The sequence below is a fragment of the Typopeltis vanoorti genome, chromosome 3 (genome assembly GCF_054136105.1).
Source record: "Typopeltis vanoorti isolate ZY-2024b chromosome 3, IOZ_Tvanoo_1.0, whole genome shotgun sequence".
Lineage (NCBI taxonomy): Eukaryota > Metazoa > Arthropoda > Arachnida > Uropygi > Thelyphonidae > Typopeltis > Typopeltis vanoorti.
The window spans coordinates 19,112,005-19,256,183 of NC_143551.1; the positions used below are offsets into that span (position 1 = coordinate 19,112,005).

Sequence of the window (144,179 nt, forward strand, 5' to 3'; positions counted from 1 at the left end):
AATATCCATTACATTCTACCCCTGTAACTACATTCTCTGACAACCAGGTCTTGCTGATGCCAAAAAATTATTGGCCAAGTCAAGCCGACCAACGCTAAAAGCTCCGCTCCTTTATTCCTGATACTTCAGACATTCATGTCTATGCATTTCAACATCCCCTTGGGCCCACAGTTACCCTTACATAATTGTCATTACCTACCCATTCAGATTGAAACCTGGGAAAATGCACTCAGCTCTTCACAATCATTCCTGCACTCAGAAGTCACTTTCAAGGGTGGCTAGACACATGCTTGATTGCTTCCCCCTAATATCTCTAGTTTTGCACTTCCAGTCTCTCAATGAACAACATGTTCTTCAAGTGCTTAACTCCAAAACTATAAGTGCAGCCATCAAATTCACTCCACATATCTATAAACTTCCCACCATTCCTCCTGCAATCTTCTCACTGACTCATTTGCAATCATGGCCCTTCTCAATTCTGTCCTATCATACCAAGGCAGCAGACTCACAATCTTTACTTTCTTGCTCTTCATTTTTGCTTCTAACAACTTTCATAACTTCTCTCATTGCATATTTCAAATCATTTGTGCCTGCCAAAATAATTAATTTATTCTCTCCTTTCTTCTGTAAACTTAGTTTCACTAACATTCTTTATCTTCAAACCTGGAAAACATGCTTTCATTACTTTCTTATTTAAGTATTCCTCTTATCAAATATAGATATTCTATTTAGTGGCAACTATGTTCTGTTATGCATGTGCATGCACACATGCACCATTGTTATGGGAAAATTAATTTTATAACACTCTACACAAAATGCAAATGGCTCATGATTTTCAAGAGCTGCTAAATAGATAAAAAAGCAGTAAAAAAAAAAAAAAAGATAATTGATGTCATGTCTGATATGAAAGTACTTGCTATATGACCATCAGATATTCTGACTGACTAGTAATTAGTATTATGTGAAATTACGAATACCAAGAAAATTAACCATTGCAACAGATAAGTTGCTATTTTATATTTTCAAAACATTTCAGCTTAATCTAAAACATGCTGTGTATTTAAGATTCACATTCCACTATTCTAAAAGCAATAATTCTATATATTAGAATAGACACAAACATTTTGCTACTAAATGTAGTTTAGTAGGCCAAAAATATTTAGATAATTTTAAATAGGAACTGAAAAAAGTTCAACAATTAATACAGTAGTAAAAACTTTGTGCAATGCAGAAATATGACAGAAAATGTTCAATGCATTAACTGAACACGAAAAAATACCACTAGAGAAAACAAAAACTGGATAGATATTCAAATTATTAAAAAACTGCTTTGGTATTAACATAAAGAACTATAGACAAATGATGCAAGGAAAGGAGAAAAATTTTAATGTTATGAGTAGAAATAAAAATCAGGGTTAGTGACTGGGAACAGAAATTTTCATCTGAAATAATGGAGTTCCCAAATAACAAGAACCGATGTCAAGTAAGCGTGCGTGCGTGTGTGTGTGTGAGAGAGAGGGGAGGGGAAAGAGCCACCAAATCTGAAATTGACTTGTTTTCCTCAAATTCTGTCAAATCAATGGTTTTCTCCTTTGACAAAACATTTATTCACAGTAGTTTTTGAAACCAGGAGAAGAAATGTACAGCATATGTATTTACAACTCGTATCACAAATGTTAAGCTATATTTTCAGTATCTATACAAATACCTGCGCAGCAAAAGATGTTCTTGACGAAGTCAGACGCAAACATGAAAAACCCAAAAACAATGTCCAGTATCAAAGTGACAACTGAACATTGCAATGTCAAGGCTGCCTCAGAAAGCAATCAAACAGAATGGTATTTAGAAGTAAAGAGATGTTGGTTATATGGAGAGCTGTTGACTATTTCTTTGTGGTGTTATGCAGTGTGTAAAATACGGATCCAATGACAAAACAGCAATCATTTGTTCTAGTTATATGGAGATCTACAAAATATGCTTGTGATTGGCTTATGCTATTATGAAGGCAATAAGCTACTTCACGTTAAGAGACTGAATACAGCTAAGATATGCTTATAGATTTAATCGAACAGTTATAATATGGTTAAGTAAAAATTCTTTTCTCTGTCCTATAAGACAGCTTAAAAAATAAATGTTTTGAGCAAACTAGCAAAGTACTGTAAGCTCCCAGCAATGTGTGTATTTTTATAAGATAATATAGTTAATAAAACATTCATGATTAAAAATCACAAGTCAGAATTGAAAAAAAAAAAAAAAGTTGAAATGTCAAAATGCAAATCAATTACTGTTGTCCATACTATTACTTTTCTGAATATGTAATAAGTGGTCCCATATTGAATCATCTTCATTATAAATTTCCCTTGTTAATCAGTTGAGATAACTACATTTTGCTCAGCTCCCAATCGAATTCTGTAATTTCTAAGAGCTGAGCAAAATGTTTTATTTGCTGGCCATTGTTCCAAGGTAACTGCATTCTAAAATCATCTCTCAGAAAGATCTTGGATGTTCAACCTTCAACCATTATGCAGATCATATTTATTACAAAACTTAAGACACAAAGTATGGCCTGAATAATATATTAAAATGAAACAAAAGTGTGAAGTGTTTGCATGTGTAAATAAATACAGACATTTAAGCATTTGTAAATGTACTATTTCTCAATAAGCCTATTAACTATAAATAGATAAATTAACCATACTGTTAATTTTACAGAAAAGTCTTTCAACAAGACAAATTACTGTAAAAATTAAGAATCATCAACAGATCTTTTAGCAGTCATTTTAAAACAGCATAATATTATGCTTATCCTTGATGAAAATTTAGATCTCAGGCTTTTCTGAGCAGCATGCACCTTAGTGGCTTTGCATAAAAAGAGAATAAATATCCAAAAAATATAATACAACACAGAAAAGCATTAAAATAGGCACACAAAAACAAAGTCCTTGAATAAATGCTTAATGGTAATTATCACAAAACAAGGAGAAATTTCATTTTGTATTAACTGTTTTGATATGCAGAATTTAAAAATTCTGCAGAAAACAAAGATAAATTATGAAGTTAGAAAAGCAGTTAACTCCAATTATGCAACTACTTTTGTGAAAATGCAATCTTCTAGAATGAAATTTTGCAAAGATATATACAACAAAAACAAATATGCATAAAACCTTTTTGGATCTAGTGAAAATGGTAGCATATAATCCATACAGGAAAAAGAATATTAATAATACCACTTTTACTATATGTGCAGGAGAAAATTAGTTTGTTCTTATCAACTAAATTAAATAAAAATCACATCAGTTATAAAATTAATGCACCAAAATGTGTCTGAAGAAAAATGTCTTTGAATTTGTTCAAAGACTTACCTTTGTGTTTTTGTAAATACAGTTCTCAAAATTTAGGGAAAAAATGACTACAAAAATACATAAACAGAAATGATTTAATAATCAGTACTTACATAAAATGATACAGATGACAGAAGTAGACAGTTATACCACTGAAAATGAATTGTAAATACATCATATCATTGTGCTTACCTTACAAGCATTCCAATTACGATTCCCAAGTTCTCACATTATTAGAAACGAAGTTCTTGCTAACAACATATACAATAACATTTCTGACAGTAAAAATAACAGACAACATATTTAAAACAGTTGAGAAGAATGCGTATTTACATATGCAGGGAATCAGACAGTTAAATTGAATGAGCATTCGGTTTAACTTACCATTTCTCCTCTCACAGTAACAATGACTTTTCTCTCTCTCTTTTTTTTTTTTTTTTTTTTTAAACTCTGAAAATTAAGATACAATAAAGAAAACCTGTACCTTTCTCTCAGTCCACAGCAGACTCCTTATATACAACTTAACACATGGAACAGTTCAAATGCTAATTAAAGATTAAAACGTTTCTGATCAATTAAGCAGAACATATAAACTTGACTTTTGGCCTATATACTGAGGTCACATATCAGCTGAACTATAGATGTGAAGAATGACAGTTGCAAATGACTTATCTGAGAAAGTATGCTGCATCAGTTTAAGAATGGTCGAGGACCTCCCTGCCTCATTATAGGAGGAGGAATAAGCGGCGGTGCTGGACCTTGGTGGAAAGGCATTGGAGAAGGATATGGACCTGGCATTGCTGGACCTGATGTTACTGGAGGCATACCTATAATAATTAACAAGTTACACTGTTAAGAATGTTACAAATTGTATCCATCCAAAAAATAAAATCAAAATACAAGTCACTATGATAAGAAATTACTTATCCTTTATTTCATGTTAGTTAGCATGTCATTCACTGCATGTAATTTGAATGTACTAGAGAAGAAACATTAAGTAGTAATAGGATGAAATTAACTGAGTTGCCTCAATTTCCAATTAAATATGATGAGTTATGAATTTAACATTAACAGTTATAATACAAATGATTTATATTATCAAATATTATCCTGTGTACATCCAGGGATAGTACAATGGTCAACAATTTTGCCTACACATGGAGGCAATTATATGCTATAGATTTTAAATGTGCAACCTTTGCAACATGCATAAGTTTAATATATATGTATATAAATAATAACCTTTAACCCATTTTTTAAAATATTATATCAATGCAAAAAACTGCATTTTTGGTAGCACAGTGTTCATTTCCATCTCCACGCTTTGTACAATTTGTTTCAATAATGGAATACCGCCAGTTGGCATAATCAAAATAAATATAAAAATGGAGGGAAACTAATGTAAAGACATTTAATGTAAAATTTTTGCTTAAGTGTCAGGCATCTTCAGTAGTACAGGATTGCAGATAGGCAAAATAAACAATTCTAAAAAGCACTTTTAGCAAATGTAAGATAATTAAAACAGCCAATAATTTTAACTTACACACACACACACACACACACACAAATAAAGTTAGGGAAGATTAGCATCGCCTACAAAGGGTATACACATGTAGACTATAACATTTGTTTAAGTTAGGAAAACGAAGTAAAGTTTCATAGGTTTCTTTAAAGAGATTTTATGAGGAAACAACTTATGAAGGACTCTTCTTGTTCCAATAAACTGTTTAGTGCAGATAGCAAGGTCTTATCAAAGTGTTGTAGGGAAGCTAAATGACTTCCTTATCATTAGATGTCAAGGTTTGTTTCAGTATTGCAATTATTCTCTGAGTCGTACAGGAAAACCTCACTTAACGCGAATTCAATACAAACGATTGAGTGAAATTATACTATTTTGCGCTTTAAGTGAGTGAATAATCAGTTAACGTGATTTTTTTACGTTATGTGAAATTTTTTGTTGCCAATCAATAGTGAGCAGAAAAGCTGGAAGTCATGAAGAGATATGAAAGTGGTGCTAGTAATACAATGGCTGTGCAAGATCTGGGATACAGTGAGTCTACAATTTGGACTATATTAAATAAGAGCAAAGAATAAGGAAAGTTGTTACTGGTTCTTTAAGCATGCAGATCACCTGAAATAGAAGCTATTTAATGATTGAGATGGAGTCTTCTATCACTCTGGATTGAGGATTATAACCAAAAAAGGATCTCTCTTAGTGCAGGGAATATTCAGACAAAAGCTCTCAATATTTTTACCTCATTGAAAGAGACCAAATTTCAAGAGGAATATGAAAGCTTTACTGTGAGTTTAGGTTAGTTTGATTGTTTTAAAAATCGAGCTAGACTACAAAACGTAAGAATAACTGGGGAATCTGCTAGTGCTGATAAAGATCCTGCGGCCAGTTTTCCTGAAGAACTACAAAGGATAATTCAGGAGGATGATTATGACGATCGGCAAATATAACATTGACGAAACCAGTCTCTTTTGGAAGACTATGCTAACAAAAACTTCCCTAGCTAATACTGCAGCATCTCAACCAGGATACAAAGTATCTAAAGATAGTCTTTTATTTTTACGCTTTCATTAGGAGACAATGCATAGGCTTTAAACTCAGGCCTATATTAGTTTATCGTGCGCAAAATCTAACATTAGTGAAGAAATAAGCACAATTGGAAAAGAACTTGGAGTTGATGGATAAAGATGTGAGGATGATTCTCCTTCAACTAGAAACAAAGCATGCATATGAAGAAGATAAGGAGTGCAAACAAGAAGAGAATGTTACGACTATGAAGCTAACTGCCAAAGAACTTGAGCTAATCAATCACATTGAATATGCTAAGGGAATTTTGTTTGATGCTGATCCTGATATGGAATGAAGCTTCGAGTCCACCAAAATCTTGATAAAGCGATCGCCAGCTATAGCAAATTGCATGATAAGATGAAAAAGTCCAGCATGATTCAAACATCTTTACTTCTTTTTGTAAAAAAAAGTAGCTCAATCAAATGTTTAGACATTACATAAAAATTTAAGCAATTGATTTTTATCAACTTCGATGATTTTATCCTCAAATATAGCTTATACTGTATTTTTTTCTCAAATTTACGCTAACTGGTTGATGAATTATAATTATTCCTATTGTTCATTGTATTCATTTAATGCGATTTTGCTTACCATGCATAATTGATGGATTAATTAATCACTGGATATCTAATCACACCAAAATTTATTAACATTGAACTGATAATCACTTTCACATGCCCACAATTCCAGTTTGATTACTGTACCTATCTTTGCATCATCATCAAATAGCTGTATGTCACATATCAACTCCTTTCCAATATCATTAATGTACAGATCGAATAACAATAGACCAAGGACTGATCTTTGAGGCACACAACTAGTTACCTTGAATCTTGTAGATTGATAACCACCATACACAACTTTTTCATATGTCAGTAGTTTATAATCCAATCCCATATTCTCCAATTTATGGAACAATATTCCTCGCTGTATTCCGTCAAAAGCGTTAGCAAAATCCAAAAGTATCATAGTGTAACCATTCCCCTTGACTAACTCAGTGGTAACATTATTATAAAATGTGAGCAAGTTGCTCAAATGACCTCTTAGTAAACCCATGCTGTTCACTGCAAAGTAGAGATTCTTTGTCAACTCATTTCTGCATGTCAGCCCTAGCCATCTTTTCCAAAATCTTCACCACCACTCCTGAGATACTGACTGATCGATAGGTGGCGCAAAGACATCTGTCTTTGCACCACCTATTGCACAAGGGTAGTGCAAAGACATCTGTCTTTGCACTACCCTTGTGCAATGGGATTGCTATACATTCTTTCCACTCCTGTGGAATCTTCCCTGTTCTGAGACAAACTATATTGCGTGGTCAAGGGAATAGCCAGTTCAGCTGAACATGGTTTAGCATCCATGTTAATATCCCATCACTTCCAATTGCAGAATTTTTATTCAGTTTGTGCAACTGCTCTAGTACTTCTTCCTCATATGGTGAAGAGGGAGCAGTCAGTTCAGTGTTCCATATACCAGGTTAATAGTTTTTAGCAAAATGGCTTTAGCTGAACAATCATTTCTGCATTCCATCTGAATGCAGTAGAGTTATTCTTTCATATTCATTCTTTCTTTAACTTGCATAGCAGTTCCCTTTCATACTCAAACTTAGCTTTCTGTACAGCACTGCTGCTTATAATTATCATAACTGACATCATTCATTCTTTGAACTCTGGGGATACATTCTGATATCACATAATTTAAGTATTTTTTTAAACACTTCACACACACACACACACACACACACACACACACACACACACACACACACACACACACACACACACACACACACACACACACACACTCTCTCTCTCTCTCTCTCTCTCTCTTGGCCTCCTTCAAATCCAATAACTGATACCATGACATAGAATCCAGCATGTCTCTTAGGTGGTCATAATTTCCTGCTTTATAGTTCAGCATGTAAGTTTATGAATGCTCCATTCAGTAAAGGAGCCACTTCCCAAGTGAGTATTGCATGATCACTGTCACCAACCAGAGGCAGAACAGTTACATCCTTAACTGAACCCCAACTGTCTAATTAAAACAAAGCAATTTGATGGGATATTACACTTTTTTTTATATAATGTTCGTCAAAAAGCTTTATTTTATTATCCTACATGTTTCGCCAATTTTTTTTCTATCAGCATCTTTCAGGGAATACAAACTAGTAAGCTATATGAAGGTAACAGACTAGGTTATGATAATAATAACAGACATAACCTAGTCTGTTACCTTCATATAGCTTACTAGTTTGTATTCCCTGAAGATGCCGATAGAAAAAAAAAATTGGCGAAACATGTAGGATAATATAATAAAGCTACTTGACGAACATTATATAAAAAAAGTGTAATAGTCTTATAAATAATAGTCAAGAAAAAATTCAACACAATTTGATGGGATGTTGTCAACAATGTGCTTTCTAGCCAGTGATCTGAATGTTTAAGTGAAAGAATATTAATCACGGTCAGAAGTATATATGACTCCTTGAGGTGGACCCAACCCAGATGTGTTGTTTAGAGAAGCGCTTCCCAAACTGGGGGCCGTAGGTTTTGTTGGGGGGGGGGGGGGCTGTGATATAATGAAAACAAATTTAAAATGTTTTAAGACAAAGTAGATTTTTTTTATTCTAAAAGAAACATATTTAACTTTATTTATTATTTCTTATTTTTTTTTTTTTTTTTTTTATATTTTAATGGAAAAATTCACACATTGGTGTTGGTTCACAAACTTTGCTTTCTGCGTATTTTGGCGCTTAATGAATATTAGTAAATATTGCGTATTCATATGTTTCATTTCAAAGTGGTGGTTAATTGTATTTACTTCGAATGCTTTCCAGGGAAGCTCCAAATCTTCCTGTCCCTTTCATCACGCATTCGTAATCAGGGACTGCTGATATTGACTTTATATACATATCAACTTGTTTTATATTATCACTATCATCCCAGCTAGTTTTCTGTTACCAATAACAGTTTTGCATATACTTCACATGCGAAACTGTTATTGACGTTTCGCATGTGAAGCTTAAAAAAAGCTTAAACAAGTTCATGTGGGGAGAAAGTAACTCGCTTGCAGTGGTAAACAACACACCCTCCCTAACAGCCACTATACTGCAGAGGCAATAAAAGCAAGTACTTTTATTATGCCAGTGAATAAGGTATGAGGAGTCTGTGTAATATATTTCTCAACAAATAGTGCAAAAAACACTAATTAATGAATCACATGTCCCCTCATACAGAAACTATGCTGTATAGACTGAAACAAAACCATATGTTGCATGGGCAAACACAATATCTAACTAAAAACTATTGTTATTATTAATTAGATGTGTGTGAGTTCGATTTCCCAAGGCAGCAATAAAATTCAACCGAACGTGTTAAAATTCGTAAAAGCGTTAAAACTATATAATGAATGTTATGGCAGTTTCACATATAGAATTCGGTTGAAGAGAGTTAGCATTTCAACTTAATTGTCAGCTATGCTTTTATCTTTCGGTTGCACGATCTTTTGTTAACACCGCACCAATCATATGCACATTTTAATAACCTGCCTTTGCTGTCTGTTTCGCATTAGGCTTAATTACCTTAAAGGGAGAAAAGTCACAAAAGAGAAAAATGTTACTGGTCTGGGGATTCCTTTATTCAGGTAATATTCACTAATTTCATGTTATCAGTCTGTGGTGTGCCAGTATCGGTAAGTGGTGATATTATTTGATCTATGTTAAAAAATTTAACCCTGAGATGGATAAGTGGCTGATAAAAAATAAAAAAAAAATTCCTGCGAACAATCAGAAGAAGCAGAAACACTTAAAAAAAAAAAAAAAAAAAAAAAAAAAAAAAAAAAAAAAAAAGGACAGTATTTCATATTTTACCAGAACAGCCTGCATTGTCTTCAGAACCAAACGGTAAGAGGCAAAAAATGTAATATATGCATTTGATTTTTGCAATATTCGCTGTGTATGTTTTGTATTGAATATAAATACAATAAATATTATAATAATATCTCTCTCTATTACGATTTTTTTCAAGGAGGGACCCTGACATCCAGAAGTTTGGGAAGCACTGGTTTAGAGAACTGGTTCAGTTCAACTAGAGCATGTGTTTGGAAACCCTGGTGGAAGGCCAGGTCTGGCATGCTTCTTTGAGGATCCTGTAGAGAGAATGCCGAGTGCTACTCTTAAAAACCTGGAATTTTACCACCCCATCCAAGACAAGCTATTGTAGGGAATCTAGTGACCATCATTAGATTTTCGAGGAGGTGGTGTACTCCATTCAACTCTAACACCTTATCCCAGTACAGCAACTGTTGGGAACCCTCGAGTCTGACTCTAGCAATGGTGATCTCTTTAGATTGGGTTGATGGAATTGACAGGACGAACCTGTCATTAATGAGTTACTCTGAAATCTATATATAAAGATGAAAATAAAAGATCCTTCCTTAGGAATAGGTGGTCATAGCTATTTGGAATAAGATAGCTTAAGTTAGTATGCAAGCTAGGTTTAGAAAAAGGATCATGATCATGTGCTTGACAAACAATAAAAGAAACAGAAAGGTGCAAGTTCGACTGGTCTAATCTGTGGCTGGACCAGACCTGGTGTTAGCGAGATATCGGAATCCATCGCTGCCCTTATGGCTGAAAATACAAGAGGCCATAGTTGGCTAAATGCATGGCCATGTCATGCATCTCAAACTGAATGCCTTTAGGTTCTTAATGTGGGACAATGACTGAACACCTCTAAGTCACACTCCTGCCTAGTCACTGCAACGATAACATTCATGCTTTGCATGTTTAAAGGTAGCACTAGCCGGAGTTGCTTTCGCACTGTTATAGTGCGATTGCTCTAGCAATGGGGTCACTAGATGGAAGCATCAAGGCAACTGTTGAGACTATGCAGCATTGCTTCCTACGCCACACTATTCAGGTATGATGTGCAGGCACCAAATCGTCCACAGATGACTTAGGTACTGGTCTGGGTGTCGCGCTTAGAACAGCCACAATACTGCAATCTTTTAAGACTTTTATTGCTGTCCAAATTCTGATAACACTCTGAATTCTTTAATTATCTCTCTAAGGCTTGATTGTGTAATTACCTAAGCAGCAAGGTCTTTCTAACTCTACTGATCAAGCTTGAAGAGATGTGCAGTATTAGCTATTAACAATCTACTAAACCAGATAGTCATCACCATTTTCCTACTGTCCTGGATCTTTTCTAAAAACTCTCTTTTCTCCCTTAAAGAACATCTTATAATATCTTGGGATCAGCCTCCAGTTGCTGAGCAGTGACACAATTTTAAAGATATCAGAATTTAACTCAGTGAAGTATCCATTATAACTAAGCTGATCATCATTTGAAGATGGAATTTTCCAGGTAGCATCCAACTTCCTGGTTGGTAGAATATCATCTCGCATTATCTATTCAATCCAAACAAAGAGAAATAGTGTCTTTATGCTTAAATGGATGGAACATCTTCACTCCACCATTATATACTCACCTGATTTAATCCTTCCTTCTATCCCAAGGCAGCCAATTTCCAGAAGCAGAACTTCCCGTCATCTGTGGATGTTGCCTGTTGTTCAAATATAACAAGGCGGTATGTGTTGATAAAAAAAGTAGTGTGCGAAATTTCCTCTGTATCAGAGGTTCCCTCAAATTAAGTCTTACCCCTGTTTGAAAAAACTTGGTTATAATTAATAAACAACCCTAAATTCAGCAATGTAATTAAGGTACATACCTAAATCAAAAAATAATAATTTTTGGTTTTGGTATGCATCTAATAAGTAGGCATAATAATAACAACAAACTATAAAAATGGAGGAAAACTCACGTTAAAACTTATTTATTTGTAGAATTTTTGCCTAAATTTCATAGGTGTCTTCAGTACACAATTAGAAAACAGCAATCAAATAAACAGATCTTCCAGCTCGTCCAAAATAAGATAAGCCATGAGAGCAAGGAATCTGGCAGACACCTGGAAAACCAAGAGGTGGAAGCTTATCCACAGGAAAAAGGTAAGAAAGGTGGAGATTTTCCTGATGGCAAAAGGTAACAAAAATGTTCAGTGATTTTAAAATTTTTGCTATGTGATCAGAAGTGCTTTGCATATAAGGGAAAATAATGCAAGTTATTTCTTCTGGATTAGAAGAGGCAGAGATTCCATAACCATTCCATTAAATGCTTTTGTGAGAAAGGAATCATTAAAACAATTTGATAAGAAGGTAAATTTAATATGTTGTAATTATTTCTATAAAAGTTCATCAGAAGAATATAACGAATGAACACAATACCGAAGTCTTAATAGTTCCAGGCCTTTTGACTAGGATGGTAGTGAGATTCGGTGTGGATATAATGGCCTGTAAGAGTCTTCTTCCAAAAAACTGAAAATTGTAAGCTTCCATCTAGTCGATGAAGAATTGGAAGATCTAAAAAGACTATTTGGTTATCTAGTTCTAATGTAAACTGGATTCTAGGATGAACTGCATTTATTTTGGAAAGGCAGTAACTCAGAAGAAGAGCCAATCCAAATTGGAAAAACATTGACATATCTGTACCAATGAGTAAATATTGGAGAAATAGGACTGCCCACAGCTGTTCCTTCAATCAGTTCATAGAATTTGTGTTGAAAGGTGAAATAACTAGAATGTAAAACAAAAAAATAGTTTAGCACTATCTGATGCCCTATCCACAAAAGCACATTAAATAATACTTAATTGACTTAACCAAACACACTGAAGTATTTCAAGTATTGGTAGCAATTATGGAGTATTTTAAATTCTCCACAGCTAAGGAGTTAATTAGATTCTTTAGTCACCTTATAATTTTAACTTGGAGATATTACTGTGTGTGTGTGTGTCATGATATACCAGAAAGTGATAAATTCAGGAATAAAACTGTATATGAGATCAATAAATTAAGGAAATGGTAACAGAACACAAAGGACTGACAGGAATCATACATGAATTATTCTTTGCACTTTAAGTGCAAACAATAAGAAAAAGAAAAGTCCTATGAGAGGCACTCTCTATGGGTGCTGATGGCTAGCTATAATTCTTAAATCAAGATCTAAGGCTAGCCAACAGCACCCATAGAAGGTACCTATCATAGGACTTTAGTCTTCATTTATTCTAACTTCACTTCATCACTTAGTTTGTGTGCTTTTGTGTGTATTATTACAAATTTAACATTGTATTTCTGAAGATGTCTATGACAGATGAAATGATTAAACCTGCTGTTTCTCTTTATTATTTCTCTTTGTGCTATAATCATTCCATTAAAGTGCAAAATGAGTGATGTTTGCTGCTATACTATATTAAATTCAAAAGATGATTTGCTCTATGAAGTTACCACTAGTATACAAATGAAATTCAGATTTTTATATATTCTCTCCATTGTAAAGTTGCACGTGCACGCACACACACAGTAATACATAATGGCATTGGTCATAACAAAAAAATTGACCACCCCCACCCAATCGAGATAAGAGATATTACATTTATGAATATGATGACTTCATCAAATTCCTGCCATGAACTCTCGAGGGATGTACAGGATACGATAGTACTACATGAAAAATTTACGTCATTACTAACTTCAATTTTCCTCCAAATCAGTCTGTTACTTGTCAAGACTCCAACATTATCAGATCTTATATTTCTATCGTCTAAGGCACTTTGTACCGTATCAATCCACCTATATCTTGGTCTTCCTCTGGGTCGTTTTCCTGCCAATCTGGCAGAGAACACTTGTTTTGTTAATCCTTCCTTGCTCATTCTGTTTAAGTGACCATACCACCTGAGATTAGCTCTGCTCACACATTCCTGGATGCTGACAATGTCAAGTTCTTTCCTAATATCCTCGTTTTTAATATGATATTGCCAATGATGCCATCTGTTCACGCCTCCAATCTTTCTCAGGACTCTCATATCTGCGGTCTCTAGTCTTTGGTCAAGTGTTTTACTTCTGACCTAGCTCTCAGATTCATAAGTTAAAACTCGTTTGAACACCGTTTTGTATACAGCTAATTTACTGTTTCCGACTAATTTCTCACTTATTCCATATGAATTTATTAGATTGACAAATATGATGACTTTTCCCTGTTAATTTTTGAAGTACTAAAATGAGAACTTTCTCAATTAAAGTCAAATACTGCAATGATAGCATACAAACTGCAAAAAACTCTCAGATTCATAACTTAAAAACACTGGTTTGAATACTGTCTTGTATACTGCTAGTTTTGGTGTTTTGGCTAATTTCTCTCTTATTCCATATAAATTTATTCAACCAGCTCCCCATCATACCATATTTGCTTATTCTGTTGTCTATTTCCAAATTTAATTTTCCATCTTCACTAAAAATTGTGCTTAAAATAGCTGAAACATTTTACTTCTATAGATTCTCCACTGAGAATGCATCCAAAGTTTTCTATATTCCTGCCTATTTTCACATTTTTGTTCTTTTTATTGCTGATTTTCATGCAAAATTTGTTACAGCTTTTATGCTATTTAGTTAGACTTGCACTGGACATGTTCAGGAGTACAACATTTGCATAAAGCAAAGAGCTAATTTTGATATCTGCAAGTTTAATGCCACTTCCTTTGATAATGTGATCCATATAGATGATGAATAAGTGTAGGGATAATGTGCATCTTTGTGTTACACTTGATTTTACATCAATCCACTTTTCTGTATTTCCTTTAATTCTAACTGCTGACTTGCAACTTAAATAAAAGCTATGTATTGCTTTGTAAAGTGTTCCATTTCTCTATATAATTTTTTCTCAGCCTGTTGGCAAGCATGCTTGCATATATCTTAACTGGAACAAAGTAGAGAAATTTCTCCATAATTCTCATATTCAGCTTTATTCAATTTATATAGATAGGAACTATGACACCTCTACCCTAATCATCTGGAATTAATCTGTCTAATCAGATTCTGAATTATGCATTTAGCCGCTGAAAAACGTTTCCACCACATGTTTCAGCATTTCTGCTCAAAACAACAATTCACAAGTTGTCTTCAGCTCCTTAATATTCACAAAAATGTTTTCTGCATACAAACTTTATGAACAAATAGTGAATGCAAATATGTTTGGATAGTAATTAGCAGCATCCCAACATGTTAAACTGATTTTTTTTTGGTTTAATTTAAAAATGACAACTTAAATATTCTCTTGTGTAAATAAACAACCTAAATGGATGAAATATATGAATTTATGTCATTTTGAAACTGAAACAACATATGGATACTAGTGACCATCTAAATGTTATTTAAATTTTAATGGGCATTTTGCATCCAAATAATTAGTGATGTGCAAACACAGATTGATAAGGGGCTTAAAGCTGCTAAGCCTGATCAAATAAAATTAGTTCTCATACAGAAATATCCTTTCTGCTATAAACAGCTAATAGTGCAAAAATAAACTATCCAAAAGTAGAACTCTTTATACATCTGAAGAACTAGTGAAACTGAAATACATCCTCCATTTTTATTTACAAATGTTTAAATAAATCTTAAGTGCCCATATAAAATGTACCATTTTATGATAACTTACTTGAAGTATGTCTCAAATTTCAGAGTGAAAGGAAGGTAGATGTTAAAAACATGAAATACAATTCCTATCCAATGTTTTTCTTTTTCCAAATATGATACTTTTACAATAAGGAGAATCCTTTTTCATAGGAACTGATTGGAATAAAATAGAGCTTTAGATTATTGTTAAGTACATGAAACACATGGACAGCTTTAAACGATTAAATATTTACTTACTCTGAAAATTTCCGGACCATATGCAGAATATAATAACCTGGACATAAATAGGCACCTACCTGGAGGAATCCCCATGGGAGGCCTCATCATATTCATACCGTTCAGGAGTGGTGGTCTTGATTGGGGTACAGGTCCTGGGCCTGGAGACATTGGAAGGTTTTTTGATGGGCCTGGTATCATCATGCCACTTGGCATTGAGCTACCAGCTCCTAACATTACTTGATATTTTGGCATCCGAGCTCTTCGTTCCTCCTGTAAGTAAAAAGCAAAAATAAATTCACAGTCCTTTAAGATTTATAACATGATTAAGCTAGTAGTATATTTTATGGACTATTATGCAAAAGAACTTGCAAAGCAAGGAAAGATAAAATATGTAATATGGAATTATTAGTAATTCCATCTTACCAAAATCAAAGGACAAGTATTCTAAGATGAAAAATTAAATTAACAGATAATTGTAGTCTGAATTCTAGTGAAACTACTGTCATCTGGCAGATAATCAAGGTATGGGATTAATAATCAAGATCCCTCTCGCTTGACTTTTACCAATTTTACTTCAATCACTAGTACTAAAATCTGTGGTAATCAATGAGCTGGTGATGCACAATATAAATTTTTCTAGCCAAACTAACCCATACCTTCCTGTGGTATGACCAGTTTCCACAGCATAACTTTTCTAGTTTTTGAGGATATAATATACCAACTAGACCACTAGGTGATAGATGATTTCCATTGCCAAGTGAAACACCACTGTCCTGCTTGTTGGTGACATGAAGTAGCTAATGCCATTTAATTTAACATTTCCCTCCCCACCCCCACTTTCTTGCATGCATTGTTGTGAATGGTTGCCTTGTTGGGCATGCTCGCTACACCATAATTTTTGAACTAGGGAACCAGTACTTTCTCCATTTGAGGGTATAGGGATAAAGTGGCTTCCATGGGATGGCTGACAAATAGTACATGCACTGAACTCACTAGTAAATGCTTCAGAAGGTTTTGCAAATAATTTAGAATTATTGATAAAGCCTCCTGAATACTTTATAGATGCTACTTATTCTGCAACATTTGGGAGGTGTGCCTAGAGGGAGTCAGAGTACAGCGGTATACAGGAGCCATACTTGGAATGATTGAGGTGCTTCTTGTGCATGTGAGTCCTGTCCACAACCAGAAAAAATAAAATAAAATAAAATAAAATAAAAAACCTTCTCCATACTTTACCAACATCTGGAGGTATAACACCAACAGACATCTAAACCAATTCTGTTATTCATTACTACACATCAGCTGGTACACTCTATGGTTACAATGCATCACACATCATGCTTTCCATAAAGGTGGAATATGCACTTTTGTCAGGTCTGATAACTCATAAAGTTTAATCAGACCTGGAATTTCCTTTATATGATCTGGTTTGGCATAAAGATTTCCTTGCCTTTACAACTCTCCTGATTCTGATGATTATACTGACCCTTTTACTTATCCCCGAAAGTTAACCAAGCCTAATCACCAAAACAGTGAGATAATTTTCCTTGGAGATTTCAACATGAACAATTTCGAATATTTCCCCCCCTTCTCAAACTTGAGAGATCAAGTTGAAAGAGACGTTGAAATGTTTCCCGTCAATAATGACCAGGAATAAATTGTTAACCTACATAACTATTACAATTCCAGGTAATCCTCATCATTCTCCCGACATCTCAGACTGTTTACTTAAGCAGCACTTCTAAATAAATACACTGCTAGCATTAACTCTTGAAGCTTAAGTCACCTGAATACTACAAGTTTTTGTGCATGGTGAAGAGAAATGGAATGTACTGTCATCAGCAAAACAATGAATAAGACTTGACATTAGTGAGAGAAGAGCACTGATGTACAGGAGAAAGGCTATCAGCTTTCCTCCCTGATCATTCATTGCATATCATGATGGATGGACCCCCCCCCCCCCCTCCAAAAGTTATGGTTAGGTTAGGAGCAGACACAAACCACAATATCCTTTGGTCTAGTACCTGCCTTTTACATCAGTGCAAAAGCATTTCTACACTGCCCAAACTTAAATTGGAATGACTAACTAATGCCAAGATTTGAGAAAATCTCATCCTTATAAATGGCAAGCAATAAAGTGTCTCTTCTCCAACCCCCCCCCCCCCCCATTTAATTTTTATTTCTTTCTTCATATATCATGTCATTTAAATGAAAGTATTTGACTTATTTTATTGCACTTCAAAGTTTGATTTAATTTTAGTGAATAAGTCACCTGAATACTACAAGTTTTTGTGCATGGTGAAGAGAAATGGAATGCACTGTCATTCCATTTCTCTTCACCATGTTTATCATATTTTGTAACCATCCATGTGGTGGCACTCCATGACAGGGTTCAACTCTGTAAAAAGGAATAACATTCCTTTGTCTAGCTTCATCATGTGATCATGCTGATGCACTGATGATCATTTGGTAATTTTAGGGAAAAATATTTGCAATAATTAAATTATTATTCTTTATTCTTGTGAATGTGTTTCTAATCATTACTATGCCACAAATGCCATTAAAAATTCATTGAATGATGGTATAAGTTTTACAGTAGCTACACTTCATAATTCAGATATCCTAGTCAAAAAGTTGAATTCCAAACGAGTGCAGAACTTTCATATACATCTGTAAAACATGAAATACAACTAAGAATTACAGAAGAACATTCCTATGCTTAAGGGTCAAAGCTGCATAACTGTCTGGAGAAGACCTCCACATAGCCTTTAAAGTAATGAGGAGAACCGACAAGGGCTTCTGGCTGCAATGTCCAATCCTCACATTCTCGTGAGGTACCTACGTGGATACTGAATAAACGAAAATGGGCTGGCAAACTGGGATTTAACTGACCAAACTGTAATCTTATTGGCTTAAACCACAATATAAAATGATGGTACAATATGAAAGAATTCCATGTCGGCTGGGGAATCGCCCAGTTAAACAAGGCCACTCCATTGTTTTCACCAGGGAACCAGGGTGAACAGTGAAAAGCCAGCTACTGAAACAAATACTGAACCTAACTCACAACATCACAAGAGTTCAAGATCGGTACTATCAACATAAAGAAGCCTGAATGGCAAAGAAATGGAATGGCTGAGGAATTGGATAAGTACCAGATTGACATAATAGAACTGACTGAAACAAAAAAGACAAAAACTGATAAGATCTTTCTGAGTAATAAATACAAAATGTTATATTCAGGCAAAGAATAGTTATAGTATTCAACACTAAATAGAGGCTAATCTTGAATGGCAGATAATATCAAGTAGAGCGATGTGGACAAATATCAGAATGGGGAACAGGACAATAAGACTTATTTGTGTGTATGCTCCCACAGAAGGTTTTACTAAAGGCAGAAGTGGAGGAATTTTTTGAGGCTTTAGAGAAAGCAACTGACACAATGAAAAATTGGTCCTTGTTGGAGATCTAAATAGCAGAGTAGGAAATGATTGCCAGACATACAAAAATATTTTGGGAAAATTTCGAGAAAAGCCAATAATAATGGGCTTGAGCAGATTGAGCTTGAGCAGAAATCCAACAGGCAAATGTTGGATTTCTGCTCAAGAGATGGACTGGTTATTACTAACACCATGTTACAACATAAAAATGTACACAAATTCACATGGACAGAAGAGGTGAGGAATAAGAAAAGTCTGATTAACTATGTTATTATTAAAGTGATATTTCCTCACTGGTGCAGGACACTAAGAGTATACAGAGGATTTGAAATTGGAAGTGATCACCATTTGGTTTGGAGCAGGATAAAACTGAATTTCATGCTGAAAAGAAGAACATGTAAGAAAGTTTTAAAGCAAATAAAAGTTGAACAGCTCTCAGATGTCAACTGTAGACTAAAACACACAAACATTATTCAAGAAAAAATGAAAGAGTTTGAGAACAGGAATCAAACCTTGGAGATTCAGTGGCAAACTCTGAAGAAAACATTGATTCTGCCAGAGAGGCATGTGGTGAGGTTGTCTGCAAGGATAAAAAAAACCAGAACTCCCTGGCAGACACAGGAAGTTAAAGAGGCAGTGAAGGAAAAGAAGAAAGCATATCAAAAGTTCCTGTCAAACAAGTCAGCTTGTGCTCTTAGAGAATACAGAGACAAATGCAAGAATGCTAAACACTGTGTAAAACTAGCTAAATTAAAGTCATGGGAGGACTTTGGCAAGAACATAGAAAATAAATATCAAGAAGGTGGTAAAATATTCTAGAGGTTGTTGAAGAAGCTCAAAAATGGAGGAAATTTCTGAGGAAAAGTAAAAGGAATTAGAGTTGATAAAGGTGACATGAAAACAGGAGAAAAAGATATCTTTAAAGTATGGAGTAATTACTTCGAAAAATTGCTAAATGAAACAAGCAGTAATAGCACAGTGGTAAAAATCACTCAACAGGTATACATATCCATACTTCCAAAAAGCCTGATATGTGGAAAGGCAGTGGGAGTAGATACTCTACTAGAAATGCTCATGTATGAAGGTATAAGTCTTACAGTAGCTGCACCGCGTAGTTCAGAAGGCCTGGATAGAGAGACGAATTCCAGATGATTGGAATAGAGCTCTCATAGTACCCGTATACAAAAAGGGAAATAAAACTGAATGCGAGAATTACAGAAGTGTTTCTCTACTGAGTGTTCCTGGCAAGATCTATGCAAGTACACTTGAGAAACGGTTCAGAAGAATTGTGGAAGAAAAGCTGGATTCAAGATCAGATTTTCACTTTACGACAAATAGTTGAGAAATCATGGGAATAACAAAAATCTGTATTTAAGTTTTGTAGACCTGCAAGAGGCATATGGCAAGTGCCAAGAGAAAAGCTATTCAGAACACTACAGTTATATGGTGTCAATGGGACATTATATCAAGCAATACTTAGTCTTTGAGTTGTAAGTCAGCAATTAGAATTGAAGGAAGTACAGGAAAATGGTTTAATTTTAAATATGGTGTCAGACAAGGATGTACATTATCATCTCTGTTATTCATTATCTATATGGATCACATTATGAAGAAAAGTGGTATTAAACATGATATCAAAATTGGAAATGTTACATGTCAGCTCTTTGCTTTATGCAGATGATGTTATACTTTAAATAAACCCAGTACAAGTCTGCAAGATTCCCAGAATAAACTGAATAACTGTTGTAATAGATATGGTCAGAACAGCAATAACAAAACAAACAATTCAAATATACATAAACATTGAAAATATCAACTGCAGAACCTATAAAACAAGTAAATCATTTCAGCTACTTAGGCACGATTTTTAGTGAAGATGGTAAATTAAATATAGAAATAGACAACAGAATCAACAAAGCTGGTATGGTAGGAAGTAAAAAAAAAAATACTTATAAGTATACATACAAATTACAACAAACCAGTATGGATGGTGGCCAATAAAAGCTGAAAAGTTGCTTAGTCTTAAAGGGCTCTAAGCAATTTTTATCTAAGCCTTTAATTTATAGTATAACCAAGTGGAAAAACTTTCAACAACTATCTCTAATCCTGAGTATTTTAATAATAAGGTGTGACACCTTTTGGTGACTCATATATATAAAAATATGAGTTCTGCATTACTTTAACCTTGGTATCACCTCTGGATCTGGCTCCCACTCTTGAGACCTCAATAAAGGTCAAAACCGGTCTGGGTAGTGACCCTTCTCATAATGCACAGCATTATATATGTCCGCAAGGAGATGTTCTTTGCATTATGAGATACTAAGGCAAGTGATGTGAAGTCATACCACCTTTACAAGTTGACCAGACCTGAAAATACTTCAGGTGCTGCAAATTTTGTTTGCTTACACTTAGATAAAGGATTAAACCAAATATATAATTTCTTGGTATCTTTAATTTATAGCATAACCAAGTGGAAAAACTTTCAACAACAGTACACACAGAGGGCATCTTCACCTGGTTAGGACTGGTCTTTCATCCTTTCACTTAGTTTTGTGTTGCCTTTCTGTATGTGTGTTACAAAAGACTTAACACATACACACACACACGATGTTTCAGTGACTGAGATGAAATGGTGTAAGAATTAAAATTCTTTCTCATTGCTGTTTTATTTCATTAAGCCTCTAACATGAGTTTCTCCCAGCATTTTGGTATGAGGTTTAATACTATGTGTAAAGGCTTAAGCCTCATACCAAAATTGGAGAAATTAATCTCAGCTCTTTTAACTGCTGTAATAAATTTAGTATGAAAATCAGTGATAACAACAACAACGAAAAGGGGAGGAGCATTTAAAACAAACTGCATTGTGAATGGAGGACCTATTGAACAAGTAAAACATTTCAGCTATTTATGATCAAATTTTAGCAAAGATGGAAAATTAAATATGAAAAATAGACAACAGAATTAACAAAGCTGATATGGTAGGAAGTCAATATGGAATAAAAGAGAAATTAGTCAAAATACTTAAAACTAGCTGTGTTCAAACCAGTTTTTACTTATGGATCTGAGATATGGGTTAGTAATAAAGCCCTTGATCAGACTGGAGATCACAGATATGAGAGCTCTGAAAAAAGATTAGGGGAGTGAATAGATGACTTTAATAACAGTATCCTATTAAAAATGGAGATATTAGGAAAGAACTTGACATTGTTAACATTCTGGAATGCATTGGGAAAGCTAATCTCAGGTGGTGGCCACTTAAAAAGAATAGGAGAGGAAAGGCTAGCAACAGATAGAATTGAAAGAGCAATACAGGAAGATGGTTTTATGTAAAATCAGGTGCAAGACAAGAGTCCCCATTATCTAATCTATATGGATCACAACATGAAGGAAAGTAACATTAAACATGATATCAAAACTAGAGATGCAAACATCAGTTCTTTACTTTATGCAGATAATGTTATACTCCTAATTAAGTCTAGTACAAATCTTCAGGATTCCTTAACTAAATAAATAAATACTGTAATAAATTTAGTATAAGACAATGAATTTCATTGTCCTACTTCTTAGTCCATACTAAACTTATATGGCATCTGTTACAGTTTGATGCTATGAGTTTTTTTGTTGTGATATTTTGATAGTTATAGCAAATATGCTTGTAAAGTAATGAGAGCTGAATATTGCTTCAAAGAAACATAGTATTTTCTATCTTGGGATGTCACAAATGACAAAATCACATACAGCATCAAATGGTGTTATGTTATTAGACAATAAATGCCTTAAATTGTTAATTCATGCCAATAAGGAACAAAAATAAGAATGAGTTAAAAATCTAATTAAGATCTATTTTTTGCTGCTAAAAAACCAGTCAAATTTGCAGTTTACACAGGCAGAGCAAAAATGTAATGCAGAACCTAAACATAAACTGTAATTCCTGTTCTTCATAACTTGAATCCCATTTGTTCATTACTTAGTAATTAAAAAAATATAATAAAACACTCATACCAGTGAAATATCTTCCTCTGGATGTATTATTTTACTCGTTGCTCCAGTAGTGCTGATGGTTGCTGGTTTTTTTGCTTCTATTGATGCAGTGGGTCCTATCTTTGTACTCGTGGTTGTAGTGGTTGAGTCACCTAAAGAAATATATCACTGTCATAAATCTATTAAAAATAAAATCATTTCAGAAAAGCTCACCACTGATTTAATATTAAGTTTTTTAATTCTGCAGGTTCTGAAATAATCACAGAGGTTGAATAGTTTAACGACTATATTAAAGTACTATTTTTTTATAATAAAAAAAAAAATCTGAAACAGCAAGGTAAAATAATTATTGTCAGTCTAGATTTAAGCAATCTGCAACAAGCAAGCCTGGTTTGCTGAGTGGTTAGCATATCTGCTCTCCAGCCAAAAAAGGCTGCAGGTTCGAATCCCACCGTGGGCATAGATGTTTGTGATTGTCTGTGAAAATACTAGTGGTGGCAACAGATGGTGTCAGTGTAGAAAACTGATGGTAGTTGGAGACCTGTTGAGTAGGTGCCTTCCCTCAATGAGTCTTTGGACTCCCTGGAGGTGTCACATAATAATAATACTGCCATAGTTCTTACAATAACACAAAGTAAAATTTCTCCCATATTTTTATCTCCAAAAATAAATTAGGACTAGTTCATACCAAATGTCAGTATATGAAGTTTTTATCTACATATTGTTGAATTCTTTCATGTTATTTAAACTCCAATAGCAGGCAAACATCACTTTCCAGTTACTCAATGACCCACTACCAAGTTACTTAGCTTATATAAACATAGCACTCAAACAGGAGAGTTAAGTATGTGCATTATCATGCCAGTTTGTTTTGCAGGATGAAAAACAGTTATCCTAAGTATGAGACCAACTAGATAGTGAGTTAGTGACAAAACCAACAATCAAATAAAGGATCTTTGTAATTAGCCTAAGAAAATCAAAGACCAAATCACTTCAAAATATCATAATTCCATGCATTTATGGTGTAAAATACACAAGGAGTGTTCCACTTAGACCTACTGTGGATGCCAGACATCAATTTCCTCAAGGGTGAACAGGATACCACATGATCAAGTTTACATTATTACTAACTCTCTATCAACAATCTTTCTTCAGATCACTATTACTTGGCAGCACTCCAATATCACTATATCTAATATTGCAGTCTTCTAGGGCATTTCTGGCAATCAACCACCTAGCTCTTGGTCTACCTCTGCACCATTTTCCTGTCATCTTGGCATCAAACATCTGTTTTGCTAATCTTTCCTCTCCCATTCTGTTAGCAAAAACAGGTGCCACTAATGTCATCTGTTCACAACCCTAATTGTGGCCTTCAGTTTTTGATCAGTTGCTTTATTTCTAACCCAACTCTCAGATCCATAACTTAAACTGGTGTTTGAACCTTGTCTTGTATATAGCTAGTTTAAGTATTTTGGCTAATTTCTCCCTTATTCCATATAATTTTATTACCCACCATACCAGCTTTGCTTATTCTGTTGTCTAATATAGCTTCTCCACTGAGAATAACAAATGTTTTCTATGTTCCTATCTATTTTCATAGCTCTAGTCTTTTTATCGCTGATTTTCATAGGAAATCCAGAAATAAATACGATGTTGCAACCAACATATTGCCTTTGCAAATATTTATCTACTCTACATGTAGGAAAAACATCTCCATATATAAAAAAATTCTGAAGACTTCATAAACAAAATCAAAGACATTAAATGGGTATACAGATATCTTGGCTAGTTTGGATGTCACGTCTGTTTACTAGTGTTCCAAGAGAAGATGCTATACTAATGTTCGAAGGTATTTTCTCAGGTATTTTTCCACTAGATACTATGAACATTTCTATTTCTCCACATTTGGTGAATATGTATATGGAGTTGTTGTTTGAACAAGCAGCACCCTCAATATGTACAACACTAAACCCAAAATGTGGCTTAGGCATGTTGATAACATCATTTGGACAAGCTCTGAAAAATCCTTCCACAATTTTAAAGAATTCCTCAACAGCTTAAATCATAAAATCCAATTCACAATGGAAGTTGAGATAGATTATTTCCATTCTTAGATGGTCTCATCTCAGCTGAAAATGACAGCAGTCTTCCATTTTAAGTCTACAGAAAAAAGTCCAACATTGGAAGATACCTACATACTATGTGCAGCATCGTCCTGCCCCAAAACTGGGCATTCATTAAAGCACTCAAAAATAGGGCTTTCAAAATATCCAGTAATGACAACAAAAGGCAAAAGGAAATAAAAATAACATATCCTAAAGGTATACTACTAAGAAATGAATATATTCTTAAAACAATAACATCTTAAACAGACCACTGAATATTCCAGTGAATATAGAGTAGCAATACAACTACAAAAAGTACAGTTTCTTTACCTCACATAAAAAAAAAAATGTTACAGATAAAATGGCAAAAATACTACTTAAAAGTTGCCTTCACACCACTATGAAAAATGTCCATGATGCCAAATTGCCAAAACAATCACCTCATCCTCCCTCCAACGACTAAGGGTATACAAAATTTTTTGTACATGCAGTATCTATTATGATGTGCAGATGAATTGATTTGGAGAAATCCACCTCAAAGACCATATCAATGATGTAAAAAAAGGCACACAAATCAAGACTGGCATTTAATACCATTAGAGAAAAATGGCCAGTACTTTTTGCCATATAGAGAATTCAACAACTCTGTTTGGAGATTTTAAGAAGCTACTGAAATTATATGATGTCCAACCTAATGGAACAAAAACTAAGGTCTCATCTTGAACCAGTTTGGTTGGCATATATCAAAGACCTACATATTAACAAATGAGAGAGAGGTTACACAGCAAGTTACTATTATGAATCTCTAGTAATGTTTTTTTTCTATATGTACAAACCCTAGTAATTAAACAGACTTTCTTCCTGAACATATTATGTGATTCTTGCCTGATAAATAACTAATACATTTAACACACCTCTGAAACCTCAACTCAAACCACATTTATTTAGGCCAAACAATCAAAATAAACAATGATATATCAGATGGAGTCCACGGGGTTAGCCTAGTGGCTGTGGGCTTTACAACCATATGCCTGGGGAAAGAGTGTCCTAGGTTCAATTCCTGTCTGTGACGTGAGGAGCTGAAGGATCTTCCCCAGCCATACGCAAGTTAGTCATGGACAGTAGGGTTCCCCCCCCCCCCCCCCCAGTTTATCCTGGGGTTTTTCATCCCACAAAACAGGCAAACCAGATTTGAGAGCTCAACACTACGGACATAGGATACACTGGGGCACAGGGCTGACCACCTTATCCTGTGAACGGTTTGAGGTCCGATGATTAATAAACCCTCAACACTGCAAGGTAAAAGGAAGATGAGATGAGATATCAGATGGAATAAATAGATGCAAAAAAGCTGCTTGGAAAGCTTTCAACTAAATAAAAGACACTATAACAAACCAAAAAATGGACAAGTTTTTGTAAATTAAGAAACAAAGAGTAAAATCTAGGAGAGGGGGATGTAAAAATCAAGATTGTTATGTAAAAGTGTGATGCTGGGTTTGGTTATAAACAAATGAGTAGTGCTGTCGGTGGCACATGTAAATATGTCATGGCATAAAAGTGAGCATGTTGGAGTGGTTTTTCCATTTCAGTTCTGGAGTGTGAAGAAGATGTCATTGAATCATGAATTCAGGTAGCAAGCCATTGTAAGACCAGAAGGTTGCACGAGTCATTTCGTAGCTCACAGACTGTGTAACCAATTCCAACAATTGCAAAGAGCATTCAGAGATATAGTGAAAGAAAGCCACGGGCTAAAACTGCAGTGGTTGACCAAAATCTCTGATTACCTGCTCAATGAAACAGGAGTGGTACCATAAATTGGCTATGATCTGACCTCATATTGAGATGACTTCTGCTTCCACTGTGCACACAAGGCTTTATGAAGGTGGTGTGTGTATATATGCGTGTCCCCATCCCCACATTAACTGGACTCGAGACCAATGTCAGTATTATTTATAGACGAGTTCCAATTTCCTCCACAAAATGATACTGGGTGTGCTCTAATGTGGAGAGAACCAGACACATGAAAGGGACATGTATGGTGAAAGTAGTATGATGATTTGAAAAGCCATCTTGTTGGCTGAATATACTAACCTGCATGTGCTTCCTAATGGAACCACAAATGCTGCAACTCATAGAGACAAGATCCTCCTGGACCCCTATGTTCGTCCATGTGTGGGTGCAATAGGGGAGACATTTATCCTACAAGATGATAATGCTCATCCTTAATGAGTAAAGCTCGTTGACCAATATCTTAGAGAATTGACTAACCATGTCTTCTGAACTTAATCCTATTGAGAATGTTAGGATGCTCTAGGTAGATGTGCTGCTTCTCTCAAGTCCTCTCCAAAACTTTGAGACTTATGTGCTTTGCAACAGCAATGGTTATTACCAGCTGAGTTTAGGGGATGCCATTATAAATATCATTATAGTATGAAGCATCGTGAGCACTGTATTGTTGTGAGGGATGACCATAGTCCTTATCAAGATACTGAGAATCTCCTTGTTTTTGGCTATTGTCTTCATGTACCGATATGTTAATGAATTAAGGTACTTATTTACACTTTTTTGTGGGTGTTTCCTTCACATTTCATATACTACTTTTCACCAAATTGCATAAAAATTCAGTTCTTGAGTTATTGTAATTTCTCTTTGTTACTTAATTTATGGAAATCATTGTAGATATCAAAACAGTATTATCAGTAAGTGACCTACAGCAGAAAAGCTGGAACACAACAAAAGAGGAAAAACAAAGCCAAAAAGGTAATAAGGAGTCTGTAATATAAGCAGGAAAGATCATATAATTCAGATTTTTTCCTTCAGTCTGTCTTGTTTTTTTTTTCTTATAGAAGCTTTATCTATAAGAGAAAAAAAAAAAAAAAAAAAAAGGTAGGTAGGACATACAGCACATATGAAAGACAATAGATTTACTTTGTAGACCATCTAGGAGATTGGCTTAGGACAGAGAAAGTTGTCATCTTTGAGACCTGTAGTCACAAAGAAATCAAGACTGAGAACATAGGTCTATCGTGAAATACAACAGCTGCCACAAAGTATATTATACTTGAGAAGATATTATTCTTGTTTTAACCCTATACCCAGAGTATTTATTAATAAGGTGATACCTCTTTTTTCTACTTGTATATGGAAAATATGTACCTTTTCATCATCATCATCAATTTCCTGCCATGTACCCTCAAGGGGGGGGGGTGCACAGGATATGATAGTACTACATGAAAAATATGTACCTTTTGTATTAATTTAATCTCAGCATCTTCTTGGGACTGGTTCCCACTGATGAGACCTCAATAAAGGTGGAAACCAGTCTGGTTAAGTAGTGGCACTTCCCATGATGTTTCTGCATTATGGGATATGATGGCAACTGATGTGAAATCAACAGCCTCTATATACAGGTAGACTAGTCATGAAGCTACTTCATGATTACTCTTGGGTATAGGATTAAAAGTATAATATACACTGCAATTTACTGTAATATACACAGTGTATATTATACTTGTCAAGTATAATATACACTGCAACTGTGCAGTAAACTTTCTATGGCCAACAAATATGAAGATTGAACAGGGGTACTTCTCAACTACTCTTTTGTTCCAGCAAACCAGAGTTGAATATGAGGTTGAAAGTAAATCAATTTGAGTGTTTATGACATTTAGAAGAATGAGAACACAACTGAATACCACCACAACAGATGACCCCTGTCTTTTTTTTTATTATTATTTTTATGTTGAGCCCATACATCAGTATATATGGGTAATGGGCTGAGAAAGGAGGAACCTGTTTACATTTGATTTAAAAGACTGTATATTGTACTAACACAACAGGGGGAAGACTGTTCCACAATATAGCAGCTGCATGGATGAAGGAGAAGGAAAAGAAACTTGTTCTGTGAGTTTCAAGGTGCACTGTGAAGGGATGTTGAGCAGCAGCATGTGTTCCAATGGGCTTAGTACTGAGTGGGGGGGAATTATTGATGCGAAAGAGTGTGTGTGGGCGAGAATCGGTAACAGATGGGATGTGCACTTTGCAACCATATGACTGGGGAAGGAGTGTCCCAGGATCGATTTCCGTCAAAGACATAAGGAATTTGAGGATCTTCATCAGCCATAGCCAAGTAAGTCGGTCTTGGGCACGGGCAGTAGGTTTTTTTCCCGCAGTTTATCTGGTGTTTATCATCCCGCAAGCAGGCAAACCAACCCGTGAACACACGGATCTACAGCCATAAATACTTACCCCCCCATGAGAGGGTTAAGTATTTATGGGGAGCCCACTACATTCACTGTGTATTTGGAGGGGTTGTTGGTGAGGAAGAGATCTAGGGTGTTTGGGGAGTGGTTCAGGTTATCTAGTATCCTGAATGACATCTGAACAAGTTGTGTAAGGTCACTAGTGATGGTAAATGTTTCAGCATCTCTGCCTGCAAGATCTGTACAACTGGAAGAAGAAAGCCAAGTTGGTGTTGTGGACATTAAAATCTCCTAGGAGGATGATTTCACTGTTAGGAAAGTGGACTGGAGAAAATTAATTTTTTAAGGAGAAGAAATTAAAGAGCTCAGAGTGGTTGGTTGCATTAGGGGAGCGAATGAATTTGACTGAGTGAGGAAGGGATATTTTCAACAAAGAAGGCCAAAACTTGGATGATTCTAGGTTGGGTGTTCTCTGGCAAGGTATGTTAGAGGGGATGTATGACAGACTTAAGCCGAAAGGAGTCAAAGAGTGAGTAGTTTGGAAGGTTGAGATGAATAGTGCTATGCGGAGGGGGGGGGGGGTGTTCAGTTTCTGCCAGAAAGAGTAGGCGGGGTTTGGTAGACTGAAGATGGTAGTGGACACTATTAAGGCTGGAGTTTAGGCCACAGATTTTGGTGAAGTGGATATGCAAGGTTCTGTGAGGCATATATATTTGACCGCAAGGGCACCATTTCCTATCCATTGCCTGCATACTGGTATCCATGATGGCTATTAGTGGCATCACTTGATTTAGCTGGTTTGTAGACTATGATCAATTTTTTCCTCCCCATTTTGCCGTTTTTCTTCTAATTGTTTTCGAAGTTAACGAATTTGTTCTCTCTGGGCAAATGTTACTTCTGATCTAGCACATATGAATGATTGGTGAGGGTCTTTGAATTTGTTGTTGACTGCTGTTATTAATTTAGATGTGCTTGTTGGCATGTCACAAGTCACTTTTATGAGTCATGGAAAGTTCGTACTGCCCATTCTTTTATTTATGGGTCTGAAACGATGGCACCTGACAATATTTTTAGAATCAATCTTGCGTTCTTCTGCTAATTTGATGATGTCTTCTTTTAGCGATTTTCTATTTTCCATTGGAAAGTTCACAATAACAGAATTGAATTTTTTGTTTTTTGGCCTCCTGTGAGTCGTGTGCTTTTGATGCAATTAGGTTGTGAAGTTCATTCACAAGCAAGGGTGAACTTGTGTTGTGATAATGATCGTCAATTAGTTCGAGCTTAGCTTCCAGTGCTCGTATTTTGGAGGAAAGTTTTGTTCATAGCATTCATGTGCTGTTTGAGGTTTTTGACTTGTCTGCCTATGTTCAGAGCTGTTTTACAGAAGAGAGGCACAGCGAACAGAAAAAAGGTTGGTTGAGGTCGATAAATAGCTTGCATGCCGATTCATCTACTTTTGCATAGGAAGTGTGTAGCCAGTGGCAACAGAACTTGCACAATATACTTAAAAAAAAAAAAAAGTGACATCAGTTTTACAGCTGTGGCACTTTGCGAGTTTGTCAGCAATCAACGGTGCTGCGCTGGCAAGACATGGGTGCTTGTTCTCATTGGCTTTTGTTGCCACCATCTTTGCTTTGCATAGTAGGCACTTACATTTGGCTGATTTTTAACTGGAAGGATAACTGATTTAATGCACTATAAGTACTTACAGGTTGTACAGAAGTAATCAGCTCCTTAGTACCTGCTGTTAAGATTTCTGTTTAATGATTAATTTGAATGAAAAACACTTACAATAACGACAAAATGCAGGAGCACAAGTATAAAGTAGCATATTCACAACCTGGAGGATTCAACAGATGGTGTATAAAGTGTATTCAGTCCCCTGGAGATTAAGGAAAATGAGCAGAAAATATTTTCCTTATTCACATTTTGGCAGACTATATACATTAAAGAAATGAAGAAAAAAATAATGGCAATAAAGCATTACCTATCCCAATACTTCAAAAATTAACTAAAAAGCTCATTTTTCCTCAGATGGTGGAAATGCTAATATTTCCCTCAGATGATGGAAATGCCAATAAAAAATTTCAATATTATATCATGAACACTTACCTCCTGGATTGCCCATGGCATTTGCACCACTGTATGCAGGAAATGTTGGCTTATATGATGAACTTAGAGGTTTGAAATCAGCACCAACTGGGGTTGATGATGTTGCAGGCGTCTATAAATAAAAAGACAAATGCAATTTCAACATAGTCAACTTGCTCTTCGACAGCTAATGTGAAATTCTAACCCAGAAGTGGACATAGCTGTTACTCAATGTGCTGACATTTACTTGTTTTCCAGTAATGGCAAAGTGGAAATAACACTCATGTCATATAATAATAGTTCTTTCACAATACAACCACCCACAATAAACATTACGAGATACCACTTTTAGAAGTTATCAATTTGTAAAATGCAGTTAGCAACGGTGCTATGACAGACAAGACAGGATGGGATCGATGACTTTAATACAGCTCATACCATGAACAATGATATAACTACTATTGCAATTTTGACCATTGATTAGAGTTTTTGCCTACCAGCTTCCCATTAATCTGATAATGCCAACATATGAATATTTCTGGATGTTCTTTTATTTCCAAATCTATTTTTTTTGCAAGGCAAGTGAGAAAATATAAATCAAAACCAAAATGCACAAGAAATGCAAACATTTAAAAAAAAAACTAAGCAACATCCCAAAATGTATGTCATTTAAGTATATAAGCAGTATATACCACTAAAATGTAACATTGCTAGCACACTATAGCAAATGGAACATAACTTGAAGGCTCAGTTCTGGCTCTTCAAACAAAAGCAGTACCCGAAAAATACAGATTAAAGGCAGTAGAACAGAAACCGAAATAGCAATAAATGTCTTTTTTTCCCTCCTCAAGCTGAAACAAAGGCTTCCAGTAAAAGATATATCCCCCCCCTCCATTTAAGATTATTATAGAATGACAGCAACAGTTAGATTGACTTACGTTAAATTTTTTTTGGGATGGGCATTGTCAATCACCTGCAGAATTAGATGAAAATTTCTGTTTAGAGGGGGGGGGGATTCCTAAAGGATAAGTAGGAAGGATCAGAAGGTCAGCCTAGCAGCTTTGCAAGGGAAAAAGCAGTGGCATGAGCACATAACTTGTTGAGACAAATACTTGTGCTGCAAAACATTTGGCCAATTAAGAGATTTAGAACCTTTAAATGGCTTTTGCAGCATAGGACAAGTACTAAAGTTAGTTTTAGTCAAATATGATATGTTGAATTCATTTCTTAGAATGCCTTAGCACACCTGCTGGAAAACCAAGGTTTGAATATTTTGAGTGGATATAAGAAAGGAGACTTAGAAGTTGGATTGGGAAACAAAGTACAGTGGTATCTCGCTAATCCGAACCGCGATTTGAAAGAAAAAAGTTTTATTTATTATGTATTATTATTTTGTGTACTATTATTTTTATTTTATTATTATTACAGTACAGTATTTTTTTCATACTGTCAATTGCACGGTTATATTGGAGGCCTATTTTGATTTATTGTGTGTTCACGTTTGCATTTTTATACCGTACAGTATGTACTGTATTGTCAGCATGAATCACAAATATACACAAAAAGAGGAAATTCAGAATGTGCATAATTTGGTTAAAAATATAAATCCAGATGTTGATATTTCACAAACAGATGTTACGGAATGCATTACAGGTAGAACCGAAAGTGAATTCGAAATCAAATCAGATGCTGAAATTATAAACATGACGCTACTGAATGAATTAGAAGACGATGATGACCATGAAGAACTCGAAGAAAAAAAAGTAAAACATGAAGAGGCAGCTGACAGTTTTATGTGTATAGAATGTGCTTACGATATTTCCACAAAATTTTATTGTTAATGCAGCTCCAAGAAGCATTCGAAAAAAGTTTAGCTTCCAAGAAGCAAAAGAAAATCGGTGACTTTTTTATAAAGAAATAAAAAAACTTTACTTAAATTAAGGGGATATTAAATCCCGCATAGTTTTAAAACCGAATAAGAAACTCAAAGATCGGAATCGGAGAGTTTCTTGCCGATTATAGTAAACTATAAAGTATCGGCGACACTAGCGTTAGCCAATGCAAGTGATCCTAGTACGTAGTACAGTACCGGGCAACTCGTGGCAGAAGTGGAGGAAGTTCAGATCGCTATTCTTAGGTATTTTCCATAATGTAAAAACACATTTCCTCCCTCCATAATGTAATAACAGCATACATTTCCTAGGAAATGTGTTTTTACATTATGGAAAATACCTAAGAATAGCGATCTGAACTTCCTCCACGAATAATAAAAGAGGAGTGAAGCGAACAACAATATAGTTTATCTTCTGCCTTTGAACATTCTGACGCTATTCATTGGTTTTTTTTAGTCCCTATTCGATTTCAATAATTTTCACTTATTCAGTTTTAATTTGTTTTGTTTGGATAATGAAAAAATATATATTTAATTAATTTGTCTGCCTGCGGACCCCCTGTCCCATCGTCACGGACCACAGGTTGAGAAACACTGCTTTACAGTATACTTTCAATGGTCATGTATGGAGAATTGTAGCTTACTGAGGGATCAGAAATATTCTCTAAGACTGTTTGGTCAATGTTAAATCCCAAATTCAGTTTTGAAATTCATATACAATTAACCAATAACTATCATATGCTAATGATCCCACTTTAAGGTTGTACTAAACAAAATGTGGAGGAATTTTTTTGAGTTATTAGAGAAGGCTACTGACAAAGAAAAAGAGGATCATTGTTGGTGATCTAAGCAGAGTAGGAAATGAATACTAGGCACACAGAAATGTTTTGAGAAAAGATCAAAGTTAATAATAATGGTAAGTACCTGCTGGATTTCTATTCAGGACATGGACTAGATATATACTAACACCACATTTAAACAAAAATAAGCATTTGTTTATTTTTGTTTAAATTCAGACAGAAGACGCAAGGAATAATAGTCTCTAACTAGGTTGTCGATGATAGTATTTTCATATTGGTTTAGAATCCAAGTGTATACAAGGGATACGAAATAGGAAGTTATCACAATTTAGTTGAGCAAGATGAAATGGAATATCACATTGTCAAGTTAAGCAGATTTCAGTGGTACACTAGACAATATACTGTCCAACCACAGATATGAGAACCTCAGTTGGCAATGTGCCAAGAAGAGTCAATTCATGTTGAAGGGGGAGAAAGAAATAAGGCGACGTACAAATTCGTCACCAACATGCAAAAGCATGTAAAATTTTCCAACTGTGATACAAGCAAAATAGTTACCACATTAAAAACTAGAATTTTCATAAAAGAAAAGTTAATTTTCCTACATATAATAATAAACACTTATCAAACGAAACGCCTCAATTACCCTATTATTGGAATGGATTCACCTTCTACCATGCGCAGAAATGTCGAGGGGTCTCACATCTATGGTTGCACAGTACAAATAATATCCAAGAAAAAAAAAAAGAATCTGAAAACCAGAAAACATACTTTGGAGACTCAGTGGCTGATGAAGAAAAAACCTGATTAATTCAACCATAGGCAGGAGTAACACACACACACACAAAATCATGAAGCAACATTGCAACTTTGTAACATTCTTGATGTAAGATAACGCGATTGCATTCTTGAAATCTTGTTTATATAAAGGGACTATTGGAGGTGTATTAAGAATCTTGTTAATCATCTTCGGTTCTTGCCCACTGAGAAAAAAGAGTATGTTTCAGATAACGCAGTAATCCTTGTAGACAACCTTGCCACATGGCTCTGGCTAAATCAATCAATGTTTTCTCCAGGGCTTGTCAGTGAATCTCCAAGGTCTGATTTCTGTTCTCAAACTCTTTCATATTTTCTTGAATAATGTTCGTGTATTTTAGTCTGCAGTTCACATCTGAGAGCTGCTCAACTTCATTTTCTTTAAAGTTTCTTACATGTTCTTTTCAATATGAAATTCAATTTTATCCTGCTGAAGACTAAATGGTGATGATTTCCAATTTCAAATCCTCTGTACTCTAGTGTCCTGCACCAGGGAGACAACATCGCTATCAACAATAACAGTCAATAAGACTTTTCTTATTCCATATATCCATGTGAATTTGTGTACATTTTTATGTTGGAACATGGTGTTAGTAATAACCAGTTCATGTCCTGAGCAGAAATCCAACAGCCATTATTATTAGCTTTGCTAATATTTCCCAAAATATTTTTGCATGTTTGACAATCATTTCTTACTCTGCTATTTAGATCCTCAACAAGGACCAACTTTTCCTTTTTCAGTGTGGTAGTTGCTTTCTCTAAAGCGTCAAAAAATTCCTCCACTTCTACCTTAGTAGAACCTTCTGTGGAACCATAGGCACAAATAAATCTCACTGTCCAGTTTTCCATTCTGATATTTGCCGACATCGACTTAACTTATGCCAGTATTAAATAGTCCCTTCCCCACACAAAGTTTGCACAATGCTAGCAACATGATAAAATGATATACACTGTGAAAGAGTAAGACAATCTGAATACACAAAGCAAACTAAGTATGAGTTGGATGTTCTTTCATTACTATTCAGTGGAGAATTTCTATAGTATCTCGAACCCACATAAAAAAACTTTTTTTTAGAAATCAGTTTGTTATAATTTGTTAGGTGATCAAGCTTCTATACTAGCAATACAATTAAGTCTACATTATTATTAACCTCATATTAATAAATTTCATCCAAATTTTTGAAATCAGCGTTTCATTTTAACATACCTGTCCAGCTACTGCAGGAAAGAGCGGTTTACTTGGAGCCTGTGTTGTTGATGTCGGTGTCATATTTGGAATTGGCTGAGATGATAATGGCATAACAGTAGTATTAGGCACTGGTGGAGGACCAACCATGGGACCAACCATAGGCATTGATGTAGGAGGTAAACCACTATAAAAGAGAAACATTATTCACAAGATAAACATCGTAATTGCTGCAATATAACTACACTCACCATCAAATATAATACCTATTAAAAAACAACACGTAAGTCCACAGTAATAACTTTTAATTAATAAATAAGGTAGATATTTTTAGTACGAAATATCTACCTTATTTATTAATTAAAGTTATTACTGTGGACTTACGTGTTGTTTTTTAATAATTATACTATGCCACAGGTCCCTCTAAAAATATAATACCTGTATAAAAAATGGTATAGACTGCACTATTTGAACAACTGTTTCATTAATATTTGAAACTGTTAAAGAAGTTGTTACATACCAGTTATCTGAATTTAATTAGCTGAAGAATGTTATAACGAATCATGTTTTCCACATCTAAACAGCAAGTGTTATCGATTTCCTGATATTTACGTTGAAAAGTTATATTTGATCTTTATTAACTATATTAACACAACAGATATTTGGATTATAAGACCATAGGTTTAATTGTAATTTGTTAATTTGTACATATATGTATTAAACATATGGTTTTATAATCCAAACATCTGTTGTGTTAATTTCCTGATATGTACCCTCAAGCGATGTTCAGGCTATGATACTAGCAATATGATTATTAACTTCATATTAAGAAATTCCCCCCAATTAGTCTATTACTTGTTATCACTCCAATATTGTCATATCTAACATTTCATGCATCTAAGGCACTTCCTGACCAAATCAACCTACCTAGATCTTGGCCTTTCTGTGGATGGTCTCTTTCCATCAACAGAAAGGCACCAAACGTCTGTTTTGCCAACTTTTCCCACACATTCTATTTAAGTGATCATGCCACGTTCAATTAGCTCTGCTTACACATTGTTGAATGTTGAGTTCCTTTCTAATATCTTTTAATGTGTTCTGCCATTGATACCATCTCTTCGCTCTCCTAATTTTTCTCAGAGCTATATCTGTTGTCTAGTCTTTGATCAAGTGCTTTGTTTCTAACATAGCTCTCGGATCCATAACTTAAAACTGGTTTGAACACAAGTCTTCTATATTGCTAGTAGTTTCCATATAAATTTATCCAACTGGCTCTTCCCACCATACCAGATTTGCTTATTCTATAGTCTATTTCCAAATTTAATTTGCCATCTTTAGAAAACTGTGCCTAAATAGCTGAAATATTTTATTTGCTGATTTTCATGCCAAATTTGTAACAACTGTTATTCGATTTAGTTAGATAATCGTGGAGACTTGCACTGGATGTGTTCAGGAGTACATCATCATCTGCACAAAGCAAAGAGCTAATTTTAATATCGAGTTTGTTATTATTATGGACACCACCATGGAGTCAAACTCATCGCAGGATGTCCACACATTCTGGAAACCAAATTAGTAATCTTCATTTACAAAATTTCTGCCCTGGTTGGCCGAGGGCTAGCATATTTGCTCTCCAGTCAAAAGGCTGTGGATTCGAATCCCGCTGTGGGCATGGATGTTTGTGATTGTCTGTGAAAATACTAGTGGTGGTACTGGGCAGTAGATGGTGTTGGTGTAGATAATGATTATGGTTGGTTGGTGAATTGAGTGGGGTAGGTAGAGAGTGGTAGAGTAGGTGCCCTCCCTCAATGAGTCATTGAACTCCCTGGAGGTGCCATGTAATAATAATAACTGTCATTTTGCTTTGAACTCATTCGCTGTCACAACACTCACAAATGACTCTGGCAACTCATTCACTAATCTTCAAGTGAAAAATCTCTCACTTCCCTGCTAACTAAACTCTATTTCCAGGGATAACCCCTAGTTCTCTACATACTAGTCATACTGAAAAATTTCATCTGTATCAATCCTTTAAAAACCTTTAAAAGTAACTTATATCCCTACCATATCCCCTCCCCCACTTTTCTTCCTATCTGCCAATTTCTATAATACACAAATCTGCAATCTATCCTCAAAAGGAGCATCCTATAAATCTACCACTAACTTGGTCACCCACCTCTGGATCCTTTACACCTTTTCTACATCTCCAATGAACCTAGGTGATAAGATCTGTGTGCAGTAGTCAAAATAGGGCAGATCAAAGCCTTATAAACAAGGTATGATGGTAACTTTATTTGTAGAAGTATCTCGTTACTAAAGAACACACGAGTTATTTTAGTGACTTTTGCAATATGGCTTCTGAACTCATGTTAGAGGCTGGGTGAAACAGCACTGAGAAAGGATTATAAATAATACTTGATTCTTCCAATATTTCGTCCCAGTCACTGAGATAATCAGCAAGTACAATATGAGATTAATCCTTTCTCAGTGCTGTTTCACTCCATTAAGCCTTTAACATAAGTTTTTCCCAGCACTTAAGCAGGGAGAAACTTATGTTATAATGAATAATCCATAACATAGATTATTCATGCTCACACCTTCCTGAATGCCAGCAATGTTCAGGTTCCTTCTTTACTTTCATTTTTAATGACACATTGAAGCAATCTGTTCAAATTCCTAAGTTTGCTCAGAACTTTCATACGTGTAGTGTCCAGTTATAGTTTGGCTCCTTTATTTCTAACCCATTTCTCAGACCATAAGTTAAAATTGGTTTGAACAATGTCTTATACACTTAGTTTATATTCTACCTAGTTTCTCTCTTATTGCACATAAATTTATTCAACTGGCTTCCCACCATACTAGCTTTCCTTATTCTGTTGTCTATTTTCTTATTTAATTTGCCATTTTTACTAAAAGCCAATGCCTAAATAGCTGAAATATTTTACTTGTTTTATAGGTCCTCCAATGAGAATGCAGTAGAAGCTTCCCATTTTCCTGCCTATTTTCAAAGTTTTAGTCCATTGCTGATTTTCATGCCAAATTTGTTACGACTGTTATTCAATTTAGTTAGAGAGTCCCGTAGACTTACACTTGATTTGTTTACGAGTACAACATCTGCATAAAGCAAACAGCTAAAGTTTGATGTCACTTTCATAATGAGATCCATATAGATGGTGAACAACTGTGGAGAACTATGCATCTTTGTCTTATACATGATTTTACACCTATCTTCCTAGATTTCAATTCTAGCTACTAACAACTTAAAGACAATATAGTGTATATAGCTCTGTATAATGTTCTATTTATCCCATAAAACTGCAGCATTCAGAACATATTTTCTCTTCACAACTTCTCATATGCTTTTTTCACCCTCCTCCAGATCTTCACAAATTTACTTAATTTATGTGTTAGTAAGTTCATCATATAGTACTGCAGTTATCCCACATGCAACAGGTAAGAGACTATCTGCACAGAATTCCAGCCCAAATATTCTCAAGCCTAGGGTGAGAATGCAAACTTAATTAGTTATCACATTTTCGAATAAAAATTTGTATGACAAATTTTTATTCGACTAAGTATGACAAAGTTTCAAGTGGCACTTTCCTATTGAGATTAACTTTCTTATATCTGAAAGATATGTTATTTAGAATAATAAAGGTACTAACTCCAATCTACTCTTACCATAGAAAGTCATTTTTACATACTCAGTATACCAAACTAGTGAAATATTTCTGAGCAAAACTCCACAAATACAATGCTACAATAAAAAAAAAAAAGTTACTGCAGCAAATTATTCCTGTGATTCCCGAGTTTCCTAGAGTGACAGTTGAATGTACTGCTATACTGTGTTAACATGCATTATTAAAATTAAAAAATGGAAATTGTCAGTTTATTTCGTGTTAATTATTGTGTTACTGTAAATTACAGTATATGAATTAAAAATAACCCAGAAGAATGTATCATGCTTGTTTAAGTATATTAATAACATTTTCACATTCTTTGTAGCAAAAATTATATTAGCCACATCATATCAAAGCCCAAAATGAATACTTATAGCATTTAATATTTCAGCACAAGAGGATCATGCTTTAACTATTTACAATTCAAATATTTTAAAAGTGTAGTCAACTCTCGCTATAGCAAATTATTACAAGATGCTGAATAAAATCTCAAAAGAATAATGATATGCTATAAGAAATTCGCTATAAACGATGTGGTCCTTATTAGTTCCCTATAGTGAGAGTTGACTATCACTAAAGGAGTAATAAAAACTTTACCCTGGTCCCATGAATGGCGGAGCAATGCCTATAAATAAAAAAATACAGAGATTATAATGAATGTTTAAACTGAATGCCTAATTTTGAAAAAGTTATCACTTAAAAAAAAGCAACAAATTGTAAATTTACACTAATTTTGATTTTTTAAAAAATGCTTAGCATATAAACAACTGCACACACAAATTTCTATCAGCATGCACATTTGTTAAACTGCCCTTTTTGATTTAACAACATTTACATTTTTAAAATGGATTTTCTACAAGAAGTTTAAGAGAAACTAAACATCTCGTAGTACACAGCATTGAAAATGTTGAGCATTTGATTTTTATTATAGATTAAAGTGATAAATCGCTGCTGTTTCATTGTTCTTGTTATGCATGTTTTTGCAGGAAATTCGAAACTGAAAATCAGATTATAAATGATTAAAATGAAGCATTTTCCAACTATGATGAGTTTCAGATCCTTGTGGGCAATGTCCGTCTAGCTTTAATCAATACAGAAGAGTTTGGTCAGTAAGTTCCAAACTGTCCCCATTCATTCAGCATTCAAATAACTCTCATACAGCAAACATTATTATAAAATACGCACTATAACAATGTATTAAAATGTGCTAAAAATGAACAATAATCAATTTACTGATATGTACTTTCAAGGGATGTTCAGGTTACCATGACAGCATTACATAATTAAGTTTAAATTATTATTAATCTCCTATTAAAAAATTTCCTCCAAATTAGTCTATTAATTGTCAGCATTTCAACATTGTTATATCTACATTTTGTTATTTCTTCTAAAGGTACTTCTAAATCAATCCACCTCTGGGTGGTCTCTTTCTTGCCACCTTGGCATCAAGCACCTGTTTTGCTTAATCTTTCCATCCATTAGATTTAATGCTCACACATTCTTGAATGCTAAGTTCCTTCCTAATGTATTAATTTTTAATATGATTGAGCCATTGATACTATCTGTTCAGGCCCATGATTTTCCTCAGAATTCACATATCTCTGGTCTAATCTTTGATTAAGTGCTTTATTTCCAGAAATATATAATGGTATAACATGAATCCTGAACAAAGTCACCTACAATGTTATGATAAAGGAAATTCACTATATCAAACTGATCATTCCCATAGTCTCATTAATTTGCTGTCAAATGTAATAGGGAACACCACGTGATGTTCAGACCCTTCAATTCTTTATATATATTCATTATAAAGTTTGTAGAAATCTCCTTTTGTTTATCTAAGCAACCCTTAAATATTTCTGTCACATTATTTGTAATTTTATTTTATTGTTTTTTAAATTTCAATCAGAAAAATAAACATTAAAGAAAAACAATCAGAGGCAGGGATGTCTGGAGTAATTACTGTGAAAAACTTAAGATGCAGTGAGATGATGTGGTAGAAAATATTTTATTCTTCATAAATTCTTAAAAAAGATCTTATTCTTCATTCAGAAGTTTGTTAGCTAAGCAAAGATGAAGTAATTTAAAGAGTGAGTTCGATTGAAGGGATAAAAGAATTTCTCAGTTCCAAAGGACAGAACTATGAGCAATTAAATGATACTTTTTGGTTAATAGATTTGGGAGCATTGGATGTCATTGAAAAATTAAATTCTCTAAACTTGGAACTCAAAGGAAAGGATAAACACATTGCGATGATGATAAGTTCGATCAGATCATTCAAAGAGAAGCTAACTTTGTGAATATCATTTGGAGCAGAAATCTCTCAATCGTTTTCCAATCTGAAGAAAATGATTGACAACAGAGTTTGTCCCAGAATTGTTTGTTAAATCGCTTAGTGCTTCAGGAAGAGTTTGACAAGAGATTTTAGCAGTTCAACACCATGAACCAATAATATTGTTTTTCTTTTTATTTAAACCCCTTTTACAGACTTAAGTGTGATCGAAATTGCTGAACTCATTACAAACTTTAACAATGCAACAACAGAAGCAGAATTGGAAATTTTAGCTTCCAGGAATGATATCACATTAAAGTCATATAAGTAATGAAAACTTTTGGAGGTTGGTGGATAGAGAAAGATTTCCTGCTTTAAAAAGTTGTGCATACAAGATGTCTTTTTTTGGATCAACATTCTTGTGCGAGTCATTTTTTTTCACCATGATCATCATAAAATCTAAACACAGATCGCAACTAAAGGATTAACATCTTGACGATTGTTTGTGAGCTGCATCATCATCTTAATTCCCAACTACGAAGGACTTGTCGATGATACGCAACTCCAAGGATCCCATTAAAATCTATTTTTCACAATTTATTTGTTTAAAACATTTTTGTTCCTTTTCAATAAAAACAAAATTACAATGATCCTTTTGTTTATTTATGAACAACATAAATTTATCTTGCTCGATCTAAAGCAATCAACAAAGATAAATTTATCTTTGTTGATTGCTTTATAAAAAGATGGCAGGATGGTGGTGGAAGAGAGTACCCAGTACTGTTTCCTCATTTTAAGTGTCCAGAGCTTAAAAAGGTTGATAATCCCTACTTTAGATAATCTGGTAACTTTGAAACTGGATATGGCTTCTGTCACCTAATCTCAATATTACTGAAATTAGGTGACAAAATTAAAAACTGTTTTTGTAGGCTCCATCTTTTAACTGCCTAATTTTCATGATATCATACCTTTCAAAATATCATGTAATACTGTTATATTTAATACACGTATAATATAGACATTGAACAACCGTTGTAATAGATATGGCATGAAGGTCAGCAATAACAAGACAAAGATAATGAAAATAGGCAGAAGCATTGAAAATATCAGCTGCATTGTGAAGGAGAACTATAGAACAAGTAAAACATTTCAGTTACTTAGGCACGATTTTTAGTGAAGATGGTAAATTAAATATGGAAATAGACAACAGAATCAACAAAGCTGGTATGGTAGGAAGTCAACTGAATAAATTTATATGGAATAAGAAAAATTAGCCAAAACACTAAATTAGCTATATAAAAGACAGCATTCAAGCTAATTTTAACTTAAGGATCTGAGAGCTGGGTCAGAAGTAAAACACTTGACCAAAGACTAGAAACCGCAGATATTAGAGTCCTGAGAAAGATTGGAGGCGTGAACAGATGGCATCATTGGCAATATCATATTAAAAGCAAGGATATTAGGAAAGAACTTGACATTGTCATCATCCAGGAATGTGTGAACAGAGCTAATCTCAGGTGATATGGTCACTTAGAATGGATGAGGAAAGATTAGCAAAACAAGTGTTCTCTGCCAGGTTGGCAGGAAAAAGACCCAGAGGAAGACCAAGACATAAGTGGATTGATACGGTAAAAAGTGCCTTAGAAGATAGATATATAAATATAAGATCTGATAACGTTGTAGCTTTGACAGGTAACAGATTAATTTGGCAGAAAATTGTAGGTAGGAAGTTAGTAATGATGTAAAATTTCATGTAGTACTATCATATCCTGTACACCCCTTGAGGGTAAATGTCAGACATATTAGACATGTAATAATATTATTAGATATATATTAGACATGTATTATTATACATATAGACAAGTATTATAGTAAACTACAAAAAAAAAAGACCTGGCCTACATCCCATAGAACTAATGTCATTTTAAGCACACTATTACAAACAGTAAAAGCCCAAAATCTTCAAAAAGTATAAAAATTAAACTACAATTTTTTTTTTAACCAAACTTCCATATTATTCAAAGTACTCCATAGAAACAGTGCAGGACTGGAAAATTCATTCACAAAATAGTTAAAAAGCCTAGGGTGGCTCAATTAATATCACCACTGCTATCGGGTTAGCAAGACCTTACCTTGCTAACCATGAACCTTGACAAGGGTAATCCCTCCTCCTGCAAAATAGATAAACCAGCCTAAGAAGACATCCTAACATAGGATAAAGTAACTTTCCTATAATCAAGTTTATAGGATGCCATTACTTAGACGAGACAGATTTTTTTTTATATTTTTTATGGTGCAAACACATCACAGATCATACTGTGCAAGGATCTACAGTAGTACATATGGTGATTGGTTAGTAGGACAATCAACAAACATTCATACCCCTTGATGAATCAGATGTGACAAACCATTAAATCTAACACATTATGGAGAAGACAAGGAAGGAGGAAAAACTTTACCCAGTAATTAAAAAATATTTATGCTTAAATTATATAAAAACATTAGGCTATAAATGACTTTTTTTTTAATGAAGTATACTATAAAAATAAATAAAAAATTTTAATGAAATCAAATGCTCAATTTGCTCAACACTGATGTACATAATATAAAAAGAAATTTGAAGGAAGGTTAACTTCTTATAGTTCCAGATGAACATAAGCAACTGTTGATATATTGTAATTCAAAGTAGGAATTTGTAGCAATTAATGTTTTGTATATTAAATATTAATGTTAATCGAGTCGGTACAATTTTTTTTTACTGCTGACAGAATAGTTTTAATTTATTTATTCATTTATTGTCAGTTTTTAAAATCTGGGCTCCAAATCCTACATGTGCAGCAATCAGTTGCCTTATATGCTCAGGGCAACATTACTATCACAGAATGTTAACTTTGAAAGAGGATGCAGTCTAACAAAGAGAGAGAAAAAAAAAAAAAAAAAAAAAGTATACGAAGAACTATATAAAATGTCCCACCTTTGTTCATGCCCGAGCTTGGGATGTCTTTAATAAAAAAAACAAAAAAACAGGTGATCTATTCTTTTGCATAAGATTTGAAAAAAGTTAATGGAAATTAAGATATTAAAATAATTATTTACTTATTTTGTAGTAATGATGTGAATTCCAAAATATTACATAATATGAAACAATATGTTCATTAAATCAAAGAGAAATAAACATCTAAAATTAATGAAATGATTGGTTTAAATATTAAAAATTAGTTATTTAATATTTACAATAAAAAAAAAAGCTCTGAGACATGTTCGAAATTAATGTTTAGATGCAATATTCTAAACTAAGTTTAAATACATAATATGTATTTCAACATACCAATTGGTGGCATGTGTCCCATGGAGCCTATTCCTAAAGGAGGCACAGGACCCATGTGGTGGGGACCTGGCATGCCTGGTGGAAAGGGCATTCCATGCACAGGTGGCATCATACCAGGCATTGGCCCAATCATTCCTGGACCCCCAGGCATTGGAGGCATAGGCCCAGTAGCCCCCAAAAGTCCAGGACCCATTTCAGGTTTCCGTAATGGCTCATCCTCGTCACTATCTAGGGCTAGTAAAAAAATTTTGTAAAATAGTATTATACAATATTTTATACAGTAGGTAAAATACTATCAAGGTGGACAATTGGTATATTAGTTTTAACAGTTTTTATTTTAAGGGAAGAGGAAGTTTTTACCCATTCTGCACAGCAACATCCAGTGATAACCATTTCATTTAAAAAAAGTACACCTCTGCCAGGGATGAATGTCTAACATAAAACGAGAGTTTTAAACAATTCAAATTATGCTCAGCTAAATATTTTGCAAAGCAAGGCTTCAGTGATATATATAATTAATCTCTTAAACATATGTAAAAACAGAGCCAAATACAGAGAAAGTAGGAAATAATTTGCAATTTAGAAGTGGTCATCATCATCATCATCATCAAATTCCTGCCATGTACCCTCAAGGGGTGTACAGGATATGATAGTACTACATGAAAAAAATTACATCATTACTAACTTCCTATCTACAATTTTCCTCCAAATCAGTCTGTTACTTGTCAAGACTCCAACATTATCAGATCTTATATTTCTATCGTCTAAGGCACTTTGTACCATATCAATCCACCTATATCTTGGTCTTCCTCTGGGTCGTTTTGCTGCCAACCTGGCAGAGAACACTTGTTTTGCTAATCTTTCTTCGCCCATTCTGTTTAAGTGACCATACCACTTAAGATTAGCTCTGCTAACGCATTCCTGAATGTTGACAATGTCAAGTTCTTTCCTAATATCCTCGTTTTTAATATGATATTGCCATTGATGCCATCTGTTCATGCCTATAATCTTTCTCAGAACTCTCATATCTGCAGTCTCTAGCCAAAAGTCCTCCCATGACTTTTGTTTAGCTAGTTTTACACAGTGTTTGGCATTCGTGCATTTGTCTCTATATTCTCTAAGAGCACAAGCTGACTTATTTGCCAGGAACTTTTGATATGCTTTCTTCTTTTCCTTCACTGCTCCTGTGTCCACCAGGGAGTTCTGATTTTTTTATCCTTGCACACAACCTCACCACATGCCTCTCTGGCAGAATCAATCAATCAACGTTTGCCACTGAATCTCCAAGGTTTGATTTCTGTTCTCAAACTCTTTCAATTTTTCTTCAATAATCTTTGTGTATTTTAGCCTACAGTTCACATCTAAGAGCTGCTCAACTTTTATTTGCTTTAAAACTTTCTTAAATGTTATTCTTTTCAATATGAAATTCAATTTTATCCTGCTCAAGACTAAATAGTGATCACTTCCAATTTCAAATCCTCTGTACACTCTGGTGTCCTGCAACAGGGAGAAAACATCACTATAAACAATAATATAGTCAATTAGATTTTTTTCATTCCTAGCTTCTTCTCTCCATGTGAATTTGTGCACATTTTTATGTTGGAACATGGTGTTAGTAATAACCAGTCCATGTCCTGAGCAGAAATCCAACAGATATTTGCCATTATTATTATTAGCTTTGCTCTTTTCTCCAAATTTTCCCAAAATATTTTTGTATGTCTCACAATCATTTCCTACTCTGCTATTTAGATCCCCAACAAGGACCAACTTTTCCTTTTTCATTGTGTCAGTTGCTTTTTCTAAAGCCTCATAAAATTCTTCCACTTCTACCTTAGTAGAATCTTCTGTGGGACCAGAGGCACAAGTAAGTCTCATTGTCCAGTTCCCTATTCTCATATTTGCCCACATTACTCTACATGAGACTGACTGCCATTCAAGAAGATTAGCCTCGTATTTAGTGTTGAATACTATGGCTACTCTTTCTTTTCCCTGATTGTCATTGCCTGAATATAACATTTTGTATTTATTGCTCAGAAAGATCTCACCAGTTTGTCTTTTTTGTTTCAGTCACCCCTATTATGTCGATCTGGTACTTATCTAATTCAGTGTACTATCTGCAAAATGTACGCTTTGCGGAGTGCAGTCGGAGTGTGGTTAGATGATAATAAAGGAGTGAATGTGTGTAGAAAATGTAGGGAGAATGAGGAATCGAAGTGTATTTCGGATCGTGAGTGTGATATTTTTGTCAAACTTCAGAATGAAGAAAATAGGGATATGATAAGAAACGACGAGGTTGTACCAGAGAATTGTGAGAGTGTGAATGTAGAAAGTGTGAATGATAGTATTAATGGTTTTACATAGAATAAAAAAGATGAGATAGATGCAATGAGTGAGATCGCATTGTTGAATGGTGCGATACAAAGGGCAAAACAGCAGCTAGAGCGTATGAGCAAAAGTAGACTAAATGAACCAGCCAATAATAATAAGTATGACAGGAAAAATAGGCATATGAGTGTGAACATGAACAAAATGAAGGATAGAGTGCTGTATGGAGACTTGTTAGTACGAGGTGTGTTAGTAGAGAATTTGACAAAATCGTACCAACCTGGTGCGACCATAAAGGATGTAACCGAGTCTATTAGACAGCAAAAGGAAAGGGTGAAAGAAATGATTGTTGTGGCAAGTATGAATGATTTGAAAGGAGATAAAATGGAAATGATAGAAGACCTGAATGAATTGTTTGAGGTAGCAAAAGAAAAGAGAGAGAGAGTTAGAATGATTAGTCTTTTGCCACGGTATGACAGTGAAATGTTTAAAAGGAGGGCCATAATTGCGAATGACTTTATGCGTTGGTTATGTATGACGAGCGGTGTGGAATTTGTGGATGTGTGGAGTGAGTTCGATGGGCGAAAGGATCAATATAAGATGGATGGCTTGCATTTGAATGGTTACGGTGTAAGGAGACTTGAGAAAGTGTTGCTGAATGTAGTGGATGTGCAAATTCAGGGAAACTAGATTTATTAAGGGGGGGGTAGATATACAGTCCTTAGGGAGGCAGTTGAATGTATGAATGAATATAATATGCCCAAGCGAATAAGGACAAGAAATCAGAGTGGGATAGTTAATATAAGGCATCAAGGTAGGGATGGGGCTAATGGGGGGGTCTTAAATTCATGTACACTAATGCTAGGAGTATTAGGAACAAGAAGGAAGAGTTTTTGGCCATGGTTGGCACTTCCAAATAACACATTATTGGTATTAGTGAATCATGGCTGACTGTAGATGATATAGCTACAGCCAAGTTGTTGATGATAGCTGATGAGCTACAGCCAAGGAGAATAGAAGTTGAATTGCAGGATAGAGAAAAGAGCACATTTGAGGCCATTTGGTGTGAGATTGAAACTAGCAGAACTAAATATACAATTGGGTGCTGCTATAGACCAGGTGATGACAGTATGCACAAGCAAATAGAAGAAATGAGTGGAAGGAGGGTAATTATTATGGGAGATTTCAACTATGGTCGCATTGATTGGAGAGAGGAGAGGACACACGGGAGGAAGGAATTGGATTTTATGCGGTTATTACGGGATAACTATCTGCGACAGCATGTAATGGAAAATACTAGGGGTCAGAGAGAGTGCTTGACCTAGTAATTACATCTGAGGATTTGGCTGTAACAAATATGACCACATTGCCACCAATTGGTGAGAGTGATCATAGGGTCTTGACTTGGGAGGTGGCTAGAGGTGTGGAATTTTCAATTAAGACAGGGTACATGTGGAATTATCAGGCTGGAAAGTATGACAAGCTTAGGAATTTGATTGGTTCAGTGCCATGGCATGTACAACAGCAAGGACTAGAAGTTGAGAGTGCATGGGAGGCAGTTAAGAAGTGTTTGCATGAAGCAATGGCTGACTGTATACCTAGAGTCCGAATAATAAATCAAGTAGGGGTTAAATGGATGAATAACACCATTAAGCTTGAGCTGCAAAAAAAGAAACAACTATGGAGGGAATTTAAGGAGAAAGGTGACCGGCAGGGCACATGAACGGTATAAAGCGCAGGCCAGAAGGGTAACGAGTGTGGTAAGCAAAAAAGGATTACGAAAGAACATTGGCCATGCAAGCTAAAGAAAATCCTAAACAGTTTTTTTAGATATTTAGCAAGTAAAAGGAAAAATTTACATGGCAGAATGATTTTAAAGAATGCCGATGGTAGGGAGGTAACTGAATCAGTTGATAAAGTTGAGTTACAGAGTGAGCACTTTGCAAGTATATATCATCCAGGTGGTGACATTGCAGAAACGAACAAACCAGTAGATTATACGGAAATTGTGGTGAATGAAGTGGAGGTGAGTAGTCTACTGCATAGCCTCAATGTCAATACATCCGTGGGATTGGATGGTATACCAGCTCGTGTCGTACGAGAAGCAGCTAAAGAACTGTCAGTACCCTTGACCATTTTGTTTGAGTCTCGGGTCTGGGTTAGTCCCGAGGGGGGTGGAAAGAGGGAAAAATAATTCCACTGCATAAAGCTGGTTCCAAGACTGCTGTTGTAAATTACCGACCGATTAGCATATCAAGAATCATTGTCAAGGTCTTAGAGAAATTAGTCAAGAAAAGAATACAGGATTGGATAGATGAAAATGGGATATTGTATGGGGGACAACATGGTTTTGTGAAGGGTAGATCATGCCTCAGTAACTTGCTCATGTTTTATAACGCAGTGACGGCTTAACTGGATAGGGGTAATGGGTTTATAGTGATACTACTGGACCTTGCTAAGGCCTTTTGACAGGATACCACATGGAACCCTAATCACTAAACTGGAGCAGATGGAGGATAGATATAGGGTTGGTGAGATGGATAGGAGCGTGGTTGAAGGAGAGGTACCAGAGAGTGGTTTATGCAGGAGTGGAGTCTAAAAGACGGCTTGTGACTAGTGGTGTGCCGCAGGGCTCTGTTCTTGGACCACTGCTTTTCAATTTGTTCATCAATGATATAGGAAAGGATTTGAGAGGAAGTGTTCACTTGTTTGTTGATGATGCAAAGTTGGGTAGAGCAACTGTGAGTGCACAGGATGATTTGGATAGTTTGGAGGACTGGGCTAGGAAAAATGGATGTCTATTTAATGTGGCAAAGTGCACTCACATTGAAGTTTGGGGGTGGGGGGACACATTGCAAAAAGTGACTAAATCAGCTCATCAAATCACTTGGCTTCTGAAAAATACTTTAACATGCAGAGACAAACAAGTTGTTGTTCCTCTGTATCGAGCCTTGATAAGATCCCATCTGGACTACTGTGCCCAGTTATGGGCACCAGGGTTTCTTCGTGATGGAGAGGAAGTGGAGAGGATCCAGAGACGAGTGACCAAGATGATAGAAGGCCGGTGGAATGAACCTTATGAGAATAGGTTGAAGATTTGTGGGTTGCTGAGATTGGACGATAGGCGAAGGAGGGGTGATATGATTGAGACATTCAAATTACTGAAGGGTTTCTATAAGATTGATCCAGAAGCTATTTTTGAAAATATGACTGGTGGTGGGAGGACTAGGGGCCATGCATGGAAGCTGGGCAAGAGCATGGTTGACAAGGGTGTTAGAGCTAGATATTTTACTTGGAGAGTGGTGAATGAGTGGAATAAGCTTCCAGAGTCTGTTGTGGGTGCTACAACCGTGAATGAGTTCAAGGCAAAGTATGATAGATACTGTGTCAACGTCGAATAGTTGTTCTTGACATGATGTTCGGGCCTCCCTAGATGAGTCTGTCGACTCCTTGGAGTTGCCTGGAACAACAATAATAATAATTTCTCAGCTAGCTCCATTTCTTTGCCATTTAGGCTTCTGATGTTGATAGTACCGATCTTTAACTCTGGTGATGTTGAGTTGGGGTTTGTTTTCAGATTTGTTCCAGTAGCTGACTTTTTGCTGTTCGCCCTGGTTCCCTGGTGGAAACAACGGGGACCTTTTTTAACCGGGCGACGCCCCAGCCGGCATGAAATTTTGTCATGTCGTACCATCATTTTTTATTTTGGTTTAACCAATAAGAATACAATTTGGTCGGCTAAATCCCAAATTGCCAGCCCATCCTCGTTCGTTCAGTATCCAAGTAGATACCCAACAGGGTGCACCATCATTTTTTATTTTGGTTTAAGCAATAAGAATACAATTTGGTCGGCTAAATCCCAAATTGCCAGCCCATCCTTGTTCGTTCAGTATCCAAGTAGATACCCAACAGGGTGCACCACAAGAAGGTGAGGATTGGACATTAGGTCAGAAGCCCTGGTCGGTTCTCCGCATTCCTTTAAAGGCTATGTGAAGGTCTCCTCTCAGTTATACAGCTTTGACCCTTAAGCACCCCCCCCCAAAAAAATTTCAAAGTTTCAAAGCAGCATTTATATTCTCTATAACTGCTGGCATGATTGGCTGAGTAGTTGTATATATCTGCTATAACCAACAGACTGCATGTTGAAATCAACTCTTCACCCATGGACCATGGGTATGGATGTTTATGACTCTCACTTCTAAACTGCAGCCAATCTATTTTCTTGATATTTGACTTTTTTTTTTTTTTTTTTTAATAGAAAACAATTTAAGATGACAGGATCTAACACTCCATGTAATGCTAATCTTTAAAGGTTACCTGTGGCATGACTATAAATAATAAATTACACGATAACCACAGTAATTAACTTTAATGAAATAAAAGTACAGATATTTTGTACTGAAACTAACAGTACATCATCAGTGTAGACAACCAATATTTGTACTTTTATTTCATCATTTTATTTCATAAATTATACGATAACCACAATTACTGTGGTTATCGTGTAATTTATTATTTATAGTTATGCCACAGGTACCTTTAAAGATTCGACTTATTATCCTTCACGGGGAAGAATTCACAAGGTTGTACTGAAACTAACAGTACATTGATGATGTACTGTTAGTTTCAGTACAAAATATCTGTACCTTTATTTCATTAAAGCTAATTACTGTGGTTATCGTGTAATTTATTATTCATGTAATGCTAATCATATTTCCATTTTTACTTGAAATTGGTTAATAAAATAGCAGTTTATTTTGCATATTTCTTCTCTAATTCTTGTGGTGGCATGGGAATTCATAAGATTATCCTTGCCAAGGACAGCAAAAATATGTAAGTTTGAAGCAAAGATTATGAAAGGCCATGGAGCTTCCAATGATTGTGAAGTACAAGGTTTGTCAAATGACAATGAAAAACAAAGTGTACTGTCATTAGGTTATGGGTAGGATTTGAGGTTGGTGAAAGAAAAATCATTTGTATACAGGAGGAAGAACGTAAGCAAAAATACACGGTCCCAGGTTACTTTAGTATTGGCAAGGAACCCATCGACCAAAAAACATGGAAGGAGGACCATAAGATGGTAATTTGCTGAGCAGTCCTCCATACTGCACTTTTTTTTTTTTTTTTTTTTTGGACATGCTTATTTTCATGCTGTAGGGTGGATGATAGTTAAGTATGAAAGATTGAAAGGCTGTTTTAGCACAATAGAAAGGACTAGTCGACTTGTTGGCGTCTCGGTTCAAGATTGTTCCAATTTTGTTCTGATGAAAGACAAGCAGTTCTTGGTAGTGTAACGTGTGTAGGGAGTACTTTGCCTTGGTCATTGATTTATGAGTTGGAAAAGAATGTCAATAGGTCAGCCTTGTCTTTGGGTGATGTTACAATAGTACCCACTGAGATATGAGAAGTGAAAACTGTCAATGAAGGTTGTTAAATCCAAGTGTAGATCAAATTTGAAATTTTAGAGCAGAATGGTTTATGAGCTTTTCTGTAGGGCAGTGGCAATTGCTGAACAAGAATAGATATGGGCAGGTGTTAGTTCAATCCACGGACAGTTCTTGCATGCTTCATAACTTCTAGTACCGTCAGGATGAATTTTCATGCCTTTAAAGTGTTCCATCCCTTAGCTTGGTGATGATTGTGGTTATTTCTCTATTTTCATTTATTTTGCTGATTTCATTCTTCTTGATAGTTTGTTTTACCAGTATTATTTTTGCAACAGAGTTTGCATCAGTTAGTGATAGTGAGTGTAATTTTTGAGCTTCTTGTTTTTGGCTAGTTTTGTCTGCTCTCTCATTGCCTTCAACATTTATATGTGCTAGTATCCATTGCAGTGTACAGTTCTTAGTTGTTCATGAATTTTCTTGCGACTTTTGTTTTTCCATTTTTTTATTTTTCAAGTGCAGATTTTGAGTCACTGTAGATGGTTATTCCTTCTGTAATATTTATCACTGGATTAGAGAGAGAGAGAGAGATAGAACTTGAGAGCTGATTGTATGGTTGTTAGTTCACAAGTGAAGTTCGAAGCTATTTTGCCAGCTGTGGTTTTGATTTGCATATCCTCACCTCCATGTAGAGTTATAAAAACCCCTGCTCCTCCTTGGCTGAGTGCTTCATCAGATGATCCATCAGTGTAGGCAATGACATGATTTAGATTATTTAAGTGGTGTATAGTGTCAAGTCCTTTTGTTTTATTTACCTGCCGCAAGTCCTTTTTTGAACATGGTTTTCTAGGAGATTTTAAGTTAATCATTGTGTTTTTTAGTAGTTTAGTGGAAAAGAATGGCTCTTTGCTTATTTCAATGGATAGATGCTGGAAGTCTGTTTTCTAATTTCATGATCATATTGTAAAGTAGATGATCTCTTTAGTCTAGATTTTCCAGTCCAGGTATCAAAAGTCCTGAGATGTGATCCTGTTCCTGTTGTTGGCTCCTGTCTTCTAATATGTGAAGCCCACACTCTTGTTGAGCTTTTAAGTTATTTGTGAATGAGACTGCACCTATAATAATTTTTGCTGCTCTTGATTGTACTCTGTCAAGCTTTTCTTTTGAGCTAGTAGAAGCCGGAGCCCAGATTGTTGAGGCATATTCCATAATGGGTTGAATGAGTGCTGTATATGTAGTTTTCAATATCTTCAGTTTTGCACCCCACTGTTTCACAAAGCCTTTGTGATATTAAGCTTTTTAAGAGCTTTATTAGATATATTTATGATCTGGGTTGTAAATCTTAGTTCAGTATCTAGGGTTAGGCCGAAGTATTTGGGAGACTCTTGTTTTTCCTATTTTGGTATTATATATTTCGATTTGGAGCTTATAATTGTGTTTATTTTTGCTATCAGTAGAGAAGGTACTAAGTTTTGATTTTTCTGGGTTTATCTGCAATTTGAGTTCCTTTGCCCATCTTTTTAAGCCTTTTATTGATTTATTTAGGACTTTCTCAGATTGTTGAGGATTGCTGTATCATCTGCATAGCATGCTATTGTGTCATTTATTACATGAGGATGAATATTGTTCATATAGATGAGAAATAAGAAGGGGCTTAGAACAGAACCTTGTGGGACTCCAGCCCAAGTTCAATGTATGTTGGAAGAAGTTCCATTAACGTTTACTTTAATTTTTCTTCCTTTCATGAAATCTCAAATCTAAATTGATGCATTCCCCCTTATTCCATTATCGTACTGGTTTTGCAATATTTATTAACTTCTGTCTCCACACACGATCGAAGACAGATGCAAGATCTAATTGCTGCTGTCTTCTTTGATGGTTTTTATTGAAAGCCATCAATGACTGATTGGCAAAGATAAAATAATTGATCTTCTGTACTGTGTTGGGACTTGTATGCTGTTTGGTAGAAGTTGATCTTGTTATTTTCTATGAGCCAATTCATAAGTCTAGTATGCATTATTCTTTCGTTTAGTTTGCAAAAGTACTAGTCAAAGCTATTGGTCTGTAGCTTTTACAGTCACTAGGGTTTTTGTTAGGTTTTAGTAAGGGTATGATGACTGATGTTTTCCAGATTTTTGGCAGTTTAGCTGTATTCCAGGAAGTGTTATATATCTTCAGATATTTAACACTTCCATGTTTTTAATCATATGTCCAAAGATAAGATCTATACCGGGTGATTTGTCAGGGTCAATTTGACTGATTGCTGTTTTCTAATTCTATCATTGTGAGGTCCTGAGTAAAATAAGATGTCTTCAGAAGGATAGGTTCTGGATTGTGTTAACATTTTTTCTGAACTAATTCTATTAACTTCTTTCTGTTTTCTTCTGTATTATTTTGTTTCAACTGTTCATTGATAGTATCTCTTTCGGTGATCATAGCGTTGATGTCATGATCTTTCCAAAATGGAATCCAGGTGTTTTTCCCGAGTTCTCTGGGAATTGAATTTTTTGCAGCTCTTTGTATGTTATTGGTTAATTCAAGTAGTTGTTGATCAAGTTTTTTACTAGTGGGTGTGCCTGTGCAATATGTGCAAAACGATGGTATAAATCCAAATATTCTTGCAAATACTGTTGGCACTTCTTCTTCTTACTATCAGGGGCCGCCATTATGAGCACTATAACTTTAAAAAATTAAACAGTAAATTCTACACTATCAGATCACTGAACACCACTTTGATAGCTATGGGCGATAAATGCACAATAGCCCTGATTGCCTCTGTTCTAGATATCTTCATTCGGGAGAGCATGCGCTTCTCCCTCGTTGGCTCAGCCGATCAGTCAATTGGTGCTATATGTTTACTAGATGTTACTCAAAATCGTTTTAGGTGTTTATTGACCCCTTTCGATTCTAGACATTTATCAACTCTTGGATAGCCACAGTGACCCCCAGGGGTCGATATCGACCACTTTGTCAACTCCTAGTTTATGTGCACTGAATGCAACTAAATGGTTGCCTTTGGTTGTAAAGGTCCCAAGGAATAAATCACGCTTTATATGCAGAGAATCCTACTTAATCTCTGATAATTTTACATATTTTTAATCCAAAGAAGATCTATTCCCTTGCCAAATAAACATGATTATACTTTTTTTTTGGTTCATTTTAAATTTAATTTTTAATTTGAACACAAACTTCATCTTCCATTAATGATTTAGTTTTAATTATTGCTAGATGAGTGATGACTACCATCCAGGGAAACACCATCACTCTGCTTGCTGATGTCGTGAAGTGGTCAATTCCATGTTTAGTTTCCAAAGTAGTTCTGGCTTCATCCTCCCCTCTTTTAACACGTAATGTGAATGATAATACTGTTCAGGAACATGCCAAACACATTCACTCAAAACCTTCATGAATTTTGAGAGTACAACAGTAAAATGGTTTTGCTGGTTGGCTGACGGATAATAGGTGGGTCCAAACCCGATAACAAATTCCACAATCCTGTGCCACATACTCTACCAAATTCTACCTGGAGTGGAATTTTAGTAAAGGTATGCAGGAGGCACTGTCAAGACAGTTATAGCAAGAAGACTAGTAACTTTTTGTATAGCGACATTGTTTGTTGAACTTTACATTATTTGATTTAGGAAAGTTGCAAAAAAAGAGAGAGAGAGAGAGTAAGGACATGCAGTGAGAGGCAATACTCTTAAGTCAACAATACAGAGAACAACAAAAAATTACTTAAATGATGTATATCATTGTAATGTTCTTTTCGCCCACTGATTATATATAAAACACATAAACTGGGTTTAACTGGTCGAAGGTTTTTTTTATTAATTGTAAAGTAAATGCCTACTAGTTTTGCCAACTTGACTGTTGGTTTCATCTGGGCATACAAAGTGACAAAACAGTTTAAAAAAGATCAAAAAACAAGCTAAGGATATCAAAATAAAACATTCATTTATTTATATATATTTAATATTCGTTTGTTTTAACTTGATATCCTTAGCTTGTTTTTTTTTTAATCTTTTTTAAGCTGTTTTGTCACCTTCACACAAAGTCAACAGTCAAGTCGACGAATTAAAAATCTATGGTCAGTTTATCAATAAGTCATATTTTTTAACATTTTACGACCAAAAATATGTAAAATTTAAATAGTCTAAAGAAACACAAAGTATGGCGCCTAGAAAAGGAAAAATGCAGAAAGGTTAAGCTACTGAACATTCCTAAAAAAGGTGTAGGGATTTCTCTATCATCAAAGGACATATTCAATCCATACAAGCCAAAAGTATTTACCAAAGGACTTCATTGGCACTACTCAGAGAAAGAATCCAACACATCAGGTATGAATTGAATATAAGTGATGTTAATTGCTGCAACTATTTTGATGACATTTCTAATAGTCTAGATTACACGACCTGGAATAAGTAGACCACATGATAGAACAGAACTACGAAACAACTTTCCAGTTAAAGTCAAAGAAATTAGAAAAAATACCAGACACCCAAAGGCCTCCCAGTTAACAAAGTGATTTTCAACATGTCAAATCACTGCCTTTCCAAACATGAATCAGATATCCTAAAGAAAGGTTTTAACTTTTCAATCACTCCAAATTACCTTCTTAAAATGGACTTTATGTGTGGAATTGAAAAAGCCTCTACCTGCTACCACAAGCTGTAGCCAACGATATTAGATTTCAAAGCACGATCATCCTAGCAACAGCAAAACAACCAAAACTTAATACCACTCCATATGATAGGAAAGCTATTCGGAACTTGAGGAAGAACAAAGAAATAATAATAACTAAAGCAGACAAGGGGAATGCCGCCGTCATCCTAAACTCAAAAGACTATTTCAAGAAGATAAATGACTTACTATCCGACAGTTCCACTTACAAAATCCTCAACAAAGATCCTACCATGAAGAACCATAACGAGCCAAACTTCCTGATCCGTAACATGAATACTTGGCCTGAAGAACTAAAAAGAAAGCTTAAATCCTCACATCCCATTACTCCTAGATTGTATAGGGCACCTAAAGTGCATAAGGAAGAAGTGTCACTTTTTCCGATTGTAGATGGCAGGTCCTCCCCCACTTACCTATTGGCTAAGCACCTAGTTAACTTAGTTAAGGGAAAAATTAGACAAACAGAATCCTACATAAAAAATTCTCAACACTTTGTTGACAAACTCAAAAACGTGAAGATAACACAAACAGACATAATGGCCAGTCTAGACGTAGTATCCTTATTCACGAATGTACCAGTAGAAGAAGTCATGAACATTAATCAAAGATCTCTTTCCTGCTGATATTACAAAGATGTTCAAGCATTGCCTACAATCAAATTTCTTCAAAGTTAACAAGGTATACAAACAATTAGAAGGTCTAGCTATGGGCAGCCCTCTGTCACTACCATGTGCAGACCTTTTCATGGAGAAATTTGAAAATGAAATCTGCACCAACATTACTTCTAAACCTTCAATATGGTGGAGATATGTGGATGATATCTTCATCATATGGAAGGACAACATAGAAATCCTACATATGTTTGTCAATAGAATCAACTCACTCCACAATAAAATCAAATTTACTCTAGAAGTAGAAAACAACAAACAACTAGACTTCTTGGACATACTAGTTAAAAGACAAGGTAACAATTTCAAACTGTCCATTTACAAAAAAACCTATGGACACTGAAGAATATCTACATTACTCTTCAAACCATCATCCACATGTTGAGGAATCGAGCCAGAAACTTTATCTCAAACGATGAAGAAGTTCAGACAGAACTGTCTCAAATTGCTATAACACTATCACAAAATGGTTATCCTCGAAACATCAACAAATTTCTATACAAAGATAACCAACAAGAAAGAACAGTCTCCCAGCAAATTTCAACAGCAGTCATCCCCTTTATGGGTTCAATTTCCACCAAAATTGTGAGATTGTTAAAAGCCCATAACATCAGGGTTGTATTTAAACAAACTACTAGCGTCAGACAGGTTCTAAGATCTCCTAAGGATAGTGTTCCATTTTATAAATATCCAGGTGTGTATAATATTCCATGCACGTGCAGTCTTTCCTACATTGGACAAACTTCGAGAAGCCCGGAAATAACATGTTGGCGATGTAAATCACAACAGAACGATCACTTCCAGTTTAGCACATCACTTTTCAACTTTGAACCACACTATAGACTGGGATAACAGCTCTATGCCCTACGTAGATAATGATTACAGACGTCAATTATTTAAAGAAGCAGCAGTAGTGCTATGTACAGGCAGCAACCTAAACAAAAATCAAGGGACCATACTGAACGATACTTGGAAAAATCTAATTAATTCTCTCAGTTCAACAGAACTACAGTACGCGAATAATCATGTTATGTGTTTGCATGTAACGCGTGTTCATGATACTCAGTAGAAAGTCGCAATTCATACAAACATGTCACGTGAACGTGTTACCTTAGCTACCTAACAGGTACTAACGTTTTTTTTTGTATTCTTAAACCTTTTTTGCATTTATCATTTTTTTTGTACTGTGCAAGCCTTGAAAAAGCTAGTCAGTTACTAGCAAAACTGATATGCAGTATTATACAAACATACATACGAATTAAAAGTCTATGGTCAGTTATCAATAAGTCTTAAATTTTTTTTACCAGTTTATGTGTGTTTTGTAGATGTATATCATTTTACAGATATTTAGACCTCAAAAGACCAAAATTACTTCACAGAGACCCAAACTGCAGCTACAAAGTCCACTTTAAGTGATGTCCAAATTATACTCTGTTCAATTCCTTTCATAATCCAATATTGCTTGGTAGTGAATCCAAATTTATAATCTTCTGTGTATGACCTTCTTTGGTTCATGTGCCTCCATTCAGTAAACAGCTGCATTTTTCACTATCCAAATAGCAAAATCCCATCCAAGGCAATCTTAATGACAACTCCAATTGGTTTCCCTTTTTCAAAATCAACCAAGCTATAAAAGAAATACAACCTGAATATCTGATAATCCTCACTACTCTCCCGATATCCTTGATTTTTTTTTTTTTTTTTTTTTTAATCAGTTCTTCTAGGTTGGCCACACCAGCTCTTTCCTTCCTTTTATGTCAAAATCTCTAACATGTTTTTTTTTTTTTTTTTTTTTCAAATCCACAGTGTCTGCCCCATACCACACGAGCATGATATTCTATACACTCCTAGGAGTTTGTAAAAGAGAATGCTATTCTTAGGAGACTTGAGGAAACTGTAAACAATTTGAATTAGCTTGAAAGTCACTCTGATGTCATGTTATGTGAAAAGAGAAGCGATCCTAACAGACAGGCTGCAGGAATTATTGTTAACATGAAGATATTGTTAGCTATACAGATACTCATAATTGGCATAAATGCATGGACTGAGGATGGTTATATAATAATATACCACTGATTAACTATACATATATATTAAATATAGAAAATCGTTAAGCACTATATTTCTATATTAAATATAGAAGCTTAACTGATTTTCTATATTAAATATAGAAAATCAGTGCTTAACTAATCACTTCATGTAAGCAATTAGCATTGCAAGTGTTACTAGTATTAAATATGACATTTAATAAGTTAACAAGTTAATGAGAAACATAGATAGAAACAATGACAATGGAAGACACTGACAAAGTCACTAAAACTAGGAAAAAAACTAGCTGAAGCCCCAGAAGCACAATGCATGCTATGAAAGAAATTGACAACAATATATATTATCCACTATAACAAACTATTCCAGTGATTCAACAAGTTAGCTGTAGTGACAGTTAACTATATATATAATAATAAAAGATGAGAGTAAAAAGGGAATAGTGTGAGTGAATATGTATAAGCTAACTTACATGAGGTGGAGGGAAAGATTTTTTTGTGAATATTAATTTTATCAAACAATATAGCTTACTCAATGCTAATTTTTTTAAAAGCATTTTTTATATGAATTAATTGGTCTTAGGATATGATTTCAGTTTTTTCTCTAAAAAAAAAAACTAGCCCCTCAAACAATTTTGTAGTGCAACATTTGCTTAAGTATATACACAACAGGTATTAGCTAATTGCAACATTCACACTATAGCTATCTTAGATGAGTTAATGTCTAGTTATAGTTTAATAATAAATAAAATTGGTCAGCCTGGTTGGCCGTGTGGCAGCATATCTTCTGACTGGCTGCAGATTTGAATGTTTATGAATATCTTTAGGTGGAAGATGAATTTTATCACCTAGTGTGAGACCACCTGCTCACTTACTGGAGGCCTGAAGTTATTTTAAAAGTTTCATTAGTCTCTAAGAACAGGGTTTTTGGATTACAAGAAGCTAAAAAAAAGCTTTATCCTAAACCCACTAACGGACTACAGATTTATAACTTTTCATGAGTAAGAGCTACAAAAAGAGAGAGAAAGTGAGCTGAATTCATGTTGACAGCCAAATCCCATTTTTTGTCCACTATCACCATAACGGTTACAGTCAGTTATTATGTTTGTTAATTTTAGATGTGTTCTGGCTGATTTGCTTGTTTTTGCAGATTACAAAAATTTCAGAGAGGGAAAAAAATATGTCACTTTCCTGTGAGATTTCACAGAGATAGATAAGGACAAAGCATCAGAACATTATTTATGCCAAGTTTGCCTATGTATCCTCAGGCTGCTTTGTTGCAATAGCAAAATAAATGTATGTGCTTGAATGGCTCATTCCACAGTCAAAAGGGCAATATATTTCCTTTCAGATTTTGCATAGGATTTAATCCGAAATCTTTTCACTGACATTACCAAACAAGGACTACAAAATATTCTCCCATCCTCTCAGTAAAAAGGTAGCAAATAATATCACATGCCTTCTTGTGTAGAGGCTTAAGTGCTGTGAAGACATTATGTTGGAGGTTTAATGGATTTTTTTACAACACTCAGAAAGAATTAAATTAGAATTTAATACCCCTATATTTCGTCCTAGTCACTAGGACATCTACGGGGATTACAAAAACAATTAATGTAACATGCACACAAAAACTTACAATACTAAGCCCAACCACATGGGTGACACTAAAGTCCTATCTAGGTGGAGCGCCCTCTAAGGGCGGTAGTAGGTGGCCTGGAATGTAAGGTGGGACCTCTGGTGATGAGTGTTTCCCAAATCTTCGGAAGCTTAATGCAACCGTATTTGTTAAGATTTGGTTGGTCTCTGAGAGCTGCTGCTGCTTCTAAGAAAAGTCTCTCTTTCTTGAATTTGCTGTGGTGGAGCATGGTGGTTTTCTTCCATGATACTCTGTGGGTGGTGTCCAAAACATGGTCAGCCAAGCCTGAATGGCCATAGTTGTGTGTTTAACGATGAACGACTTATGTTCCTCCAGGCGGATGGATGCTGATCTGCCTGTCTGTCCAAAGTACGCAAGCTTACAGGAACAGGGTACTTTGTAAACTCCAGGCAGAGAGAGAGAGGGGGAGCTGATCTTTCGTAGAACGGATAAGGGTAGCAAGTTTGCGGTAGGGCTTATATGCTGTGTGTAGGTTATACTTTTTTAATATCTTGGCTATTTTTTCCGAAGTGCCTCGGATGTAGGGTATGGTGATGGCATTTTTAAATTCTTGTTGACGAGAGGGACGGGACATGGGGGAGGAATTGATTATTTTTTTGATACTGTGTTCACTGTAGCCATTGGAGAGGAAAGTTCTGTGTATGTGGTTAAGCTCAGTAGTGAGGGCGGTTCCACTGGAACAAAGATTGTGGGCTCTCTTGGTAAGGGTTTTAATGATGCCATATTGTTGTGAGAGGTGGTGGTGGGAGAGTTTGTGAATGTATCTGCCTGTGTGTGTGTGTGTGGGTTTTCTGTATACAGTGAAGGCAAGTGTATCATTGGGCAGGCACGTGACTAAGGTGTCTAGGAAGGGTAAACAATTGTTCTTTTCCTTTTCCATAGTAAACTGGATTCTTGGATGTAGGCTATTGAGATGACTGAGGAAGGAGTCTAACGTGTCTGGGCCATGAGGCCAAATGGAGAACACATCATCTACATATCTTAGCCAGATAGAAGGTTTGAGTGGGGCTGAGTCTATGGCTCGTTTTTCGAAATCTTCCATATAGAAATTGGCAGGGGAGGGGGGGGAACCCATGGCAGTTCCTTCTATCTGCTTGTAGATTTTGTTATTCCAAGAGAAATACCCAGAGTTGATGGCAAAGGAAAAGAGATCTAAGATGTCAGAGTGGAAAACATTTTCTAAGAGAGATAAAGTGTCAGTTAAGGGAATATTGGTAAACAAAGAGGAGATATCAAAACTTAATATGTCTGTTGTTCAAGGTTAAATTTTCTGTGAGGGCTTTAAAGTGGGACGAGTTTTTTATATAGGAAGCTGAATTTCCGGTGAGAGGGGTCAGAGAGTTGGCCAGCTGTTTAGACAGTCTGTAGCATGGTGCATTGGTGGCATCTACTATAGGCCTGAGTGGGGAATTGGGTTTGTGGATTTTTGGTAAACCGTATATTCGCGCGCGGGGGGGGGGGTTAAGTTTTTTCGTAAGTCAGGGGGCCAGGAGGTTACTTTTTTAAGTAAGATTTTTAAATTCTTAACTTGTGTTTTGGTGGGGTCGTGTTCTAGCGGGATGTAGGTAGCGTGATCGCAGAGGATAGTGTTCATTTTATGATTGTATTCGCTGGTATTAAGAACAACTGTGGCATTACCCTTATCCGCTCTGGTGATGACGATACTTTTTTCTTTGCGTAGTTTCTGGAGGGCCATGCATTGGGCATAAGATAAATTACTTTTTGGAGGCGAAGAGTGAGCGAGGATGTTGGCTACCTCCGACAGTAAGCGACCGATCCCCCGTTCGACATTAACCATTACATCGAGCACCAGCACTTCTTTCAGGGAGACGGCAAAATTACGGCCAAGGGCACTGACATTTTTAATTTCTTAACACAAGTTAAGAAATTAAAAATCTTACTTAAAAAAGTAACCTCCTGGCCCCCTGATGTCACGAAAAAACTTAAACCTTTCCGCTCCCGTCACGTCACCCCCCCCCCCCCCCGAATATACGGTTTACCAAAAATCCACAAACCCAATTCCCCACTCAGGCCTATAGTAGATGCCACCAATGCACCTTGTTACAGACTGTCGAAACAGCTGGCCAACTCTCTGTCCCCCCTCACCGGAAATTCAGCTTCCTATATAAAAAACTGTGACAGAAAATTTAACCTTGAACAAAACAGACATATTGGTAAGCTTTGATATCTCCTCTTTGTTTACCAATATTCCCTTAACTGACACTTTATCTCTCTTAGAAAATGTTTTCCCCTCTGACATCTTAGATCTCTTTTCCTTTGCCATCAACTCTGGGTATTTCTCTTGGAATAACAAAATCTACAAACAGATAGAAGGAACTCCCATGGGTTCCCCCCTCTCACCCCCCCTTGCCAATTTCTATATGGAAGATTTCTAAAAACGAGCCATAGACTCAGCCCCACTCAAACCTTCTATCTGGCTAAGATGTGTAGATGATGTGTTCTCCATTTGGCCTCATGGCCCAGACACGTTAGACTCCTTCCTCAGTCATCTCAATAGCCTACATCCAAGAATCCGGTTTACTATGGAAAAGGAAAAGAACAATTGTTTACCCTTCCTAGACACCTTAGTCACGCGCCTGCCAAATGATACACTTGCCTTCACTGTATACAGAAAACCCACACACACAGGCAGATACATTCACAAACTCTCCCACCACCACCCCTCACAACAATATGGCATCATTAAAACCCTTACCAAGAGAGCCCATAATCTTTGTTCCAGTGAAACCACCCTCACTACTGAGCTTAACCACATACACAGAACTTTCCTCTCCAATGGCTACAGTGAACACAGTATCAAAAAAATAATCAATTCCTCCCCCATTCCCCGTCCCTCTCGTCAACAAGAATTTAAAAATGCCATCACCATACCCTACATCCGAGGCACTTCGGAAAAAATAGCCAAGATATTAAAAAAGTATAACCTACACACAGCATATAAGCCCTACCGCAAACTTGCTACCCTTATCCGTTCTACGAAAGATCAGCTCCCCCTCTCTCTCTCTGCCTGGAGTTTACAAAGTACCCTGTTCCTGTAAGCTTGCGTACTTTGGACAGACAGGCAGATCAGCATCCATCTGCCTGGAGGAACACAAGTCGTACATCGTTAAACACAACTATGGCCATTCAGGCTTGGCTGACCATGTTTTGGACACCACCCACAGAGTATCATGGAAGAAAACCACCATGCTCCACCACAGCAAATTCAAGAAAGAGAGACTTTTCTTAGAAGCAGCAGCAGCTCTCAGAAACCAACCAAATCTTAACAAATACGGTTGCATTAAGCTTCCGAAGATTTGGGAAACACTCATCACCAGAGGTCCCACCTTACATTCCAGGCCACCTACTACCGCCCTTAGAGGGCGCTCCACCTAGATAGGACTTTAGTGTCACCCACGTGGTTGGGCTTAGTATTGTAAGTTTTTGTGTGCATGTTACATTAATTGTTTTTGTAATCCCCGTAGATGTCCTAGTGACTAGGACGAAATATAGGAGTATTAAATTCTAATTTAATTCTTTCTGAGTGTTGTAAAAAATCCATTAAACCTCCAACATAATATCACCTGCCTGCATGTGATATTATCTACTCAAAAAAAAATAAAAGAATATTTCTCTTTCCAAATCATATAAAACTATCAATTATTTGTTTAAGCTAATATTCAGCTTAAACATGAGTTATTATGCTGAAAATTTTCCCTCCCAAGAAGCATGTATAAGTACATAGAAGAGTCAGCCATATACAATGTTTCATACATATTTACTCACATCGTCCTCCTGCACCTTGTTTCTGTCTTTCATGTTCTCTTAAATCTTCCTCTGGAATTCCTTCCATGCCATAAATTTCAATATCAATATTGTTCCGATTTGGTAAAGCGTTAGGAACTTTGTCCAGTGTTTCTTTATGAACCTGCAAAAAATAAAAAGTTTGTCTTTTACATTTCCTTTCCTGATTCCACAGATGTAAAACAAGCAACAGAAGCTTGAAAAATCAGATTAGAAAAGAAAAATACATTTAATACACAGAATGTCTTATTAAGAACGAATTTGAAAATGAGGTATTCATCAAAGATTAATGGAGAATATAAAAAAAAAAGTTAAAATTATATGAAATAATTATTCTTTCATCATAGGCCTTAAAATGAGGAAAGTGGAAGGGCTCATAATTTAAATATGCTATCTTCATAAACAAAACATCTTCAAATGACCACTGATTAACTTAACGTATAAATTAAAAAAATAATATCACAAGAGACTCGAGTAAGAAGTCGGAAATAATGCATTAGACTGAATTTTAGAGAATCTTACATAAGTCAAAACTGGGAAATGCTACCAACACTACAATAATCCTTAAAGATGCACTACATAATCATCCCAAAGATAGAGTAGTGTCATGAAGAATTTGAGGAAAGAAATCTTTTTCCCCTGCCTCAATTTAATTTAATTTTTGCTTCAACTGAAGCAGAGAGGAAAGAAAATTATCTTTCTGTGAGAAAAGTGAAGCACCACTAAAAACATATACTGCCCAACAGCCAGTAAAAATGTTATGCATATAGCTCACTATTATGGCACCTAGGGTTAGAAATACTGAAGATATTTAAAAATGACCATTCAAATACAGTAATTTCATGTTGAAGGAAATAAATGAACTTAGTCATTTTAAGCATGGAAAGGTGCACATTTGACATTAAAAGTGGAGACGAAATGCAGAAATATTATACAACATTCAATATTGTTTACTGTTCCAGTGATTCAACAAGTTTGCTGTAGTGACAGTTAACTATATATATAATAAATAAAAGATGAGAGTAAAAAGGGAATAGTATGAGTGACAGTGCAATAGTGCGAACTGAACAACAATATTGTTCTCAGATCTGGTCCCCAGGATTTGAAGGGATAAATTAACTGTGAAAAAGGTACAAAGGCAGATAAAGATGGTGTCAGGACTGTACAACGTTAGTTATGAGGATTGGCTGAGGGAGTGTGGACTGCAGAGTTTGGTGGATAGAAGGAGGAGAGGTGATATGATTGAGACTTTTAAACTGTTGAGCGGTGGTTACAGAGTTGACATTGGGCAGTTCTTTTGCTTGGTTGAACAGTGGGAAGGAGTCATGACAAGGGGCCGTCCCTGGAAGTTACGAAAGGAAACTGTGAGAAAGCGGGTGAGGAGTGGTTTCTTTGCATGGAGGGTGGTTGAACCATGGAATGCATTGCCTGATAGAGTGGTGAGAGCGAGTACGGTCAATGTGTTTAAGGAGTAGTATGAGAGCCTTTGTGTTTCCTAGGAGGGACCTCCCTCGATGAGTCTTGATAGACTTGTGTTTCTTAGAAAAGACCTCCCACGATGAGTCTTGACTCCATGGAGGCCTGAATAATAATAACAACATTACTCAGACAAAAGCCAGATCCTTCTGAATAATTATTTCTACAGATATCATAGAATAAAGGAGAGGGGTAGAAGGACATAACAAATACAATATTAAAAAATATAACTTAAGCATCTTGAATAGCATCCAATTTTAAATATCAAAATGGAAAGCTAGTTCTTGTTCAAGACCTGAACTTCAGAGTAAGATACACATATTGAAATATTTTGAGAAAATGAGAAGAAAAGAGAAAGCTAATAAAAAATAACAAGAACTTATCAAATTTCTACTTGGGAGAATGGCTAGTTGTGAGATGGAAGACTAAGTAGATAGCATGTCTTTCAAATTTATAGGGCTGTAGGTTTGAATCAAACTACAGACAAATGTTTTTGATTGTCTTTAGATGGCAGATGAGTTTCAATGCCTGGTTTAAGACTATTTAAATGTTCTAGGCTTGAATTGAATTCAAAAAGTTCCATGCCTGGCACTAGAGCAAGGTCAGAAAATTATATAACTTCACCCATCTGTAGTAGATGTATGATGTGTTTATAACCTTTGTGGATGTGATTCACTAAAAAAAAAAAAAAGTCATTATTTTTGTAACTAAAAATGTACCATAAATTGACATACAGCAAACACAAAGTACATATTGTGAACAAGTTCATGAGATAAATGTCCCAGGTAATATCCCATGTAGCAGTGATTTGAAATTATCTGGTGTGAAGCAAAGGCTAACAGGATGAAATGTAAAGTGGGGGTGATGCTACAGGTGTGAAGGTTAAGTGCTGATGATGATGATGAAATGCAACACCAAACAATAAGCCTGGGTAGCAGAGAAAACTTGTGATAAAAAGGAAGATTGAGATGTTGGGGGACAACTTTTCCTAACAATAAGCGAAAAGAAAATTTTCTAAAGAACTAAACTTTTCTATATGCCATAACACAAAGATACTAATTATTCATAGTGGACAGATAGCATGCAAGGTTAGACAATGCAGCAAGTTGAAACTACGTTTTTCTCAGCAATTAAATCACCTGCCCTTTCTAAAAGAAAGTTGAGATACAAGAGCAATACCCAACTGCAAACTAAAAATCAAGTTCCATTCTAAAACAACTGCTATAACTACTTGTTTCATTTAGTAATCTCTCAATGTAATCACTCTGAACATCTCTAATTTCAGTCATGTCTTCTTTATTATCTTTGATTCTTTTATAGTACTCTTTCCTCCATTTCCAAGCTTTTGTAATAGCCTCTGATTATTATATCAACATCCTGATATTTATTTTCTATGTTCTTATCAAAATATCCATGACTTTTGTTTACCCAGTTTTAAAGTGCTTTGCTTTCTTACATTTTTCTCAATGTCTCTGAGATCACAAGCTAACTTCCCAAGAACTTTCGATATGCTTTCTTCTTTTCCTTGACTGCCCCTTTTAACCTGAGTCAGCCCGTGGTTGACTCAGTTTAACTCTGAGTCAACCACGAAGTTTTGATTTTTCTATCCCTGGAAAAAATCCCTTGACTGAATCAATGCTTTCTTCATTATTTGTGAATGAATCTCCAAGGTTTCATTATTGTTTTCAAACTATTTCATATTTTCTTGAATAGTGTTTGTGTATAGTTACCTCTGAAAGCTGCTCAACTTTGATTCATTTGAAAACTTTCTTACAATCTTTTTTCTCATTTTATTTTTATTTAATTTCATCCAACTCAAAACTAAACAGTGATCACTTCCGATTTTAAATCCCCTGCATTTTTTTTGTGTCCTGAACCTTGAAGATATTGCTATCAACAATAACATAGTCAACGAGACTTATTTCTCTGATCTACTCTTCATTGCACACATCTTTATGCTAGAACACAGTGTTAATAATAACTAGTCCATGTCCTGAACAGAAATCTAGGAAGTACTTAGATATTATTAGCTTTGCTCTTTTCTCCAAATTTTCCCAAACCATTTCTGCCTTGCAATAATTTTCTACTGTGCTTTTTTGATCTGCAACAAGGATCAACTTTTCGTTTTTGTTTGTCAACTGCCTTTTATAATTCTTAAAAAATTCATCTTTTCCTTAGTAGAAAACCTTCTGTGGGATCAAAGCACAAATAAATTTCATTGTCCAGTTGACTTCTGATATCTGCCACATCACTACTTGATGCTGCTGGCTATTGAAGATTATGCACATATTTAACAATGAATACTATACCTAATCCTTTTCGCTTACTATTATTGGCTGAATATAAATCATGCATTTGTTTCACAGAAAAATATCAGACCTGTATTTGTCTTCTTTCTCCAGTTCTCCATTCTGATATTTGCCACACATCACTAATTGATACTACAGGTTATTCAAGATTATATGCACAGTTAGTGTTGAATACTATACTACTCCTATTCTCTTACCATTATTGCCTCAATATAACATCTAGTATTGGCTACAGAGAAAAATTTCTGCTTGTTTTTTCCTTCTTAGTTTTGGTAACATATATCATTTAACCAGGTATTTTTCCAATTCTGCTAATTCTATTTCCTTTCCATTGATAGTATACCAATCTTCAATTTTGATGTTCTTGAGTTGATATTTTTTCTGGGATTCACCTTCCCTATAGATGCCAATAAATTCTATTCTTGATATTTTTCAGGAATACAATTTCTATGTACATCCTTTATCCAAGTGTAAGCAAACAAAGCTTGCAAAGGCAACTGATGTAAATTCATTAGCCTCTATATGCAAGTAGTCCAATCGTGAAGTTACTTCACATGCAAATTCTGTTTGCTTACAGTTGGATAAAGGATGAAACCAAGAATAGAATTTCTTGGCATCTTTAAATTATAGTATAACCAAGTGAAGATTTTCAACATCTATCTCTAATCCAGTGTATTTTAGTAATAAGGTGTGTGACACCTTTTGGCTATTTGTATATGGAAATATGACTTCTGCATTACTTCAACCTTGGTATCACTTCTGGGTTTGCTTGCACTGATGAGACCTTAATAAAGGTCGAAACTGGCCTGGGTAATGACCCTTCACATAATGCATAATATTATACATGTCCATAAGAATCGGTGCATTGCATTATGGGACACTAAGGCAAATGATGCAAAGTCATTAGCCTCCATAAAATAAATAGTCCAGTTGTGAAGTTACTTCATGCACAAACTTTGTATGCTTACACTTGGATAACAGATGAAACCAAGAATAGAATTTCTTGGAATATTTAAATTAAAGTTAAAATTGGTTTGAACACTGTCTTGTATACAGATAATTTAGTGTTTTGATTAATTTCTTTCTCATTTCACATAAATTTATTCAGCCGACTTCCTACCATATCAGCTTTAACAATTCTGTTGTCTATTGCCATATTTAATTTACTGTCTTCACTAAAAATTGTGCACCTAAATAGCAAAATGTTTTTCTTATTCTACTGGTTCACCATACAGGATGCAGTGGATGTTTTCAATGTTTCTGCCTATTTTTACTGCCTTTGTTGTCATCTTGCTGATTTTCATACCAAATTCAGTACAACAGATATTCAATTTAGTCAGGGAATTTTGCAGACCTGTGCTGGATTTATTTAAAAGTATAACATCTGAATAAAGTAAAGAGAGCTAAGATTAACATCATCGATCTTGATATCAGATTTAATGCCGCTTTCCTTCATAATGTGATCCACACAGATAATAAATAACAGTGAAGATAATGCACACCCTTGTACACCTGATTTAACACCAAATTATCTTTCCTGTGCCTCCTTCAATTTTAACTGCTGACTTACAGCTTACATATTGCTGGATATGTCCATTTAAACCATGTAATTGTAGCATTCTGAAGAGCTTGCCTCTAGGCACCTTGTCATATGCCTTTTCCAGATGAACAAAACTTGAATACTCATTGTTATATTCCCAAGATTTCTCAACTAGTTGTCTTAAAGTGAAAATTTGTATTTCTCACATTCAGTTTTATTTCCCTTTTTATATATGGTATACTATGAGAGTTCTGCTGCAATCATCCAGAATTTGATCCTCTGACCAGGCCTTCTGAATTATGCAAATCAATCATTGTAGAACTTTTATTTTGAAAGTTTATTTTTCACTTGGTTAGACTATAATAAATTTAGTTTAATCCTTTATCCAAGTGTGAGCAAACAAAGTTTGTGCCTGAAAGTATCTTCAGGAACTGGGGTAAGGTGGTACAACACCATCTTCAGAGGCTCCCACTGAAGAGACCTCAATAAAGGTCGAAACTAGTCTGGGTAGTGCCCCTCCCTTAATGCATAACATTAGACATATCCGCAAGGAGATGTGTTTTGCATTATGGGAGATACTGAGATAGGAAGGATATCAGCTTGCTCCACCTTAGCAACGAGTTGCTAAGGTGTTGTACCACCTTACCCCAGTCCTGAAGATACTTTCAGGAGAAAAGTTTGTTTGCTCACACTTGGATAAAGGATTAAACTAAATTTATTATAAAACTTTTATACCTCTATATTTGAACATTTCTGGTCTTATCTATTCCAGCTGCTTTTCACATTTCAGCTGTTTGGATGACTTTTTCTACTTCAAGAATGTTTATGTATTCCTGCCTGCATTCCTGTTGGGAGTTTTCTACCATTGTGCTAACAACACTGCTTGATTAATTTAGCAGTCTCTCAAAGTAATTACTTCAAACATCTAGAATATTGTTATCTTCAGTTTTCATTTCACCTTTATCATATGTGATTCGTTTTAAAGTACTTTTTCAATGGCCTCCAAAATATTTTGCTGCCTTCCTGATATTTATTTTCTATGTTCTTACTAAGGTCTTCCCATGACTTTTGTTTAGCTAGTTTTACACAATGCTTTGCTTTCTTATATTGTTTAGGAGCACAAGCTGACTTACTTGCCAGGAACTGACATTCTTTTCCTTGATTGCCTCTTGAACTTTCTGAGTCCACCATGGAGTTCTGAATTTTCTATCCATTCAGAGAACCTCACCACATGCCTCTCTGGCTGAATCAATCAAATGTTTTCTTAAGCGTTTACCACTTAATCTCCAAAGTTTGGTTCTTGTTTTCAAATTCTTTCATTTTTTCTTCAATGGTGTTTGTGTATTTGAGTCTACAGTTCACATCTGAAAGCTGCTCAACTTTGATTCATTTTAAACTTTCTTAGACACTTGTCTTTTTTTCAATATGAAATTCAGTTTTATCCTGCTCAAAACTAAATAGTGATCAGTTCATATTTCAGTATACGCTTGTATCCTGAACCAGTGGGAAAACATCACTATCAACTATAACATAGTCAATGAGATTTTTCTTATTTCTTGCATCTTCTCTCCATGTGAATTTGTGCATATTTTCTCTATTACTAACAGCCATGTTCCAACATGGTGTTAGTAATAACTGGAATGTTATACCAACATTTTATATTGTGGTTTAAGTCTATGAGAATTCAGTTGGCTAAATCCCAAATAGCTAGCCCATCCTCATTTATTCAGTATCCAGGTAGGCATCTAACAGGGTTCATCAAAAGAAGGTGAGGAACGGACATTAGTTCAGAAGCCATGGTCACTTCTCTACATTGCTTAGAAGACTGTGTGGCAGTCCCCTCCCAGTTATACAGCTTTGACCCTTAAGCAATCCTACAAAAATTCCTAGAGAAGAAATTTCAAAAGCTTTTATTCCATCTAGTTGTGCTTACAGTAATATAATTTACATAATTAAGCAATACACATCTGGATTCTGCTTAAAGCATGCAGTATAATGCAATATCTAGGATTAAATGCAAAGGATTTAAAACTTTAAAAAAAAAAATTTATTAACATGCCATGTTAAAAGACAAGTGTATATTTCTTCAAAATTTTATTATAATAAAAGTTATCACTTACCTGCATGCAATGTATGGCTAAGCCAGGTCCAGTATATAATTTTTTATGGCATATGTGACATTTAAAATGTTTGGCTTTTTGATGCTGAATAAGGATTTTTTCATCATCAAATTCTCTATTGCAATACCTATGATTTTGAACTAAGGATTGTAACTTGTAGAAATATTCTTGCAAGAATTCTTATATTTTAAAAGTTAGTTTCATTTTATTTAATGATGAGTAACAAAGATTCAGAATACCTAAATACATATCAAAGCAAATGAAAAAATTATCAGAAAAATTCACATAAATTTTTATTGAATCTCCCAATTACAATACTGAGAAATTAACTTGATAAATCAAGGAAATCAAACTTATCCCATACTGTTGCGAAAGTGCAAAAAAGTAAACCACAGTAATAACCAACTGAGTTATACAAAGAATTCTCACACATCTACTGCTCCTTTGTAACAAATTAACCTTACTATAGACAATTTCAAATGATACATTTTGCCTCCTCCCTTCCCTCTGAAAAAAAATATACAATCTAATCTTGTAAGCACCCCACCTACTCCCCAAACTGTCACAATCATATTACCCCTTCTATTTAGTAGATCAGGGATGTCTCGTCTTAAGACGAAGTTATAATCTGGCCTGTGAGAAAGTCGAAAAACTGACTGCCTGTATAAAATCAAACCATAACTTTATATAGACAAATTCTCAAAATTTTATATAATTATCTGTTATAACTAAAATTTTCATTTTAGTTATAATTTCTATTGCACTGTCAGCAAAATTGCAAGCAAGCTTTTCATAGGAAATTAAATGAATCAAAAACTATACAGAAAATATTAGATTTATTTATTTATGTGATATTATTCTTTAAAATAAGCCCCTTCTGCACAATTATGGATATGCATGACATTGCCCAGTCATTTCTGTCAAATGAAATCTGACCCCCATGCCTTAAGGACATGCAGATTACATTCTCTCAATGTATATAAGTCAGTTTGATAATGCATCTAATCTAGATAGTTCTCAAAATTAATTACTGCATGTTCGTTATGATAGCACATGATTATGTCCATGTACAATTAAGCATGTTAAGAAATAGCATATTGTGTAGTACTGATATGATGTGGGAGCAAAATACATCTAAACACATTTAGCAGCAATTTTTATATCACTCGCTCAGACACAAGAAGCCATAACGCTTATAGCATTTAAATGCTATGTATGGGCTGAAGTCAAGAGCAAAGTAATCTGTAGATATTCATCTTGAAGAGTTGAGGGTTGTAGTCCTTGGGAATACTTCATGGAGAAGGCTGTTCAACAGAACTGAGAAGAAATAAAAGATAACCAGGAATAACAGATTCAGTTACAGTTCAAATGTGAAAGGATGTTGGGCAACTGCTGCTTGTAATTTGACATTGACAAAATAGGTGATGAAACATGAATTACTGAAAATGCCACAAAGTAACAAGTCCTGGGAAGTAATTTAATTATCAATAATTTATTTTTGAATTAAGTATATAGCCCTTACATTAGATTAAGTGTTCAACTTGTTCAGTTTCTTTTTTTTTTTTTTTTTTTTTTAACTCTAAAAGTGTTCTCTTTCTCCTATATCTGTGACTGATATGCAAGTAGTAAACAAAGTGAAATGTCATTTTTGAATGTTGTTTTACTGTTCCTTTTTATACACTCAGATGTATTTGCAAGAAGAAAAATATTAAGGACAAAATCTTTTTCACATGTGTTAACCATTATTTATTATTTAGCTCAAAAGGAAGCAAGTTATGCACTGAATATCCACTGATACTGAGAAAAAATGAGCCTGTGTATGAGGGGGAGAATATACTTGATTAATGTTAACTATACATGACAACTGGAGTTGGAACACAAGCTATGCAATTCAATTTCAAATGAAAACCTGGACATGAAGCATTTCAAATGTTCATGCTGTGCCTTACCATTATTTATTTCTGAATCTTTTCCAGACATTTTTATCCAATAAACTAATTCAACAAATTCATAGTATAAATGGGATGAATTAGTTTAAAACTAATTTATATATATTTAGGCAATGTATTTTATTCCATCTTCAGCACAAGAATGGAACTACGAAGTATGAATAAACATGCTACACTCAACTATCAATCCTGAGAAAGTGAGGAATGATATAGTTGACCCTTGAAGAACATGGGTTTGAACTGCACACATCCACTTACATGCAGAATTTTTTTGAATAAATATATTTGAAAATTTTTTGAAGATTTGCAACAAATTGAAAAAACTTGCAGACAAATTGCGTAGCTTAGAAATATCGAAAAATTAAGAAAAAGTTATGCCATGAATGCATAAAATATATGTAGATACTAGTCATAAAGTATACACAATCTATTATAAAAAGTTAAAATTTATCAAAAATTACACACACGAACACACAGGTCATGCATATCACCATTCGCAGTCAACAGAAATTTAAACAAATGTAGAGTAACTGCATAAAATTAACTGTAGTATATACAGTACTACTGTAAAAATTTCATAGCTACCTCCTGTTGCTATTGCAGTGAGCTAAAGTGTTGTATCTGCTAAAAACGCTAATCTCCACGTGAGCAGTTTGTCTCTCAAAAACTGCTCCATGTGAACAGTTTTTGTTATTCAAGGAATAACAAAAAGTGATTCCTTGCAGTTCTTACATATTTTCATCATGTTTAGTGCAATACTGTAGGCTGCAAATAACACCATGGGACCCATATGAAGTGCCACTAGTGATGCTGGAAATGCTCCCAAGAAGCAGCAGCAGCAGCAGAGAAAAAGTCATGACATTACAAGAAAAAGTTGAATTGCTTGATATGTACCGTAGATTGAGGTCTGCAGCTGCGGATGTCCACCATTTCAATATAAATGAATCTTGCTTAAGTGTAAAAAAAGAAAAGGAAATTCGTAAAGCCATTGCTGCAGCAAGTGCAAAAATCTTGCACTTTGAGGGAATACCTTTTTATCTCGTATTGAAAATGCAGCTTTTATGTGGGTGTAGGATTGCTATAAAAAAGGCATACCTATAGACTATAATATGATTCGAGAAAAAGCAAAGTCATTACATTAGAATTAAAGCAAAAGGAAAGTGAAGGATCTAAAGCTGGAGAATTTAATGTCAGCAAAACATAGTTTGATCATGTTTAGTGCAATACTGTAAACTTTGAATAACACCATGGGGACCCATTTCATATGGGTCCCCATGGTTCCTTGAATGGTATTATTCAAGGAAAGAGGTTTGGCTTTAAAATTGTCAAGATAACAGAAGCAGCTTCTGGTGACCAAGAGGCAACAGACGAGTTACCAGATGCCGTTAAAAAAAAAAAAACATTGAGGAGAAAGGATATCTGCCTGAACAGGTTTTAAATGGAGATGAAAGTGCCCTATTCTGAGAAAAAAAAAAAAAAAATATATATATATATATATATATATATATATGCCACAAAGAACATTTATTAGTAAGGAAGAGAAGCAAGCACCAGGATTTAAGGTAGGAAGGGATAGGCTAACTCTACTGTTTTGTGCAAATGCAGTCTGGTTTATGATCAGGACTGCCCTTATCTATAAAGCTGCTAACCTCGAGCCTTGAAGGGAAAAGATACACCAGCTGACAGTCTTTTGGTTGTACAACAAGACATCTTTTCAGGATTGGTTCAATCAATGCTTTGTCCCTGAAGTCAGGAAGTACCTTGCCAATAAGGGACTGCCTTTTAAAGTTCTTCTGATATTGGACAATGCCTCTGGTCACTCAGAATTCCATGAGTTCAACACTGAAGGCATCGAAGTGGTGTACTTGCCCCAAACACATCTCTAATTCAGCCTCTAGATCAGGGAGTCATAAGGACCTTTAAGGCTCATTACACGCAGTACTCGATGGAAAAGACTGTCAACAATATGGAAGAGAACCTTGATAGAGAGAGAGAACATCATAAAAGTCTGGAATGATTACACCATTCAAGATGCCATCGTTGTTATAGAAAAAGCCATGAAAGCCATCAAGTCCGAAACAATAAATTCGTGCTGAAGAAAACTGTGTCCAGATGTTGTGCATAACTTCACAGGATTTAGGCCAGAACCAACTGAGGAAATCATGAGAAATTATGGATATGGCAAAAAAGGTGGGGAGCAGGTGAAGGGTTTTAAGATATGGATCTTGAAGAAATTCAAGAGCTAATCAACACTACACCAGATGAATTAAAAGACGATGATTTGATGGAGATGAGTGCTTCCAAACCAGTGCAGACAATGAGGAAGACGACGTAGAAGAAGCAGTGCCAGAAAAAGAAATTGACAGACAATCTGGCAGAGAGGTATCAGTTATTCAAGACTGCTTTTGATGTTTTTTTACGACATGGATGCTTCTATGATATGGGCACAAACTAAAGCGAATGGAAGAAAGATTAGTGCCATATAGAAACATTTTTAGAGAAATGAAAAAGCAAAAAAGTCAGAAATTATGATGTATTTCCATACACTGATTGTGTCTGCCTCTCCTTCCACCCCTGAGACAGCAAGAACAACCCTTCCTTCTACTCAATGTGAAGACCTTTATGACGATCTACTTAATGAATAATCATCATGCCATACTGTAAAATTCGATATAGCTTAGAATTTTTTACAAGGGCCTTACATTGATTTTTACAGGTCACATCTCAAAAGTTTATGTTGTAAAAATAATCTTTATATAAAGAATGTATATATTCCGATGGGAAAGTAACCTGCCCAAATGTAGTAAACAAAGAATGTTTAAAATTAGTAACAACAAGAGAAAATGCTGTGTCACTAGAAACTGTATGTTATTGTTTTAACTAAGTGCATAGGAAACCTTTAAAACTGTGTATGCCAACCTTCAAGGTCATTCTAAAAAGGTCGGAGCAGATCAGACAAATCGGATTTTGAAGTGCACTTGAGATAACAGAGAAATGGTCAGCTTTAATATCAGATCAAGGAGTTCTGCCAAATTCTTCGGGGATCTCAACCCTTCGTGAAACGTCCCGGAGATGGAGAAATAAAAAGGTGCTGAGGAGAACATCGATATCGACAGTCGAGAATAGAGGACACGACTACATGGCTGGGGAGTCAGAGAAGAAAAGGACGCTGGTCCACTAGGCTGTCTAGATCTTGGACGATGCTGTGGATATTACCGGAAGCTATTACCCGAGGAGCAGACTTTAGCACCTGTAGAAGAATGCACTGCCATCCGAACGAGACTGCATAAGCTCTGCATGTTGGACCCCCTCGCAGGAACCCACGAATCCCGGAAATAAGCATTCTGAAACCCCGCCAACACCTTGATGAGATGCCGGTGAAGTAAGACACTGTAGAAAGAAATCAAAGGCCTGAAACGGAAGAAAAGATTGAGAACTCTAGAGCAGAACCTTGAATGAATGCACGACCCCCAGATGACAGAGCCAATGCGAGTTTATTCCATTTTTGTTCTATGTTTTCTTTATGCAATCTAGGAGAAATAATTTAGATGGATTAATAAGATTTAAGGTACAAGGAATAAGCAGTGTCTACAAGAAAGCCTTTGGGTTTGTTAGTAATTGGAATACAATTGTGAGATAACTTGACATAACATATTGATTTCCTTATGAATAGATTGGAATAGTTGAGAGGCTAGCTGGTGAACGGTCGTGCTATCGGAGAGCTCCTGAGAGATTTGTGTTTTTTGTTGATTTATTGGTGTTTTGGATTCAATTTAATGGACTTAAGTGTTTAATTTTGGTATATTATTAGAGCTTTATTAACGTGGTTAGTGTACTCAAGTGTTTTATAACATAATCTATGTCGGAAGTCGCCGCTAGATGAATTCGTAATGAGTAGTGTTCGTGCAAGCTCCAGATAAGATAAGTATCGTTTTCAGTTATCGATACAAATTACTTAATATTGTGTAGTTTTGTTTTGTTTGCCTTGCGTATTTTAGTGCGTCTATTTTTGGTGTGTTATAATGTTTAATTTGACAAAACACGTTACAGATAAATATGGCACCTGTGCGTAGGAAAATGGCGGCCAGTAATGAAGGTTCGCCATCGTTATCAAAGAACGGTAGCATAAAAGAAATGAGCCAGTGTACTAGCTGTGAAATGTACGCTTTGAGGAGTGCGGTCGGAGTGTGGTTAGATGATGATAAAGGATTGAATGTGTGTAGAAAATGTAGGGAGAATGCGGAATTGAAGTGTATTTTGGATCGTGAGTGTGATATTTTTGTCAACCTTCAAAATGAAGGAAATAGGGATATGACAAGAAACGGCAAGGTTGTACATGAAAATTGTGAGAGCGTGAATGTAGAAAGTGTGAATGATAGTATAAATGGTTTCTCAGAGAACAAAAAAGATGAGATAGATGCATTGAGTGAGATCGCGTTGTTGAATAGTGCGATAGAAAGAGCAAAATAGCAGCTAGAGTGCATGAACAAAAGTAGACTGAATGAACCAACCAATAATAAAAGGTATGACAGGAAAAATAGACGTATGAATGTGAACATGAACAAAATGAAGGATACAGTGCTGTATGGAGACTCGTTAGTACGAGGTGTGTTAGTAGAGGATTTGACAAAATCGTACCAACCTGGTGCGACCATAAAGGACGTAACTGCGACTATTAGAGAGCAAAAGGAAAGGGTGAAAGAAATGATTGTTGTGGCAGGTACGAATGATTTGAAAGGAGATAAAATGGAAATGATAGAAGACCTGAATGAATTGTTTGAGGTAGCAAAAGAAAAGAGTGAGAGAGTTAGAATGATTAGTCTTTTGCCACGGTATGACAGTGAAATGTTTAAAAGGAGGGCTATAATTGCAAATGACTTTATGCGTGGGTTATGTATGACGAGTGGTGTGGAATTTGTGGATGTGTGGAGTGAGTTTGATGGGCGAAAGGATCTATATAAGACGGATGGCTTGCATTTGAATGGTTACGGTGTAAGAAGACTTGAGAAAGTGTTGCTGAATGTAGTGGATGTGCAAATTCAGGGAAACTAGATTTGTTAGGGAGGGGGGGGGTGTAGAGATACAGTCCTTATGGAGGCAGTTGAATGTAAGAATGAATATAATATGCCAGAGCAAATAAGGACAACAAATCAGAGTGGGATAGTTAATATAAGGCATCAAGGTAGGGTTGGGGCTAATGGGGGTCTTAAATTCATGTACACTAATACTAGGAGTATTAGGAACAAGAAGGAAGAGTTTTTGGCCATGGTTGGCACTTCCAGACCACAGGTTATAGGTATTAGTGAAACATGGCTGACTGTAGATAATATAACTAGTGGGATTGAATGTGATGGGTATAGTGTGTTCAGGAATGACAGAGAGAATAAAATGGGGGGAGGAGTATTGTTGATGATAGCTGATGAGCTCCAGCCAAGGAGAATAGAAGTTGAATTGCAGGATAGAGAAAAGAGCACATTTGAGGCCATTTGGTGTGAGATTGTGGCTAGCAGAACTAAATATACAATTGGGTGCTGCTATAGACCAGGTGATGGAAAAGATGGTGGTGACAGTATGCACAAGCAAATAGAAGAAATGGGTGGAAGGAGGGTGATTATTATGGGAGATTTCAACTATGGTCGCATTGATTGGAGTGAGGAGAGGACACACGGGAGGAAGGAACTGGATTTTATGCGGTTATTAAGGGATAACTCTCTGCGACAGCATATAATGGAAAATACTAGGGGTCAGAGAGTGCTTGACCTAGTAATTACATCTGAGGATTTGGCTGTAACAAATATGACCACATTGCCACCAATCGGTGAGAGTGATCATAGGGTCATAACTTGGGAGGTGGCTAAAGGTGTAGAATTTTCAATTAAGACAGGGTACATGTGGAATTATCGGGCGGGAAAGTATGACAAGCTTAGGAGTTTGATTGGTTCAGTGCCATGGCATGTACAACTGCAAGGACTAGAAGTTGATAGTGCATGGGAGGTAGTTAAGAAGTGCCTGCATGAAGCAATGGCTGACTGTATACCTAGAGTCCGAATAATAAATCAAGTAGGGGTTAAATGGATGAATAACACCATTAAGCTTGAGTTGCAAAAAAAGAAACAATTATGGAGGCAATTTAAGGAGAAGGGTGACCGGCAGGCACATGAACGGTATAAAGCGGAGGCCAGAAGGGTGACGAGTGTGGTAAGAAAAGCAAAAAAGGATTACGAAAGAACATTGGCCATGCAGGCTAAAGAGAATCCTAAACAGTTTTTTTAGATATGTAGCAAGTAAAAGGAAAAATGTACATGGCAGATTGATTTTAAAGAATGCCGATGGTAGGGAGGTAACTGAATCAGTTGTGATAGTTGAGTTACTGAGTGAGCACTTTGCAAAAGTATATCATCCAGATGGTGACATTGCAGAAACGAATGAACCAGTAGATTATACGGGAATTGTGGTTAATGAAGTGGAGGTGAGTAGTCTATTGCATAACCTCAATGTCAATACATCTGTGGGATTGGATGGTATACCAGCTCATGTTGTACAAGAAGCAGCTAAAGAATTGTCAGTACCCTTGACCATTTTGTTTAATTTGAGTCTCGGGTCTGGGTTAGTCCCGAGCGGGTGGAAAGAGGGGAAAATAGTTCCACTGCATAAAGGTGGTTCCAAGACTGTTGTTGTAAATTACCGACCGATTAGCATATCAGGAATCATTGTCAAGGTCTTAGAGAAAATAGTCAAGAGGAAAATACAAGATTGGATAGAAGAAAATGGGATACTGTATCGGGGACAGCATGGTTTTGTGAAGGGTAGGTCATGCCTCAGTAACTTGCTCACGTATTATAACACAGTGACGGCTGAACTGGATAAGGGTAATGGGTTTACGGTGATTCTACTGGACCTTGCCAAGGCCTTTGACAGGATTCCACATGGAATTCTAATCAGTAAATTGTAGCATATGGGAACGGACATAGGGTTGGTGAGATGGATAGGAGGGTGGTTGACGGAGAGATATCAGAGAGTGGTTTACTCGGGAGTAGAGTCCACAAGACGGCCTGTGACTAGTGGTGTGCCACAAGGATCTGTTCTTGGACCACTGCTGTTTAATTTGTTCATAAATGATATAGGAAATGATCTGAGAGGAACAGTTCATTTGTTTGCGGATGATGCGAAGTTGGGTAGGGCAATAGTGAATGCAGATGACGTTAAAATTTTGCAGGATGATTTGGATAGATTGGAGGTCTGGGCTAAGGAGAATGGATGTCAGTTTAATGTGGCAAAATGTAAGGTTATGCATTTTGGGGGTGAAAAGATTGGCGGAACCCTGCTCCAGGAAATTGATGAGGCACGAGATTTAGGAGTGTTGGTGGATAAGGAATTGAAATTTAGGGGACACATTGCAAAAGTGACCAAAACAGCTCATCAAATCACTTGGTTGCTGAAGAATACGTTGACAAGCAGAGACAAACAGGTTATTGTTCCTCTCTATCGAGCCTTGATAAGACCCCATCTCGACTACTGTGCTCAGATTTGGTCACCTAGGTTTCTTCTTGATGGGGAAGAGGATCCAGAGGAGAGTGACCAAGATGATAGCAGGTCTGTGGAATGAACCGTATGAGAACAGGTTGAGGATTTGTGGGTTGCAAAAATTGGTTGATAGGCAGAGGAGGGGAGATATGATTGAGACATTCAAATTACTGAAGGGTTTCTATAAAATTAATTCAGAAGATATTTTTGAGAACAGGGCTGGTTGTGGGAGGACTAGGGGACATCCATGGAAACTGGGCAAAAGTGTGGTTAGTAAAGGTGTTAGAGCTGGGTTCTTTACTTTTAGAGTAGTGAATGAGTGGAATGCGCTCCCTGAGTCTGTTGTGGATGCTGTGACAGTGAATGAGTTTAAGGCGAGGTATGATAGATACTGTATGAATGTCAAATAGTTTTGATGAATATGATTTGGGGCCTCCCTCGATGAGTCTAATGACTCCCTGGAGTTGCCCGTAATAATAGTAATAGTTTATTTTATAAGCAGAGAAGTACATGAATATTTATGCTGTGTAGTTTGTTAAGAATTGTAAAGGGAAGTTTTTTAACGCTAAACTTTAACGGATAGGTAGAGAGAGGGACCTCCCCATCATTTAATTGATGTACTTTTGTATTAGTGTAAATAAATGTATTTAATTTATATGTCAACAGAGTGCCGCCTGATCTTTTGATTTACAATGCACTGTTCCTAAATAAACTCTGACCTGAGAGAGGGAAACAAATAAGGTATTAGAAGTGAAATTTAATAATTGTGGACCATGACTGTTTATGCTATTTTATTTGAAGGAATTTATACTAGAGAGAGAGAGATCTGCCGACCGTATTACTGAGTCTTATGCCGAGAAAGGAATACCGGTGGTGCAGTGTAAACAAATAAATTTTCCAGTACTCTTAGGCATACGACAGGAAGTGTGAAAGGTGGATAAGTTTTGTACAAAAGAATAAGCCACAAAGGGGACGTAAGATAGACAGCATAATAAAGTAGTAATAATATAAAGAGGCAAATATAGAGACAGAATTTACAATAGGCAAAAAAGAGCCACATTTTACAACGGTGCAACAGAGTTTACAATAGGCAAAAAAAGAGCAACATTTTACAGTACAATTAACAACCTGATTGTGGTTGCAGGCGCATTTGAGATTGGGTCCTCCCAATCTCAATCCCAATCTCTCCTGAGTGCCATGCACCAATTTTTTCTGTGAAAATTTATACTTTTAATTATATATTTATAATTTATACTTATATTATATCAAATGATAACAATTAACAAATGAATTAACTATGAAATTCGGATAAATACACAACTAAATTAAACCATTGCATAACAAGCAAAAACACTCCTCTTAACTCTGGATAAAACAATAGTCTTCTTCCCAATCATTGTTGAATTTATAGTTTTTTTTTAATTTTATTTTTTTTTTTATTTATTTGGATTATTCATTTTGGGGCAAAATTTTTAATTATGAGAAAAGAATGTTCGGTCAAAGCATGCCGACAACACCAGTAAGTGGTGACACATCCCTCAAGTGCACGGTTGCCAGTAGACTAAATACATTATTATTATTATTATTCGTGACACCTCCAAGGAGTCCATAAACTTATCGCAGGACACCTACTGTACAACTCTCAGTCTTCACATCTACTACCAATCGCCTACATCAACGCCATCTACTGCCCATCACCACAACTAGTATTTTTGTCAGTAAATTGTGTATTCTGAAGGACCGATTTGTCTGTATGCAGGATGAAAAACCCAAGTTTCCGGGAAAAAAAAAAAAAAAAAAAAAAAAAAAAAAAAAAAAAAAAAAAAACTCTGCTACCTCCATATGAGATCAGCTAAGTCATCTTCGATTGAAAAAGTCCATACATAAAAAATATATACAAAATTAGCACTGGTAACACTCGCACTCAAAGACAGAGGAATTACAAAATGTTAACATTTGTTATATTATGAACATTTTTTACGATTTCAATAAATATTATTACTAGGAGAAGACATATTTTTCAGTTTTAATTTTATTTTTTCCTTATTTAATAATTGACAGCAGGTGCATGTAATAATACATAACATACAAAATATGCGTTAATTGACTATTTATGTTTATCAGTAAGGTTTCTGACCATCAGTAAGCTATTAGGAGCCAAGTTTTTGGAGAGTCAAAAGTTATATGCGGATTTTTGAACACTGTAACAGAACAATGAATCAAGGGCCTCTAACCCCTGCGTTGTTGAATGGTCAACTGTATATAAATAATATTTTATGAAGTTCTAGATAATGTCCCAAACTTTGTAAATGCTTATAAATCAGATTGGGCAAAGTAAATTTCTCAATAAATATTCCCATTTATGGTTGGTTCTGTGCAAGAGCTTTGTATTTCTCTAAAGGACTATGACTAATTTCAACTTGGTGCAGTACTGCAGATTTTAGTTGGATGAGCCTAAATTTTCGTGGTATTGTTCACTGTTTTTGAAGACTAGCCAAAACATAAGGCTTTACAAAATTGAAATTATATATCTGAAAGAGAGAGAGAGAGAGAGATAAGGCCTGTAGGTCATCAGATGTCTATGCATTGACTAAAATCCTACAAAATCTCTACAGAAAAAGTGTATAAATTCTTTAAAGAAACTTGCACCTTATCAATTCGATGCTGATAATGATTTCTAAAACAAGTTTCAGCAACAAAACATGCAACGTTGGAGAGCTAATTTTTTCAAGTGACAATTTTTCACTTTAGTTGTTGCAGATGTGGGGAATCAACCACTCTTCTGCTTCAATATTTAAGGCAGAAGATTTAATTTTTATAATAAAGTTATTCTTGCAACAAAGTATATATATCACATATGGGCAACCCCTAGATTCTACTTCTTTTGATCCAGCCCTAATCTATTTCAGCAAAGTTTCTCTGATTCATGGCGAGAGAAAACACGGCGTGTTCTACTATTATTATTGTTCTGGGCAACTCTAAGGAGTTGACAGACTCATCGAGGGAGGCCTTATCATCATGTCAAGAACAACTATTCGACACTGACACAGTATCTATCATACTGTGTCGGTGTCGTAGCACCCACAACAGACTCTGGAAGCTTATTCCACTCATTCACCACTCTCCAAGTAAAAAACCTAGCTCTAACTCACTTGCCAACCAAGCTCTTGCCCAGCTTCCATGCATGGCCCCTAGTCCTCCCACCACCAGTCATATTTTCAAAAATAGCTTCTGGATCAATCTTATAGAAACCCTTCAGTAATTTGAATGTCTCAATCATATCACCCCTCCTTCGCCTATCGTCCAATCTCTGCAACCCACAAATCTTCAACCTATTCTCATAAGGTTCATTCCACAGACCTATCATCTTGGTCACTCGTCTCTGGATCCTCTCCACTTCCTCCCCATCACAAAGAAACCCTGGTGCCCATAACTGGGCACAGTAGTCCAGATGGGGTCTTATCAAGGCTCGATACAGAGGAACAACAACTTGTTTGTCTCTGCATGTTAAAGTATTTTTCAGAAGCCAAGTGATTTGATGAGCTGATTTAATCACTTTTACAATGTGCCCCACCCCCAAAACTTCAATTCCCTATCCACCAACACTCCCAAATCCCTGGCCTCAATCTCCTGGAGTACGGTTCCACCAATGCGATATACTGCTGCTATTCTTTTCACCCCAAAGTGAATAACCTTACACTTTGCCACATTAAATTGACATCCATTTTTCCTAGCCCAGTCCTCCAAACTATCCAAATCATCCTGTAAAATTTTGACATCCTGTGCACTCACAATTGCTCTACCCAACTTTGCATCATCAACAAACAAGTGAACACTTCCTCTCAAATCCTTTCCTATATCATTGATGAACAAATTGAAAAGCAGTGGTCCAAGAACAGAGCCCGGCGGCACACCACTAGTCACAAGCCGTCTTTTAGACTCCACTCCTGCATAAACCACTCTCTGGTATCTCTCCTTCAACCACCCTCCTATCCATCTCACCAACCCTATATCTATCCTCCATCTGCTCCAGTTTAGTGATTAGGGTTCCATGTGGTATCCTGTCAAAAGGCCTTAGCAAGGTCCAGTAGTATCACTATAAACCCATTACCCCTATCCAGTTAAGCCGTCACTGTGTTATAAAACGTGAGCAAGTTACTGAGGCATGATCTACCCTTCACAAAACCATGTTATCCCCCATACAATATCCCATTTTCATCTATCCAATCCTGTATTCTTTTCTTGACTAATTTCTCTAAGAGCTTGACAATGATTCCTGATATGCTAATCGGTCGGTAATTTACAACAGCAGTCTTGGAACCACCTTTATGCAGTGGAATTATTTTCCCCTCTTTCCACCCCCTCGGGACTAACCCAAACCCGAGACTCAAATTAAACAAAATGGTCAAGGGCACTGACAATTCTTTAGCTGCTTCTCGTACGACACGAGCTGGTATACCATCCAATCCCACGGATGTATCGACATTGAGGTTATGCAATAGACTACTCACCTCCACCTCATTCACCACAATTCCCGTATAATCTACTGGTTTATTCGTTTCTGCAATGTCGCCAACTGGATGATATATACTTGCAAAGTGCTCACTCAGTAACTCAACTGATTCAGTTACCTCCCTACCATCGGCATTCTTTAAAATAATTCTGCCATGTACATTTTTCCTTTTACTTGCTACATATCTAAAAAACTGTTCAGGATTCTCTTTAGCTTGCATGGCCAATGTTCTTTCGTAATCTTTTTTGCTTTTCTTACCACGCTCGTTACCCTTCTGGCCTGCGCTTTATACCGTTTATGTGCCTGCCGGTCACCTTTCTCCTTAAATTCCCTCCATAGTTTCTTTTTTTGCAGCTCAAGCTTAATGGTGTTATTCATCCATTTAATCCCTACTTGATTTATTATTCGGACTCTAGGTATGCAGTCAGCCATTGCTTCATGCAAACACTTCTTGCGCAAAACAAACTATGTTTTCTCAAACCAAGGTCTCTTTCTCACTTTGACTAGCAGCGTGTGTGAACGTGCCAATTAGGTACTTGCGCTGGTGTTGTGCTTTGTTCAGTGCCTGCATTGATGTTATGTTCTGTTCAGTGCCTACGGTGTAGAAGACAGTTTTGTTTGACAGTTCTGAATATCACTTATAAATTTGGGACAATGTCAGGGGTTATTGAAAAAAAAAAAGTAGATGCAGAGAATCGTCAATTTCAAGAGAACTGGACGGAGGATTATTATTTTATTCTGAATAAAGGTTTGCCTATATGTTTGCTGTGCAACGAATCCGTATCCGTCAACAAAGAATACAACTTGAAGAAACACTTTACTTTGAGACATGCAGATCACGCAAAAATTGATGGACTTACGAAAAGATGAAATACAGAAGTTGAAGAACTTGGATACCCAGCAGCAAATGTTCAACAAGCAAAGAACGTAGCACCACAGCATTGTCAAAGCCAGCTTTGTGGTAAGCGAAAAAATCGCTAAGCATTCTAAGTCATATGGTGAAGGAGAATTTATCAAAGAATGTCTGCTGGATGTTGCAAGTATAACTGTCCTGAAAAGAAAAAAGACCTTGAGAATATTCATTTGTTGAGACATACTGTTTTCTGATGGATAGAAATTATGGCTGATGATATATTAAAAAAAAAAAAAAGTATAAAAGAGAAGATTGCTAGATTGGAAGCATTTTCAATTGCTTTGGATGACAGCACCGATGCCTCCGATACAGCACAACAAGCAATATTTATTCGAGGAGTTGATGAGGATTTCAACATCACAGAAGAATTATTGGCACTTTGGCCGTTAAAAGGAACAACTACCGGTGAAGATATATTTGAAACAGTCAACACAGTCTTCGAGAGATATGGGCTTAAATGGAGCTCACTATCTGGCATATGCACTGATGGAGCCCCTGCAATGGTTGGTGCACAGAAAGGATTTATTGGAATAGTTCATGAAAGAGCAATAGAACTACAGATCCACCCAGAAAATTTAACAAATTTTCACTGTATTATCCACCAACAAAATCTGTGTGCAAAATCGATTAAATTCACAAATGTTATGGAAGTTGTATAGCCAGTATTAACTTTATTAAATCACGTGCACTTAATCACTGCCAATTTAAGGAGTATTTGGCAGACCTATTTTTGGATTATGAAGATGAGTCTTATTACTGTGAAGTGAGAGATGATGAGTGGGTGTGTGATTTAGCATTCCATGTAGATGTCACTGGATATCTAAACAAACTGAATCTTAAATTGCAAAAACAAGGACAACTGGTTCATGAACTGCATGGACATGTCCAAGCTTTTTGTAATAAACTAAGATTGTTGGAAAGTCAGATAAGAGCTAAAAATTGTTATTTTCCTACTCTAGCAACTCATAAAAACATTCCTTATAATTGTTATGGAGATGAACTGAAGGCACTAATAGAGCAATTTCATATTCAACTTCAAAAACAAAGACTCCACATTCGCTATATATGCGAGTGACTAAGATGATAGCATAGCAGGTCTATGGAATGAACCATATGAGAACAAGTTGAAGATTTGCGAGTTGCAGAAATTAGTTGATAGGCAGAAAAGGGGAGATATTATTGAGACATTCAAATTGCTCAAGGGTTTCTATAGGATTAATTCCGAGGATATTTTTGAGATCAGGGCTGGTGGTGGGAGAACTAGGGGACACCTATGGAAGCTGGGCAAGAGTGTGGTTAGCAGAGGTTTTAGAGCGGGATTCTTTACTTTTAGAGTGATAAATGAGTGGAATAAGCTGCCAGAGTCTGTTGTGGGTGCTATGATGGTGAGTGAGTTCAAGAAAAGGTATGATAGATACTGTGAGAATGTCATATAGTTGTGTGGACTTGATGTTTAGGGCCTCCCTCGATGAGTCTAAGGACTCCATGGAGTCGCCCGTAATAATAATATATTTGCACGTCCGATGGATGCTGATGTAAATAATGTGCAAGAAAACTTACAGATGGAACTTATTGAGCTTCAGGCAGATTTAGTGCTAAAATCACAATTTAACAACATTGCTTTGACAGATTTTTATAAATTTTATTTAGTGGAAGAAAATATACAAATTTACAAGCCTTTTCAAGAAAAATCATTGGTCTTTTCGGCAGCACACATGTGTGAAGTTTTTTCCAAGGATGAAATACAATAAATCAAAAATTCGGACAAGAATAATGGACGAAAACCTCGAAAATTCTATGCGATTATCCTTAAGTAATATTAACGTCAATATTGATAGTCCCGGAGTTGAAGTACAAGGCCAATCTTTACATTAATTTATGTCGTTCATTATATTATAAAATTTATGTAGAGCTTGACACCAAAGCATATATTATAAATAAATGAAATATGAAGTAGCAACTTGTTTTAATTCATTTAATAATTTGGTCCAGCCCTTGACTCGGAGACAGACTGATAATTTGGCCCCCGAACTGGGAAAGGTTGCCCATGCCTGGTATATATTATTATAAAATGTTATATCTTGGTCCAAAGAAACTACCAAAGAGCTAAAATTTTATCATGTCAACCACCTTAGATATATCAGATCCTAAAAATTCGCAAACCCAATCCTCCCAAACCGTTACAAATAGCTGACAGCAGATATAGTCCACCTACAAACTAGCCAAACAATTAGCAGTCACTTCCCCACCTTATCACAGGCAATTATCATGAAAAATTCAGACATTGTCATCTTTCATATTATTTATTGATTACCAATGTACCACTAAAAGATCCTTGACCTTATTGGAGCCACATTTTCCTCTCTATTTGAATTATTCACATTCAACAAGAACTCTACACAGTTAAACAGTCTGGCTATTAAATACAAGTTTAGTACATTTATAAACAGCCAACATCCAAAAATACACTTTACTACAGATAAAGCAACAAGTCTCCTCTTTCTAGACACATCAGTGACAATTATAAATGGTAATGGTGTCACTGTCCTTTTAGTCATTTGGAAGTAATCACACCCATCCTATCCCATCCCAGAAGACATATGTAAAGTGCCATGGTATATTTCATCAAATGATACAGTCCTTGCTACTACCCAGGTAGTTCTGCAACACTTTTTTTCAGCCAATGGCTACAACCAGTGGTGTGTTGGGACCAGCTCGCACCAGCCAGTTGTTAAAATTTTTCAAATTTTGCGAGCCGGTTGTTAATGTTTTTAAGTCGGGCGAGTAGGTTATTAAAATTCTTTATGAAAGGATAGATGATGAATGGTGATACTTTTTCTTGTAAATATTTTGAAATTGTATAATAAACACTTACATATATTATTATCAAAAATAAATGCATAAAGGAGAAATAAACGATTTTATTTACTAAACAATGCCCATATTCATTAAAACACAAACACGTTATTAAAACTCCTGAACTGGGTATTTGAATAAACAATAATGCCTTATTTTTCGACGAATTTCCAAGAATTTGCAATATTAAGTTCTTGGAAATGCAACATTGTTGCACTATCAATAAATACAAAAATTCATCGCAACGGCTACAGTCTATGGTCATTTGATTGACTATGAGTGGTAATATTAGTATTACATTTTTTTTGTTCAGGATTTCATTTGATAATAGGCAAGTTGTAGGTAATATAGGAAAATTTTCTTTAATATATGTTTTTATTTAGGTTTTTTCTTTTTTTTTTAAAATAATTAAAATAATTTTAATCAGGGTTAGAGTTTTGCCATCAAAAAAGCGGATAGCCATTAGTTGAAAAAATGAAATAGAACGAAACTTCTTAAACATTAAAAGGACAAAATTTGAAGAAGCAGAAACAAAGACATCTGAAGATACAATAGAGCTTTGTGAAGAATCAAATTTTTTATAAAGTGAGCCGGTTGTTAAAAATTTACCCACACACCACTGGCTACAACCTTTACAAAAAAGACAAAATAACTGCATATGCACCCAACACATACATCCCTTCTGCAACCAACACATAGTAGAGGAAAACTATTCCTGTCCTTGATATTCCAAGTATAAATATCTCCAGGCTACTTTCAAATCACACATTCATTCATCTGTTTTCAGGATCAGCTTCATCCTCTTGCACATCCCAGTGTGTAAAGTTTCTTATGCCTGCAATTTAGCCTACTTTGAACAGATTAGATCTGTTAATATCTGCCTTGAAGAACACAAAAACTACATTTGAATATGACAATGAAGACAGGTAGACCACACTTTGGATATTCCTTAATACAGGATTAAAAGAAAGAAGACTACAGTGTGGCACAAAAGCTGATATAAGTCTCAGACTATTTTTAGACTCAGAATCAGCTATGAAACATTCTTCTACCATTTTAAAATTCTAACATTCTTCTAAACAAGCATGGCTATATTAATTTGCCAAGATCTGAGAGATAGTCATTTAACTTCACTTTTATCTGTCCCCTAAAAGACATTTTGTTAGGACTTGCATTTTCAGTTACAATATATAATCTGTACTCTGAAGATGTTGGTTGAAAATACATCAAAACATTAGCAAGTTCAATGAACTGTTTATTTTGTTCTGGTGTTTATATCATAAAGAACTTTATGATATAAAGTTCTTTATGATATTTTTGTGGCTAAAACCTGACCTCTGATGTTAAAAAGAAACTTACATCAACTAATTAGATAACTAGAATCCTGTTATCTTTAGTCAGTTGGTAAGGATAATGGAAACACCTGCGTTCATGTATTCAAGAACCTTCTTAAGATCCTTGAACTGAAGGTGAGTTAGCAAGTCTCATGTGACAAGATTTTTTATCCTGTAAGCAACTAAGAGGCAAAAGAATAAATGTAACTGAGAGACACAGCTATGTGCATCGGTTTAACAGCCCTGTCAGAATATTAATTAGGTTTACATAAAGCCAACTTCTGCCTGAGAGTGCACCCACAGTGCTAATAGATACATTCTTTGTTGATAAGATTCACATGAGTTTATAAAGGAAAGCAAAATACAAAATGAAAATCAAAAACCTGATAACAGACCAATTTGGAATTAGTTATGAAATAGTATACTGCAGTGGGTGTTCAACCTTTTTTACTACACAAGCTACTTTTTCTATAAAAAGTTATTCGACGATCTACTCTCTTATATAGATCACATTCCCCCAACCTGATATCTGATCATGCACAAATAAACAACTAAAAAAAAAAAATACACAACTAAAAACTTTGTGTATTTAAAAATTTATTTATCATTTTTAATTATTTTAATACAGCAACAAAAAAAATAAAAAATAAAATAAAAAATATATATATATATATATATATATATATAGGAATAAAATATTTATTTCTCTATTTTGGAAAACTAAAGTTAGAAAAACAAGATTGATTACAAACTCACAAGTTACAGGAAATGCTGGTTGATTAAACCAAAAAAAGAAAAAGTTACTGTGAAATTTGGCATTGTTTGGACCAGCAATATTTTCATAGTCAAGTTGATATGAAGAAGTGACCAATCGCAGACAATCATCCAAATGATCATTTGTAATTTGGTTTCTTAACTGATTTTTTTATGATGTTCATATTTGAAAAAGCGGATTCTGACAAGTATGTCGATATGAAACCAGACAGAATTTTTTGCGCAATATCAGTTAACATTGGGAATTTTTCATGTACATACTTCCAAATGACTTCATTGTTTATTGATTTTAAATGTAAACTATTCTGAATGTTTATTATCTCAAGTTCTACTTCAGCTTGGTTTATATCAAACAGGCCACTAATTTTATTTGAAATTTCTGTGATGTTCAAGTTTTCTTGAAATGGATTATTGATAAACGATACAATCATTTAAGTTTTATTAAAATCCTTAAATCCTGAATTTATTTCTTCCTCAACTAATTCTATTTCACGAATAAATTCTTTTAAATCATAGCAAAGCATTTCTTGATTTTGTTCAAAAAATTTTAATAAATACGGGAGATGTCTAAATTCACGGTCATTTATATTTTTCTTTAATAAAAGTAAGTATTGTTGGAAAGTTTTTTTTTATTGAACTTAACATGTCAATTACATTTTTATCTCTACCTTGTAACTCTAAATTTAAACTGCTTAATTTCGTACAGAAATCTACTAAAAATGATAAGTGTAACAACCATCTTTTATCACTCAATTGTGGATAAATATCTCCTTTTTCAGCATGAAAAATTTTTATATCGTTAATTAATACAAGAAATCTTTCTAAAAATTGACTTCTGCTGAGCCAGCAAACATTATTGTACAACAGAAATTCCCTATCATTATCTGCCTGTAATTTAAATAACCGCCGTTGCAGGGCTTTTCATCAAACAGAATTTACAATTTTAAATGTAATATCCAAAACATCTTTTCTGTTTAATCTTTTTTTCTACACAGTACTTGATGAATAATACCAGTGGTACGTTAAAATATATGGATATTTGTCATCGTTTTTACATAATGAAATGAAGCCTGATTTATTACCTATCATTGCAGGAGTCATCACTAGTAATAGACACAAGTTTAAAAAGCGGAAGTTTGCGTTGTTTCACAAATTCATCAAATGCCGAAAAAATGTCTTCTCCCCTAGTCCTTCCCAATAATGGTATAATTTTCAAAAGTTCTTTACTTGAATAATCTTGAAATCCATTAACTGAGCAATATCAGTGAAGTCGTTTGATTCATCAAATTGTAATGAAAACGCAACACACTGGTGAATGTCTGACATTAACTGAGTATTCAGATCGGCACTTAAAATTTCAACTCTTCTCATAACCGTTGTTCTGGAAAGTTGTAAATCTTAAATATTCTAAATGATTTAATTTTTATTTTTAAAATCAGAAAATAAAGATTCTGCTACTGCAAGAAATGATTTTTTTATTAACTCTCCACCAGTAAAAGGCTTTTTTTGCTTTTGCTAATAAATGACACGATTTCAAAGATGCAATAGTGACTGATATGGTTTATTTATTACTTTCGAAATCATATTTTGTTGTTCAGAAAGTCCTGCCTTTAAATTTATAATTTTTGATTTATGTATTTCGGAATTTTTGGGAAAATCATCATATTTTGCATGTAGCGATCGAAAATGTCTCTCAATATTACCTTATTTTGGAATTACTACAGATGAATTACAAATCAAACAACATCACTTTCCATTTACCATTGTAAAGAAAAAATTCGTTTCCCATGCCTTGTGAAAATGATACGTCTTCGATTTCTTTGATACACTCATGATTATTATTATTTTATTTACACCTCCAGGGAGTCCAAAGACTCATCGAGGGAGAGTGTGCCAACAGCATCGAACGATTGGTCCCCTACCAACTAACCTCAAATTAAACGAAACGCATATGATGTACTTGTGTTATACGTCTACTTTTGCTGTCCAGTCGTTACTGTGACATTGTAAACTTTTATTATTATTTAACTTTGTATACTTGTAATTTCTATTAATTACATGTGATGTCTTTTACTCTATAATTTATTCATTCTTATTCTAATTTTCTGTGCGCGTTTTCTCTCTTGTTTATCTTATTATGTGCTATGTTTATCTACCTTTCACATTACGAGTCTTATGCCTGAGATATTAGAAAATTTATTTAAAATGAGACTGCGCCACTGATATCTTTGATTAGCAAAAAGAACTCAAATATACAGCTGGTAGATTTCTCTCTTTCTCTAACACAAACTCCTACATTAAAACTTTCACAAACAGTCTTTCTTAATTTCACGCTTTGGCCAACTCACTAAGATTCCCACTCAACAAGTCCGATTTATTTTAGAAACAGTGCAGTTGTAAATAAACAAACAGGAAGCACTCTTAACAAGAAAGTCAAATGACAATTATTTACATTACTATGAAATATACACAATTTTAACGTTAGGGAGATTGCTTTCTCTATCCATCTATAAAAACTACTCTTTAGCAAAAATTAGAACCTTCTTTCTTCAAGATTAAATACTTTCTTTAACACATAAGATTACCTACTCTCAGTTTACAAATTTTTACTTATTAATCTCTAAGCTTACTTGTAAAGAGGTTACCTAAATCTGTGTTATCTTTACACATTCGATATCAACCTCTAACATGCCAATTGATTCTCTTATGGACATTTCTTAACACTATTAAACATATATCTTAAAAGCATTTCTTGTATCAACTATAACAGGAATTATATAAAAGTTTTGAACTTACAAAAGGTTCTATATCTCACATTCAGTCAAAAGTCTTTCACTAAAAGTTCTATGGCAATTCTTTAGTCTCAGATCTTCTTCAGGAAATTTTGGTTCGGCTGCATCTCATCGAGAATATAGCGGGCTGTGGGCTCATTCAGCTCTGGCAAAAGGTTACTCTCCCTCGGCGAAAAGAAAAACTTACGAGCGAACGTACTTCAGGAAATTTGCCTTGCTCTTTCTCCTCTGCTTGGGCTCGCCGAAAATGTCTGGACGACTGCCTTCTTTTTCTGCCGTTTCAACAGCTAGAACTGCCGCCAACTGTTAACTGGATTCCTCTCTGGCCTGGAAACTTTTCTCCGGCAATTGGAACTCTTCCTTTCGGCAATCTGAAACCTTTTCTGCGGCGTAGAAGTAGTCTCTGTCTAGCGACGTCTCGAACCGAGAAACTCCTCTCTCAAGCAACGTGGATTCGGGCAGCCTCTCTGACGACGACTCTGGACCGGGCAGCCTCCTCTCTGGCAGCAATTCTGGAACCGGGACTCTTTCTGCTTGCTTCAGTCCCTTTTTATTAGGCCTCCTCTGAGCCCTCTCATGAAGTTGAGCAACTCCCAAAGAATCTGTACGAGTCTTTCATCTTAAGTTTCAAGTTCGGTACGCCTTTGGTTCTCCTCCGCTTTCTTTTGATTGTAAGTTGCCGGCCATCGGAAAGTTGTTTGAACTCTTCCTGACCGACTTCGGAGATGTTTACACTTAGACCCTGCAAGCCTTTCTTATACATTTCAATAACAATCCTACTAATGCCGCCATGTACAGCTTCGGTGACAAAAACATTGCCTTTGTTTTTAACACTAACATATTCTTATTAAAGCAGTATATACAGTTAGCTTCAAAAGAGTTATTTACAAAAACATCTAATACAAACAAAGTTTATTGTTTTTACAATATTCACATGGGACTTAACCTAAGTAAAAAAATCGATGTAATGTGCTTTGGAATATTTAAGCTACAATCGAGTTTTTACACTTTGCTTATAATCGTATTCACTCGGCTCGCTGTTTGACTTCCACTGATCCAAATTAATTCATTTACCCAGACTTATAAGAAAATGACTGATTTGACAATTTTAACGAAAAATAAATAAACGATAGCAATACACTTAAAGCGAATTAAAAATAATACAAAATCATGATAAATAAAATATTATGTTTTCAGTTTTAATTAAATTTGTAAGTAAGGAGGAATACACAAGAGATCGACCGGTCGAACACCCCTGGTATACTGCATGATGATATATACCAGAAAATGATGATTTTATTCCTTTAAATTTGAATAATCCATAAGTGAAAAAATGATTAAGTGGTCAGTATCATTTATTTCAGCCTTTAGGAATTTTATGACTAACCTATTAAAATTTTGTTCACGAAATTCATCCAAGTTTTTCCAACGACTTCTTGCAGAAGAAGTGCTAGATAAAAACTGAATAAGTGGTTTTCGAAGCAGCCAAAAATTTAGTTGTTTCTGCACAAATATGCAAATTATGTGGTACACACTAATAATATTAACGCATCACAAATTGGGAGGTGGGGCTTAAGGGTAAAAGCTGTATAACTGAGAAAAGACCTCCACATAGCCTTTTAAGAAATGTAAAGAACTGACCAAGGTCCTTGACTCACCTACTAGTGGTGCACCCTGTTAGATATCTACCTGGATACTGAACAAACAAGAATGGAATGGCAATTTGAGATTTGGCAGATTAGATATCTACCAAACTGTATTCTTATTGGCTAACTGTAATGCAAAATGATAGTACAATATAAACAGAATTTCATGCTGCTGAGACACTGCTAGTTAAAAAAAATGTTGTTTAACCTGTTTTGTTAAGGAACCAGGTTGAACAATGCAAAGAAACAGAGTTCAAGACTGGTATTATCAACATAAGAAGCATCGATGGAAAAAAAATGGAACTTGCAAACTGCAGAAGAATTGGATAAGTACCAGATTAACATAATAGGTGTGACTAAAAAAAAACAAAAAAACAAAAAACAAGTGAGATCTTTCTAAACAGCAAATACAAAATGTTACATTCAGGCAATAACAATCAGGGAAAAGGAGTAGCTACAGTATTCAACAATAAATATAAGGATAATCCTTGAATGGCAGGCAATATCAAGTAATGATGTGGACAAATATCAGAAAGGAAAACTATACAATGACTTATTTGTGCCTTAATAGAACAGAGTCTATTAAGGAAGAGGTGTGGGAATTTTTGGACTCTTCCTTAATTTCGCATACTGGCAGCTGATGAAAGGAAAAGTTGATCATTCTTAGAGATCTAAACAACAGAGTAGGAAATTAAATTAAGGGGATAAAAATCCCTTATTGTTTTTCAGCCAGTATGCGAAACTCTAAGATCGAAAACTACGATCTAAGCGTAAGTGACCGCTTGGTAGTACCACACCAAGGCAACTCGATGCAAAGGTGGAACAAGCTCCCTCACTATTCTTGATATTTTCTCATAATGTAAAAACACACAGCTCCTAGGAGATGTAATACTGCTTTACATTATGAGGAGAGGTCACTACCCAGACCGGTTTCAACTTTTTTGAGGTCTCATCAGTGAGTAGCTAGACCTGGATGATATCAAAGTTTTAAGTGAAAAGAACTTGCGTACCTTCGCTATATGAATGCCAGAAAGGTGTGCCACTATATTTATTGTATTATAACATTAATTAAGAAGAAAAGCCAAATGGCTATTTTTTTTTTTCTTCTGGCGAAGTTGATAAATTAAGGGGATAAAAATCCCTTATTGTTTTTCAGCCAGTATGCAAAACTCGAAAACTACGATCTAAGCGTTTCATGCCGACAAACTACCGGCGAAATCGAGTGTAAGTGACCGCTTGATAGTACCACACCAAGGCAACTTGATGCAAAGGTGGAGCAAGCTCCCTCACTATTCTTGATATTTTCTCATAATGTAAGAATAGTGAGGGAGCTTGCTCCACCTTTGCATCAAGTTGCCTTGGTGTGGTACTATCAAGCGGTCACTTACACTCGATTTCGCCGGTAGTTTGTCGACATGAAATGCTTAGATCGTAGTTTCACAACACTTAAAAAAAAAAAAAAACGTTTTTTTTAAAGTATTTCCTCCTCTTTGGCACCTGTGTGCATTGCACACTGCACCGGCATGCCCCTGTCCAGATGTGGGTGTATCAAGGCCTTATAAATAGGAATTACAACTTCCTTATCTCTACTTGTTAATGTGTTCTTCACCAGACAAGTAATCTTATGTACTACCTTAGCAATATGTCCTCTAAACTTTTCTCTCTACTACCACCCCTAAATCTCTAGCTTCATCTATTTCCTGGAGTGCAGTGCCATCAATATGATACACAGCTTGTAATCTGTTTATCCCAAAGTGCATAACTTTACATTTCTCGACATTAAACTCCCCACATCACCTTGATTAACTATTACTCTACCTAATTTTGCATCATCAGCAAATAACTGAATATTTCCCATCAGGTTATTTCTTATATCATTTATGTACAAATTAAACAGCAATGGTCTCAGCACTGAACCTTGTGGCACACCACTACTCACCTGCTTTCACCTCGATTCTGCCTCTCCATATACAACTTTTTGATATCTGTCCAGCAGCCACCCTCTTATCCACTTAATCAGTGGATAAGAGGGTGGCTCATATCCATCCCCATTTGTTCTAATTTGTGTAACAGTGTTCCATGTGGTATTTTGTCAAATGCGTTTGCAAAATCATCATGTAGCTATTTGCTTTATCCAACTCAGCTGTTACTGTATTATAAAAAGTTAGTTAATTACTAAAAGCATAACCAACCCTTCACAAAGCTATGTTGACCCTCATACAGTATCATATTTTTATCTACCCATTCTTGAATTCTCTTTTTTACCAATTTTTCTAATATTTTTTTATCACCATGCCTGAAATACTGATTGGTCTATAATTTGCTACTCTAGTCTTAGAACCTCTCTTATGCAAAGGAATAATTTTGCCCTCTTTCCACTCCCTTGGAAATCTACTAGTGCTGAGACTTAAATTAAATAGCTTTGTCAAAGGCATTGCCAGTTCTCTTGCACATTCTTGCAAAACCCCAGCTGATATCCCATCTAATCCCACAGCTGTATTTATGTTGAGATTCTGCAATATTGTAAGGACCTCCACAATTCATCCACCCCTGATCCCACATCAGTGTCTGTCACAAAGGTTAAAGCAGTAACCTCATTACGACAATATATGCTTGCAAAGTGGTCACTCAGTAACTCAACTATTTTATTTGCTTCTGTCTCTCGTGACCATCAAATTGGAGTTCTCAAATTTAGCTCTTTACTTTATGTAGATGATGTACTTCTCAACACATCTGGTACAAGTCTCCAGAATTCTCTAACTAAATTGAATAACAGCTAAAACAAATATGGCATGAAATCCAGTGATAAAAAGACCAGAACTATGAAACCTTCAACTGCATTCTAAATGGAGAACTTATAGAACAAGTAAAATATTTCAACTATTTAGGCACAGTGTTTAGTAAAGATAGTAGGTTAAATCTGGAAATAGACAACAGAATAAGCAAAGCTGGTATGGTAGATGAATAAATTTATATGAAATCAGAGGAATTAGCCAAAACACCAAACTAGCAGTATATTAGACAATGTTCAAATCCGTTTTAATTTGTGGATCTGAGAGTTGGGATAGAAATAAAGCACCTGATCAAAAACAAGAGACCACAGGTATGAAAGTTCTCAGAAAAATTAGGGGAGTGAACTGATGGCATCAATTGCAGAATTATTTAAATGGTCATACCACCTTAGATTAGCTATGCTAACACATTTTTGAATGCTAATAATGTCATATTCCTTTTTAAAAATGAAGATATTAGAAAGGAATTTGACATTATTAGCATTCAAGAATGTGTTAGCAGAGCTAATCTAAGGTGGTATGACCATTTAAATAGAATATGCAGAAAAAGATTAGATAAACAGGTGTTGGATGCCAAGATGGCAGGAAAGAAACCCAGAGGAAGACCAAGGTCTAGGTGTACTGAATCAGTTAGAAGTGTCTTTGAAGCACAAAATGTTAGATATGACAATATTGTAGCTCTTACAATAGACTGATATGGAGAAAAATTGATAGGAGATTAATAATAATGGAAACTTAATCATGTAGTGCTGTCATACTAACCTGAATACCCCGTTAGGGTATATATCAGGAGATTGATGATGACATCTGGAAAAGGTATGTGAAAGATGCCCAGGGAATAGCTTTTCAAAATATAGTTATAAAGGTAAATGATACAGGGCAATACATAGTCTATATTTTAGTTAACAGTTAAAACTGAAGGAAGTACAGGAAGATGATTTGATGTTAAATCAGGTGTGCCACAAGGGTATTGGCACCTGATTTCTCCACTGGTAATCATTATCTATGTGGATCACATTATGAGAGAAAGCGATATTATACCTTACAGCAAAATTGGCAATATTAATCTCAGCTCTTTATGCAGCTGATATACTTCTAAATCCAGAAGTCTGCAAGATACTCTGACTAAACTGAGTAACTGCTATAAATTTGATATGCAAATCAACAATAAAAAGGAAGACAATGAAAATAGGCAGAATCATTAAAAACATCAACAGCATTTTGAATGGGCAATGTATAGAACATCCTTGGAGTTGTGTGCATTTGTTACAGTAGTACACACACAACCCTATGATTATACATAAATAAGAGAAATATTGATGTTATTTTGCCTTAAACAAATGTGGTTTTAAAACTTCTCTCTTGGGTGGATAAATGAAGCATTCACTTGTTTCATAAGCTCTAGGTTTGGATCTCACAGACACATGGATAGTATGTAATTTGGGTGGTAGATGAGTAAACACTAGTGCAATACTACCAGCACCTTGCTTATTTGTATTGGGTGTTTGAATTGAACCAAAATGTTTTATAAATTCTGAAGTGAGCAACAGAATTACAGATGCCAACTGAACATTATGGAAATATTACAAAATACATAAAAAAAAACTGAGCATCTCCTGTGCAATGTGAAGTGGAACAAAACATAATAAGAGGAGTCATTAAACAGATTCGAGTAATGCTTGAAAGAGGACAAGTTCAGTTTTTTTTTTAATGCAGAAGTAAGTACAAATGAAATATTTACCATTTACAAGATGCTTGAGGTTATTTTAAGAAAAGTTGTTTTCACAGTTGCATCAAAATTTCCAAAATAAAGTGTCATTAGCAAATGCTATGAATGAGATTAGTAGTCATTAAAAAGTCATTAATATAAAAAAACATTGAAAACATCAACAGCATTTTGAATCTGGGTAAAAGAAAAAGATGAAGGTATTTTGACACAGAAAAGCATCTTTAGTAACAAGCAGTCAGTGAAGAAAATGGACACCAACAACTGAAAAAATGCAGGAACCTATAAGAATGGAAGACGTAGATTTAGTTTACTGGTATACAGGGCATGAGCATGTAGCTTGGTTCCTTATACACTTGTATTCTTCCGATGATGACCTCGATACAGGGGTCGAAACGTCAAGTTTTATTTTATTGGTAATTAATAAAATAATCTGTTCAACATGTGTTTTTGTGTCCCTAAATTTACAAATATAGTGCTGATCACCGTGTAACCTTAAAAGAAAGAAGAATGGAAGGTTGTTAAAAGGACCTTAGTGTTAAATTACCATATACTATATGGAGATGTCAAAAAGAAAGTTTGGGTTTCTCCAAAACTTTCTCTGAACTTAGTAATCATATATAAATTAAAGCCAATCACAGTATTCTTGCCTGATAAAATTCAGATCACATAATCTGATGAGATTCCATTTTTTGGAATATCTTTAACCCCATCTTTATAGCATAAATATAATATGCTATAAATATAATATGCTATAAAAAATATAAACATTTTTCCTTTGCAACTAAAAATCTTTGGTTCTTTCTTTTACTTCAGATAATCATTTCTAAGTCTCGCTAAATGGTAAAAATTTCAAAGAGTATATTCTACACCTCTAAAATTTCAATGTTCCAACAAATTTCTCAACTTAAAAGTATGAATTAATGAATAAGCCATTGCTTTGAAGATTAAAAATGACTCTTAATAAGACAGTTGACACCTTCTGGTTGTTTTTTTCTCATGTTTTCATGGAGTTGCTTAAGAGTCAAAACTAAATTGGCAGGAGGAGACTTCCATCATTTAAGGAATGTGGAGAACTAACTAGGAGTTTTCTCCACATTCTGCATAATGTAAAACCCTAACCTTCTTGTGGTGTTACTAGTTTTCTTGGATAATGAAAAAATGAGGATGGACTGGCAAAAAACACAAAATATGATAAATAAATGAAATATCAAGCTAGCAGCTGAGTTACCCAGTTAACCAGGGCACTTTGTAGGGTAGGGCCTTAGACAAAAGTTGAAGTTGACTATGGAACAAACTCCAAGATCAACATAATGCAAGATAGGCCCATCAACACAGGTATCACTGAAAAAGAAATGCAACTGCAGAAGAATTAAAATACCATTTTAATTCTTGAAACAAAAGATATACAGGTGGAATTCTTCTAAATAATAAGATGTTTTATTCAAGACAACAGTAATCAAGAAATAAAATGACTCACTATAGCATACAATACTAAATAAAATACTAACCACTTTTATTATAGGAAAAATTTCATTTACTGTTTCTCTAGTTCTAAGGAGAATATCAGTGATTGATTCACTTTTATTAATAGAGGTAATCAACAGGACAGTCTATAAATCGGAAGTTGTAAATCCAATTAAAGATTCCAAATTTCCACCACTGCATTCAAGCAATGGCATAACAGGTACACTAATAAAAAAAAAATGTCAGTGAAGTAACCACTTCTTAAATGCACCTAACCTACTTTTCTGATTTATTTTGATATAAAAAATGCTTCATTTTTTTATTAACATATGAAATCTTAAAGTTATCCCTTTCCCATATTTATTCTCTGCAACTGGTCACACATCAAAAGAACTTTAGGATTTTCTTCACTGACTAGATAAGCCATGCTCATATTCTCTCATTCTTAGCAATCTCCTTATAAATAACTACCACTTGTCATAATGCTAGACTGCTGCTGAATTTCACAATTCATTAATTTTACACCTAAACTATTTAACCTTCTAATCTTTGGAGTATACTCAAAGTTGCTGCTAAGGATTTTTTTTTTTACAAGCCTCCAAGCAACACATCTGCTTTCTACGTACTGCATGCTACTGCCTCAAGAATAATCACTCGTTTTATAGTTTCACATAGACCATTTCTCACAGAAGCCTGCATATAACTAACCATCAAAATAACAATGCCTAGACACATAAACTAACAGCCAATCACAATAACATCTTCTAATGCAATGATTAAATCTAAGTCTTAATCCCTTCTACAACTACATTATGGTACATGGATGACAGAAGCTGATACTAGAATACTATGTGAAAAACTACTATTGAAATTAAGACAAGGATGGTTAAAAAATGGGTAGTTATATACAAAGATGAAAAATCAGCAAATTATATATAGGGAAGTCATGTCTTGAAGGAGAAGGGTGACCAAAAATACACTACAGCTAGTCCTATTCTTAACACTGATGCTGCTTAATTTATATATCAATGATATTGTATGGGAAACAAAAGAAGATACAATATTATCGATATATAAATTAAGCAGCATCAGTGTTCAAGAATAGGACTAGCTGTGGTGTATTGTTAGTCATCATTCTCCTTCAAGACATGACTTCCCTATATACAATTTGCTAATTTCTCATCTTTGTATATAACTACCCATTTTTTATAATGCTAAACTAAGGAGAGTGTTGGTAGAGGACTTTGATCTGATACTGCTACAACAGAATTCAAATAGGTTGGTGCATATTGTGGACATATGACTAGGGACTTCAGTTTAATATCAGCAAATGTAAGGGTATGTATCTTGGCCACAGGATGTGAAAATGGGATGAGAAAAACTCTAGTATTTCAAAAACTGCTAAGGAGTGCCAAGTTTTCTTTCTTTTCTTCGTAAAAGTCTGCTTTTTTTTGTTTCCTTTTTGGTATCAGTATATGAGAGATCACTCACCTGGAAAATTTCAAATATTGGATATCAAGCAATTCTTTACCTTCGTACTAGTTCGGAACAACTACAAGGGGTGAAAATGTATCAAAATATTTCCTACCCACCCCCCTGCAGTTTGCAGAATTATCGTGTGCAAGAAATCTGTCGAAGTTATTATATCATATTATAAGAACGACAAGCAAAAGCATCAACAGCTTTTTCTACAAGTTTTTTTCCCCCTTCTGCTTTTACTAAAACATCACCTTTCATAAACAGAAAACGAAAGCTGTTTGCCATTACTCCACAAAGCACAAACAAAGCAACAAGAGAATACTAACAGTCAAGTATAAAATACATATTCATAACGAAATTCATAAAGGATACCAGCACCACGGTTTTGAAGGCTTCTTCTTTTTTCGGCCCATTTCAAATTTAAATCGGAAAAATTATGAAATACAACAAATAACGGATACAATAGAAAATGGCGTTCTCACTCAAAGATAATAATTTCGCAAAAATTAAAAGCCCGGATACAGCAATGAAATCAGCAGCGACACCTATATATAGGAAATGAGAGTGTTAAGGTAAATAGAAACTCAGTTATAAAGATTCTGGAATGATCTCATTAAGTTGAAGGTAAAAATTATATATTCCTACGCAATATGACCTATCAGGAATTTCCATCAGGAATAAAGTTAAATATCAAATTGAAAACATATTTAAGCAGAATAATTTTTAATACATAAATTGTTTAATAGAATCATTGTTAAACAGATAGTAACCATCACATTGCAACATCCCATGCGAATCATCTGTGCTGTGTAACATCTCTCATAACATATTTTCATTGTCTTTAGATATTTTTATGTATGCTGAATACAGATAGTTTAGGCTAATGGTCCTGATTGTCATTGCACAATTTTGGACATCGTGTGATTTCGGAAGCTTCGTTAATTTCCTTAACATTGTATTAAAGTGCATATACTTTTTTTGTTAGTCTCCAACCGTGATGTAGCTGGAGCTTTTGCAGCCCGGGGTGGTCCCTGAGTTTGCCACCCCTCTTAATACACACCAAAAATACTACATAAAGTCAAAACGACGTATAGGGAAATAGATTAAAACACTATGTTTATTTTTTAAGTAAAACTTTAATTCCAACATTCTAAAATGTTATTTTTCTTGCTTTTCTGTTAGCAAAATTGTCGATGATATTGTCGAAGGCTATTTCATCACTCAGTTGCGTTCAATAGACAGTATAGCAAGATTTCTTAAACGCAAAGTGCCGGCCATGAAGGACCTCCCCCTCCGTAGCTACGCCACTGGTCTCCAAATTACCCGATGCTTTTCCTCAGTCATATGATAGCCAGGCCTTTTTATGTGCTGTTTCTCTCCCTCCCTGATCAATGACTGGAATGTTATTTTGTAAATTTTTTCCAAATCCATGTTTCTCTGATATGCTGCATGAGCAGAAATTTATGTAATCCTTGTTTCTGGGGAGGCTAATGCGGTTATTATAGAGGACGTTACCACCACCGAGTGTTTTATTTATTTTATTTTATTTTTTTTAATTGGTGTGAAGGCAAATTTAAGCTCATATGATTTAATATGCTAGCTATTTTATCCGTGGTGATCGCATTTTCTGATGCTTTCTAATCATTACAAGTAAGTCAACAATTAATTTCTTGATCCATTTTGTCGTCACTATGATACGGTATTTCGGAACAGGGCTGGTAAGAAATGCAATGTAAATACAGAGTGATCATAATTAAAGTTCCCTTCTTTAAGGCCTCCTAGAGCAATTCATTAATCCAAATGCAGCGAAACTTTGCAAAACTATATTGTGTGTCAAGCAGAAGCGATATCTGAGGGAAAAAAGTAGTTCCAAAATCCACCGCCAGGGGGTTACAAACAGAAAATGTATAGAATTTGCATGTCATGCAACTCAGCTGGTGACAGGAGAGTTTATAAACATGGACACGGGATTTTCCCCATTCGTTTTGGTTGTTAACACTGTCCACAGTCATGGCTCTAACCTTGCATCAATGTGCCCTGCCCATGAAGCTCTACTACCTAAACAGCTGCAATGTTGTTGAGGTACTCCGCGAATTTCGTCGCCGGAAAAAATGCCGATGAGGACCACGATTTTCATGAGCTCTGCGACGAATGATTAGTTATTTTGAAGAAACAGGTCATTACGTTAGACCTGGCATAGGTCCCACAGCAATCAGTTCACAACTGAATGACATTGCTACTGCCGTTGTGGCAGTAGCAATGAATAACAGCGTTGGATCCAGCAGTGCACGTACTGTATCAAGACACATGGATGTGCCTTATACAACTATCTGAAAAAATTTGTGGAAGATTTTGCATTTCTGCCCATTCAAGATAGCCCTCACACAGGAGTTGTGCACGCAGGACTTTGAAAGTCGACTGACATTCGCTTTAACATTCCTTGCTTGAATGGAGTTAGATGCTACGTGTCGTGGATGATTTTGTGAGGAGATGAGGCTCACTTTCACCTGAATGGAGCTGACAATACGCACACTGGATATGGGCAACCGTAAACTCGCACTCAATCAAACAAATTCCTCTGCATTCTCTTAAAGTTACTGTTTGGTGTGGGTTTACAGCTTTGTTTATTATTGGACCATTTTTCTTTCAGGACATTTGCCAGGCGGGTTTTGTGACCTGCTCAGCTACTGGGGGGGTGATATCGCGATATGATAAAATATTTCGTTATGCCACAGCTACATGACGCGTCTGCAGTACTCACAATGTAATCCTAAAAAGTGACACAGTATTTCGATCACTGGGTAAATACAGAGTTTGAGGAATACTTTAATTTTGATCAACCTGTATACATTAAGGGAATAAAAGGCGATAACTGATTTATGTTATTTTTTAAATTAAATTTAAAATTAAAACGACAGGTTTTTTTTTATTTTAATTTGACGCTTGTATCCACAGCACTTAGCCAACGAAAGAAAGATTTCGAATCTATTCGCCGAATGGTTTCTGACTTAGTCATTTCTCTGTCAGGAAAAAGTATCGACTCCTCCTTCTAAGTCGGGTTCTTAATAGCGAAACTCAAGAAAATCAACTGTAAATGCCAGCAAAGGTTGGTCGATTGGTAGATCCGCTGCTACTAATGGCTCAGTTAAGAAAGTTTGAGCGCGGTTAGTAGTTGGAAGGGGACAATCGTTCCATGCTGTAGGCACACTCTCCCTCGATGAGTCTTTGGACTCCCTGGAGGTGTCAAATAATAATAATAATAATAAATTCCACACGGTATATGACAATAATATATTGCATTAAGGTTGGAAACCACGAGATGGCAACGGTTGTCTGCCATCTCGTGGCAGACAACCGTTGTTGTTGTTCATTTGTTGTTGTTCAGACACTGGTGTTAGAAATGTGGTGGACGAAAACTCGCCTTCACAGAACCGATGTCAACCTTATTGAATATAAGGTTGACATCGGTTCGACGCTCCAGTTCATCTGTGGGATGAACTGGAGCGTCGAGTGAGATTAAGGGATTTATGCCGCACAACAGTCCAGGACCAAATTACATAACTACAAGAAGAATGGTTCAAACTCCCATTGATCGCTATCGTATGCTTGTTGAAAGTGCATCTTGTAGGATTGCTGCAGTCATTGCAGCAAAAGGACGTCCTATATATTATTTAAGTCGCCATCATGGTTATTTGTTCCTCACACTATGGTGTGAGTTGACTCCTTTCCAAGCAGCGTATAAGTTGATACATCGCATAACAATTCTTTTAATTTATTATTATAGTCATTCGCACATTCAAGATCGCCGTAAAATTGTTTGTGCCTGCTTCCAGTATTACTATATTTTAATTTTGTTTTCAATGTGTAAGGACCATTAGAGACATTGCTTCATGGGGGTCTTATGTTTTTATGTAAGGATGTGACTTCTAGGCTAAAGACATCTGCTTCAACTTGGGGGAATTTTTTGTTGGGAAATTTGACATTTACCATTATCATTGCGCACTAGAGTTTTCCCGGAGCCTTACAAAATCAAACCCCTTTAGTTAGAATTTTGGTATCACTGTCCGGGAGTATAATCCGACAAGTTGTGGATGTAGCTTGCAATTATTCTTTCTATCAAGGTTGTCAAACTTCCTGATTAAATTCCTATTATTTTCATTAGGTATTGTTTTTTTAGTTTTCTGCTGATATGCGTTCTATGAATGCCCAAATGCAAGGACCGGCTTAACACGGTAAGCAGGTGATGCGTCGCATCGGGGCGTGTTCTTCTTCAAGAAGCACTGAAGTAAGCAAAAAAAAATAAAATTAAAACACACATTCTAATATTAGCGTTTATTAAATGTGGATATTTAATAAATATATTGTAATGAACACTTAGACTTTCAATAGTATATGTCCTAAACGAACCGGGCGCTCGCCTGGGACATCGTGTTACGGGGGGGGGGGGACGCCTTACACTATCGACTTTCTTCTTTACATGCAGTCACATTCTCCAGTCAGGACATGAGGCGCAACCTGTATCCGGCTTAACATTTATTACGAAATGACATTTGGGCCTTTTTCGTGGAACAGACCTCACGCATTGTTTGTAAATCGTCGAACTGTTGATTGCTGTTGACTACACAGTGAATGTGTAGCTAACTCACACTGAGGTAAGTACATTCAAAATTTAGCCTAAGCTTTTACAAATCAGCAAAAATGTTATGCATCTCTTTAAGTATTTTCAATTTTTTTATATACATTTATTTTTTATATCTTACCAAATTTTTTGTCCAATAGATTTTTTACTTCAGAATACATTTAGGCATAATGGAGACGAATTAAAACTTATCCGGAGCTGCAAATAAAAAAAAAAAGAGAGAAAAGCGGCAAAAGAACTTGAGAAACAGAAAGGGCAGATTACTAAATTTCTCGAAAAGTCTGAAGTACCTCTTAGATAAATTAAAAGATTTAAATTTAGATATTAAAAATTTGCGGAGACAAGGATATGATATCAAGGCAAACATGATTTTTAGATATAATATTGGAGAAGTTTTAGATTCTTTTGTGGAAATTGATGATGATATTCAAATTGACAATACTACAAAACTTGAAGCAAAACCATTAACTTTGAATATTAAAGATTATGGATTTTTGTTTTCATTTATAATCTGGTATGAGTTTTTTGCAGTATCAATGTAGTGAGTGCTTCAGAATCCAAACACAAATTTAATTGAATCTATGAAAGCGTTAAATAATGTAATCGACTTTACTAAAGAATTTAGATAGGAAGAAAATTTTAATTTAATGAAAATTTTTACAAAAATGTTAGCATTAGATTTAGAAACTTCTCCTGAGTTCGAAAGAAATACATTACGCAGACGTCAGAAAAGATTGTTCTCTTAGGAATTTCGGATGAAGAGCCAGTTGATCCGCAATAGAACTTTAAAGTTACATTTTTTTCCCTTCCAGTTGTGGACACTCTCAATTATTTGCCTGAAAGGTTTGTTTGATCTCTTGACAAGTCATTTTCTCATATATCAGTTTTTTCCAGTCTCAAGGAAATTTCTAATATGGGTGAGGACACTTCAGGAAAAGACTGTAATGATTTACAAATTGTGCGGACCGATCGTGAAGAAAAGGATAGTTGTGCCAGCGAATTATATAATGAAATACAAATTCTAGAGGACATCATACAGGATAGTGACAGCCTTAGACCCACTGAAAATATTGCAATGTATATATGTAATTGATTGAGTAAGCGTCTTTTTTAATTTAACATTTCTCTTCTGGACGCATACAGTGTGTGATGGTGGACGGCTCCCTATTCTCTTCTCTCACCACTCAATTAATGCTGGAGTACCACAAGGTTCCGTCCTCTCACCGATCCTCTTCCTACTATATATCAATAACTTACTGCAATTGACCTCCAACCCAATACACAGTTTTGCGGACGAGAGCACACTACACTCCTTGCTTGCATTTGATAAGTATTACCCTTCACAACTCACCTCAACTTACAGAACATCAACCACTTTCACCCTCAATTCCGATCTCCAAGCCATCCTACAATGGGGTTCGGAAAACCTCATAAATTTCAACGCCAATAAAACCCAGTTCTGTACTATTTCCCATAAAAATGAACCATTTTTTCCAGTATCCTTTTTGATGATACCCAAATTTCCAGACAATTTGAGATCTCGCTTTTTGGACTCACTCTCAAATCAAACCACTCCTGGCATATAACATATCACAACCATTGCATCCTGAACCTCAAAAAACTAGGATTTCTCTTTTGCTACAGACGTTACTTCACTCCCGAACAGCTATTAACATTATACAAATCACAAATCCGCCCAGCTATGGAATGCTCCTCCCACATCTGGGGGTGGGGCCCCTAAAAGCCCTATCAAAATGCTAGACTCAATACGGACGAGAGCAATTAGACATCAATGATCCATCCCTTACCAACTCTCCCCGACCCCCACTTTCACACAGACGGATGGTCTCTGCAGTTTGTATATTATACAAATATTTCCATGGGAAATGCTCATCCGAAATAACATCAATAATTCCTCCGCTCATTAAAAAGCACATTGGAACACGTGCAGCTGTTGCACAACATCCATTCACAGTACACCTAGAAACAAATAGAACAAGTTTCTTTTCCTCTTCCTTCATCCCTGCAACTGCTGCACTGTGAAACAGTCTCCCACCTGCTGTGTTTCCCAAGGAATACAATTTAAGTCATTCAAATCAAATGTAAACAAATTCCTCCTTTCCCAACCAACTACCCATACACAGTAATAATGTACTATAGGTTGACCAACCAACCTCCTGTGTATGGGCTCAACATTAAAAAAAAAAAAAGAATATTTATGACACTTCCAATTTCAGTAGCATTTAAATTATTATTGTCATTGTGCATTTTTTATGTTTGTACATCTCTAGGTATAACAGCTCATATCTAGTAAAGAAAAGTACACAACAGTATAGAATACTCAGTAAAATTATAAAAAATGAATGCAGGAAGGCTAAAGACAAGCGGCTAAATGAAAAATGTAAAGAAATAGAGGAATTGGACAACAATAGTAAAGAAATGTATGTCAATCCAAGCTCGCAAAAAGAAGGAAAAATTTCAACCATAATCCCTGTATAAAAGATCAAAATGCTACTAGAGACACGAGATATCATAAAAAGATGGAAAGAATATGGAAAAGAACTGTTTGACTCTGATCACACAGACGCACCAGATATACAAAATATATGGATGGTGAACCAATTACATATAAAGAAATAGAATACACTGTAAGCCAAATGAAAACAGGTAAAACACCAGGACCTGATCAGATCCCTATTGAATTGTTAAAGAAAGTATACGAAAATACACTTAATGACCTAAAGGTTATTTTTTAATAACATCTATGATAAGGTTACATCCCCGATAATCTAAGGAAATCCATTTTGTCACTATTCCCAAAATTCCAAGAACTTTTGAATGTTCAGAATATAGACTAATAAGTTTAACAACCCGTGTTACAAAATTACTACTGAGATCAAAATGTAAAATCCTAGAAATAATAAAAGGCACTTTGTCAGTAGAAATAGAAGACATTCAATCAGGTTTTACGGTCAGGAACACTATTTGCCAAAATATTGGCAAATAGTGTTCCTGACCGTAATCCGTGTGTTCGCTGGGCCGATTTACCTGCCTGTGGGATACAAAACCCCAGATAAACTGAGGGAAAACCCTGCTGTCCAATCCCAAGACCGACTAACTTGGCTATGGCTGAGGAAGATCCTTAAGCTCCTCACGTCGTCGACGGGAATCGAACCTAGGAACACTCCTTCCCCAGGCATATGGTTGCGAAGCGCATAGCCACTCGGACTTGATAATTAGAAAAGCATATATCTTTGTTTTATTGATTCACCAAGGCATTTTATTCAATAGATCACAAGCAATTAATACAAATCATACAAAATAACGGGTTGAAAGGAAAAGATCTACGTATAATTACAAATATATATTGGATATAAAAATGCATATTCTGACAACTTTGAAATCAAAAAAGGAGTAAGACAAGGATGTGTCTTATCACCCTTACTGTACAATATATATAACGAGCAAGTTTTAAAAAATATTTCAGAACTGAAGGGTGTAAACGTTGGAGGTAGGAACTTCAACAACTCCAGGTATGCAGATGACACCGTCCTTATAGCTGAATCTGAAGGTGATCTTCAAAACGTAGTCACAGAAATTTACAACAGACATGGGATTAATTATTAACCTGAAGAAAACAAAGTGCATGATTATATCAAAAGAAGCAATAAATAAGAAATTAATCATAACTGTTAACAAAAAGAAAACAGATTCAGTCTTTTATATATTTGGGACAAATGTTTACAGGCAGAGGAAATTTCCTCAAAGAAATAAAAAGAATAGAGATAGCAAGAAAAGCTTTTATTGATATGAAAACTGTTCTAACATTCAGAGAAATTAATATAGACACAAGAAAAAGATTAATAAAATGCTATATCTGGTCAACCTTCTCTACAACAGTGAAACTTGGACTCTAACTAAAGAAGCAGAGAAAAAAAAATAGAAGCTTTCGAAATGTGGACCATCAGAAGAATGTTTGAAATACCATGGACATAGAAAATGAAAAACGAAGATGTTTTAAAGAAAGCAAAACTGAAAAGAACATTAATGAAAATAATTAAAGAACGAAAACTTGAATATTTTGGACATCTAACTAAACAAGAAGGCATTCAGAAATTAATATTAGAAGGGAAACTGGATGGAAAAAGAGGGTGATGTAGACCCAGGAGAATGTGGTTTGAAGATATTAAGGACAGGAATTACCATAAATGTTCCAGAGCAGCAAAAGAAAGAAAAAAATTCCGTGATATGGTTGTCATCCTCCTTCTAGTGGATGACACTTGAAGAAGAAGAAGCTAATAAATCGGCAATTTATATATCTGTAATTCTAGTCTATATGCATTTTTGTATGTTTTATAATATACTCGTACTTTGCTGTGTTGTTAATATACATTTTTCAAATATGTATTTTTCAAAGTACGCAATTTTACATACAAACATATGTGTTTTGAGTTTTTAACCCCAAAATTTCAACTAAATTAAAAAAGAAAAAAAAAACGTAAGGGCAGCTCTACTTCAAATGACACCAAATGTCAAATAACACTTTATTATTGTCAAATAAATTACAAATGCATACAATACAATTTAGAAAATGATATTAGAATTTCTCGCATGTGGTTCAGTTCAGATATGTGATCAAAAAACAAACAAACAAACTATTTAACTTTTTGGAGACTGAGTGGGCAGTTCAGTCTTCACTGGTACCCAATCAGAGATAGCTTGCCCAAGACTATCACTAATTAAGCAGCACGCAGTGAAGAGAATGAAGCTCAACAAGTACCGCCATCTCGTGATCCCTGACCCTAATACAATATATTTAATGGCTGAAAATAGTGTGGGTTCTACGGTCGCTTTTCTTGAGTTTACAAGACGAAAAACACGAGTTTCCGGGAAAAAAAAACAGCTTTCCCTTGCCAGAGATTGACTAACTCGGGAACCGGTCGAAAAAAGGCTTAGAAAAATTTTCTCTAGTCGCCGACTAGACTCGGTACCAAGTCTTCCTTCGTGCGGCCAAGTGCTGTGGTGTGCAAACACCACATCCACTGAGCTACACAGGCTCCAGATACGTGATTAACAGTATACATTTAAAAAAAAAACAATTAACTAAATATTTATCCATCGTTTACGTATGGATTGGCTCGAATGTGCATACAATTCGCTATATGCAGTAATACAACACAGTTCAATAGTAATAATAATAATAATAATGGAATAATTTTATATTAATAAACATTAATTTTCTGCATTTTGTATTTTTTTTCCCTTCCAATATTTCTTTTTTTTTGTTATAAATTCTGTATTCAATACAGATATTTTACTCCTCTACAAAAATACAGTATACAAGTCACCGAGTACATTCTTTTTGATATACTTGATTGTTTGGATGGCATTGCTGCTTTCTTCCTCGAAGCTTCTACAGAGCTTGTCTGAGGAAGATAATATGGTGAATTTGTGGATTTGTTTCAGTGCCCATCACAAGCCAGGTGCAGATTTAACTGTTTATATGTGTGTGCTTGGAAACATATATAAAAAAATCATCTAACGCATTTTTATTCCCGTATACGGGGAGTAGGCGAGGCCATTTAGCCCTATCTAACTTTTGGAGACTGAGTGGGCAGTTCAATCTCCACTGGTACCAATCAGAGATAGATGGCCCAAGGCTATCACTAATTAAACGGTACGCAGTGAAGAGAGACGGCTCAAATGTGCCGCCATCTCGTGGTCCCTAACCCTAACACAATATATTTAATGTCTGAAATAATGTGGGTTCTACTGTCGATTTTCTTGAGTTTACGGGAGGAAAAACCCGCTTGCCCGTGCCAGAGATCGACTAACTCAGAAACCGGTCGAAAAAAGGTTTAGAAAAATTTCCTCTAGTCGCCGACTAGACTCGAAACCAAGTCTTCCTTCGTGCGGCCAAGCGCCGTGGTATGTAAACGCCACATCCACTGAGCTACACAGGCTCTTGGAAATATATATATATATAATATATATAAATATTATATATAAATATTATATATAATAATATATATATATATACTGTATATATATATATATGTATATGTTTTATATATATATACATATATATATATATGTATATGTTTTATATATATATACATATATATATATATGTATATATACATATATATATACATATATATATATATGCTTTTTTCTGGTTATCGTGTAGAGGCAAGTACACGAACCTATGGACTACCACTGCTTGAGCACGGGTTAACTTTTTTTTTGGACGGGGGGTTGGATTTGAAAATGGTGTGTTTGTGTCCTTGTAATGGTGTTTGATAGGAGTTTGTTATACGTTTATATGTGTTTGCGTGCTCGTGTGTGTAATTTCCCTCTAATTTTCAGTTTCGCTATAATGTCTATATAGCGTCTGTTTCAGCTCTTTATAGGTCCCTAAGTTTCTGTCGTCGAATGGCAGTTTGTTAATCATGTCAGGTATGTAGAAGTTTCGGGTGGCTTTTCCGTACTGGCTATTGTACATATGCTATGTAGTTTGTTGACTGTGATCTTGTTATTTGATATATTGTACTGGTCACTCTATAGGTTGGACTGAGCAGAAGCGTACTCAGGATTTAATCTGGAGGGGGGGGGCTCGAGTTGAGTAGACAATTTGAGAATACGCACTATGCATCGCATAGAAATAGAAGACACAACACAACATAAATAAAAAAATGAATTTTAATTAGGAAAATATTTTTTGAAAATTTTCTAGTGTTATTATTATTATTATTATTGACACCTCCAAGGAGTCCAAAGACTCATCGCGGGAGGACACCTATTACACAACTGTCTCAACCACTCCACTGAACCTCTACTACCAATCATCTCCATTAACGCCATCTACCTCCCACCACCACCACAAATAGTATTTTTTGCCTGTAAATTGTGTGTTATGAATGGCCGATTTGTCTGTATGCGTTTTTTTTTCTTTTTCTTTGGGGGGACAAGGCCCCATGGTCCTCTCCCCAAAGGGTGCGACACTGGATTGAAGTAATGTTTTAGCATGACTGTGTAGTGCCATAAGTGTTTCACCATAAATATTTTGTGTTCAGTCCTTGATTCACCCATAAGTATGGGCTGTTCTCTTTGTTCCCAGAATATCAGTTTCACTATTTTATTTTGCAGCAATTGTAATCTGTTAAGTTTGTAGTCTTCGCAGAATGCATATGATGTATTTGCGTATCTTAAAATGTTTTCACATAATGGTATACTATAGATGAGTATTTTTGTGTGTGTGTGAGAGCAATGTCTTTTCATCGATATAGTTTGCTTGCTATTATCCTGAATTTGTTGTGTAGATAATTTGTATGGCAATTCCAACTTTGATCAGAATCGAAGTGAAGTCCGAGATAACGTGTTGTTTTTACCTGTGTGATGTTGTGGTTTTAGGATCAGCTCTTTGTATAAGAGGATGGATGTCAGATTGTGAGATATTTAGTTTCTGTGCGTAGGATCAGGGGGTTCTTGAATATCATAGGCTTTGTTTTTTCAGGTTTATATATATGCCGTTTTCATTTAGCCAGTTAGTGATCAGATCGATGTTGTGTTGCATATTTGCGTTGTTGTGAATGGATACTTTAGCCGTGTAGTCTGTGTAATGTAAGATATTTTACTTTATATATATATATATATATATATATATATAAGTAAAGGTATATAAAGATATATAAAAATCAAGGGTATGAGTGTTAGTGTGTCAAACGCTTTTGTTACGCCTTTAAAAACAACTAATCCTATTCTGTTTTTATCTAACGCAGCGTTTATTAGGTATGCGAAATCTTCCAGGAGTGTTGCAGTTCCTTTATTTATTTCAAAACCATATTGTGTTTTGGAATTTTTCAATGTATGTGGAGAGTTTGCAATACACAATGCACTCCATGATTTGGTTGAATACGGACAATGTGGCGGCAGGTCTGTAGTTACTTGTAATGTTTCTTTTTCTGTTTATGTATGGGAGTGATTAACGCAGTCTTTAGTGTTTCAGGCATGTACCCTGTTTTGGGGATCTTATTTAACAGTTTTAGTATAACTGGACATAGGTTAGTTGAGTGTTTTTTATGTCTTTTGGTCTGATTCCGTCTATTCCTGGTCCTTTGTTAGGGTTAATTTGACGAATAGCAAGTGACAGTTCTTCGTTTATTGACTTTAATAATAATAATAATAATAATAATAATAATAATAATAATAATAATAAATTAGCTAACGCCTTTTATTCCCTTTTGTCGAGTAGGTAAGATCTTTTTTTTAACTCAATCTAGCTTTTGAAGACTGAATAGGCAGTTCAATCTCCACCAGTAGCCAATCGGAAAGAGCTGGCCCATCCTATGAGTGTTACTAATGTTAAGCAGCAACTAATGAAAAGACGGGGAAAATAATATAATATAATATAATATAATATAATATAATATAATATAATATAATATAATATAATATAATAATAAATAACGGTATTGCTCTGGAAAAATAAACCCTTGCATGGTCAATTTCTTCGAGATACTGCGGAAAAATTGTCGTGGTCACGACTTCTCAACTTACCTTGGGTATAATAAATTAGAAATTACCTTGGGTATAATAAATGTTAAAGATACCAGGCTATTTTAAACCTGGTTTTACTCCATTTCCCAAGTAAGCAAACAGACAAACAAGTCAAGTTTACGCCTGCACGTATTGCAAGTCTAGCTGACCCTCAAAGTAGTGCAAGTCAAGGCAACTCATGGTAAAGGAAGAATAAGCTCTGATCACTAATCTTAATATTTACCCTTAGTGCACAGCCCATCTCATTGAGGAGATGTATGATGCTATGTATTAAGAGATTCAACGATGATTTCTAAGGCCGGAACAGGCCACTCTAGGCCTAAATCTTGGCAAGGATGATGCTGATGATGCTGAATATATTCATATATAAAATAAGCTTAATTTTTGCTATGTAACTAATATATATAATAGTCGTATTTAGGGTATAGTTTTATCAAATCAACAATGGTCACTTTCAAAAAGAATTGCTATAGCCCTACACACTTTATCAGACTTTTGTATGTACAAGCTTGTTCTTTTTCATTATGCTAATATGTTGTAAAGCGTTCAGTGGATGCATTGTTATTGCAGGAGTATATTACGGGAGAAGCAACTAAAGTTATGGGAGAAGTCTATATCTCTTAATTTTGTGTTTGTCTGAATCTTTTGCCTGTTTTACAAGTGAAAAAACTCGCGTCTCTAAGAGAATAAAACTCTGTCTCCTTATGTGACCGACTAACTCACCTTTAAATGGGGAACCCTGATACAAGATCAAAAGCTTTTCGCACGCTAGACGGGATTCGCACACACATCTCTTCAACAAAACAGGATTGTCGATACCAACTGAATCGGAATCGACTCATCATTGGGACGCTAAATCATTATTTAGCGTCCCAAACATATCATTGGGACGCAGTATTTGAGATGCTTAGTAAACTATTGAGATAAAGAGCCAATAGGCTACACTTTGGCGAGGTAAATTTATTCAAATTAAGTGGATATTGAATCCAACACTTCCTTTATAATAACATCATGGCTTGACTCTGATAACACCAGGTGTTGAGACTTTGAGTTGTTGAGTAACAGATGAGGCTCTGACCTATGATAGCAGTGATGGCTTCGACATCTTAACAAATTAAAAATAAATAAATAGTTCATTAAACCCCAAACTAAGATATTGTGAACACAAACAGTTTTTTTTTTGTTGTTGTTTTTGTTTTATTAACTTCTACTCCGTGATTTCCAAAAATGGAGACTGCTCTGCTTTTACCATTCTTATCCATACCACCAACTTCTTGCTCACTTCCGCCCATCTAAATCTATGTAGAGAATTCTGTCAATATCACTGCAAAGTGCAGAATATCTCTAAGGATAATTCTATCTTAACACCCCTGCATTCTGGTCTTAACCGATTCCTCGAAGACTTTAGTCTCTTTCTCCCAGCAGATTATCCACGTGCTACGATAGGCCTATCTTGCCTTCCAGTTCTTTATAACTGCATCATATACCTGTAACACAAGTGACGATGTTCCACAGACGCGTTTACATCGAGATTCTGCAACATCTTTCAAGACTTGCAGCTTATCCACCACATGGAATACATTAAAGTTCACTATCATGAAATATTTATTTGTTCTGATTTATTTAGCGCCTCCGTAGCGCAATTGGAAGAACGACGGTACATTGCGCCCTTCGATTGGAATAGGCCTAAGTTCGATTCTCGTCGCGACGGGAGGAATCTTTATCTGGCCGATTTCAATCGAAGGTGAGTTAGCCGATCTCATATGGAGGTAGCAGGGTTTTTTCTCCCGGAAACTCGGGTTTTTCATCCCGCATACATACAAATCGGCCCATCAGAACACACGCAATTTACAGACAAAAATTACTAGTTGTGGTGGTGTTGGAAGTGGGCGGTAGATGGCGTTGATGGAGATGATTCGTAGTAGAGGTTAGGTGTAGAGAGAATTGTAGATGTCCTCCCACGATGAGTCTTCGGACTCCTTGGAGGTATCAGGAATAATAATAATAATAATATTAGTGGTAAAAGTTTTTTCTTTTGTTTATTTATTCGCGCGCGCGCGCGCGTCATTTTTAGCAAATAAAGAATATTAATACAACTATTATATCAAAATAACTATTTATGCATTGCTTTGAAAAAAAAAACATTGAAATAAAACATTCTTGCGTGTGGGTGTTGAGAAATACGAAAGTAAAAATAATATTTGAAATGTGGTGGGGGAGCTGTTTTCGAACATAATTTTTCGGCCATTACCGATCCTTCTTTTACAAGCATCGCTAATTATTACGTAGGAAACGTATTATTCTAAATCAAATCAGTTGTTTCTTTAATCGTTCGAATAAAAATAAGTGTATTGTTGCATTGTTGGCCATCAGTCAAACACTTTCATTCGAATACACAGTTAAACAAACGCTGGAGTTCAAAAGGGGAAGACCGTTGTTGGCGTACGCATCCCACTGTTCATATCATTTCAAAATACGGCATAAAGTGAGTAGATTTTGGAAATATCCTTAGTAATTAATGTTTACTAATCTCATATTCTATGTAATAATTATTAAATATAATTAATCCTAATTAGTTACTAATATTATGTTATAATTAAATGTTTACATTAGTATTAAATACTAATTTTAACATTAATGCATCTATTCTTAATGATTTAAGTCATAAATTTATAATAATTAAGTATAACGGAGATTATATAAATAAACGCTAAACTAATACAGCGCACTGAATATTCAATTTTAGTGAGGAAATTACCAAAATATTTAAGTAAAATAATATGCAGGAAAGTTGCATTTTATCGCTTATTTCTCGCAGTCACAGTGATCTTCGTGTTTAGACTTATGCATTGATTCCCATACATAATATTGTTTCAGGCTTCTGCTTTTGTAAAGGTCTCGGCCACTTTTACTGGGAGGTCACGAATGGGAATAGATTTGCCATAATCTGTCTGGACAGAAGGGAATATGGGCACGGGATTATAATGTTCTTTTGATCTGACTGGGGTGTAGCCATTGGCGAACAAAATGTGTTTTATGTGGTTGAGTTCTGTGGTGAGTGCAATGTTATCTGAGCAAATTAATTTTTCTCTGTGGACTAAGGTTTTTATAGTGCTGTATTGTCTCTGGAGTTTAGTGTGTGTGGGGGGGGGGACAATGCAACTGTTGATGAATGGATTTACCTGTGGGGGGGGGACGGAGCTTCTGTCGGCAATGAAAGCCGAAGATCCATTTGGTTGTCTTGTAACTAGGGATGTCTAGGAAGAACAGGATGTTGTTACTTTTTTTTGTGAATCGGATCCTTGGATGTTCAAATGGGACAGGGAAGTGTTGTTGAGGTTGTCCAGCCATGTGGCCAAATAACGAGCACATCGTCCGTAGCGTAGCCAAATAATAGGACTGAGAGGAATAGAATACCAAGAAGAAACGACATAGCACGAGTTCATAGTGAACTGGAAGAGGGCTGAGATATCAGGAGGAAATTTTGCTTGAATTTCCTCCTGTTAAATTTGAATTTAACTCGGTATTGCGATATGTTCATATTTATATATACTGACTATAACCGAGACTAGAATAACAATTAAATTTATTCAAAACGCAACATGTTTCATTGGATTGTCCGACTTCTTCAGGCGTGGAAACATAGAAAGCAAATAAACACTATAAGAAACATCGTATCACTATACAAACGACTATTATAAATTCAATTAGTTTTGAACTGTAGCTACAGTCCGTGTTGAAGTTCTATTGTTAAGCAGCTGCGTGCGTCTGATTTCACGAGTGTGCCAATATCGGATAGCAGAGCTGAAAGAGTCCGGTAGATTATAGCTGAGGTTATTATTTATGTGATGAGGGTTCATAACAATTTCCTGAGACTCGACTATGCGGCGCTCCACCTCGTCACGGCATATATGAAGATTTGAGGTTGTTGTCCAGTTTATCTCATGTTGACGGCCATCATCATTTGTGTTTACTGAAAACAGTACATGGTTTGACAGGGCACTTGCTCTAGTTCTTTTGTAGGCAATGTCCCTCTGGTGTTCTTCCAGACGCAGGAGGATGGATTTTTCAGTTTGGCCATAGTATTGCTTCCCGCAGTCACATGTGATTTTGTACACTCCTGGGAATTGTAGATGGTTGTGAGCTTGTTTGTATTTGCTTCAAATCGATCTTAATTTAGGAAGAGTAGAGAAACAGGTTTTTATGTTAAACTTTCGTAAAATTCTTCTTAGTTTCGGGGAGAGCGAGCTGATATATGGTAAGGAGATATAACCTTTTGGATTGTCTTGTGTTTCTGAGTTGTTTTGATGGCGGCGGTATAGATGCTTATTAATAGTTTTCAACGAGTAGCCATTACTTGTGAAGGTTCTTTGTAGATGTTGTAGTTCATTTTTTCGACCTTCATCATCTGACAGTACAGATCTGGCACGATGTGCTAGGGTTGAGATGTGATAGTGATGTGAGGACGCATGCGGGTATCTATCTGTATGTGTAGATTTTCTAAAGATTGAGATTTTAATAGAATCAGATGTCTTAGTAAATCTTAGGTCCTGGAAGGGAAGAGATCCATTTTCTTCAACCTCCATTGTTAATTTGATATCTTGGTGGAAGTTGTTTAAATGATTTAAAAAAGACTGAAGGTTATCGGTGCCGTGTTCCCAGATAAGAAATATGTCATCTACAAATCTCAGCCAAATTTTTGGTTTAAGAGTAGCTGAGGAGATTGCCTTTTGTTCGAAATCTTCAAAAAAGATGTTAGCTAATATAGGATAGTATTGACTCGTCTACCTACAGCTTATCTAAGTTTCTGGCTTCATCTTTAAAAGGTTTTACAGGAAATTCTTCTTCATATATAAAAAAACTCAACAGATTTCGTCTCGAAAATCAAAAATTTCAAACTCCAGCCTTCAGATATCATGGTGAACTTTGACGTGGTGGCTCTCTTTATAAACGTACCAACTCAAGAGGTTCTCGATATTTTAAAGACTAAGATTTCAAAAAAGATGTTTTCCATGCTATCACATTGCATTCACTCCGGCTACTTTCAATATGAGAAGAAAGTCTACAAACAAAATAAGGGATTGGCAATGGGAAGCCCCTATCTCCTATATTAGCTAGTAATATTAGTAATATTACTATTATTTATATTAGTATTATATAATATTACCTATATTAGTAATACAGAGCCTTATCAACTTTACCTATACAAGTTGATAAGGCTCTTATCTTATTTTATTTTGAATAAGAATCTCTGGAGGAGATATAGATTTAAAAAAAGTATTTTAAAAAGTTTTAAAAAGTTACTTCAGTAGAGTATTCCTATAACTAAAATCTTAAACGATGGCGTATTTACAGGATTTTAGGCTTGTCTGTATTTCTCCGGTTCCATATCTGTCACTGAAGTGTGCCTACTTGCACTTGTTTGATACCAGTATACTAATCCCTGAAGATGACAATTTCACTTTGGGAAATATAGGAAGTGATTGTATTCAATTATTTTTAGTCTGCGTTGTCAATTTCCTGAAACAACATATCTCAATCACATAATCATAAATAGATTTTGTGAAGTTAAACTTTGCTTTTATTAACAGTTAACGTACGAATTAGTTTATTTTTATGAAATAAAGATATCATCATAAACGGAGGAGGACGGATAGATTCCGCTTTGAAGTTTGCATTCACGCGAATTTAAGATTTCTTCTTAAGTGCGTGTCATGCATAGTTCCAACTTGAGCGAATAAAATGTTAAACCTAGAGATAACTTTTATTTTTCGATAATCCGGTAGTTAAATTTTAAATTAATTTAGGGTGTGCAAGAATACAATAATAACAGTCTTTTATGTTAAAAATTGCATATTTATTTTTTGACCACAAAAACATTTCTTAGAACCGGAACCTGTTTGTTAACTTTTACTATGAAAAGTCATTTCCATGAGGTTTTTTCTGGATATCATCTTAGATGAGGACATCACATCGCATTCCACTGACAAAGGAAGATTTTTCTACTTCATTAATAGAATTTATTTTCTGTTTGGGTTATGTTGTGTACCGTTTTTTTTTTTTTTTTTACCATGATCATACACTGGTAGAGCATTTGTCATTCGAAATTGCAGACATAACCATATACCATATTGAAAGGTAATCTAGCGTCGATTTCTTTCAGTCTTATTACCAATCTACTTTCTCTACTTGATTTCGCACAGGTTTAGTTGGTACTTTGAATAACTCACATTTTTATTAACCCTTTATAAAAATATTTTTTAATGGACTGAAATGAACAGAGTACCATGTGGAATTCAGATGTAAGACCATCGAAATCTTCGGGTGTTGATTCGTCACACCGCCAAATTAAACGCTACTTGCTGATGGCCGGTCTCTAGTGCTGGGTCATCGGGTCTGCAGTGACAGATAGGACACTGGGGTTGAGCTTTTATATGCTTTTAAGGATTCAAAATGACAGTAAGAAACCACAATCGATGGTATTCCGACGGAGATCTCGCTCACTCTTTGTGGTTAACCAACTTTCTTCTGTTTTCATTGGAAGTAGAATAGGTTTTTTAGAAACATTGGATAAGATTCTCTTCATTATTTCTAGAATTTTTTTTATTGTGAAGTGTAGAAGTTGAGTACCGTCTTCGAAGTGAAATGTAAGACCATTCTATCCTTTAGAGTGTTGATTCGTCACACCGCCAAAGTAAACGCTAGTTCCTTACCAGTGGCGTGTCATTAGTGCAAGTTCTGCACTTGTGGAGCGTTTGGACGGTTACAGTGAAAGGTGTACACTGTCTCTGTACGTGACAGTGTCAGGGACACTGGGGGTTGAGCTTTTGGGTGCTTTGGGGGATGCAGGATGACATAATTCATAATCGATGGCACTTCTTACGGAGATCTCGCTCTCACGTCGTGGATAACCCGCTTTCTTCTGTATTCATTGGTTTTAGAATAGGTTTATTTGAAACATTAGATAAGATTCTCTTCGTTAGTTCTAGATTGGTTTTTTGTTGTGAAGTGAGGAGTTGAGTTCCGTCTTCGAAGTGAGATGTAAGACCATCCTATCTTCTAGAGTGTTGATTCGTCACACCGCCAAAGTAAACGCTAGTTCCTTACCAGTGGCGTGTCATTAGTGCAGTGTCTGCACTTTTGGAGCGTTTGGGCGGTTACAGTGAAAGGTGTACACCGTTTCTGTACGTGACAGTGTCAGGGACACTGGGGGTTGAGCTTTTGGGGGATGCAGGATGACACCAAAGCCATAATCAATGGTACTTTTGACGGAGATCTCGCTCACACTTCGTGGTTAATCCTTTTTTTCTATATTTGCTGAGTTTTGATGGTTGACATTTTCTTTAAATTCATTTCTTCAAGATGTGGTTTTACGTGAAGCTTGTTTTTTTCGACTTCCTTCATAATGTTCGTCTTATCTGTTTATGAAAATTGCTGATAGCTACAACTTTGTATGGCATGATTTTTATATTTTTTGGTTTATTACAGATGGCCGACTGTGAGTTCTTCCCACTTCTTTGTTTTCTGTTCAGTTTAATCCTCACTCCAATGAGCAGCATTCGATCAACCTGCGATACTCTAAATCCTGTTGTTTTCCTTCTCTTCTGAATTGCTTTCATGCTATCTTTTTATCATCCTACATACACCATTAAGAGTATAATCTAGGTTTCTCTCACAAAATTTGAAAAATTCTTTACTTACCATTACTAAGTCAGCATTAAACAGGCAAGATGAAGGTAGAAGATAATTTTAATATTAGTTTTTGTTGTTGTTAAGAAAGAACGAGAACAATTCCAGTTGAATAAGGGAGGAAACGTTTAGATAAGACTTTTCTGTCCTCCCTAGCCATCTCCTGATGAGGCACCAAAAAGTGCCGAAACATGTTTCTTGAATGAGAAGGGGGGGGGGCGCAATATCTTAGGTTTTTCGGAATTAATCAGATCTAAACTTTTGTAAGACTGAAAATCAATCGAACTTGAGAGGGCCACCAATAGCGATTTGGGCCTCTGTCCATGTGATCACTGGAGGGCTAAAAGAAACTAAATTTAGGATAAATTAATTTTAATGTGTCCCTTTGGAGGACATCGCAATTTGTCAAGAAACATGTCGGGATGGTGGGAAATAAAAGTCTATATTCTGACGTCATTGCTTAGATCAAGATAAATGCACAGTATTATGACGCATGTTAATTCTAGGATTCGTTCCACTTTTCAAGTTTGGCCTTAAGCAGATTGGAATCTAATAAAATTTGGTGAACAACAAAAAAATCTACATTAGTTTTATAATTAGTTTCTTATTTTTATAGAAGTACAAGAAAAATATGTTATTTAATTGCCTTCAGATTCCTGGAAAATAGAGGTATTGTTCAAAGTAAAAGATAAGAAATACAAAAACAGGGCAAAACTGCACAAGCTTAAGAGGAACTGCAAAAAATTTGTGAAAAAAAATATCCTCGAATCAAGATTTCGTCATATTAGAAATAAACATCTTGAAAAGTGATTTCAATGCTATTCTTAAATGACAGTGGGACAGTGGAATCCGAGGACTTTCGCAGAAAGATAAGCCCTCGGATTCCAATTCTAATAATAACAGTGATAAAGCTTATATTTATTTATTCGTATGGGGTACCCCCTTTCTCCTTCGTCCCTTTGGGGGAGTGGGTTGAGCCTTCCTAATGAGGGATTAGGTATATATATTTTATGACAGTAAATGCGTGTGTGTTCACTGGGTAAGTTTACCTGTTCGGAGTGACGAAAACCCCGAGTTTCTGGGTGAATACCCCCCCCCCCCCCAATCTCCATATGAGACCGTCTAACTCGCTTTTAAATGAAAGAGACCAAATAAAGGTTCCTCAGGCCATGGATGGAAATCGAACCCAGGTCTTTTCGACCAAAGGGCTTCGTTTATACCGACTGAGCTACGGAGGCTCTAAGGATAAAACATGAGTGAATTCAAATACACTTAAGTAGGAAAAATAATGCATCAAAAACATAAACAAGTTGACATGTAATCAACGTGATTCTTTATAACTGAAAGAACGTTGAATGCATAGAACATGCAGAACTGAAGGGGAAAAAAGTCTCATCTTTCCATGTTTAAATATTACGAAAATGGTTTTCATTTTCGTAATATTTAACTTGTCATTCTTAATTGTACACCTAATCAAAAGGAAAAAATATAATTTTTATGTTACCCAAGAAACATTTGTTAAAAATAAAACAAATTAAAGACTCGACAGAAAAAACTAAACAATTTGTGTTTACGAGTGTATAGATATCTCAATTATTTTTACTACGAAATTAGTTTCTCTGTGTGATAGTTTTCCGTCCGAGACAACGAATTCGAATATAAACAAGCATGTCGGAATATTCACTGATCAACTCGTGATACATGCGGCCAAGAAAAACGTGCGGCACTCAAATGAATACTATGAGTGCGAGCCGCATCGACAGTGCCACGTTCCAGTCACTGCCTCAACAATTTGGTGAGAAAACTTTCACAGACAATATACAAACGAGTGGGCATGGCTGCATGACATTAAAACTACCGAAACAGCAATCTCATGATTCTATCACTAAATTCAATTAAATACCATCTTTAGATCTCGGGTCGTACAATAACAGGGGACAAGCCTTAGTTTTACCGACTCCTTGGTTTAGAATGTAAATTCATGCACTCGGAAGGAGCAGTATGCGATAACAGCAGTATCAATACTAGTGCGTATTACATATAACGTACCCAACCATGTCGTTTAAGACAAGGGAAGGAGAATTAACACTATATCAGAATGCAGTCGGATGTGCGAACGATGAAGTTATGGAAATTAGTAAGTGTCAGAAAAATATAAATTTAAAGGAGAGGAAACAGTAATATAAAGTTGGCCTATTACTGCACACTTCCATCTGGTTCTTTGTAACATCACCCAAAGACAAGACTGATCTATTGGCATGCCTTAAGTTCTGATCTCCCCACTATTCTTCAATGAAGTGAGGATATCCTTAAGTGCTATTGAAACACATTCCTTTATAATTTCCCGTCACTTCTTCTTACTTTTCATAACACACTGAGAGAAAGCAATCTTAGGAGGGGGGGATCAAAATGGGGAAAAGAGAAGAGAAAGAATATGGCATCTATCAGACCATTCAGTTGTGCCCATGAAATCAGACCAAGGGTGACATAAATGTCAGACACGTGCCGAATCTTTTTGAACAGAGGCAATTAATTTTGACAGTTATAAGCAGATAATTAATTACTTATCATCATCGTCATCAAATTCTTGACATGTATCCTCAAGGGATGTACAGGATATGATAGTACTACATGAAAAACTTACATTAATTAATTAATAATCTTTAATAAGATAATTAAGTTAATTTTCTGGTCTATGGTAGCAACCAACGTACTGTTGGCCTCTTTTCTCTTTCTCACATACATACTGGCCTCAAATTCAGTACCGTTACTGATCAGGATTTTTTTTTATGCTGCAGTTCATCTGCTATCATCAGTATTGTCCTCTTCCCATCCTGAAAATTCTGTTCCGTCCTCATAACTATGTCATCTTCTGTCAGCCATGTCTAGGTAACTGGCAATTACTTTTAGCCAAGAAGAATTAACCATTGCTCAGTTCTCGCTTGTTCTAAACACTTCTGGTATTCGTATACATAAAGTGTTGTAGCCTCCTGTCCCAAATCTGCTCTTACACTTTGTGCTGACCATCACATTCCGATTTTCACTCGGCAACACACCATACATTCCCATCACTTAAGCAATTATCCTTGCACAAGACCCTTCCTCCTGCCATTCCCCCCATCCCGGATTTTCAGAGAACAACAATCTCCCCAAGTGCTCAACTCCTTCCATGTTCAAATGCAGCCCATGTCTCGCCTACAGCAGTCTTTTATCTCTCAAGACACTCCAGTCATACACGTATTCCAGACTTCTCTTTCATCACATTCTAGGTAGTGGAAAAAAAAAGGATTTCAGTTATTGGCTAAATTTTCTACTCTATCAATGTAATCCGTTTAAATGACATCATCATATTTCTTTTTCGGAACTTTTAGGCCTTTCATTGCTCAGCTACCTCACATTATTTTGAAACACCGAAATGCTGAAAGCGAATTCACCGATATCCTCAAGTGTTATTTTTATTTTCAATGTGACCGAATATATGCTATAATAATAAACCTATGACTCTTACCAGATTTGTCTTAGTAGTATGAAGAATAGAAAACGGGCATCAATCATCTTCCTTAACTCGCCCCAGATGTTAATCTGAATGATAAAATTCGCGAGATGTGCTAGTAAGCTACCTCCTGACTAAAAAAAAAAAATAAATAAAATAAAAAAGGAAAGAGCCTGTGTAGCTCAGTGGATGTGGCGTTTGCATACCACCGCGCTAGGCCGCACGAAGGAAGTCTTGGTTTCGAGTCTAGTCGGCGACTAGAGGAAATTTTTCTAAGCCTTTTTTCGACCGGTTTCCGAGTTAGTCGATCTCTGGCACGGGCAAGCAGGTTTTTCCTCCCGGAAACTCGGGTTTTTCGTCCTGTAAACTCAAGAAAATCGACCGTAGAACCCACATTATTTCAGACATTAAATATATTGTGTTAGGGTTAGAGACCACGAGATGGCGGCACATTTGAGCCGTCTCTCTTCACTGCGTACCGCTTAATTAGTGATAGCCTTGGGCCATCTGTCTCTGATTGGGTACCAGTGGAGATTGAACTGCCCACTCAGTCTCCAAAAGTTAGATAGGGCTAAAATGGCCTCGCCTACTCCCGTATATACGGGAATAAAAAGGCGTTAGCTGATTTTTTTTTTTTTTTTTTTGATAAAAAAGGAAAAAAAAATAGAGGTACGCAACACTGGTACTTGCTATTGCATTTATTTATTTATTTTGTGACCTGTTTCATCACGATGTGTTCTCTTATGTATGTCATAGCAAAATACATTAGTGTCCAAAACCTTAGGACACCATTTCTAAAGATTACAACACTATTTCTGAAGATTACAACTTCAAATTTAGACGAATCAATTTGTCGCAATTTGTATAATTGACGATTTCAAGTAAAAAGCGGGTACACATTCAAATTTTCGAATCACGCGCAAAAGGTTCACGTGGTAGTACTTAACAGGATAAAAGGCAAAATACTGAGTTTAGCGAATTGTGTTTGAATGAAGCTCTTTTCGTGAGGGAATAAAGTTGCAAACTTGGATGTCTTGTAATGTCTCAAAGATATCTAGATTCTAGATGATTTCATGGGAAGAATTGTTGGAAAGCTTGAAGAAAGCAACATAATTACTCATATTGATGAGTTGCATCGGGGCACTGAAGTGCGTAGAAAAATAAAATAAAAACACGTTTTAATATTAGTGTTTATTAAATGTGGATATTCACTAAATATATTGCAATAAATACTGGGGGTCATAACAGAAGCGTTCAAGTCGCGACCTCTGTCGGCTTGTTTACAAGCCGCGAATTCTGCTCTCAGCGATCTACAGCATAGCATAGTGCAATACAGTTTTCTACAGTTTTATAGTGCGACTAGCATCTTCTTTATCAGAGACACAATGATTAAAATTCAATGGCCCTTATGAAAACCAACCCTAACAATAATCTCACACAATACAGAGGGCCTCTTCTGTGTAAAAGAAGATCTTATTGCAAAAATGTGTAAAGAACAAAAATGTGATATTTTATGTCTACAGGAGACACACAAAGGACCTCAACAAGCCAGACCTAAAATTGCTTAAATGAAGCTCATAAAGGAAATACCATATGAAAAGTATGGAAGTGCCATTTTCACTCGGCAGGAGCTCCAGGTTACTGGATGCCTAATCACAAACTAAAATAACATAGAAATCCTTGGAAAAGATCTGGATAACATCAGTGTTTTCTCAGTATATAAACCACCTAGTATAACCTTTTGAAATGTCAGAGTATTTGACACAAAGGAAATCTGCTATTGTTATAGGTGACTTTAACAGTCATAGCACACAGTGGGGTTATAGTGAAACAAATCAGGATGGAGAGTTAGTTGAACAGTGGGCTGAAAGTAATCAAATGAATCTTATACACGATCCTAAACAGCCATCATCATTTAACAGTGGAAGATTGGAAAAGAGGTTATAACCCAGACCTTGGATTTATTAATAATAGAATAGCTAATCTGTGCACTAAACAGATACTAGAACCAATCCCAAGTTCACAACATAGACCAATAATGCTGCAAGTTTTCCCACCAGTCCGACTTAAGGAGATCCCACTTAGAAAATGCTTTAATTTTAAAAAGACTAACTGGGAACAGTTCTCAAGAGAATTAGACATAAACCTGACCAACATTTCACCAAGACCAGAAAATTATGGAAAGTTCATCAAAGCTATTAGATGGTGTGCTTCCAGGCACATCCCAAGAGGGTGTAGAACATGTTACATTCCAGGTTTTACAGAACACAACGTGAAAATATATGAAAGATATTGTGACCTATATGATAAAGATCCATTTTCATCAGAAACAATTTATGCAGGAGAGGAACTTACAGTATAGCAGCACTGTCTGAAATAAGAAGTCAACAATGGGCAGAGAAAATTAAAAGCTTAGATATGAAGCACAATAGCAGGAAAGCCTCGCTCTTACTCAAAAAATTATCTGGTGATCCCACAACAGCAGCAACCGAAGTTAATATAAATGCAAAACAAATTGCAACTCAGCTATCTCTGAATGGTAAACCGAGTACCGAAAGAATACCTAAAGATTATATTAAAAAAGTTAGGGATTCAGAAAATAATCTCTTCGAAGCATCATTTAAAGAGGAACTAGAAAATGCCATAAAAAGCCTTAAAAACAGGAAAAGCTGACGCATAGATGATATCAGAAACGAGATACTAAGGAATCCGAGAGAAAAGGCAACAGAGTGATTGTTGGAATTTTTCAACTTTTGTTGGAAATTTGCTAAAATACCCAGCATATGGAGGCAAACGAAAGTAATACCTATCCTGAAGCCGAAACCGGCTGAGGATCCAAAGAGCTACAGCACTATAGCTCTCCTATGCACAACACTGAAGCTGTATGAGAGGTTAATCTTAAGGAGACAGTCAGTCCAAAAATAGAGAAAGTGTTGATAAAAGAACAGGCAGGATTTAGACCAGGAAAATCATGCACTGGACAAGTATTAAACTTAACAGTTTATTGAGGATGGCTTTAAAAGGGGGTTAGCAACAGGAGCTGTATTTATAGATTTGACAGCAGCATATGACGCACTACATATTAGAAAGCTTATAGTCAAAATTTACAGCATGACAAACAGCTATCGGTTAGTGGAGATATTTAGGTCGTTGTTGTTCAGCAGGAGATTCTTTGTTGATTTTCAAGGAAAAAAAGAGCAGATGGCGTATCCAGAAAAAATGGTCCACCTCAGGGAAGTGTGCTATCTCCCCTCCTCTTCAATACATATATATTAATGACCAACGTATAAACCCACGGTCAAGAACCTTCTTATTTGAAGATGACCAGGCTTATCAAGCAAAATCCTTTGATGACATTGAGAAGCAGCTCACACAGGAGCTAGAAACTCTTACAGTTCACTATAAGGAAAACCAAATCCCAGTAAAACCCAAATGTGTCTTTTCAAGCATCTCAATAATAGGGAGGCGAGGAGAGAGTTGAATATAGAATGGAATAGCGTGAAACTGGTCAATTATCCAAATCCAACTTACCTAGGTGTTACACTAGATAGGATCCTAAATTATAAGCGACACATAGAGAAGACAGGAGCTAAAACTCAAACACATAATAATATTCTGCACCGATTAACATAATCTCGGTGGGGTGTAAATCCACAAGTACTGCGCACCTCTACACTGGCACTCTGCTTTTCGACAGCTGAGTATGCTAGCCCTGTTTGGGAAAGATCATCACATGTCAAAATTATTGATAAAGTTCTTAATGAAACATGTGGGCGCATTACCCGCTGCCTTAAGCCTACAAAAATTGACCATCTATACTCACTGTCTGGTATTGCACCTCCTCACATCAGAAGGACTACACAGAGTAGACACGAGTGGAAACAACTAAATGATGAACGGCATCCTTTGTATGGACATATTGCAGTACATAAGAGGCTAAGATCAAGGAAAAGTTTATTGATTCAGTGGAACCGTTGGTTGATTCCATAAAAGCTACAAGGTCAACAATGTGGCAAGAACAATCTCCAGAGGCTCTGAACTTACACGAATCTCTTCCTTCCAGCTTACATCTTGACTGGCATAGATGGAAGACATTGAGTAGACTTCATCTGCCTATTCGTTCCGGAATGGGCAGACAGATCAAAGCAGAATACGGCCAGATGGGCTACACAGACAATGACAGCTAAACCATGGATCATCTTCTGCAATGCTGCTTAATAGACATTAATAATATATGTACCCGAGAAGATTTAATGCAGTGTAATGAAACAGCTTTAGAGTATATTAGTCACTGCATGAGTGAAATTTGACATTTCATGTTTTTGCTTAATATTTTATGCAAGTGGCATTTTTGTCTTCAAATGTATACTTTTAATCAGTATTCTTTTAATGTCTATTTCTCTAAATGTATGCTTTTAATCATTTATATGTATGCTCTTATTTTTTGTAGTTCGCACACGAAATAAATAAAATACTGCGAGTTTGAATAACATTTAGCAAAAACTGCAAGTTGTTTTTCGTTATGTGTGGTAGAGAGCTGTCAGAAGCACTAAGTGAGCCTGGGCTCGTCCGGGGCGTCATGTTACAGGGGGGGGCTTACATTACCGAATTTTTTTTTTTACATGCAGCTCGCATTCGTCAGTTAGGACGTGAGGCGCGCTCGTCCTAACCCACTTAACCTCTATTAAAAAGTGACATTTGGGCACTTTTTGTGGAACAGACCTCACACGTTGTTTGTAAATGAATCATCGAACTGTTGATCGATAAACATACAGGGGATGTGTAGCTAATTCACACTGAGGTAAGCATTCAAAATGTAACCTAAGCCTCTACAAATCAGCGAAAAATGTATGCATTTCTTTTCATTTTATTATCATTATTATTTCTTTTTTACATTTAGTTTTTATCTCTTACCTAATTTTTTGTTCAAAAGATTTTTTTTTTTTTTTACTTCAGAATAAATTTGGGCATAATAGAGAATACTTGGGCATTACAAAAAAAAAAAAAAAAAGAAAAAGAAAAAAAGAGAGAGATATAGAAAGGGCAGCTAACTAAATTTATCAAAAAGTCTGAATGTTTATCCACGTACCTCTTAGATAAATTAAAAGATTTAAATTTACATATTAAAAATTTGCGGAAACAAGGATACGATAACGGGGAGAACATGCGAGGAAAACAGCGGCGTTTGGAGACACTTATCGAATATTAACCCTCGAGCACTCTTTGTCCCGTGCGCAGCACACACATTACATTTGATCATTGATGCTACTCAAGTTAATGCCAAAACAGTGAGTTTTTGAGTCCTATACAAGAAATTTATAATTTCTTTAGTGCTTCGATGTACTGAAAAAGTATGTCAATTTTTTTTTTTTATTTTATTTTTTTTTTTTTTTTTATGTCTTACCGAATTTTTTGTTCAAAAGATTTTTGAACACTGAACACTAGATGGGAAGCGAGGATTGACGCTCTTCGTTCGCTTAGATATAATTTTAGATTATTTAAGAAGTTTTAGATTATTTTGTGGAAATTTATGATAATATTCAAATTGGCAACAATATCACAAAATACGAAGCAAAAACACTAGCTTTGAAAATTAAAGATTATGGATTTTTGCGTTCACTTATAATCTGGTATGAGTTTTGTGCAGGATCAATGTAGTGAGCAAAATGCTTCACAATCCAAACAGCAATTTAAGTGAATCTATCTTCTTTCACTACACGTTATTCCCGCTTCCTATGCAGGGTCCGCGTGTTACTTAGATGCGACTTCTTGTTAGTACCACTCACGACCGACCTGTCGCCTGGTCTGCCGCTGGGGGTGGGGGATATATTCTTGCCTTCTGGAGCGTATGTTCACGGGACCGGTTTGCCTGCTTGCGGGATGAAAAACGCCAGATAAACTGGCGGAAAAAACGCTACTGCCAGCGCCCAGAACCGGCTAACTTGGCTATGCCTGATGAAGATCCTCAAGTTCCTCACGTCTTCGACGAGAATTGAACCTGGGACACTTCCCCAAGCATATGGTTGCGAAGCGCAAAGCCACTAGGCTAACCGCGCGGACAAATTTAAGGGAATCTATAAACGCCCTAATTAATTAAAAGAGTTAGCATTAGATTTAGAAATTTCTCCTGAGTTCAAAAGCAATACATTACACAGACGTAAGAAAAGACTGTTCTGTTATAAATGTTCGGACTAAGCGCCAGTTGATCCGTAAGCTAACTTTAAAGGTAGATTTTTTCTTCCATTTGTGGACACTATTATTAATTCTTTGACTGAAAGGTTTGATGTCTTGACAAGTCATTTTAACATATTTCAGTTTTTATCCAGTTTCAAGGAAATTTCTCATACGGATGAGGACAGTTTAAGAAAACACTGTGATGATTTACAAGTTGAGCTGAAGGATGGTGAAGAAAACGATATTTGTGCTACTGAATTATATAATGAAATACAAATTCTAAAGGACATCATACAGGATAGTGACAGCTTAGACCCGCTGAAAGTATTGCAAATAATTTAGATAGCATCTTAATTAATTTAAAATTTTCGCTTCGAATATCTTTGATACATCCAGTTTAGCAAGTGGCAAACGTTCATTTTCAAGACTGAAGCTAATTAAAACATATCTTAGATCTAGTATTTAACGGAAGGACTGGTTGGACTGTCAATGATTGCAATAGAAGGTGATATCTGCGAGAAACTAGAAACAAGTGAAATTTTGGATGATTTGCTTCCATAAAATCAAGAAAAGCAAACTTTTAAATAATATAATTTTTTTATACATTTATTTCGCCATTAAAAATTAAATTATTCTTATCATCGTGCAATTTTTCGTTTGTACATCCATAGTTATAATAGCTTATAGCCCAGTAATCGAGAACTCATGTATCTGTAATTCTAGTCTGCAGTTTGTATGTTTTGCGATTTTTGCTCTGTTATTAATATATGTATTTTTCAATGTACACGACTTTACATAAAAATATGTTTTGAGTTTTTAACCTTTAAATTTTAACTACATTTTTTTTAAAAAAGTAAAACGCGCTCAACTTAAATTTGCATCTGGGCGACAGAACCACTGCCCAAATGTCAGGCCTAAACAGCTTAAAAGCCTAAAGCGAAGGTGATAACACTTTGCGTTGACCACACTAAGTATCCTGCAGGAGTTTTCTTTTTGTCCTTTACTAAAAGATGGATAGCCTTTGTGTACATTCTGAGTGCTCGAGGGGAGCGAAACTTCCGTAAACAGGTAGGGATTGTACCATTATTCCGAAGTTGTTTAAGAAAATAAGTCTATCAAGGAACTTTATGTGTTCGGCACGTACCTTGCTGAAGACTGCAGCTTTTACATGAAGAAGTGAATTACAATTTTCAAATTGCTATAGCTGTTATGATTCATGTCGAGGTTTCTGAAAAAAAAAAACATACGTACAAATAGGAATGCAAACAAATTATTTATTGAAAAAAATTATTGACATCCGACGATTCGTTATCTCAAGTTAGCATTATCAGAGACGCTTTAACAATAAACAATAAAGAGATGGAATGAAATGACCTCGCCAACAAGAGCAGTCATGTGCATGGAGGGTGACATTATCGCTTTTCCGGGTAATTTCTGATATTAATGCTGGCGGGCAGACAGTTCCTGCACCAAATATTTCCACATTCGTATATAAAAATTGAAAGACCTGTAGCTCAGTGGAAATGGCGTTTACATCCTCTGTAGAAGGCACCCGAAAATTGACTTAAGTTCAAGTCTAGTCTCTGACTGCAGGAACGTTTTCTAAGCCTTTCTTCGACCGGTTCGGAGTTAGCCGATTTATGAAATGGTTTAGAGCTGTTTTTTTCATAGAAATGCGCTTCTTCGTCCCGTAAACTCAAGAAAATCGACTGCAGAACACACATGATTTAAGGCAATATATCCTGTTAGAGTTAGGTATCAAAAAAGATGGCAGCACTTATTTTCCTGTCTCAACATCGGTTGCTTCTAATAATCAGTGATAGTCATGGGCAAGCTATCTCTGTTTGGCTACTGGCAGAGATTGAACTGCCCACTCAGTCTCCAAACGCTAGATATAATTAAATGGCCTTGAGTACTCCTATAAGTGAATAAAAGGCATTAGCTGATTATTATTATATAAAAACTCCAGAGACCTCATAACCACTATAGAGAAACTTGATTTAGAGGGAAACGATTTCTTAGTGAGCTTTAACATGTCATCCCATTTTTACAAATGTTCCTGCAGACTGCACTACATCTCCTTTCTCAAATTTATTCCCCTGACATTTGAGCGTATTGAAGCCCTGTCTTAAATCCATGTATTGTAGCTGGAACAACCAGCTCTTTAAACAAACTGAAGGTGTAAATGGGCTCCCCACTTTCACTCTCATGTTCGTTAACATATAAACATAATTGTTTGAATCTTTGGCACTTCATTTGATCAACCCACAAGTCCAAAGTATCATTGATGTATATAGACGATATCTTTGTCATGTTTCTCTATGGCTCATAGGCTCTCTTTAACTTTTTATATTTCCTCAATAATAACCATTCTTTTACTGTGATGGAGAAAAGAGGAGGGGCTTCTTTAATAATTTAGTTACAAGGCAAGCGAACGGTTTCCTCATGTGCAAAATTTACCATAAAACAACACACGCACACACAGATATCTAGATGCCACACTGACATCATCATCATCTTGCTCGGAAACGTGAAACTTTCAAAATTTTAGCTTCCAGAACAGAACGAACTACGTCCTCAGGGGTGCTACTGCACCTCTAATAACTGCTTACAACATTTCAACATAGAATGAAAGAACATGGAACAAGGGTTGTTCCCACACAAAACTGCCATGCCAACAAGACTATATATATATATATATATATACAGTATATATAAAAAGTGGCGTTGCGTGCCCATTTCGGTTGGGTGTGCTGTCATGTGGATTATGCAACCTACGCTACAAATTTCACATCAGTTTGATCATATGCATGAGTGTGTGCAGAAAAATTTCCAGTGGGGAGGCAAAGCTTGGAGACAAATAATTACAGCAGTAAACGTCTGTTCGCATTTTTTTGATGTAATTATTTGTCGAAGTAAACTATAAATACAATATTTTAATTTTACATCGATTTTAATGATCTTTAATTCTTGAAAAAAAGAAAAGTATTCGGAATTAATAGTTTTTAACAAAATTTCATATATAAAAAAATTGACCAGCATATGTGTAGCTCAGTAAAGTGGCACTTGTGTCCTCTGCACTTGGTTGCTCGAAGTCAGACTTAAGTTCAAGTCTAGTTAACGAATGGAGGAACTTTTTCTAAGCCTTTCTTCGACCGATTCCCGAGTTAGTCGATCTCTGGCACGGGCAAACTGGTTTTTCCTCCCAGAAACTCGTGTTTTTTTATCGCATAAACTCAAGAAAATCGACCGTAGTACCCACATTATTTCAGACAGTAACATATCTTGTTAGGGTTAGGTACCAAGAGATTGTAGCACTTGTTTGCCAGCCTCTTCATCCGTGGCTGCTATAATTAGTGATAGAAATGGGCCAGCTATCTCTGATTGGCTACCAGTGGAGCTGAACTGCCCACTCAGTCTCCAAACGCAAGATAGGGTATAAAGGTCTTGCCTACTTCCTATAAGGGAATAAAAGGCATTAGGTGATTTTTTTTGATATTTTATTAAAAATCAACTAATTAAAAAATCAATCCCAAAATCCTAAATTAAATTATTTCAGTTTAAAAGCAAAAAAATCATAAAACTAACACGTAAAATAATATTCAATTACATACACTTACCTTTTAAAAATGTATTTTTCTGTTTAAATTTGTTTCACTATAAATTTACAATTCACACTTCACTCAGTGACTCACTAGACACATAGGGCAAACAAACTGGTCACTGTTCACAACAGTAATGAACATTTTTTCCACAAATCAGAAAAAGATGAACCAAAGACAGGAACACGTGCTTTATTGCTGCAATAAAACACGTGTTCTATGGCCACCCCACCATGGGCCGAAACAGGCCAACCTATAATAAATTTTAAGACAGAGAAAGCGTCCCATAGTCGAGGGTATAAGGTTACATATCTCAATCACTTTTACAATTATAATTTATGGAATTTTTTAGTCAATCCCAGGGGGAGTTCCCCGTTTCCACCGTTGATGCACATGACCGTATGATTGCATTTTTATCGATGTATGAAAGTTCAGAGAGTGCATAGCATATCAGCACTCATCTTAATTGGTCAAATGCAATAAACTGCAGGGTATCTTTGAATACTTCTGCATAGACTGGGAGAACAATCTGTTTGTTTTAGGCTTTATTAGAAAACAACAATTAAGGAGAATGCTATATTTGGTTGGTATATTTGAAATACTCAAAGATGAAAATATGTGAACAATCATTTATAAGACATGTGAGAATAGGAAATGAAAGGAAAGAATAAGTGTGAGTAGAAATACTTTCGTTAATGGCAAACGAATTATTAATAATTTACATTTGCGATATGTGTGTGTGTCCTATAAGTTGCTGGGCAGAGTGAATAGCATGATCTTATAAAGTCTAGACATGAATAAGTGAATTTATAATGGCATAATTAAAAAAAAAACTTATGAGAAGACAGAGAGTATGGCAGGAATATATATAATTTGATGGAACAGCAAATCATTTCGTAAAATTTGTTGCCCGTCTCTGGTTTGTGTATATTTTGCTCCGCTTTTCCAAGAATTTGGAAAACTCTGTACATAACATCTGATCATTATCGGAATGCTATGTATAATGTATACATAGCATCTGATCATTATCGGAATTACCCACACTTTCGGGAATCCTACATTCATTATTTTTATTTTTATTTTTTGTAATATCAGCGGTTTGTCTGCTTATCACATATGCTGGTGTTTTTTTGATCATCAACATCTTATAATACACAGAATATTCATTTTTATTCAGGAATAGATATTTTTTACTGTCTGTTGTTTCCAAAGACTAGAATAAATATGTCTCCATACCGCTAAAAAACATTGCAACCTCAACAAATGCTATACTGCACAAGCAAGAGAAACATTTAGGTTTTTTTCTCCTAACATCCACTTTCAAATTTTCAGTTCCAGAAAACATGTGTAACAGCTATTTGTAATACAGTCATCAGATACAAAAAGCGCTCAGCTCATGAGAAGTGACAACGTTCAATTGGATTGGTTGACACAATAACTGGTAGCCGGTAGGTGCTGGGTGAGCTCACCCAGCCTCGTCTTCTGAGCAGTTTAAAAATACTAGCATGCGAAGAATTTGACCAGCTGCACCCTCTTTACGCAAGGGCTCAACAAAGGTGAATGCATTTTGAAAGTACACCAGGGCCACTGACACGAATGTGACGCAATGTTTACGCGTTGAAAAGTGCCCTTTTCATAAAGCACTAATGCTTCATTGTTCTCGAAGAGGACAATGAAGTATTAGTATATTGTGTTTCATTTCAGAAATCACAAAGTCAGCAAACAATTAAGGGAGACTTTAACGGGAATAAATGTAAAAATATAATATCTGCGATACTGATATTTCGTGGATGAGCATCGCACACCCGAAATATTCTCCCTTGACACACATACACACAATCTTTATCCTACATCAAATGCACAACAGATAACCTAAAATCTCTATTGGAACAAGACAGAATCAGAAATATATACAAATCTCTTAAAATTTCCACTTGCATGAGACAAATCAAGAACCAAAATCCTCTCACCTTTCCAGGTGTCTGCAGCATTACATGCAGGTGTTTAACTCAGTATTTTGTACAGACAGAATGAACTGCCTTAGCTGAAAAGAAAAAAAAAAAACTTAAAATATACATCTAGTAAAGACAGCTAAAAAGTGACTCTCACAACATCCTTCGAGGAAGAGCATTCCATCAAAGGAATAAAGCAGGGCTAATTCATAAACCCTAATTTAAATCTAAGAGACTCCTCTTGGAAGGGGACGAGTTCTGTAGAACCCAGCTAACTGCAACCGAATGGTTCTGTCTGTCATGGTTAATAAGAGGAATTACCATGAAGAGCGCTGCTATCGCCCTCCATGCACATGGCTCTCCTTGTTTTTCTAAACTACGTATTGTTGAAAATGTGGATTTAACCAGTGAAATGATGGCTGTAAACAACTTATTCAGAAAATTCTTTATTTTCATTCATAATTCTACGTAGCCTTTTGTTCCAGAAATTTTGACAAACAGCTAAGAGAAAATTATAAAGAAATTCTGAATAAGCTAACACTTTTTATTCGCTTAAAGGGAGCAGGCGAGGCCTTTAAACTCTATCTAGCTTTTGGAGACTGAGTGGACAGTTTAATCTCCTCTGCCAGTCAATGAGAGATAGCTGGCCCACGTTTATTACTAATTATAGCTGCCACCGATGAAGAGACCAGCAAACAAGTGCTGCCATTTCTTGGTACCTAACCATAACAAGACATATTACTGTGTGAAATAATGTGGGTTCTACGGGTCAATTTTCCTTGAGTTTACGGGATGAAGAACCCAAGTTTCCAGGAGAAAAAACCTGCTTTCCGCTGCCAGAGATTGATTAACTCGGCAATTGATTAACTAGGTCGAAGAAAGGCTTAGAAAAGTTCCTCCAATCGGCAACTAGACTTAAATTATAAGTCTATCTTCGGGTGCCTAGTAAAGAGAATGTAAGCACCACTTCCACTGAGCTACACAGGCCTGAAACCTGATTATTGAAAGGATTATTAGTTGTGAGGCTGAAAATTGAAAGAAGTTAGACAGAAAATAACATATAGTAATATGATAATGTTACAAGAAAAACCGGATTATTCCACATACTGTATTAGTGAGAGAAGACACCATGCTCAGCATATAGATCAATGTAATTATTTCAATGAAAGATATTATTTTTATAAATAAACTTGTTTATCTTTGAACGAGTTTGGTTAATCAGCTAGAATAGAGACTGACTGATGAAAGGATGAATGTAGGAAAAGTATGTCAGGAATAAGAGATTGGTTTTAGGATGGAATCTGGAAAAGCTTTGTGTTACAAATACAGTATGACAAAATATAGTAGTAATTGTAAGAAGCAATGGCTGTAAGAAGATATTTTTCACAAAGAGTCACAGTTGTTGCTTGCATAAAGGGAGAGATGAATGTTACATTGGAACTGATTGAATGGGATAACTATTTATTTTATTTATTTAGCGTTTGGTTCATTCAGTACAAGTAAACACAGTAAAATAAAACATATGATCATATGTATAAAAACTATAACTGCAAATGAAAGTTTATGATCTAGTTTAGTTCCGGTGGTATAACTTGGAGGAAGTCGGATCAGTATTCCTGAAAAGCATGCAGTCTACGTTCAGTGAGGATGCAATTATGTCATTGGCTTTTTTCTCAATTTTTAGGACATTACTGATATTTTAAAGATGTAGATATATAAAGAATATAAGGAAGGAATCATTTTGGACATACCTTTGTAGAATATTCCTGGTTGTCATCTTATTGAGTGTCATCCTTCGTATGGCGATATTACTGAAGTATTACTGAAAGGAAGGTGGAAATGTGGGAGAATTGAGTCAGACACAAGGCATGTGAAATTTAAAACCCAGGTTTTAATGGTGGATGGTGAATTCTTTGGGAAGAAGGTGAAAGATAACTTTTTTGGGAAAGGAGAAGGATAGAATATGCTGAAAACAAGATTAGGGAATAAGGGGATTTGAACCGTTTCGACTGTGCAGCGTCTTCGGAGCTCTTGGGAAAAGTGGAGGCTATATCATTTCTTGGTGTTTTTGTCTTGGGTGTATCTGCGTTTTCTATTGGTCTCCGAAGATGACAGACTGTCGCAACGACTCACACCCCATCACTAACACCCCTAATCTTGTTTTAATGATATTCAATCTTTCTCCTTTCCCCAAAAAATTTCAATCTTTCAACTTCTTCTTCTCAGAGAATTCATCACATCCTTAAAACAAAGGATTTAAATTTCGCATATGTTGTGTCTGAAACGCAATTTTCCCACATCTATCTCCACATTTCCACCTTTCTTTCACTCATACTTCAGTAATATTGCCATACGCTGGATACTGCTCAATAAGGTGAATCAGAAACATTCTACAAATGTATGTCCAAAATGATTCTTTCCTTATATTCTTCATAAATCTATATCTTAAAAATATCAGTAATGCCATAAAAATTGAGTAAAAAGCCAATGATATCATAAAAAGGGTACCTTTTAGATTTTCTGCTACAATAACAAAACTGATGAGAATGTAAAGAGAGTCAAGATTTAATTAGTTTCAGTTTTCAGTCTACGATATTAGGTTCATGTATTCTTGGTATTGTATACATGACTACGTCCATCTTAAAAAAATATATAATAAATCCTTTAACGACTTTTATTCCCAAAGGGAGTATTAGGAGCTTCTTTAGTCACAATGAACTTTTGTGAAGTTCGAGAGCATTTCAACTGTCGAATTTAAGGCTTTATATAGAGTGGCGCACTCAGGATTTAATCTGGGGGGGGGGGGAGTTGAGTAGACGATTTAAGAATACACACTACGCA

General features: G+C 35.5%; 1 protein-coding gene across 1 annotated transcript; it reads right to left on the reverse strand.

Annotated features, from left to right (window-relative positions):
- Positions 1–3,420: 3,420 nt before the first annotated feature.
- On the reverse strand, positions 3,421–105,733 carry BuGZ (Bub3 interacting GLEBS and Zinc finger domain protein). Its single transcript, XM_090415489.1, has 10 exons — positions 105,603–105,733; positions 73,466–73,592; positions 66,003–66,144; positions 45,458–45,691; positions 40,455–40,482; positions 36,199–36,364; positions 31,506–31,617; positions 23,108–23,238; positions 15,743–15,935; positions 3,421–4,168 (listed from the first exon to the last, which is right to left on the reverse strand). Exons 1-10 carry the CDS (start codon positions 105,641–105,643, stop codon positions 4,032–4,034), a joined length of 1,311 nt encoding a protein of 436 aa, XP_090271615.1. The 5' UTR covers positions 105,644–105,733; the 3' UTR covers positions 3,421–4,031.
- Between the last annotated feature and the right edge of the window lie 38,446 nt (positions 105,734–144,179).

Excerpts from the sequence above, each read along its gene's own strand:
- BuGZ (XM_090415489.1), bottom strand. The coding sequence starts at position 105,643 with ATGGGCCGAAAAAAGAAGAAGCCTTCAAAACCGTGGTGCTG. Across the intron at positions 36,365-40,454 it reads CCGCCATTCATGGGACCAGG|TGGTTTACCTCCTACATCAA; the intron begins GTAAAGTTTTTA and ends TCTCTTTTATAG. Across the intron at positions 31,618-36,198 it reads TTCCTGCAGTAGCTGGACAG|ACGCCTGCAACATCATCAAC; the intron begins GTATGTTAAAAT and ends TTTTATTTATAG.